General features: G+C 41.2%; 3 protein-coding genes and 1 long non-coding RNA gene across 8 annotated transcripts in view; 2 read left to right on the forward strand and 2 right to left on the reverse strand.

Annotated features, from left to right (window-relative positions):
- The first annotated feature begins 4,906 nt into the window (after positions 1-4,906).
- On the forward strand, positions 4,907-66,634 carry grin3a (glutamate receptor, ionotropic, N-methyl-D-aspartate 3A). Its single transcript, XM_034096283.1, has 10 exons — positions 4,907-5,674; positions 16,233-16,957; positions 42,488-43,157; positions 44,072-44,455; positions 45,350-45,495; positions 48,424-48,539; positions 49,163-49,314; positions 56,439-56,600; positions 56,853-56,923; positions 64,799-66,634. The coding sequence occupies exons 1-10, from the start codon at positions 4,907-4,909 to the stop codon at positions 65,379-65,381; spliced, it is 3,777 nt and encodes a 1,258-aa protein (XP_033952174.1). The 3' UTR covers positions 65,382-66,634.
- On the reverse strand, positions 32,917-33,730 carry LOC139434916 (uncharacterized). Its single transcript, XR_011644208.1, has 2 exons — positions 33,232-33,730; positions 32,917-33,011 (listed from the first exon to the last, which is right to left on the reverse strand). It is a non-coding gene; the product is annotated as an uncharacterized lncRNA (long non-coding RNA).
- Positions 66,635-69,226: 2,592 nt separating the features above from the next.
- Positions 69,227-117,406, reverse strand: plppr1 (phospholipid phosphatase related 1). 3 transcript variants are annotated; one of them, XM_034095397.2, is made up of 8 exons: positions 117,259-117,406; positions 103,202-103,311; positions 92,566-92,754; positions 82,693-82,825; positions 77,454-77,704; positions 74,419-74,595; positions 71,142-71,273; positions 69,227-70,635 (listed from the first exon to the last, which is right to left on the reverse strand). In XM_034095397.2, exons 2-8 carry the CDS (start codon positions 103,259-103,261, stop codon positions 70,603-70,605), a joined length of 975 nt encoding a protein of 324 aa, XP_033951288.1. In that variant the 5' UTR covers positions 103,262-103,311; positions 117,259-117,406; the 3' UTR covers positions 69,227-70,602. The 3 variants fall into 3 exon arrangements, with proteins under 3 accessions (XP_033951288.1, XP_033951290.1, XP_033951289.1); XM_034095399.2 differs by lacking the exon at positions 69,227-70,635 and adding an exon at positions 70,642-70,861; XM_034095398.2 differs by lacking the exon at positions 69,227-70,635 and adding an exon at positions 70,642-70,864.
- A 25,577-nt stretch (positions 117,407-142,983) lies between these two features.
- The window catches only part of palm2akap2 (PALM2 and AKAP2 fusion), an 85,000-nt gene continuing 83,804 nt past the window's right edge, over positions 142,984-144,179 (forward strand). For 2 of the 3 annotated variants that reach the window (XM_034096010.1, XM_034096011.1), the window contains exon 1: positions 142,984-143,257. In XM_034096010.1, coding sequence (XP_033951901.1) covers positions 143,214-143,257 — 44 coding nt within the window. In that variant the 5' untranslated portion in view covers positions 142,984-143,213. The remainder of the gene's footprint in view (positions 143,258-144,179) is intronic. The other variant, XM_034096012.2, reaches the window with a different exon arrangement.

Consider the following 144,179-nt stretch of genomic DNA (forward strand, 5'->3'; position numbering starts at 1 on the left):
ATATTACTACGAGCATAAGCACGCATAAAAAGCTTTTAGTGTCCAACATTTTGAATGCATTGCTCTACCCTCAGATGTAATACATTATGTGTTTGAGACACCTTGAGTGAACTCCTTAGTTACTTGATTTGAATAAAAACTATGGTCTCTTCATTAATACAAGTAGCCTACCATAACAGTTTGATGTCTAGCTACAGTATATTGTTGGTTACTGTGATATGCTACAGTATATTGTTGATTGATTGCTGAAACTAAACTTTTTTGTTTCCTTCAGGTATTTGACAAAATACACTATAAATAAATCCACCTGTCTGCATATAAGGCTTTTTGTTTGTGTAATTTCTGCATGCTGGTTTGTTCAGGTGTGTGTCAAATAGCTGCTGTATCCTTGATTTTCCGTGTGTGTGTTTCTGTGTGTGTTTCGGCCTTCAGGGTCCACCTGGTCATGAGCCTTGCTGCTGGGGAGGGATTTATCGAACCACGGAGGAATTTCTTTGGCAGGTGTAAAGGTCAGTGAAGTCCGCAGCATCGCCTTACAGCAAGAGAAACGAGAGACAGGCAGGGAGACAGACAAGCAGACAGTTACGCAATGAGGCTGACAGAGGAAGAAGATAGAAAGCGGAAGGAAATGGTCAGCAAATCAGACGAGCAAAGCAGACGCATAGGGATGAAGATGAATATTCAATCTGACGGGGTCAAAAAGATATTTAGACAGGGACATAAGACGGTGCAGAAATACAGGTGTTCCTAACAGGCGGGTGGACAGGGATGTGAAATCTGATGAGCATGCAAGCAGAAGGAAGAAAGACGGCAGAAGGGCAAGGAAGTTAGATAAGAAATCAGAAGTGGACTGAGGGACAGAGCAGCCAGGAACAACAACAAATGAAGTAAGGAATAGCGCTGGGGGAACTTTTGAATATGCTTTTAGGTAACATTTCTGGCCCACTCCTATTATCTTCTATATTTAAAAACATCCATTCTTGGGTCACAAAGCCAACGTTTGGCAATAAGTTGCATACTTGAGCCAAAATCACACTGCAAATATCAAATGACAAAACATTATTGTTGGAAAATGTCTACTTTGTGATATTATTACGTGAATTACAAGCATACTCTCGTTGGATGCATAGTTTGGGTTTTTGAAAATACATCTCTACATGTCTCTTTTACAATGGAGCAAATTTTGCGAAAGACTGAAATATATAAAGCGTTTGTGTTCAGATCTGATCTTGGATCATATTTGTTAACGGTCTAATATGCAAACATACATTCCTTTTACTGATCAGTTGAACAGGTTAAGTCCTGATTCCTGAGTCCTAAATGAAGTTATGTCCAAGAACAACTTTTGTGAGGTCACACAACCTTGAAAACCAAATTCAAAAGTGAAAGTTAAATTTGTGCCATTTTCATTCCAAAATTAATGATCTAAAAACATGAAATGAGACAGAACGGAGGTCACAGTGACCTTTAACTGCCACATTCTATTTACCTCGAGTCAAGAAAGACATTTATGCCACATTTTGAAAATTCCTTTCAAGCATTTCTGAGAAATGAAATGGGACCGAAGTAGCTTAAGCACAGACAGATGAACCACAATTATTATACCTCTGTCAACTGCATAGCAATTAAATGTTTCTTGCCAGAGGAAATGTTCAATTGCTAAATAGCTTATAACCTCCGCAGTTCCTGTTTTAAAAAAATCTAATTAATCGGTTAGCTATAAGTACATTGTCGAAGAATAGGGTATGATTTGATCTCTTTTTAGTAAATCTGTGACTTCAAACAAATGAGGGTTTTTTTCTTCTCTTACTCTTCGTCGCCTTTTGCTATTTGTCATGGTTTTTTGAGCTGGCCATGACCAATCTCATATGGGACTGCTAAAATAAAACAGATTTCCCCAAAATTGTAGGCTGCCCTTAAGCAAAAACAAAAATTACAAGTTTCCTCCATGACTGTTCATACAGTACCAAGAATGTCCAATGGGGACAGAGCTGGGATAGGGCTGTGAAATACATTAAAACACTTCCTATGATGAGCTCAAGTCATATTTAATCTACAATTTACTAAACTGTCTTTTCATTAAGTGCCAGAATTAGAATTACCACTTTTTGACAGTCCCAAGCAGCAAACTGTAGGGCTTTCTGATATCCTATTCCTCCACACAGTGCAAAATGTGATAGCACAAAAATGGAATTGCTTTTTTGGTGCAACGACTACATGATGGCTCTTTTGAAAGAAATCCACTCTTAAATATCACCTTGAATCTCCTGCTCAGTGCTATTATCCCCTTTTTCCCCACTCTGTGTTTTTTTTTATCTTCAATAAAATACATTTGCTCTTGTATTTGTAACACCCTCTATTCTTTACAGAGGATACAGCCTGTTGTATTGCCTCTTCATTTGCTTGCTCTCCTCTTCCCCTAAACTCCACATCTGCTCTTTTCCCTTCATCACCTCTACCTCTCTCCTCCTTCTCCCATGGTCAACACCTCCTCCTCTTTTTCTTCCTTCCCTGTCAAAATCTCTCCTCTCTGTCTCTCTCCCTCTTTCCTCAGTCCCATCCTCTGAGGTCATGCTATATCAGATCGATCAGCAGGTCATTGATCTTCCAATATCCTGGTGTAGGCGTTCCTCTCATTTCAGGACAGACCATTAGCCAATCATTAATAGATCATTAACCTATCATTAATCTGGGTCGCTATTTAAACTGAGGCTGCTGATTGGGTCAATGGTGAACTCTGACCAGTAGGTTACCACAGCAACATGAGGCACATCGGTTAAACCTGCAGCAGCTGTTAATGCTTTAATTGGGTGTATTTCGGTATGATTAAATACATCAGATTAAGAGCATCTGGCTGTCTGTATGTTTAAGTCTCCAGCCAATTAACATAAAACCAAACAGGATATATTTATAATAAAAATCTCAGGTATCCTCTGATACAACATTTAATAAAGAGGTGCCACCATTTTTCAGTGCCACTCTGTTGATACCAAAATATAAAATAATACATATTCAGCCTTTGCGATTCCTCTGGCCCTGTGACAACCGAGCAGCAACAGCTCAGAAAACAAAAACTGCAGTTTATCAAATGGTCGCTTGAGACTGGCTCCACAAGAGAGTAATCTCCCAATATCCCCATGTTGAAATGACTAACTTCACAGAAGGAATACACTTGTGTACAACATGGTCTCGGTCTCTATTGCTAATTTCCCTAAAGATGCTTTGAATACTGGTTCGTGCTTTGTGATATGTCAGGAATAACTGTAATATAATGAAAGGACACAATGTTTGTATTAAGAAGGAAAGGACTGTTGTGACCAGTGTGAGTGCAGTTTTTGGGATTATTAGCAAGGCTCTTGCATAGCAACAAGAAAAGCAGTGATCAATGTTCCCATTTTGTTGTTGTTACATGTTTGGCTTATGCTTGGAAGATGAGCTTAATGCTGCCTTTAAATCCTGTCACCTATGCAGTGGTGATTCATACGACACTAATGGACTGAGCGGACATTTTTGGCATATGCAGGATGATATGAACATCTTCACAGCTTATTGGCTGATTATTAAAGTGTATCATCATGCGTTCATTAAACCCACTATACTGTATGTTCACCTGGGAACAGCACGTACTCGACAAATTGGTGAAAAGTTTGCGATATATTATATTACTGACAATTTTGTAAGAATTGTATGCCTTTTTAAGACTTTAACATAAGTGTTGATTCATCTCTTTGCACTATCTCATATTAGTCTACATTGTGAGGCATTTAAGTGTCACCCACACATAATGCCATTAGCAAACACCTTGCACATATGCACCCACGTCAGGTTGAAAAATATGATGATAAATCTGAATTGTGGCCTTTTTGACACGTTCACAAATGCTGTTATTTATTGCAGGGTTGTTGTTAAGATACATGTATTATGGCATGTCAAGTTTGAGACCTTCAGTAACATACATTCTGACAGATTTACAGTATGCCTGCCATACAGTGGAGACAACAGGGGATTTGTTGTTCAGTTGACCTAATGAATCAGATCTTCATTCAGCCCCCCTCCACTATATACAATGACTTTCATTTGTCTTTTTACTTATCTATCTATCTAATTTGTTTTGTCTTGTGTTATGCAACTTGTTCATTCAATCATAACCTCTCGCCCTGACTCTGTTGGAGGGGATGTCGATAGGGTGGGGGTAAAGTGAGGACGGGGTTAAATCTCATTGGAACGTGCGCAGAACACTGCGCTCTCGTGCCGGAGGTCTCGCCGGCACAAGTGTCTGTACAGAGGTTGACTCGAGCCAAGCAGCGCGTGGGTTCTGGAAAGCTTGTACCCTGGTGTTTAACAAGGGGGGAAACAAAACATTTGTTTTTCTGTTGAGTATACCGGGATGGAGTAGTGCTGTCACGGCTCGTGCTCTCTGGATGATAACGGGATAATTTTCCTTCGAAGCCATCAGATGTTTCCAGTGGTGGATTTCAATGTTTTGGAATGTGTTTGATGCGCATTGACCTTTTTTTCTCGACATGTCCTCCTCTGGGCTTCCCTCCACACTCTGTTTCACATTTTACCTGGAACATGTGGAATATTTTACCATTTTATTCCACAACCTGTTTTATTCCACAACCAACGAAAAGGCTTGAATGATGGACATCATTTGAGATGAAAAACAGCACTTTTGGGGATCGTGTTTTGCTTGTGCGCGGCTCGTGCCTGATCTCGCGCCTCAGTAGCCTGTTGTCCGTGTCCGTGGAGCAACGCGCAACTTTGCCGAGAGCTGGAGCTGGATTTGGGGATGCAGCTGGTCTGAGCGGCGCGCCAGGGCCAGACGCAGGGGACACACGGAGCGGCCCCGGTGTTCCGCCGTTGTGTGCTTGGACGGGGCATCCGGTGCAGCTGTGGAGCGCGGATGATGAAGACGGTGGTGATGATGATGAGGATGATGATGAGGATGTTGAATGGCCCGGCAGCTCGAACAGGCACTGGGGTCCCGCCGTCATTATGTTTAATGCTGTGCGCTCTAGTCTTTCTCCCATCGTGCGTTCACTCGCACCCGCAGCCGTGCCAGGTGCTGAAACGGATCGGACACACGGTTCGGATCGGGGCTCTGCACGTGCAGCCCCGCTTGCTCTCCACCACAACTACCGGTAGCTCTAAAGACTGGGACGCGGATAGAGGCTGGATTGGAAGTGAGGAGTTGGAAAAGCAGGTACAAACAAGTTCTGGTGCACCTAGATACGGAAGCCTCAGGACTAGAGGCACCGTTAATTCCCAGAGGGGGGCCAGCAGGAGTAAGAGCCAGGCAAGACAGCGTGAGGAGAACACCTCGAGGGAGAACCGCGTGTTCGAACCCCGAGACTCGGTCCTGCTCGCGGTGGAGGCTCTCAACCGGGCCGGATTGCTGCCATACAATTTATCCATGGAGGTCGTCATGGCCGTTGGGTCCGGTTTGGGGGAGCTTCCCGCGTTCTCCTCCTCCTCTGCGGGCAGCCCCGAGGGCGACGACCCGCTGTCTTTCTTGGAGAGCGTTTGTCACACCGTCATCGTGCAGGGGGTTTCCGCCATGGTCTCCTTTCCACGGAACCTGGACGAGTTCGTCAAGTTGGAATTCATCTCGCTCGCGCTCCAGGTGCCAGTAGTCAGCGTTGTGCAAAAGGAGTTTACGCGCCAAAGTGAGGTAAAAGAAAAAAAAGTTACTCAATTACATCTGCACTGCACTGTTGAATAATGCACTTTGACATACAGGTGCAGTGGATGTAGAAAGTGTTATGAAGGAAAACTACTGTGACAAGTCAGTCATGTCCAATAATCTATGAATATACAACTGTTTTATATATAAACAAATAGATTCTTCACAGTTTTTGACATCATTAACATTTGTTTTGGTGGATTTACAAGGCATATGGGCCACCAGTAGCCTGCCTATTAGACAGAGTCTGAAAGGGAAATTCTTACTCACACTGTTTCATCTTTTTATTTTCTCCTCCTCCTACTGTGAACAAGTCATTCTTTCAGATGAAGGGCACAACATTTTCCTTTCTTTGCCTTGCTTGTTCAGTACTCCATTCTTGGTAAATGGCCCAATTAAGCTATATTGGCGACACAATTTTGGACACAAGCTGATTTTCCTTTTCACATATGACATCAGCTTGTGGAGTCTGAGAAAGGCTGCAGGAAAAAACCTTCAAACCGGAACACAATTATGAGGCATTTAGGCTTTGTCCATGGTGCAGACAAGGAGGAGATGAGTGCATTGTGTATTCTGTTATAGACAAGGTTTGCAGTGAAAAAATACGATTGATATACTGTAGATATGCTATGTACACCAGGCAGGACATGCATGCCCTGAGGTTCTTTTGTCCAAGCTTTGTTGCTATTCAGCCTTCCATGGGCAGAGGTTCAACAACATGAGAGAGAGAGAAAATATTTTAAATTGCAACTCTAACCTCAAGCTGACCTGACATCTCCAGTATTGATCTGACTTATTTCCTTTCAACAATAAACTATTAATTGCCCGTTCTCAATCCATAAGTTATGATCAGAAGCTTATATCATAATCATACTTTGTTAACCTGCTAGCGATGAGCTGCACAATCAATGTAAGGTCAAAAATCCGATTGGATACTGGCCTACTCTTATGGGAAAAAAATATGTTTAGAACCAACCTTAAGAAATAGAACATTGGATAATAACACTCTTGGTATTTGGTGTATTCCAATTAATGCACACTGATAAGTGCACAGGGAGTCAACTATAGAGGTGTCTCACTGGTTTTAAAATAAGGTGAACATTGTTCCTCCATAGTGTTCTCTAAATCAGGGGTTCCCAAAGTGGGGGTCGCGAGATGTTTTCAGAATCCTCTTGATGATCCTCACCTCCCTGAGGTGTTTAAAAAAAAAAAAAAAATTAAATTTTTTAATTATTATTATTTGTATTATTATTAATAATAATAACAACGTGTGCATAGACATTTTGTATTATGTAAGTCTGTTTAATAGGTAAGCGGGACAAATAAAGGAATTTTGATTCTGACAGATTTACGACAGTCATTTTCAGCTCAAAGGTCACTTTACAGCACCACAGTAAATATCAGAGACGTAAAACACAACAACTATACGAATATATTTCTTCTGAACAGATCTTTAATACATTTTTCAAAATGAAACGTTGGTTAGTACCAACTAGTAAGAAGGCAGACAGGCCAGCGGAGAAGGCAGCGGAGGAGAGCGGAGAGCCGCCATCACAAAGGCCGTCGACTTCTTGCGCAGGAGGAGGAGGAGGAGACGACAACCGTAAGGCGGTCCATAAGCAGTCAGACCAGCCTTCATCCAAGTGTCGCAAGTATCGAGAGGAATACATCCAGTACGGATTCACATGCCTCATTATCAATGAAGCACAACATCCCCAATGTGTAGTGTGCACTGAGGTTCTTGCCCATGAGAACCTAAAGCCCGTGAAAATGCTCAGACATTTAAACACGAAGCACCCCTCTCTTGCTACTAAACCAGCAGAGTTTTTCAAGAAGAAGAGAATTGCAAGGCCAAAAGAAAGTTTTAACTAACCAAGCAACAATCCCTACCAAGGCTCAAAAGGCATCATATGAGGTGGCATATTTAATTGCACAGGCAAAAAAGCCACACACAATTGGGGAAACCCTAATTAAACCTGCTGCTATCGCTATGTGTATAGGCAATGCATGGGGATAAACAGGCACGGGAGCTGGAAGCAGTGCCGCTGTCTGACGGGACCATATCCCGGCGCATCACGGACATAGCCCAGGATATCAAGTGTCAGCTGATTGACAGAGTGAAGAAAGGGAAATATGCTTTGCAGTTAGACGAATCCACAGATATGTCAAACTCTGCCCAACTGCTTGTTTTCGCCAGATACAGTTTTGATGGAAAACTTGATGAGGACATGCTGTTTTGCACCCCGCTGGAGCTAAAGTGCACAGGCGAGTACATTTTCACAATACTTGACTGTCTTGGGATGAGTGCATCGGTGTGTGTACAGATGGTCCTGGAGCAATGCTGGGGAAAAAGAGAGGACTAAAAGCAAGAGTCCTACAAGTGGCGCCCCACGTTATCTTTACGCACTGTATTATCCACAGAGAAGCTCTAGCAAGTAAAACGCTTAACCCAGAGCTTAAAAGTGTTCTTGAGACGGCGATAAAAATGGTCAACTACATCAAATCCAGTCCACTCAATACCAGGCTGTTCGCCAATCTCTGCAACGAACTGGGATTGGAGCATCAGGGCCTGCTGTTCCACACAGAAGTCAGGTGGCTTTCAAGGGGAAATGTTCTCAGCCGCCTGTATGAACTGCGGGACGAGGTGCGCTTATTTCTCATGGAGCATGGGTCCCAGCTCGCTGACCACCTGACTGACCCTGACTGGTTAACAAGGCTGGCATATTTGTCTTATTTGACAGACTGAACGGACTTAACCTGTCATTGCAAGGTGAAAACACAAGCATCATGTCCTTGAATGATAAAATCTGCGCATTCAAGAGGAAAGTGGATCGCTGGACTGCGCGAGTTGAAATGGGCAGGATTGATATGTTTCCTGAGCTGGAGGAATTCATAGAGGAAAATGATCTTAGTGTTAACTCTGTGAAGAAGTCTATCACGACCCACCGGCAAGCCCTCCTGGAACACTTTAACAAGTATTTCCCAGAGAAAGCAGCTCCGGAAAAATATGACTGGATAAGATCACCATTTACCGTAACGACCGCAAGTCATCTGTCATCCGACATGGAGGACGCACTGACTGAACTGTCAAGTGACCGCACATTAAAGACAGCTTTTAATGCGAAGACGCTTGCTGAGTTCTGGATTTCAGTTGAGAGGGAATACCCACAGCTTTCCAAGGCCGCGATGGATGTGCTGACGCCGTTTGGCTCCACATACCTGTGCGAAAAGACTTTCTCTGCACTGACATATATAAAAAACAAATACAGATCTCGTCTAAACGTGGAGGATGATCTCCGAGTGGCTGTCTCCAAAATTAAGCCCAGGATGGATTTGCTGTGCTCCACGCATATTGCCCACCCGTCTCATTAGGTGAGATTAACGCTGAAACATAGCGTATTCCCCAAATGTAAAGATGCACCGCAACAATGTTCATATGTTTATATTAGTTATTATGACCTTTTATGTCTTTACAGTTTGCACCGCAACAATGTTCTCCTAATTCACAGGAGATTACTTTGACTCACGAGTTCTGCTGTTATCTTATATTAAATTGCTATATGTAAAATCATATCATGGTTGTCAGGCTGTTCTGTTGTTGTGTGTTGTCATTATGCACGTGTTTGGATACGCCTATTAGTGCGTGTGTCCTGTGCACACGTTTTTCTTTTTCTTCCAGTCACCACGTGATAGTGGGGGGTCGCCAGTCTCTCGCACTGTTATTTTGGGGGTCGCGGGCTGAAAAGTTTGGGAACCCTTGCTCTAAATGACTCCACTAGCTTTTGTACGCTACAGAAAAGCTATGTATAGCCCTTTAACTCAGAACTCTTTTTTTTTTAAAAACAAATGGCCAATAGATTGTACTATTATTGTTTCAATCAAAAGCAATACTTTTACATTATTGCCTCTTTCTATTTAACCCTTAACCCTAACTCTCTACTATAGCTTAATCTGTTGTGAAAGCTCTTGTCTGCACCTTCGAACCCTGACCCAAACCCCTTGGAAATTGTTTAAAAGCCATGAATCATTGGAAATATGATGTGTTTGTTGGCCATAAGATCCATTAAGGCAGCATCAAACAAAAAGTTGTTGTCATTGCCTTCCAGAAGTATCCATGTTCCAAAAGTAAACCTAAACACTAGGCAACTCCTACTGATAGCTCGGCAAAACATATCTATCATATAGAATAGGGAGGGATGAACCCCTCTTTAATGGTCACACATGCAGAGCACACAGCACACACAGTGACATTTGGCCTCTGCATTTAACCCATTCTAGTACCACAAGTCTACTAGGGGCAGTGGGCAGCTATTGTACAGCGCCCGGGGAGCAATGGGAGTGAGGGGGGAAGGGGGATGTCCGGTGCCTTGCTCAAGGGCACCACGGCAGGGCAGGAGGTGAACTGGGACCTCTCCAAGTAGAAATCCACACTCCATATTTAGGTCTGAACGGGGACTTGAGCCGGCGAACCTACGGCTCACAGTCCAAGCCCCTACTGACTGAGCCACTGCCGGACGGATATTGATATTGTGGTATGATATTTTTAAGCCCTTTAGATTTCCGATCTCTTTGTATGGCTTTAATAAGGTGGCACTAACATGGCAGTAATCGTATATTAAAGAGTAGAGGTGAGGGCATGTGTCCGTGTTGTTGACTTCCACGCACAACCTTCCTGGCAGGGGCAAAGAGCATCATTGTTTATTTTTGTATGCAATTGAAACACACACACACACACACACACACACACACACACACACACACACACACATACACACCCACATCCGAACCATTAGTTAGACTGAAGGGTTCTGGGACACTTGCCACCTACTGAGCTTTAGAAACGTGTGTGTGTGTGTGTTTAGGGTAGCCTAAAATCTAATTTCCCGCTCCGTGCACAAGGAAGCATTTGCTTTAAGCAGTTAGTAGGTGTTAAAGTCCAAACTGGTTCTACAAAGTCCAATAACAGGTATTCGCTGTAACAGACCAACCAACAGACACATATTCATTGGTTGATGGATGGATAGATGGTTTGTTGGTTGGATGGATGGATAGGAAAAAACATTTACTCTGCAATTGACAGACAAACAAACAGATTGTGTCAAACTCATGTGTGACTATTTGAGAGATGGCTTAACTCCCTCCTGAATGAATCTAGTTTTCCTAGCAAATCCCAACTGATGGCTGACTGCAATTTCTCCGAAGCAGAGTTTCCAAGTTGTGAAAACTTTCTAAATGTATTTAGAGGATTCCATTCTGACCTTTGCCTTATGCCACAAAAGTGTATACAATAAGATGGTAAGATTGAAAATATTAACTGTCTTGTATTATCAAAATAATGTGAAGGGGTTAAAGTGGAAATTAAGTCAGAGGTCCATTTATTGTGTTGCAGACTTATACTGAAATTAGCATGCTAAATGAATAACCCTATCCCATTCTATCTTGTAATACATGTTGTTCCTCGAGAGGCGAGAGTGACTCATTGTTGCGTAATAGGGCGAAAAAGTACAGTGGCCCCAAACGATTGTCAATAATAACTCCATGGCAGTTTGTTTAATAGATTACATCCAACATGGCAGGAACAAGACAACAACTCACACCCTTGCCAGGTCTCTGTGACAAGAACATGTGGCAGTTCCGTGAGATAGACCCCTAGTAAGCAGATTTGAATTCTTGAATGCTTTAATTCAGCCGGAGCAAAACCCAGCAACGTATAGTTCTGATCCAGGGTTACTGCTCCTCTGACTCCCCACTGCATCAGCAATCCTCCTGTTGCTTCCGTTACACTTGTTAGGCCCAGCGCTCAACCAGCCCTCTGTGGCCTAGCGCTTGTTTGTGCTAGCTGAATTTGAGTTGCTGAAGACCACTGAGTGTGTCATGTCCTGCCTGAATTTTTTGTAGTTAAGTTATTCTCTTGGAAGACATAAGATTGCAGTGTTTTCCGACCAGATCTCAGATTTTGATCAGTTGTTCGAAAGACTGCCCCTAATTTATTTTAGGCATGTGGCTACTACACATTCATCCTTTAAACAGTATTCAATGATGAACAGGGAGGCGTAGTGGATAGAGCGTTGGTGTTCGGATCAGGGGGTCACAGGTTCAAACCCCACTGCAGTCAGCATGTCGTTGTGTCCCTGGGCAAGACACTTCACCCCAAATTGCTCCTGTGTGGATTGTCCACAGCATTGAGTATGTAAGTCGCTTTGGATAAAAGCGTCTTACAAGTAACATGTAATGTAATAAAAAAATATGTAACAGCATAATATAATCACCCAGCAAGCGACCTGTATTACTGTATACGCCCAAATTGTGTTACGTCAGGGTTGAAACAAAGAGGCTGCATGAATATATGGAAATATGCTTCTGAACCAAAAAATGTATGTGAACTCCGAGCAAAGGGATCAGGTGGGTTGGGCAGAGAGGCTTTGGGAGCTGCAAAGGGTTGAGAATTTAGAATATAAAAAACACTGTAAGCCTAGAATGTATTTTTCAATTAGATCCTGGTACGTTAATTTGTAGATTACACTGATTAGGATAATGGAGTAATTATTATGTCCTCAGAAATCTATCCAGGCATAGCAGATGAATGATAGGGCTTCACTGACTATGGGGAGAATTAGTGAAGCTTCTCATTGTCTATTCATAAATATGGCAGTGACATAAAGAGGGCATTAGGATGAAAGGCTGTAACTAGAGTATGGGTAAAGGTCTACAAGTGGTTCAGGGTTGGGGCCGAAGGGGGTTGTTGAAGTGTAAAGATGTAAATGTAAAGATTTTGCAACATATGCCAGAACTTGATTATTACAGCGTTCTTTAAGTCTATTAAAGAAAACTTGCAATCTTGTAAAACAAAACAAAAACAGAAACACAATTTAATTAGTTTCACACTTTCCCCACAATGAATCATCTAATCAGGGACGGATCAATACCAACACATTATTAGTTTATTCGATTTGTCCACTGACTCTTGATTCTGCCAGTCCCTGCACTTTTACCTCAAAGCAAGCCATGCAAGTTTCCTCACATTAAAACAAAACCCAGCAAATGTGTTTAAGGTGTGGAAGTCATATGAAAAAAAAGAGATTTCTGCAGCGAGAAGAGTGATGAAATAGAGCACAGTGACAACAAAGCTGGGATTTCCCAGTGCTTTGAAAGCAGCCGTTGTATTTATTTAAGAGAGCAGACTGCCGCACTTTGTGGCACATTTCTTGCCTGTTTATTTACATGAGGAACAAAGAGGGGGTTACAGATTGTGATCACAGTGTAGAAGTGCTACAGCTGAGAATAAATCCTCCTATCCTCCTGGGGGATGAGAGGAGGTGAGAGGCTGATGCCCTGCGGAGTACATTACCATTTCTTTCCCAGAAACAGGACTTCTAAAACTGAAATGAAACACGCACAATTGTTTTTGTTATTGCTTTTGTTGCAGCAATAATCCAGCCGTGTGTATGCAATAAACAGATGAATAACGATGATCTTATTTGCATGCCCATTGGGTACAAAGATTAATGGGATAAATGAAATTAACCAATAGCTTAATCTAATGGCCTCTTAGTGCAAAGTTTGTGGAAAAGTTGTAAAGTCAATAACACTGAGATGCTGAGGGCTTTTTAAGTGTGTGCTTGTGTTTGTGTGTTTGACTGGATGCAAGCAGGTGCTTGGCGGATTGATTGACTGGTATGTTGAGTAAGTATGCCAAGACACACTGACGTAGATCTGACAGCTCAGTATTAAAAGGATGACTCGACTGTGAACACTTTCAATTGTATCAGCTCATTTTCTGGATTTCTATATTTGTTTTGTGGGTTAGGACTGCTCTGAACATAATGGCACTAAAGAAGATATTTGAGTAATTAGAAAAAGGAAAAAGAAAGAAGCCAAGGTGTCTTGCTCTGCAGCTACCAGTCCATAATCTGTTCTTTTGTCGGATCGAGATGACTGAACTAGACTGAACTACTGCCAGGTGGTTTTGGCTATTTCAGCCAGTGATATACAAATCGTACATATTTTACAGTATTGACAATCATGTCATGTAATGTATAAAAAATGTGTAATGATAAAGTCCAACCTTGCAGAGAGCTGTTTTCGCAATCCTTGATTTACATGTATTACCTTTGCCAAGGAGGGTATGTTTCCGGCTTGATTTGGTTCTGTTTGTTGGTTTATTTGTTTGTCAGCAGTTTTATGGAAATCCTTCGGATTAATTTGAACTGAAACTTGGAAAAGGGTGTAACATGGGCCAAGGACAAACCCATAACATATTTGTTCATTCAAATTGAAATTGGAATTTAGTGCTTTTTCTATTTAACATGAAAAATGGTAAGAAAATATAGCAGTTTTTTTAATTGGAAAAAAGGTGGACCAACATCCAGTAAAAAGGGTTGTGTCCTACTTGTGTCCTGGTTCACATGACATGGAAGCTATTCAAAAATGATGCCCACTTGAGATACTGTTGTTAAGAGTAAGGGCTTGAATGTGAGCCAATTGTCCTCTGACTGACAACAGTCTAAGTAAGAAAATGCTGCAGGATCCACTGTCTGCTGAATATACAACCTAAAGCTAACTTTACTGCGGTATCATCATAAAGTAAATACTGATTGCACAATGCTATGGCTATGAAATAATGACTCCATCTGCTTTTAAGTTGGTTCCATATAAGCCTTGTTTCTTTATGCAATTATGGCTGCCACGGGGTACCATCTTCCGGGAGAATTAAGTCTCCATTGATGGCACAAAGGCGTGTTGTTACCCATAGTGCAGCAAAAGCAGGAAAGCATTATCGTATTTTGTTTTCCCCGGGAGCCATCCTTACTTACCAAGTGAGTATTAATGTTAGTTATTTGCAGTTACCATCGCCAGGAGTGGAAATGAGTGAAAGGAACAACTGAAGTCACTGAGGAAAACCGAATGCAGTATGACCAGTGTTGTTAATAGTTGCTAAGCTGTGAGAAAAGTTGAGGGAGTTGAGAATGTCTCTGTTTTAAATGAAGTAACATCATTTTTTATAGGGTATAGAAGTTGTGAGACTTGCGATTTAGGCTCTGAACAACTTCACATACAGTCTACTTTTCCTTATAATTTGGGTTTAATTGGTCCTTTGGAAACATCATCATTAATTAACCAAGAAGATTTCAGAAATGTGTCCCTGCAACTTACACAAAGATAACTAACTGTGACCCCAAAAAATACATAGTTAGTGGACGTTTGAGTGTGTTTTAGCTATCTCAAGCTAATTTAGAGGCTTCAAAGTGTATTTGCCAAAATTGTAAAACCAGAGGCATCATAGAACAGCATATCATTCTAAAAAATACCCTTTAGTTTGGAAAAAGGTCAACAACAATATAGGTAATAAAACGTGTCGCTGATAGCATATATGTTGTTGTTCTCTTCTAAAGGTGGTTAAAGGACAATTTAAATCATCACTGACTAAATGCCCATTTCCGAAAGGTACAAGACAAGCAAGCACTCAGCCACTGTTTGTTGCAGAATTTCAACATTATGAATGCTCAGACAAGAATATAATGAAACACTTTGAATGATATTCGCCCCAATCCTCATCTTTAAAGAAAAACGACTGCAGAATTGTGGATATGAAGCAGCGCATAATTAGGCTGCCCACTCTAGTTCCCTTCAGCATTTAGCCATTGGGTGGATGGTTTTCATTGCACCACCTGCCACCATTGTGAGGCAACACTTTTATCATCACTGGTCCAGGTGGAAATTCTTCACCATTGCCATGCTCTTACCCATTGATCTGTCCAGGCCTCATCAATCAAATGATGATCTCATGAATTGCAAATCATGGTGTGAATGAATTACAGTAACTACAGTATGAGGATCTTCCCAGTTGAGTCTCTTAAGATGTTAGGTGTGTTTTAAATATAGAGTACATGTGAAAATAGATGTGTATTTCTTGTGATGTGAGTAATGATATTCATGGGAGCAGGTAAGTGGAAGCTGAAATCTATTATATCTAGCAGAGTGTGTTTGTTCTGTAGGAACAAATTGAATCTTTTGGATATAAAGTAATTCTGTTGGATTTATAACCTTTCTGTGTTTCTTTCTTTCCTCTTTTTCTTCTCTTCTCCGCTCTACTACATCTGTGTCCCATCTTCCTTTTCTTACCCATATATAACCTTCTCCGTAATGTTGCCACCAACCTCCTCCACCATTGTCCTCATTTTGCATTCTCTCCATTTTCTTTTCTCACTTTCCCATTTCCGCAATCTCCCCTTCATTTCAAAAACCATCCTCTAATGTTTTCCCATCTCTCTGCCCTTTATTACATCTGGGCCTAATCAACTCTTTGTCCTCCCAATCATTACTTGTATATGACTCCTATCACCATTATATTTATATTTCCTCCTGTGTATATGTTTAAACATCTCTATCCCATCTCTCCAATCCCGATCACTTTGCCTCAAATGTATTCCATTCTATTTCAATGTATTATATCCTTCTCGCCCTTTTACATTGAACATTCATCCTCTTGACCCTTTCCCAAATCTCTTTCCAATTCATCCGTGCCCCTGATACAATCTCCTCTCAGAATCCTCTCCATTTCCAACTGGCGATGCGGACCGTTGAGGCCCCACCATCCCGTCTCCTCTCTACCCTTCTGATGATGAATGGCTGGTGGGACATCAGTATTCTGCTCTGTCAGGAATGGGACATAAGCGATTTCCTCCTCCTCGTCAAAAACAACACCCGCTTTCACCTGGGCACTCTAGTCAACCTGACTAATACCGCTTCAACGTCTTCAGCATCGCACTCAGGATTGGCATCAGGAGGGGAAACTTCATCGTCATCATCTTCCTCTTTGCCTTACTTCTCCCCTGCTGCCTCGTCCTCTGCTGCTTCTGCCTCCACTTCCTCTTTAAAATCGGACCAGCAGCAGGCTCTCATGCGGCAGCTGGAGGCCCTGAGAGAACCTTCGTCCACCAGGGGAGTGGTGACGTTTGGGTGTGAGATCCGCGAGGTGCGGCGCCTGTGGACGCTGGCCAGTCGGATGACGCTCCCAGAGTTTCACTGGGTTTTGGGGGACAGCCAGAATGTGGCCGAGCTGAGAACAGAGGGGTTGCCCCTGGGGCTACTAGCACACGGCATCATGGGATCCCCCTCTCTTGATCAGTACGTGCAGGACTCGGTGGAGCTGGTCGCGCGGGCTGTGGGTAGTGCGGCCAAAGAGAACCCTGCCCTGGCACTCATACCTGGAACTACTAACTGTATGGATGTACCGCAGAGCAACGGCAGTTCGGGTGAATACTTGTCAAGGTAAGGTATCATCTAAATACTTCATACAATACTTCAGATCACCCACACAACCCTGAGTTTGTGTGACTGCGAGGATATAATTGATTATTTGACCAGGATGGCAAAGGATGGCGTTAGATGTATAACTCTCAAGAGGTTTTCCAATGTTTTTCTTGTCATTTTCTACAAATCACTTTTGTCAGAGTTGGAAATCATGCTGTTATGGACATTTGAAAAGCACCTTTTCTTCTGTGAATCTTATAGTTTCTACTCAGATACAAATGATTTAAGAATCTACTGGAAATATAAACCTGGCCATTAAAACGCAGAATAACTAAGCAACTGTTTTCTATACCAACAGTCTATTTGCACATCAATCAGACACAGATAAGCAATATCAGTCATATAGAGTTCTGCTTCTTGGCATGTGCAAGTCCAACAATCACTCTATGTGGAGTTGGCTGGGTAGCATAAAGTGGGTTTTTAGAGCCATTCCGCTCAAAACATCTGCCTGCCGCATCGAAAAACCTGGGTCATCTCCACCCTACAGCCCTCATTATACTTTCCCCCCTCCGTGCTTCTGTTTGTTATTCAGCTTCCTTTCTCTACCTTTGTCTCCTCTAATCCTCTCATTGTGGGAGAATGTACTTTTCTCACATCATGCAGATATTTAGTCACAGTCCAGCTGCGATGCCAGTCTTGAATTCACCAGAAACACATTCATAGACATCTAAGGAGCATTCATGCAAAAGCAAGCAGCGATTGTAATAGACAATATATGTGCTGTATAAATGCAGCAGTGATGAATTTCATTCAGCAGCAAGCACTGTAATCTGGAGCTAGGCCACTTTCGTTTATAGTTGCACAGTAAGATATGAGCGATGAAGAGTGTGTGATCACCACCAATGCATTACCATAAGAGTTTGACCTTTCCTATTGAGATTCTCCTCAAAACACCTGAGTCGGCAGAACGATCATCCCGGGAAGACAATTATTTGACAGTGTTGAGCTCCCAAGGGCTGGAGGAGATTACTGATTGTCTTTGAATGTTTTGCCTCAATTTAAGCTGTTAGAAAGTTTTGATTAGTCTGGAAGTGTTTTACATATCCAAGCTAAAAGAACACATGTTACGGGACCTTTTACCAGGTTTAGAAGTGCCCTGTCGGTGACCCTGTGAAGGCAGGGGATTCATTTAAAGAGGTTTAGTTTCCCATATTGGATATGGGGTCTTAGCCAAGCTGTAACACACACCTGGGATTTTGAAAATGTCAGCCATATGCCTGGCTTCTTTATAGTTTTAGATAGCTTATATGATAAACTATAACCAGTTCTGGATGCCGTGAAAAGGAAAGGTGTGTAACCTGCAAATGTAAAAATAGGCAGTTGAGAAAATGTTATTCCTTTTGCTTCAATTTGTTTCGACTGCCTCATCACTTTTTCCAATTTCCGTAGGTCTCTTTACAAATTGAAAGATTGTTAAATTACCACTTACTTCTGTATTGCAGTAAAGCAATTGGTTTTGGAATGATCTTTAATCAGATTGTGGAGGCAGTGTAGTTTAGCTGTTGGATGTCACGTGTGTTTTTTCAGAGTATATTTCCTTTGGTTTTTCAATGCAAGTGCTTTCCATGAAGCTAGAAACCAGTGTTTTCATTCATATTAATATTGTTTTTTCCATTCATCTATACCTTTTTGTATTGATTTCTACTGATCACACGCCATTGCTTAATCATGATATTCCACACAATGACAGAGGGCTCAAGGGGATAGAGAACGCCTGAGTAAATATATGAACTAGTTGAGGGTTCACCAAAGGTTGAAGTTATCGTTTGCACATGAAAGATCCAGGACGTCAGACTTCATATATTTTTAAATGCAATTTTGAAATATTTAGCTTCAGGGCTGACATTTAGATACAGGGGAAGTGCTTGGATGCGTTAAAGTTTGATATCATTCTATATTATTGCTGTTTTTATGAAGACTGGGTTCACCTGCGGTTAGTGGGATGAGATGAGATAGATGGAAGTTTGGAAAACTATAGGTTACTTACGTAACCCCAGGGCTCAGAGTAACATGAAGTGAGATGTCTCACTATGGGATGTGCCTCATCGCGGAGCAAACAGAAGCATCAATCTCATTACGCCAATCCTGATTGGCTGGCGATCTTGACGTCAACGTCAGGGAATCACCCCCTATAAGTAGCCTGCGCCACGACGCAGGTCTCCCTTGAAAAAGAGATCATTGATCTCAATGGGATTTTACCTGGATAAATAAAGGTTTTGAATTGAATTGAATTGAATGCGTCATTCAAAATAAGCACCTCTTCTCGCTTCACCATAGCAAGGAGGGCCGTCTGGTGAGACATCTCACTTCATGTTACTCCGAGACTGGGGTTACGTAAGTAACCTATAGTTCTCATTCATAACACTCCGTTCGATGTCTCACTATGGGAAATTGTAGCTCATGGAATTGCCAGACGAGCTTATCTCGAAAATCACCAACCAACCAGAACTTAACAGGTAGAGTCCCGACTCAACAAGGTGCCCAGCACTGCTCGGGCCACGCTTGGAGCGGAGATGTCTAGCCTGTAAAAGCGGACAAAAGTGAGCGGCGAGGACCAGCTCGCCGCTGCACAGATGTCTTGGATGGAAACACCCTTGAACAAAGCCCAGGATGTAGCCAGGCCCCGAGTCGAGTGAGCCCGCAGACCCGAAGGTGCTTGCAAACTCTGACTCGTATAGGCCAAAGCAATTGCCTCCACAATCCAGTGGGAGAGCCGTTGCTTAGTAACAGGCTTGCCCTTGTGAGGGTTAGCCCAGGACACAAAGAGTTGGTCATTAAGACGAAGCTCCTTTGATCTGTCCATATATGTGCGTAAAGCACGGACTGGACACAACAGATCCTGCTGCTGTTCCCCGGAGGAAACCAGTGGCGGAGGAAATGCCTCAATGTCAATTGGGGTACACGAACCAACCACCTTTGGTGTAAAGGCAGGGTTGGGCTTCAACAACACTCTCGTTTGCCCTGGGGCGAACTGAGTGCATGAAGGATGTACAGACAGCGCATGAATATCACTTACCCGCTTGGCGGATGCCAGGGCCAGTAACAGCACTGTCTTGAGTGACAGATGTTTCATGTCAGCTCCTTCCAGGGGTTCAAATGGGGTCATTCTGAGCCCATTTAAAACCACTGCCAAGTCCCATAAGGGCACCAGCGACCTGGAGACAGGGAGGAGCCTGCGAGCTCCCTTCATAAAACGGCAGACCAAAGAATGTTGGCGAGCCGTCTTACCCTCAAAGCCCACATGGCATGCAGCAATAGCAGCCAGGTACACCTTGATCGTGGAGAAAGCTCTGTGTTTATCGATCAAGTCCTGTAGAAATGATAAAATCATCCCGACAGGACATTGAAAAGAGATGTGTCCTTCTTGAAGGCACCACTCCTCAAACACCCTCCACTTACAGTCATAAAGAGACCTGGTGGAGGAAGCTCTCGCACTCTGAATAGTGTTTATCACCTTCTGAGGGAGTCCAACTGTATTCAGATTGTACCACTCACGGGGCAGGCCCATAGTGCCCCGCGCTCTGGGCGTGGGTGAAGGATCGCCCCCCCCCCGCCTGAGACAATCTGTCCCTGCGTAGTGGGGGCTGCCATGGCTGCCCGCACAACAGCTGATATATCTCCGCCAGCCCGTACGTTGCGGGCTAGGGCGGAACCATCAGGATAAGTGTGTGGCGTTGCTCCTTCACTCTGGCCAGAGTTGGGGATATCAGAGCCAGGGGTGGGAACGCGTACAGAGCACCCGGAGGTCAATCGTGTACGAGTGCGTCCACGCCTAACGGTGCGTTTAAATCGTGCATTAAAGAGAACAGCTGTCATTGAGCATTTTCTCTTTATGCGAACAGATTTAACGCGGCTCTGCCGTAACGCACCCACAGCAGACTCACGATCCTTGGATGTGGAGTCCAGTCTGCATAGAGTGGTGCACCTCTGGACAGTAGTTCTGTCCCGAGGTACATCACTCCTGGTACATGCGTCGCTCTCAGAGAGAGGAGACGTCTGCCGCTCCAAGGGATCAGTTTGTGTGTCAGTGTGTGTGACTGGAGACAACGCAACCTCCCTTGGCGGTTCATACACGATACTGTGGTCGTGTTGTCTGTCCTCACGAGGACATGGTGTCCTCTGAGAGAAGGCAGAAAGCGTTTTAGGGTGGGGAACACCGCTGAAAGCTCCGGGTGATTTATGTGCGCCCGCTGGAGGTCTCTGCTCCAGAGACCCCTCACCGGGCGACCTTCGTAAATACCCTATCAGCCTGTCAGACATGCGTCCGTGGTGACCACCTTCCGTGAAAGGACAGCACCCATAGGCGCGCCCCGTACTAGAAAGGTCGGGTGCGGCCAGTGGCGTAGTGCCACTACGCATTTCATAATAACCAATACTCTCCGCACGCCGTGGCGCGCGGGGTTTAGTTTTATTATGAGACCCATGTTGAGCAAGTGCTTTACGAGGACATTTGTCTGCGTAATCTAACTCTGCTCGGCGGGCATTATAGATAAAACCCTCCTTTCTAGGAGAGAGAGAACCTCTCTCTCCAGAATATGGGTTGACGGTGAGGGGGGGTGACGGTGACTTGGAGTCTGTAGCTCCGTGTAACTGTCTTGAGAAACCCAAGCAGATGTCGTGAGCATCTCCCGCTGTATGCTCCTTAGAGCCAGCTGAGATGTCACGTCTCTTCCCCTCTGAGTCTCTATTTGTTGTGTCATGGGGCCCTCCAGTGTCTGTGCACTGTGGTGCCCCATTTCGACAATCCCCACCGACACAGCGCATGCGTGTGGCGGTGGGGCCTTTACAGCTCCAGCCGGCACTGCGCATGCGCGTGACGGTGGTGCCTTCACGACCCCAGCCGGCACTGCGCATACGCGTGACGGTGGTGCCCTTACAGCCCCAGCCGGCACTGCGCATGCGCGTGACGGTGGTGCCTTCACAGACCCGTCAATTGTCCGCCCTTTGAGAGAGGCTGTAGCTGCTCTCAGAAGAGGAACAGTTGACGGACTGTTTATTGTTTTTCTTTTCATTTTTTCGAGCTGCGCCCTTGGCTCGAAGCCTGGATGCGTCAGCGGAAAATGTTTTATGACAGAAAAATCAATAAGTGTGTGACATGTGTTTATGCGGACTTGAGGATGGTGTTGAGGCATCTCTCGAGGCGGCGGGAATACATTTAGAGCTGGGGAACCGTAGACTTCCAGCTCTGTCACAGAGGGGAGAAGGAGGGGCTGTCACGCCGCTCGCTTCTTCTTCCTCGACTGCTGGCCGAAATTCTGGGTTGGCTGCGCCTGGGCTGCAGCCGGAACCGGAGATTTTCTAGGCCAGCTCGCCCTCGTCGCCTGCCTGGGCTGGGGACTCGGGGCGGACTGCGACCTCTGCGTTTTCGGTATTTTGAACCGAGCAGGGTTCGGGGCAGCTTGGACGAAGGGCTGCCGCTGCGGCTGGGCCCTTCGAGGGAGGCAGACGTGGAGGGCCTCGTCCTCCTTCTTCTTTTTTGACTCGCATCTCCTCTGCATGGAGGCAAGAGCGGAGCCTCACATCCCCTCGGGAACGATGGGCATGTCAATGGACACGGAGACAAATGTCTGTGACCGCGGCCAACTCGTCCAGAACGGCCGGTCCAGGATTACTCGACATATCCTCACAGAGCTCCGCTTGGTATGCGGTTAGCAGTGAGGAAACGTTCAGAGCCCTGGCGGACAACGCTGCGGCTCTGTAGGACCGTTCAGTCATGGTCGACTGGAAACGGTGCACCTTCGCTGGCAGCGTGGGGTTCCTGCTTGGTGACGGGCCCATCCTCGGTAGGAGGTGGGCTGCCACCAGCAGTTCCATTGGCAGTATGCGGAGCAGGCCGAGCCTCTCCATACCGTCGCAGTCTAGGGAGGAGGCACCCTGGATTGGGGCCTTGTTGCTAAAGGGTCGGTCCCTCCACGAGACCGACACCTCATCCAACATCTCCGGGAAGACCGGGAGGAATTGCCTCCTTGTCCTCGTTGCTTGGGGAGAATGTTTCCCCTCGTAACGGGACCTGGCGGTCTCCTTGGCCATTTTGGGCCACGGGATGTATAGCCTGGACGCAGCTCGCTGACACGCGGCCTGCAGGTCCATGCTCAGACAGGGCGAAGCTGGTGTGCTATCGCCCGGGAGAGCAGCCATCGCTCCCGGCTTTGCCGTTTGAGCCGATGACATGAAGATATCTTTTTCTTGCTCATCCGAATCAGACAGGAGGGACTCAGAGGTGTCCTCTTCGTCCCCCATGTAGTCTAATTCCAGGACATCCTCCGCGGGCGAGACCATGGTGAGGTCTCGCCGGGAGCTCCCGCCTGGTGAGGCGTGGGGCTCCGTTCCCGCGTCTCTTGCCGCCACCGGGTCCCGGCCTGACACGGCGTGGGATCCCGGTTCCACAGCTGCCGCTGTTAGTGAGCCCCAGACCGACACAGTGAGGGGCTCAGTCTCTGCGCCGGACGCCCCCGTGTCTTGATTGCCAAACGGCGAATCAGTGGACATGAGGGAGTCCTGTTCCAACAAGCTAGCTTGGTGTGCTAGCCGTCGGTGGAGGCTCTTTCGGGTGAAGCGGGCACAATGCCCGCACGAGCCGGGGTTGTCGATAGCCTCCCGGGCGTGTTCCAGCCCGAGGCAGGACGAGCAGACCTGGTGTGAGTCTGTGCCTGCTATCTTCAACCCGCAGCCGCATGTCCGAGCCTCCGAGTCCCTGACTCCTCTGGTGTGAGGGGGAGAGGTGTCCATCTTGTTCGCCTCGTGGCGTGGAGAGGACCCGCTCGTAACAGGTACGTCGTTGAGAGAAAAGTGTTACCAACCCGTCCTTAATCCGGAGAAAAAGGGACGGTGTGGGTCCTTTGTTCTCAAAGAATATTGACTGGTGTGTCAATATACTTCTAATCCTTTTCTCCTCCGTGAGAGAGAAAAAGAAAAGCGTCCTCGCTACCGTGGTGACGGTAGTAAGGGGGTGATTCCCTGACGTTGACGTCAAGATCACCAGCCAATCAGGATTGGCATAATGAGATTGATGCTTCTGTTTGCTCCGCGATGAGGCGCATCCCATAGTGAGACATCGAACGGAGTGTTATGAATGAGAACAACAGAGTTCATACAGTATGATGAAAGTTCAGGGAGTTTACCTGAAATACTTTTTGGTCCATGCTATTTTAATTTATGACAAATTGTTCTTTTACACAGTGCATCTAAAGGTCTAGATGACCTTTTCAATTGTTTCAGAGTTGTATAATGAAGACTAGAGGTATTATCAGTGGGGGGCTAGGAAGAACCCTTGTTGAATAAAAGTATAAACACATCACATCACAAGGTAAAAGGACTTTTGAGCAACTTTAGCTCATACAGGAAAACAAGAACACAAAAATACAAGCCTGAGGCATGTGACATGAAGTTGTTATTTGAACATTTGGCAATGGTGCTCTAGTGTTTTACAGGCTCTCAGGTGGGGTAGTGCATGAGGCAGTGTGCAGGACTGGAGGGGGTTACATTGACTTTAATATCTCCATCTGTTCCTGTTTCCAGAATGTTTCCATTCAACAAAAAAAGTTCTCATTTGAGACTAGTAAAAAATATCGATCCACAATATCCTCTAGCTTGGTGTTAATGTGACTTCTATTTTTGTGCATGTTGTATCTGCAGAAACTAAAAGGTATTGTCATCTCACCATGATGACAAGGAGATTGTTTACTTAAAGGTCACCTATTATGCAAAATCCACCTTTTCATGTATTTTATACATAAACATGTGTCCCCTCTGTGTAAAGAGATTCTGAAAGTTTCAGGAAAAAAGATTTCGATCACTTTTTGTCCTGATCCATTTATATAATTTTTTTTAAATTAGCTTATCAGATTTTGGCCACTTTATGATGTCATAACGATGTTTTGGCTTGTGTAACCATTAGCCAATCACCAACCAAGGTAACTCCCCCCCCCCCTTATCACCTGAATCTCCTCCTAGAGCAACATTGTGTTATTTTTAATCAATCTCTCTCAGAGGGGCGTGGGGAGTGGCTCCTTATTTTCATCTAAAGCAGGGGTGGGGAACCTCCCTTTATAAACACACGCAAAAAAGAAAAAAATTAAAGAAATCTAGACCGCAAAATAATTAAACAAGCGAGTGCCTGTTTTTCCTGGCAACGGTCATGGTCCTTGAACACAACACGAGCCTAACGTGTCATCACGTGGTATATGTCTCGTCATACAGGGGTGCAGTGCTGACGGAGAGCACCAGAATGCCACTCCGGGACTTCAAAAAATTGCAGTACCCATAAGTCCGTAAGCTACACATGCCGCAGTTTTTGCGTGGCTGTGTCTTTAGTTGTAAGCCCAGTGGCGATCTGTTCATCTGTCATTCTGATCATACAGTCAATAACTGTGTTGTTATTAGCATCTGGTTAGCTAGCTATGCTAACGAATATAAGAAGCTTTTTCTCCAACCAGTGAGGTAAAGGCACATCTTTATATGATCATTATAGTTATCAAAAAACAAGAGAATAAAGTAAACAGGTATAACATACTATATGACAGTAAAAAAAAGTTGTTATTAATAAACAAGAATACAGTTTAAAAGGAGAGTGATTTGTAAAATATCCATAAAGAAAAAGTAAATCTGCTTACAGTTCTGTTTCATATGGGTGTTGAGAGATGTTTCCATAGATCTCTTCATTTTGCTCTCAAAGTGCACCAGATTGATGCTTTCAACTTCAATATTTAAAAAAAAAAATCTTCCTGGGGGAGCATACCCCCGGACCCCCCTAGGAGGTTAGTTCCCCACCCACTTAAATCATGTCCACATGGATAGGAAACTAAATACATTTGCACACATCTTGTGTCCATATCTTTCTGTTTTGGTGGTCATGCCACAACCGTGCACGTGCATGCATACGCGAGTCATGGCAAGATATCTGGATTAAGAGGTTGCTTTTTCTTTGCACAGCATGAAAGAAAGGCCAAATGAATGGGCTGTGATTTTTAAACAGAGGTCAATAATTTGTACGGCGCTCGGAGGATGTTGAAAAAATTGAAATGGCCCTTGAGAGGAAAAAGGTTCCCCACCCCTGATCTAAAGTAACAGACAGAGAATCAGCACTTTGGAAACAGGGCTGAAACAGAGGGGATTATGGGATGCTGCATAGCTCTGTTTGGTGTTTGGAGCCAAACACTTCAGAGACATGTTCTGTATATATCTGAGACCTATACTCTATTGATGAAAAACAGTATAATAGGGGACCTTTAATATTTAAAGTACAATGGGAGATATTATCATACAAACAAATATAGGAACACATTGGCATGTATTTTAAGAATAATTAGACTTTTCTTTGGACCTTTTCAAGAATATATCAGTAAATGAGGCCAAATAATATACAACGACAAATAGGTACAATTATACGGAGCCCTGGAGGGTTCATAGAGAGAAAAATAAATAAAACGTGGCCTCGTTTTATTTAAATTGAGGGATTCCTGTCCGTGACTCACAGTATCTGTTTTATAGAAGGAAAACCTCCTTCACTTTATGAAATCTCTGGCCTGTAAAAACCAGTGGCCTGTACTACGAAGCAGGATTTGCTATTTACACTATTCATTCATGAAGTATGACGCTGCGCTGTCAGCCTGCGTCTCCATGTTTGTGATTGGTCAAATGTTGCTAACCCCGTCCCTGTCACGTGAACGCGCTCTCACCCGGACAGAGAAACCCTGGTTGATTTACTGAGTTGATAACCAGCTTCGTAGGACCGCTTAGCGACATCGCGTTTGTTAGGGTTAGTTAAGCTGGGTAAATCAAACATATCCAGGGTCTGTTGAACTGGCTTCGTCGTACAGGGCACTGGAGGCAGTAACGTGTAACTCAGCAGAAGCGTGGCCTCAATTTAAATAAAAACGAGGAGGTATCTCGAAGGTATCTCGTGCGAACGAGAAAGTAAAACGTGGCCACGTTTTATTTATCTTTCTCTCTATATGAACCCTCCAGGGCTCCGTACAATTATCAATGTATGTATGGATTTGTTTTCCTGCCTACCTACGTGATCAGCTAGTGAACCCTAATATGTGTTTCAACGACCCCCACATTGTAAAGTTTTGTCCTACACCCTTCAAAAGCCCACTGCCATTTTCAGTAATTTTTGACATTTCTGTCGCAATGAGGGGACTGCCTGTGGTTTGTTGTGAGAGCTGACCTGGAGGAAGTGTTGTCAATTGTGTTGAAGCCAGAAAGCAGATGACAGATGAGCAACAGGGAAGCTTTAGCAGTTCTCAAGCTGGGCATTGAAACCCTCAGGGAATCTATTGCATGATGATTATTGACTTATGGTGGCAGCAGAGTTGCTGGCCAAGCAAAAAGGAAAATTCACAAGGGGAAATAGCTAATGAAATATAGAGGTATTTGTCATCAGATAAGTGTTTGTAGAGGATTATGGCAGATGAGCCATTGTGGAAATCACCAGCAGATGTTAAACCACTTCCTTTATTACCAAGCAAGTAAAGAGCCAGATGTTGTTGGTAGGAAAACACTATTCCAAACTGTATTGGTGATACAATTCAAGTATCATAATCTTAATTGCAACTAAACAGATTAAACAAGCTAAATAAGATAAGTAGTTTCAAAATAATTAAAATGTTAAAAGGTTCTGGATCAAACCCTAATTCATTTCAACAGATCCACATCTGATGGATGAAAAAGAGCAAAAATATGAATGCCTACACATTTGGCCAGAAAGCTGTTTCTCTGATTGCTTTGTGATAAAACATATCAGACATCATCCTGGATGGTGAATTCATAATGCATGAGGGAGATATTTGGGAATTTAAAATACTAACGGTGTCAAATGAGGTGAAATAGGTGTGTGATCTTCAATAATCAAATACTTTGGATGTGTCCCTAATGGCATTCAAAACACATTTCACTGTTAATGCGAAACAATTGTGATATTTAATAACTCACATTTTAGTTAATGACATAAGATTGATATGCATGTATGTGTATGTGAAAATGCATCAAGGACGCAGAATACAGAATTTGGAATTGTTATGTAATGTGTTGCAAAGTGTTTAGAGATTGGATTCCTAATTAAAATGGTTTAAAAATAATCTTACTAATTCCTTATATTTATGTACTAATTATGCTGGCTTAAATAATGTTTTCATGAATGAAATATTCAACAAAACGAATGAATAATGTTAAATATATGTATTATACATGAAATAATATAGGCATTCCATTACGAGAAAACATATGATTAAATATTCTTTATTTCAAAGAGGGTTAATTCGTCGTCACTGGCTTTTCTGTTTCCCTCATTTATTTAGTTTTAGTACTTTGTTGTTTTCTGTAAGTTATTCATGCTCTCCAGAGGATTTCATCTAATTAGTGTTCTCCTCTAAAATGCCACCAGTTGGCTCAAATGTCCACTTGCATGCAGATTATTAATAGGCAAATCTGAAGATTGTAAAATATTAAAATCATGATATTGTTTTTGTTTCATCCAACATTAAAGTTGTAATAGTGTGATAATTGTAGCTAAAAAACCTACTCTAGGAGACACCATCCATGTTGCCTATTCCTACCTTTTGCTAAGCCCCGCCTCCCTTAGTTACCGTTGCCATGTCTCTCAAGCTTTATGTCCTTGCCTGGCACAGTTTCTAAACGGTCTTTTAATTTCTGACAAAACATAGGTTGGAGACTTTTAGTAAACAGTGAATTACTGTATTGTTTCATACTGAGGTATTGGATTCATTTATGTATGTTTGTATTCTTTTATAATTTAAAACAAAGTTGTGACATGTGAATACACTTAAACACAAACATATACAGTATATATCATCCTACATGTTGTGAAGTGTAAAGTATGATCACCACCTTTATTTAGTTAAAGGGATCAGTGGACAGGAAAATTAAAAAGGACTTACAGTAGGAGAAGAGACTGTGGTACTTTAGAGAATCCGACTGCACTTTCACTATCCAACGTGTTTATGATGCGGCAGCGGACGTCATGAATGTGCGTCTGCTGCTGTGGGGAAACTATGGAAACTACAGTTTTCTATACAGCGGACTGCAACATGGATGTATAATAAGAACGAGGGACTACTGTAAACTCATCTAGAGACTCTGCACCGTGCTCTGATGCTGTTGCTTTGCTTTATGAACATGGACAACAGAGAAACATATTCTTCATGATCAAAGTTGGAATTGAAATAAAAAAGGAAATTGAAACTTATGCTCGTCGTCACCCTCTCCCTCCGGTCCACATTAATACAAATGATCCCAATACGTATGATTGTATGAACTATGAAAATATCTTAAAATCAATACAGATGTATTTATTATAAACGTAAGTCCTTAACATCTATCACTGTGTATATCACCATTCAAACATATTTTCAAAGTTGAACAAACCCCACACAGCTCAGTGAAATGTTGACTTTATTTGATAATTTCAGTCAAAACTAACGTTCATATTTCTCTTTTTGATTATAATACTGATGAACGTTCAAAACAAAGCACTTTGGCAACTTACCACATACGTTTTAAAATGCTTAATAAGCACCGTAACTTTCATGATATAATTTCTCGGTCATATAATCGATTGTTTCCGTGAACGGCCGACTGTTGTGTGACGGCAAATGCTGCAACTGCAAGGCATTGTGGGGCAGCATTTTCTCCTCTCCTTTCGTCAAGGGAGGTCCAGTGGTTCCTAAGCTAAAGGAGGTTATAAAGGAAGTTTGAAACCTCCTTTCCTATCATCTAGAGAATTCGAACAGCATTTATCATGTCTGCCACTGAGGGACCTCCGGGTCATTTCACTCCGTTAGGAAAGTTCCTAAGCTAAATGGACTATTCGACTTCAGCCATAGTGTCCTGATGTGTCTGCCAGCTGAGCTATAAAGATGTAAACGAAACACCATAAATGTCTCCTTTGAAGTTTGTATTTCCTGAACAAATGTAAGTAAAACACTCTCAGGGAGGGAAAAAGGAGGGATACTCTTGACAGACTTTTCCAGTATGCTGGAAAATATCAGCAGTATCTACTTATTTCTGTGGAGAAAAAAATGTCAGTACTAAATGAAAAATATATTTAATGTTTTTTCAGTTTGTGTGCAATTCAAACAAAATATGAAAGTACATTTTTGGCCCCTTTTCATTTAGTGTGCTTTTTACCTTTCTCGATGGCCAGTCATTTTGCGGTAAAAATACCCTGCATTCTGTTAAAGTCATTTTGAGGGTGTTTACATGCATGCTGATGTGAACAAATGTAATTGAAATCAATACAATGTTTTGATTTCATGATATGATATACACTTTAACTGGTCTTCACCCAGTCACCCAGTGTTATGTCTGAATGTTGTTGAAAGAAGCACTTGTCCCCTAAAACGAACATTTGTATACCAATTACTCACCCTATAGCCGCGTTCACACTGCGGTACTTTTCCCACAAAGGTTCATGCGAACTCTTTAGTTCGCATGAACTAAGTACAGATCGCGTTCACACCAGAAAAAGTCCCTGGGGGTGGATTAGGCAAATGAAGCCACTGACGTCACTTCTTCTTCTTCTTCTGCTTTGGGTTTACTGGCAGGCCGCAAACCACTTCACGGCGTATAGAGAGGCGAAGTCCCTCCCTTTCCGGGAGCCTCCATGGGACCCCGGAAGCGTAAAATTATACATTGAAGTCAATGGAGAGAGAAAGGTTATCTTTTGATCCCGTTTGAATTGTGCCACTAATGACACATATGATGTTTGTCAATTTAAAAGAATATTTTGCAAGTCAAAAAAATTAAAATGTGTCGTAAAACTGTGAAGTTACACATTTTTTTGTGTGAAACCGCTGAGTGAACTACAGGTCTCTCGTCTCGCACAATACGCGTCACCATCACAAAGACGGCCGTCACGTTAGCACGTTTCACCTGTTTCTTTCAGAATGAGAATAAAAGTATAAAACGAGGTGAACATCACTACAAGTCTGGACACGTTGAGAGCTGTACATACACGAAAGGGGAGTTAGTCGGTTCTGTAAGAGCAGCGGGACCGGCTTTACAAGGTTTCGGTGAGTAATATGAGTGCAATGTGTAACGTTAATGTCAGCTAGCTAACATTAGCTAACAAGGTACACTAACGTGTTTTGTTTTAGTAACTAGTTTTCTCCTTAAGAACTTCGTGGTCTCTGTGTATGCTGTGGATAACATTAGTGTTCACAAGAACAAGGTACACTCCCGTGTTTTGTTTTAGTTGCTCTTCAGATTGAAGCGGACAGTTTTATATAGTCTATACTGTATGTGTGATCTCCTTTTACATCTCGTTGTGTCATTTGAGTTTATTTGCTGTGTGTAGATTCAAGGATTTTGGTGACATGAACATGACCATCGCGGAGGCAGCCCAGTTACCATCCTTCTGTCTCCGTGAGGAGGGTGGGTCATATATCACCCATACTGGCACCAGGTCCAAGGGCAGCTGCACATCACAGACCGGAGTCTCTGCTACTTTGTTGTGTGGACCACGAAGGAGGCGATCATCATCCTCATCCCCAAAGACCCTGCATGGCATGGAAATCTCCTCCTCCTGGAACAATTCTACACCCAGCATATGCTCCCTGTGTTGGCCAGTAGAGAGGAGGACATTTAAATAAACATACTCTTAACACCCTCAGACTCTGCGTTGTGTTCCGTATGTGTGATGGGTGTTATGCAGAGGGGAGGAAAACAGGACACAGCAGATTGGGATTGTGGTGGAGACGCTGAGCAGTTATTTCATTGTTGCATGTAATTATTATTATACTGCGTGCTTCTTAGTTATTCCATCTTTTGCTGTAACATGGATCTGTATGTAACTCTATATTTACTTGTTATCTACCACACTCCCTTCTACATCATACACCATCATTATACATGATGGTGTATATAGGATATATATATATTTGTATACATTACATATCTGTAAATTGTATAATTAAATTTTTCGTATTTGGGATTGTTGGAAACGTCTTTTTGATCTCTCTGTCTATAAACACAAACTGAGTAAGATTGACAATAAAGTTGACTTTGAAAAATATATATATTCTTTATGAAAATAGTTGACTGTTGGAGAAATGAATCCAAATGAAACGTTGGACTGAACTACAACTACGCCTTTAAATCTCTACGGACTGTTTTTCAGTGGGATGGCAAGTTCCTATCTTTAAACATTTATTAGTTTTTTCTCAGAACAGATTTGATTGAAGTTAATTTAACTTTGCCGACCATGTAAGGTCATTATTAAAAAGGTACAATCAATTTGTTTAGGGTTGACTAAAATAATGATAAACATTTCATCTGGATAATTTACTGACAGAATAAGAAACTCAATGATGCTCTACTCACCTGTTCCTTTTTATAAAGTGAAACAGTTGAAACGATAGATTTTTAGTAAACTTAAAAACAACCTTCTCCAAAAGCTATCAAGGAATATACCGAATACTTGTTTTAGAACTTTATTACATATTATTTGTAAATAGTTTGAGTGATCCATAATTGACAGAAGCTTGTGTTTACACTGACCTGTCACTCATATAGTAATGTCTTTGTAACTTCAGTAAACCACTACCTCACTCATTTCTTTCATTCATCACGGTTCAGTAAACTAAGTGATACATGAACCAGTTTAATCATTATAATAACGTAGGATTGCAACTCTTTGAAACTGTAGGTGGCTCTTAAAAGAGCCGTTGTGTTTGGGTGTGCTGGTCTCAGGTCAGTTTAAGCCCTCTCTCACGGATGCAGCGGGCCAGCTGGATGTCGTTGGGCATGATGTTGACCCTCTTTGCTTGGTTCATCTTACTGGGGGGGCAGCTACATGGATGTCGGTGCAGTCCACAGTCATTGTGCAGTTGAAGGCAGAATGGATGAAGGCAGAATGAATGTATTATTGACTCCGAATGAAGTACAACTTCATGTCATACAATACATTGACTTTATTTGTAATTGTGTGAAAACATATGAGCATTGATTAGCAAGCAGGACCTGCAGGAACAGAGCACGGTGATGGATGGAGCTGGGAAGAGAGAAGAATAAAGAAAACAGATCAACTTCATTTTCGGATATTAAAAATTCAATTTCAAAACAAGTTGCCGCTCCTACAGTTTTCTAGTATGTAAAGATGATTTCACTTGACCTATGCACAATATCACACTCAATACATGTGTGTCTCTGGGGGGTGCATTGTGCCTTTGATGTATATAAATAATATACCATAACCAAATACTATTACGTACAGTGGAAATCAGGTTGCCAGGGCAGGTCAGTGTGCATGTTCCTCAGGGTCTCAGCAGTTACAGGTGAGGGAAAGGAAATAAAAGAGAAAAAGGTCAGTAACAACACTTTAAAGTAACACAACAGTAACACTTTGAATAATTATCCCTTCTAATAATTTTCTCTCAGTAATCACTCAACTACTGTCTTTCCAACAAACAGATTGACTCACCCTTACTGTCATCACAATGAAACACGTCCAGAAGAATCTGTCATGCAAAGCTCCCTGCCTGCCTTCGACTCTCCCTGACTGCTTCCTTAGCACCCGGTGGATGGCGCAGTAGGCTACTCTTCAAATGTTTCACGAAATACTTACCATCTACTCTTACTCTTACTTCATGTAATAAAATAATAACTTCATGGTAAGGCTACTAAAAATGACAAGGCTAAGTAATGTAATGCTAACTAACGTGCTCGCTACTCGTCGCTACTAGCTAGGTAGCTAACTTGACTGTGTTCCATGCACAACATGTATATTACCTGATATGTCTGAATCCGGCGACTCCTGGTCCTTTCATCAGACGGGAAGCGATAGAACGAGCAAGTGGTTTGATCACTTATGTGATTACAACCTGGTACAAAGCACACATGCATCTTGTAAAAGTGCATTTATTTTTAGCAATCTCTTATTTATTGGAGGGAATAAATCGGTTATGAGATCTTCTTCTTCGCTTTAATTACGAGTCGCAACCACTTGGAGAATTATCGCCTGTGACATCACTTACGCGAGCCAGAATGGGATTTGGGATTTGTAGTCGCGTATTTTTCATAGTCTTATATTTCAACAGTTTTATGACAAAATGTGACTTTTTTGACATGGAACTTATTGTTTAAGATTGAGAAACATCATATGTGTAGTTCGTGGCACAATTCAAACGGGATCAAAAGATACGTGTTCTCTCTCCATTGAATTCAATGTTAATTTTTCGCTTCCGGAGTCCCATGTGCCGGAAGTAGATGGGCGTGACTTCGCCTCTCTATACTGCCGCCCAAAGTCCCCGGCCGGAAGTCCCCGGAGTTGGGGACTGGCTTCAGTAGAAGCTGCTGGGACTCCCAGCAGCTTCTACTGAAGCCTTCCGAGTAAATCGCCAGAACGCCGACACCTCCTCATCTCCACCGCTCCCATGTTTTATTTTGTGTTGCCATAAGTTAGTCTCTCTGTGTTTCTGCGCTGGGCTAATGCTAATGCTAATAATGCTAACGTGAGGATAATAAAATGGCGGCTTCACAAAACTTTTTGGGAGTTTTACGGGGCGTGGTTTGCAATTCGCCCAGCCAATCAGGAATATAGCTCTTTTCTCACAAAAGAGCCCTTCGAAAGTCCCTGCTAGAGAGCAGGGACTTAAGTGCTTTGAAATACTGCTGCTGATTTATAAAGCACTGCTAGAGAGCAGGGACTTTCGAGGGGGTAAAAAGGGGGGGTAAAAAGGTTCGCATGAACTACTTTTAGTACCGGCTCTTTTTGGTGTGAACGCGATCATGAACGAAGTTCGCATGAACCTTTGTGGGAAAAGTACCGCAGTGTGAACGCGGCTTATGTTACCAATAATTCTTTAAAAAAGCTTCCTTTTTTTGGTTTGCCTCAACAGGCCACAAAGATTCAAACAATTTAGAAAAAGTGTGATTAATGGAAGTAAATGGGGTTTATAAAAAGCCTATTAAAACATCCTTTTGCAAATTCTGACAAAACTTGTGCGTTCTATCCAATATTAATAATAATAATAATACATTATATTTCTATAGCGCTTTTCTTGAACCCAAAGACACTTTACATTATGAGGGAGGGTAGACAAACAAGGACAGGCAAAAACAAACAAAAAATATTAATTTAGTCAGTCTTATGTACACTACTTCCCAAACACAAGCATATTTTTCTATTTAACTTATATTAACTGTTTAACTTGTATTTCAGTCATGCTGCAACTGGGGTGTCGGAGTTTGTACAGCAAATGTTTGAAAATTGGTAATAGCTGCCCCTATTTACTTTAATTCATCTTGACTTTTTCTCTGTTTTCGATTTTTTTCATTAACCGTATACAGTAAGCATGCGAGGAGAAGCATATAAGTATTAGTTGTAAAATGTACTTAAAGATGGGGTAGGTAATTTTGGAGAAATCAGCTTGAGTGCACTAGAATTTGAAAATACACAACCGGAGAAAATCTGCCACTTCCTTACAGAGCCCCTCCTCCAACACACACAAACGCACACATGACCAATGAGGGCACGAGATAAGTTTGTGCACAGATGCAAGGCTGACAGGCAGGTAGGCCATCCAGTTATTTTAGCCGGGCCGGCTAAAATGATTGGTCGTGCTTTTTACAGTATTACGGGTTCCACAGATGACATTTTTTTTATGGATTTTTTGTCAAAGCACTTAAAGGTGGGGTAGGTAAGTTTCAGAAACCGGCTCGAGATACACTTTTTGTAATATTCCATGGAATGCTCTTAACATCCCGATAGGAATGAATATCTTAAGTGCTTTGACAAAAAATCCATAAAAAAATGTCATCTGTGGAAGCCGTAATACTGTAAAAAGTACAACCAATCCGTGGCCCGGCTAAACGGATTGGATTGCCGCCCTGTCTGTCAGCCTTCCATCTCGTGCACGCACAAATGTATCTCATGCCCTCATTGGGCATGCCGTCATTGGGCGTGCATTGCGCGTTCATGTGTGTTGGAAGAGGTGCTCTGTAAGGAAGTCTGAAGGAAGGGGCGGATTCTTTTCGGCTGTGTAAAAGACTAATGTCACAGCAGGATTTGGAAAAACTTGTCCATGCCTTTATCTTCAGTAGACTCGACTACTGCAATGGTGTCTTCACAGGTCTCACTAAAAAATCTATTAGAAAGCTGCAGCTGATTCAGAACGCCGCTGCTCGAGTCCTCACTAACACTAAGAAAGTGGATAACATCACTCCTGTTCTGAAGTCTTTACACTGGCTTCCTGTGTGTCAAAGAATAGATTTCAAAATACTGCTGCTGATTTATAAAGCACTGAATGGTTTAGGCCCAAAATACATTACTGACCTCCTGCTAAACTATGAACCATCCAGATCTCTCAGGTCTTCAGGGACTGGTCAGCTTTCTGTCCCCAGAGTCAGAACTAAACATGGTAAAGCAGCGTTCAGTTATTATGCTCCAAATATCTGGAACAAACTCCCAGAAACCTGCAGGTCCGCTGCAACTCTGACTACTTTTAAATCCAGGCTGAAGACTTTTCTTTTTGTCGCTGCTTTTATTTGAACTATTCATATCTTAAACTGCACTGTAACTTTTATCCATGTACTTTTTCTTGTAATGTTTAATTGAACTATTTATATTTTAGACTGCACTGTAACTTTTATCCATGTATTTTTTTCTTAATGTTTATTTGATTAGCTTTTCTTTTTTAATGCTTAATGTCTTTCTTTTTTTTTTTTTTTGTAAAGCACTTTGAATTGCCTTGCGTTGAAAAGTGCTCTATAAATAAACTTGCCTTGCCTTGCCTTGCCTTGCCTTGCCTTGCCTTGCCTTGCCTTGCCTTGTACTTTCAAATTGTAGTGCACTCGAGCCGGTTTCTGAAACGTACCTACCCCACCTTTAAGATATTCATTGCTATCGGGATGTTAAGAGCATTCCATGGAATATAACAAAAAGTGTATCTCGAGCCGGTTTCTCAAACTTACCTAACCCCACCTTTAATGTATTTATAAAAAACAACAACATTTGCATTGTGGGATTTATCTCAATTCATGATCTATAATAAACTATATACGTCTTTTAATCTTAATTTTGTTACAATTATGGGGACTGTCAAAATGACTCAGGTCATTTACCTTACATATGCACAGTTTGATTTACATCTATGCATCATATGTGATTAATGCATTACAAGTCTGTAAATCTAAATTTGTTAAGTCGTGAGCAACTGTCAAAATATGTAGTAAAGTCAAAAGTACAACTGTTTCGTAGAGAAGTACAAGTGCAAGCATAAAATGGAAATCCTGAAGTGCAGTTGCGTCTTTAGTTGTGTTCATTTAAATGTGTAGTTACATTCCATCGCTGAAAATAATTAACTTTAAACAGGAAGTGCCATTTCCATTGTCATAGCTGCTGCAGACTGTGAAGGTAATGCAATGTGCATGTTCTGGTTCTCAGGTCATCTCAGGCACAGCAGTCCTGTAGATGTGTCCGTTCAATCACTGCGGTCTGATTAGAGGAATTCAGTAGTTAATTAATGAGTGGAGCCAGTCCGGATCAAGCGGGGGTGTAATGAGTACCCTGGAGTTTTGATTATGCGACTGCAGTGGCAGCCCCTCTCTGTGTTTTCGACTCACAGCTCTCTGCCTGCTTTCCACTCGGGCGTGACAGAAAATGGTCTGTGAAATCCCTTAAAAAGTGTAACATGGGAAAATCAACATGTACACCCACACATCACTTATCTGCTCAACATTTTCCTCCAAGTTTATTGTAGCATGTCATGTTTGTTACTCTATTGGGATAGAGTAGTGTTGGAGCAACCTCTGAGTGAAAAAGAGAATCTGTGAGTTTATAAGAAGCTGCTTTCTGCTGCAGGCGAAATGTGAAGCCCATCTCCCCTCGTACACTCTGCTGACATACCATGCTAGTAGTCTAAAAGGGTCTGTAACTTCACATTCCAGCAATGAAACACGCTCAAGTTGTATTGATGTCTTGACTGAACACAACACTTTTACATTATGTGCCCTTTTACCACCATGTGACATTTAGCTTTTAGCACCCTGTGCACTGTCATGAAGAACATGGGGGGAATAAGACACACTCTCCAGGTATTAACAGCTACATGCTGCAGTGAATACACCGACCTTCAGACAGACTAGTTGAGCTGTCAGGTTGAGTTAACACCCCTAAAAGACGTAGTAAAGTAGACATGGTTTTAAAAGAGGGAGTTTCACAGTGAGCAAGGTGACACGAAAGAGACATTTCAGGGAAAGGTCACATCATTTACGTTAGGGCTGTGCGATTATGGCAAAAATCATAATCACGATTATTTGGGTCAATAATTGATATCACGATTATTTTGACGATTATTCATTGACCATTTATTGAACTAAACATATATTATTAATATGATAAATAAAAATAAATTAGACCAAAATAAATTAAATCAAATATGTTGCAGTGCACTGTCACAACCTACTGAAAACTCCTTAACATATAGCCAACATTTTGGTAAAACATATTCAACATATTCCACTCAGTTAAACGTTGAAGGCTGGCCAACCGTCATGGTCCAGAAGTAACAGGAAATAAATGTTGAACTACAATTTAAGACCAAATAAAAATGTTTAGGCCACCATGGCAAATGCTGGTAGGGCTGCTCATGTCATCTCTTAAAGATGTTTTGCAAGAAACACCAGCCTGTTGACATGGTCTGGTCTCAGAGATGAGCGCAGGCAGGTGACAATATTGCCACCTGGACTGAAGACCCTCAGCCACGCCCCGACACATGGGGTGACGCCGGCCAATCACAAAGCTTTGATGCGTTCAAGTGCATTATTCTGGCACAGGAATATTATGTTACAGGACATTGTCACGGGGGTGACTGTGGCGTTAGCTGAGTAGTTACTGCGTTTTTTTTTACAACGTCGTGAGTAAGGTGCAGTACCGGAGTCCAACAGAGAGGCAGCAGCTGCGGGACAGTCGACTGCGTACTGCGAAACCTTCCCTGCCTTCAAGAAGAAGTGACACTTCGTTGTGAAGAGTCTGCTTTGTGCACTCCGCGCAGCAGTAGCCCCGCTGCGACGGAGTCCAACAGAGAGGCAGGAGCTGCGGGACAGTAGCCTAGCAGGGTTGGGTTGTAACCTAGACTGGTTTTAACGGAATACATGTAACGGCGTTACGCATAATATAAAAATCAAGTAGGCTAACTGTTTTCAGCTGGCGTTACATTTCAAAAACGAGTAATCTGATTACAGTTACTTTCATAAACCTGAAGTGAATACATTTTGGAATACTTATTGGAGTTATTGGTGGAAAAGTTTCCTCACAAAATGTAATATTCATTACCGGCAGAACTGTGTGCACACTGCACGGCGCTGCAGCATGTCTGTGAGCGAGAGAGAGATGCAGCTTGTCTGTGAGCGAGAGAGAGAGAGATGCAGCGTGTCTGTGAGCGAGAGAGAGAGAGATGCAGCTTGTCTGTGAGCGAGAGAGAGAGAGATGCAGCGTGTCTGTGAGGCCCCGCCCCCGCACGCCGCTGAGAGAGAGATCTCTTTTAAAATATATTGAAAGTTAGAAACAAAGATGGTTGGATAAAATGTGCAAGATAACGTTTATGTAGCATTTCTTTATTGTCGAAATTATGACATTTCATAACGATCAAATCAAAGTGAATGCCTGCTGCTGCTGAATGCATGGGGCAAGTGACTGGAACAAGTTTTAAAAGTTATTACATCGTTTCAGATAATACATTAAAGGTCCGCAGTACCTGAGCGTGCTCCACTAGCAGTGTGGACTATATAAAAATCACTGGCCCGCGATTGTGTCTATTGGATACATTTTGGCCCTTGGACAAATGTAGTTGGTGATCCCTGCTCTAGACCATAGGTATGTTGTGGTAGCAAAGTAGTCAGCTGAAGCCACATCTCTCTCAACTTCCCCACGCCATTTGTCATAAAGTGCAGGCAGCGCAGACCTGCAGAAATAATACCGAGACGGCATCGCGTAACGCTTGTCCAACGTGTTGACAAGTTGCTTAAAGCCCTGGTTGCTAACAGTGCTAACTGGGCACATATCTTTAGCGATGTGAAATGTAATGGCAAAGTACTTGCAAATAGTGTAAATAGTTTTACCCTTCTTTTTAACGAGTTGCTGCTCTTGTTCTGACATCTTCGCTCGCGCTGAACACTCACAACACATGTCACTCCCACGTGGCCGAGTGGGCTTTTAGGGAGGGGCGAAAGCGCACCCAGCAAAATAATCGTATTTTGTCAATTATGCTGTTTTCATAATCGTCGCAAACCATAATCATAATCGCGATTAAAATACGATTAATTGCACAGCCCTAATTTACGTCATTAACCTGTGAAAGCACATCCAAAAAGTGTTGTTCTTTGTACTTGCACAAGACATACACCAGAATTCTTTCTTTTTTTCCAACCTTATCCATTCAATGTGTGTGTGTGTGTGTGTGTGTGTGTGTGTGTGTGTGTGTGTGTGTGTGTGTGTGTGTGTGTGTGTGTGTGTGTGTGTGTGTGTGTGTGTGTGTGTGTGTGTGTGTGTGTGTGTGTGTGTGTGTGTGTGTGTGTGTGTGTGTGTGTGTGTGTGTGTGTGTGTGTGTGTGTGTGTGTGTGTGTGTGTGTGTGTGTGTGTGTGTGTGTGTGTGTGTGTGTGTGTGTGTGTGTGTGTGTGTGTGTGTGTTCTGATATCTGACACTCTCAGACAGCCAGTAGCATGGCTCAGTGAGAGAGATGTGGAGATCACTGGACCATGGTCGGTCTTATCCTGTCACACGCACACGCGCGCACACACACACGCACACACACACACACGCACACACACACACACACACACACACACACACACACACACACACACACTCCAGACAGCCACTGAGGCCACCTAGATAATACACCTCTCCTGTGCTGGTGTTACAACATTAAATTGGGATTTCTTTTTGTATAAACTAACCAAGGGTAAAATATAATCGTACAGTTTAAGCCTGTAAATCTTATTGTAAATTTCAATTTTCTTATTGGCAAATGTAGAAAAAAAACAACAAGCCAGCAGAAAACCCCTTTAGCAACTGTTCGCATTTGCAGTTTTCTTGACTTTTTGGCTTTCTACATAATGTTGTATACATTGATAAAAGACGTAGAAAAAAAATGAAAAGAAAGCTAAGTACAGTTTTGGGTTGTTGGGATCACTTTCCTCTTTGAAGAGATTGTTTTGTTACCAGGAAAACTTCAGCTTTGGTTGTTTGTTCAAACGCCTGTAATGCCACATTTATCCATGTACAAACGAGAGTCGGGAGTGTTGGAGCGTGGTGTAGTCACAGCAGGGCAAAGCCTCTCAGGGAACAGGCCGCATTGGATCGATGAGTTAACAAAGCATGTGGCTTTGAAAAGTGTGTGAGAGACTGCTGTTCGCTCGCTGTTTCTTCCAACAAACTAAAAAAGCTATTTTCTTTTTAACTACAACAATTATGTTTCGTTTTAACCATGGCCATGATAGTTTATTTCATTTGAATTAAGTATCTCTTTCTCCAAATGACAATCTTGTATCTTTCTGTAGCTTTAAAGGTAAACAACTCAGGGTTAGGGTTACTCCACCTACTTGCATGTTTATAAGTGACCATATCACACCATCTTCCTTTGTAGATTATTAAGGAACTGAAAGATATTTCAAAGAACAAAGTTTGAATTTGAGGTCAAAAAGGTGTAGATCTTGATCCTTTATGGTAAATAAAGCAGGGCTCTTGGCTCTTTTTTAAAGGCATTGACAAGTGTCAGTGTCAGACAAGTGTTTTTCCAATTATCATACTGATAATACATGTATAATACATCAAATTGTGTGTATTCCATTTTATAGTTCAAAGAGAATGGTTGCAAATGGCTGAAATCAGTTGTAAACCCATTTCAGGTTGATGCCCTACAAGTTCTGTTTTTTGTTAGCAAGAGAGTCATTTCAAATATGAAACTACAGTAGTTCTTTACATGTAATGCAAATTAAAACATTACACTCAGTTTATGATGTCTTTAATACTTTGTGAGAAAATTAAAAAAAAATGTGTAACATCAAGAGCAAAGATTATATTTACATTTACAATAGTTTTGCACTTTCACATTTAAACAGCATGTATTTCTTTGGTAGGTTGACACAAAAATATCATAAGCCCTATTTGTTTTGGCCTTTAGAGTGCAACAGCAATACAAAAGTTTCCTGTCCATGGTAGTGAAACTTTTGAATCCAGTCTTGCCAATTTGCCGCCTTCCAGACTTTGTTATACATATTGTATTGTGTATTTTATAGAAAGCAACATGTTTTCCAGACTTTCTATTAGTTTGGTTTGTTTTTTGAGTTACTGTCGAACTATGGTCCGAAGTTTCTCTTTACTTATACACCTGCAAGGAAACAAACACTATACTGATATACATTGTACATTTAAATAACAATATTTAGTCTTGTGGTTTTTCTGCCTTTTTCTCTCCTCATCAACCTCCTTCCACCACTTTCCTTCCCCTTTGTCCGACTCCTTTCAGATTTCTATCCAACACATCATTTGAGGGCCAGACGGGTTTTATATCCAGAGACTCTTTCAGCCAGAATGTCGTCTCAGAGGCCCATCACTACATCTGGTCCCTCCAGCTGGACCCTCTAGGCCAGCCAACCTGGACCCGCCTGGGACGCTGGCGCAGGGGGGAAGTTCTCATGGACCGCCGGGCCTGGCCGAGCCATCAGGGATCTGGGGGCGGAGGAGACTGGCGTCGATCCGCGCGACTGCACATGCGGGTGGTGACGCTGGTCGAGCACCCGTTTGTGTTTACCCGCGAGGTGGACAGCGATGGGATGTGTCCCGCGGGCCAGTTGTGCCTCGATCCGCTCACCAATGATTCTTCGGTTGTTAAAGGATTATTCAAGAAGCTCTCGGGACGCAATGGATCTGTCCCCACAGAATTGAAAAAGTGCTGTTATGGTTACTGCATAGACCTGCTGGAGAAGCTGGCAGAGGACATGGGCTTCACCTTCGACCTCTATATTGTCGGCGATGGGAAGTACGGTGGGTTCAAGAATGGGCGGTGGACAGGATTGGTGGGGGATCTGCTCAGTGGCGCCGCCCACCTGGCAGTGACATCTTTTAGCATTAATTCGGCCAGGAGCCAAGTCATCGACTTCACTTCACCCTTCTTCTCCACCAGCCTGGGAATTCTGGTCAGTACTCCCTCTTCCTCTCTCACCCTTTCTACAGAAACTCTCTGGCTCTCTTGCTATGACCTCTCCTCAACTCTCGCCGCTTTGTATGCTGATGGTCAGTGTCAATATTGCGGAGTGTTATTACTGCAAGCACTACGTTATTGGATTGTAATGCTATTACCCTATGGGGCTAGGCTGGTGAGCAAACAGCTTTGTAAGGGGATCCTATTACTACAATTACCACAAAGTGATAGGGAAATACTCTCCCCTCTAAAGACACCGCGACAGTTGTTGGTATTCTGATTTACAATCCCCCTTTTTTTCTATATATTTCTGTATTTCTAACACTTTTCCCAGTTGGATAATGACACTAATTGTTGTCCAGTTGATGTTAGGCTTCTGAGGATCTAGCTTTCTTGTATTTATTTGCTATTTCCTATCTGGCCTGCTACCAATTCATTCCTTCCCTTTTTAATCATGCTTCCATTACATTTTGTGGGACCTGTATTAGCTCCTCGCTCAAATAAGTCGAGCATCATGTAAAATAATTTACTGAATTTCTGATAAGAAACAAGCTAAACACCTTAAACCGACAGATGTGGCGTGTAACACAACAAAATATACAGATAACTCTCCAATTTCCATACTCACCTGCTTTTGGATTTCCAGTCCTAACCCCGCTATATCCTCAGGATGTATAAACAAAAACACAACCCAATTCAAGTTTACTTTAAGCCTTTGAAAAAACACATGTTCTTACTTAGATATATCAGTTGGTTGTCGGCCGCTGTACAATAGCTGCCCACTGCTGCTAGTACTAGACTCCTGGTACTAGGATGGGTTAAAAGCTGTGTGCTCTGCATGTGTGACCATTAAAGAGGGTTTCATCCCCCCCTATTCTTCTATTCTAATCCTGTGTTCCCCATGCCCAGGTTCGTACACGCGACACAGCTGCACCCATCGGTGCCTTCATGTGGCCTCTCCATTGGTCCATGTGGCTCGGCATCTTCGTTTCACTCCACGTCACCGCTGTTTTCCTCACCCTGTATGAGTGGTTCAGCCCGTTTGGTATGACCCCACGTGGACGCAACCGCGACCGGGTCTTCTCCTTCTCCTCGGCGCTCAACGTGTGCTACGCCATTTTATTTGGGAGAACGGTTGCCATCAAGCCGCCAAAGTGCTGGACAGGCCGCCTGCTGATGAACCTCTGGGCCATCTTCTGTCTGTTCTGTCTGTCCACCTACACCGCTAACCTAGCTGCCGTCATGGTCGGGGAGAAGACCTACGAACAACTGTCAGGGATACATGACCCAAAGGTACAGAGATGTGCAACTCTGCAAACAATGGATGCTTCTCAAGCTGAAATGTAAAGTGTTGGGGCTTTTTCTCTCTGCGATCCTCTCATTGGTTTAAAGTTAGAAGAAGATGATGTAAGGTTCTTCCTTGCACCAATCAGGATTGAGCAACATTTAAATCCCAATCTGATGACAATTTGGGTTGTTTGGTCACTGATATTCAAATCTAATTAAACCCATAGTCAGACTTATTTCCCCATTGCACAACCACCCCGTCCTGATGGAGCAGATTCATGTTCACCTGGAGATATTTTTTTAATTTCCTTATTTTGTCACTAATATTTCACTAGCAAGAAAAATACGTAGTCAGGGCTTTAATTCAATCAAAATACAGTTCTTCTTTTTATATGTTTTTTAATTTGTTTTGTAAATAAAGTTCACGTTTTGGTTGCCAGAGGTTTAAAAATGTTTTGACAGAATCTTCTGTTTAAAAATAGGGTTTTGAAATTGGCCAGATTTAATTTGTTTGCTCAAGGCTGAGGCCTTTTTCTTGCAAAATGACCCTGATCCACTTAATCTTATCTTTTGAACATTTCAGAAGAGCGGTTGTTTTTAACTTTAAAACTTAAATTAGGAAATTGATTATTTAATTACACATACTTTGTAAGGGCAAATGGGGTAAGGTAACTACGTTTTTTTTGTCAACTCACCAACTCTCTGAATACCAACAGTGCAGGTATATTTAGAGTCAGAAAACAAAAGAAGTATAAGTATAAAGGACTCCTGCTGCATTTGAGAATTAAAAAATGCCAACTGAAGTTTAGAGAGACAACAGACTAAAATGAAAAGTAGTACTAAACGATTCTGACAGCATTCTAAGCGTAACATCTTGGTTTATTTTTTTCTTTCCTGCAGTTGCACCATCCCTCGCAGGGATTCCGATTCGCCACAGTTAAAGAAAGCAGCGCGGAGGACTACCTCAAGAAGAGTTTTCCTGAGATGCACGAGTACATGAGAAGATACAATGTCCCGGCAACACCAGATGGCATACATAATCTCAAGTAAGACAATGTCCACACACTGCACTGTCAAAGAGAAGTCCAAATCTAAAAAAAGTAGAAATGTCATCCCCCATCACCAGCTGGCCTGTTTGCATTCAGAACTCATATTCCTCCTTACCCTGCCACTGCTGTCATCTTAAGCTGCTTCGACATTCAACGGGCATCCCCGCGGAGCAAAGCAGAATAAAGTGAGGAAAGGCAGCTGAAAGCAATGCCCTGGCTGGGAAGGGCACAATTTTAATGCATGAAACAAGATTTTTTTTATCTGTTTGAGCTTGTAAAGTGCTGATTAGAGGGTTCAAGGGGAAATGTCATCTTTAGAAAATTACAAATGGGGAACAAGACAGCATACAATATGCCGCGGTGCAGCTTTGAATACCCTGTTCTCAGAGTTTACTACCAGAGGGACAAGGCATATCACATAATCATACAATAGACCGAAGCCTCTGTTATTGTAGTACAATGCATCTCCCATTTTACTGCATTGAGGTGTTACTCCATGTGGTTACCTAACTAAATATTCATGAATTGGTTAAAACAAATGAAAAATATGTTTTTATATTGCTATGGTAACCTTTATATGTACAACCAGAAGGGCACTTGCAGACATCTGCCAAGGCCGTATCCTTAAGTGAAAAATATTTTGTATCTGCATGTGTTTTTCGGATCCACTCCAAGATTTAATGGGTTTCCTTCTTGGCCCACGCTAGACCGCAACACTGAGTTTCATAAACATCAGACAGAATGAGAAACAAACCAAACAAGTGTTTAAAGTGCTTTTATTTTTACGAGAAGCCTTACCTTTATAGTTTCTTCAAATGTACATTTGAATTGTATTGGTTGTGGGGATAATGTTGGTTTTGTCCGTCCATTCCATTCTCGTAAATACGATATCTCCGGAATTATTTGAGGTTATTCAAATGTTCCACAAATGTCCACTTTGCATTTCCCCAACACCTGACTGCCCCACTCATCTGCACACCTGTTCCCACGTTCCCCGTTAACCCTGCTGTTACCCACTCTCCCACCTGTTTCCACTTCCTCTCATCAGTCACTTGCAAGCCTGTTGTTCCTTTCACTGTATCCACTCTCTCTGAGCCCCTGTGACACGTTTTGGATTTTGTTTACATGCTGATGACTCATACACCATTAGTTGTGATTTTTTTAAGAATGAAAGAGGTGTTCTTGCAATTCTCTTGGTTCCCATTCTTGCAAACCATGTCCCCATTCTGAATTGATTTAATGAACATGTCCAACCAGTCATTTAAACAAACAAAAACTACTAACTGCAGCGTGTCCGCTGTATAAATGTGAATTTTAAGAAGTGCAATCAATCACTGAAGCGTTAGCTGCCATTAAACGGTGTTGTTGTTGCTAGCTTATTAAAGTGACAGCGATATTAGAATTTGCTGCTTTTATTTCCTTTAATACAGTCTCTTAAAAAAAGAACATTCCTGAAACAGAACAGTTTATTGTATGGTTTGTTAACTTAGGTGCTAACAGGTCTTACTTACCTTGTGATGTGAAGACTTTTCCCTGACATGCATTGCATTTCAAAAATAAATTAAATTGCTGTTTCCCACATCATTTTGTATTAAGTAAAACCCTTAAACAATAATGTGCTCTGTCACCAGTTTAGTTTTCCATTAATGTCATGCTATTGCCAATACATGATTCAGCTACTTTTACAAGCATTTCTACAGGAAGAGAATAAGGTGGGCGTCATGTTTTAACCATACTGGTCGGGTAATTGGTGGATGTCAAGGTAGTTTTCTGAAAATAAAATACATAACATCAATACTGTACTATCGTGGAAAGACCAAGGATATAAGCTGCAGCTTAATTCAACCTGTAATAATGAACAGCCAGCTTTTGGGTGGAAGACAGCAGAGGATTTCCAAGCGCCGTCCTTGATAAAAAGCAAAACAATCTTGAAAAAAGGCTTTGCAGCATTTGTGTCCCTGTATGCTGTACCTGTCAGTAAAGGGTTGATTTGTAAAAGCCTCGCTGAGAGTCTTGTGAATTAATGAGGAATGAGAGTAAATTGGCAGAAACTGGCAGACAGGCAGTCATTTCACTGGCATAAGACCAGTTTTGGGAAACCAGAAGTTGAGAGAAGTTTGTTGAATCATTTACATCCCATTTACAGTGATTTGGTGAACTGCCCTGTGAAGATCGCAAACCCCTCAAGCAGAACACTTCCTTCAAACATTATTTTTAATTTGTCGTGCTCTACTTCTCTTTTTTTTGCCTTTCTTACCAATGATTTATTGGACACAACATAAATAACCCCCCACCAGGCTGTTTACCCATTTAACTTGACCCTATTCTTAAAATGAAAAGAAAGCGAATAGTTCAAGACCCTACCAAAACCATCCTTTGTTATTCTTTAAACTCACTCTGAGGTTAGAAGTGTAGCATGAGGACACAAATATAAAATATAATACTGATAGCACAAAACAGGAGACAGATGACCAAAAATAAATAAATGAATTCAATTTTCAATCCCAGTAGGTTTTAAAGGTGAATTTTCGAGAAGCTTGCTTTTAAAATGTCAATCCCAGAAGATCTAAGATGTTGCTATGGAGAGAGTTATGGCTTCTTCTGTCACCATTATGTATTTGGGAGATTGGATACCGATGGTCCATCTGTCTTTTTTGTCGATCCAGTCATCCATCAAAAACATCTCAAATGCCACCGATCAGATCGTCATAAAACTTAAGGGTATAATTCACTCTTTTGGTGGAATGACTGGATACATGCATCAAGTTTGTACCCTCAAATGTGCAACAATTAGTCCGACAAGATGCATGTGGTTTGGTTAGTAAACTATTAAAGCTCCAGGACCTTTGAACTTTCAGCTCAACAGGCACCAAAAAGTAATTTTGTTCTACACTCCCAGTATATTCCCTTGCTTTGTATTTACAGGGCTGATCCTCAGAGACTGGATGCATTCATCATGGATAAAGCTCTGCTGGACTATGAGGTTTCCATAGACGCAGAATGTAAGACACTAACAGTCGGGAAACCCTTTGCAATAGAAGGTAACGTATGGCTTCTTTAAATAAGACAAATGACTTTAGGGTTAGGGTTAGACAATACTGTATGTTCCCATATTTGAAGATGTAGACTGATCTGACCATAGGCATTTTCTAAAGCCCTAGATGTAAGAATGTCAATCACTCGACGTTTCCACAGCAGTTAATCTTCTTGCTTTCAACATGCTTAGATCCTCTACTGTCTACTGTTAATCTCTGGGTCCATTTAGCAGGCTTCTTCCTCCCACTGTGAAGATGTTCGCATGGCGTTTGCTTCCATTACAGGCCACCACAGTCCCATATTCCTGTGTTGTTGTTAATTACTTAATGCACCCTTAAGCTTCCAGGATACAATCCAAATCAATCAGTGTACCTCCTACAAAGGCGAGGTACTTCTGTAATTGGCTATCGCTGGATTTGTCAAACTTCCCTGGCATGCAAACAATTCTGAGATTTATTGACAATGTAAGAATTGTGAGGGTAAAAACTCTCCCTTCTTTCTGTTCAGCTGTTCTTTTTTTTCGGTCGAAAGAATATAATGAGAGTGCATGGAGGTGAAGTTAACAGGATATTGCAGCTGTGACAGGGGAATAGTCACATTGTATGTTTGTGTGTGTTTCTATTGGCAGGCTATGGAATCGGTCTTCCTCAGAATTCTCCACTCACCTCCAACATCTCAGAGCTTGTTAGTCAGTACAAGTCTGATGGCTTCATGGACACGCTGCATGACAAATGGTACAAGGTTGTGCCCTGTGGAAAGCGCAGCTTTGCTGTGACTGAGGTAGGAACATAAACCCCTCTTATATACAACTACCAGCCTGGTCTCATAAACAAATGTGTCAATTACGCTTTAAGGTAAAAAAAAAATCCATTCTGTGTTCCAAGATTGGCCAAATGCAATTCTGGAACCTATCGGCAGTCATGATGATTATTACGTTTTGTATTAGCTTGTAAACTGGTTACTTGCAGTCGTAGATATTTTGTCCAACACTCGACCTTACATCTCAAGTTGCTTACCAGACTCTATATATGAAGTATAATTGAACGCCACACAGAAAAGGCAATCTGAAAATATTGTATATTTATTGTCCTAAATACAATTTAAAAACAGCAAGGTTGTGAGCTGGAAAACCGAAAAAATAAGCTGAAAGACACTACAACTAAACTACTGTAGAGCTGAGGGGAACTGGATTCAATTCAAAACCTTTATTTATCCAGGTAAAATCCCATTGAGATCAATGATCTCTTTTTCAAGGGAGACCTGCAGCAGTAGGTTCCACAAGAAGACATAAAAACATAAACAACAGAACAACAAAAGGACATCATACAGCAAAATGTACAGGGATTACAATTTACATATCTAACCACATGTACAGGTACCAACAGCATCTGATTTTGTAGCATCCAACCGAGCTTTAAAAACATGTAATGGTACTAGCTTGGTCATTTTCCATTCTTTTTGCAGACTGTTCCATGTTAGTGGAGCTGCACATCTAAAAGCTTTCTTCCCTAAGACAGTCCTAGCACTTAGCACATTTAATAAAACCACAGCATGCGATCTCAGGCAATAAGTACTTTCAATTCGCAGAGAGATCAGGGAGCAGATATAAGATGGTAGTTTATCCAACATGGCTTTGTAAATGAAAAAGTACCAGTGGCTGAGCCTCCGTACAGTAAGTGATGGCAAAACCGCCTTGGTATACAGGGTACAGTGATGCGTAAGTGCTTTACAATTTGTCAAAAATCTCAGTGCACTGTGATACGCAGCATCTAACTTGCTCTGGTAATTGGCAGGTGCATTCATATAAACCAGATCCCCATAGTCCAGCACAGGTAAAAAGGTCACAGTGACTAGCCTTTTCCTGGCCTCAAGCGAGAAACAGGACTTGTTCCTGTAAAAGAAACCTAGCCTAACCCTCAGCTTTTTAAGCAGGTTATTGACATGAAGTTTAAAAGTGAGACAATCATCAAGCCAGATACCCAAGTATTTGTAACAGGTAACCACTTCAAGTTGTATTCCTTGCGTAGTTACAATATCCAAAGCAGTCTCCGGTGTATTTTTAACTTTAGCTTTAGAAAAGAGCATTACCTTGGTTTTATCCACATTTAAAAGAAGCTTAAGCTCAGAGAGCTGAGCCTGAATAATGTTAAAAACAGCCTGTAATTTAACAACAGCCTCGTTAATCGAGGGACCTGCACAGTACATAACGGTATCGTCCGCATAAAAATGTAAGGTTGCTCCTTCGACATTTTCACCTAAACTATTAATATAGATAGAGAATAATAGCGTTTAAAATGCATTTCTCTACACATTTTTTTTTTTACCTATTACAAAAAGTAATTGAATCATTTGTTTACATAAGAATATTGATTTGTGCAGCATTAAACTAGATCGATAGTCTTTGATATACATAGCAGGATTTAGAAAAAACCTATGATACCAACTGAAACACCACTTTTTATTTGCACCCATTCCATTGGTTAGTGAGTCTGTTTCTTTCTCTTTTTTTTGTTTCAAAAGTGTCCATACCTTACCATTCTCCTGGCTGGTATATCAGAATAATTTCCCTGCACTGCCTGAACAACCTCTTTATTCATTCAGAGCCCGGCCCCTAATCCTCCACATGCTAACCGCGCTTTGTCTCCAAAACTCCAGTCCAATACATCCCTGGCCCTGCAGTCCATTCCCTTCTGCTATTACCGAGCACTTAGCTCTCTCAGCTGCCGTCTCTCCGCCCATCTGTGACTCAGGAATCCCCAAAAGTGCTTCTAGCTGGTTGCCGATGGCACACTCACTATTATCAAGCATTAATTAAAACTCACTCCCAAAAAAACACATCCCTCTGCCACATTTCATTCATTTATTTCATTAGCTAGTGTGCGTCGCAAAGGCACATAACGCCATGCTGGTTGCTCATTTACATGTTTAATTAGGATACAAGCAAATAACCATATTCTCATATGAGCAGAAGTGGAACACTGCAGTACACAAACTCAGGGAACCAGTTGTTCTTCTCTGTGTGACAGCTAGACTTGCTACAGATGCTATCTACAGTTGCAGACATCTAAATTGCTCGAGGTACATTTCATTTTGCAGCATCATGCCTCCACTGACAGCAGAGGAAACTGCTTGACCAGTATTTTATTTCACCTGCGTGACATTTAATTTGAGATACAACTATATTAGTGATTTGCTGTATATGCACATAATAGATAGTGTTGTAAAATAAGTTATCTAGAATATGTTATAAGTTATCTACACTGAACAAAAATATAAACCCAACACTTTTGTTTTTGCTCCCATTTTTCATGAGATGAACTCAAAGATCTAAAACATTTTCTATATACCGGTACACAAAATAACCATTTCTCTCAAATATTGTTCACAAATCTGAAAAGATCTGTGATAGTGAGCACTTCTCCTTTGCCCTTTCTGTAAGATATCATAAAATCCTTTGTATGAGGATACATTGACCTCCTTCCCTCACGGAGCTTTAACCAGAGATAAGAATGTGTTCTTGTTAAATAAAAGGTGAAATAAAAAAATATATAAATATGATCAAGTGAATTTTTGCTCTGATATTTTCCAGTGTTCATTTTGATAGCACATTGTAAGTCTGACAAACTGCTACTCAGTTGATTCAATTGAATATAACATATTCTACACTGAACAAAAATATAAATGCAACACTTTTGTTTTTGCTCCCATTTTTCATGAGATGAACTCAAAGATCTAAAACATGTTCTATATACACAGAATAACCATTTCTCTCAAATATTGTTCACAAATCTGAAAAAATCTGTGATAGTGAGCACTTCTCCTTTGCCGAGATAATCCATCCCACCTCACAGGTGTGGCATATCAAGATGCTGATGAGACAGCATGATTATTGCACAGGTGTGCCTTAGGCTGGCCACAATAAAAGGCCACTCTGAAACGTGCAGTTTTGCTTTATTGGGGGGGTCTGGGTGGGTCCGAAAACCAGTCAGTATCTGGTGTGAGGGGTAGGGGTAGGGGTGGGATGGATTATCTCGGCAAAGGAGAAGTGCTCACTATAACAGATTTGTTCAGATTTGTGAACAATATTTGAGAGAAATGGTTATTCTGTGTATATAGAAAATGTTTTAGATCTTTGAGTTCATCTCATGAAAAATGGGAGCAAAAACAAAAGTGTTGCATTTATATTTTTGTTCAGTGTAGAATATGTTATATTCAATTGAATCAACTGAGTAGCAGTTTGTCAGACTTACAATGTGCTATCAAAATGAACACTGGAAAATATCAGAGCAAAAATTCACATGATCATATTTATATATTTTTTTATTTCACCTTTTATTTAACAAGAACACATTCTTATCTCTGGTTAAAGCTCCGTGAGGGAAGGAGGTCAATGTATCCTCATACAAAGGATTTTATGATATCTTACAGAAAGGTAATTATTTATGAAGTCCAATATCACGAGCGATTAGTAAGCCTTCGGAACACCACTTTGTTAAGCTTAGGAAACAAGATTTGTTTCCATTGAATACAAAATAAGCCTTATTTAAAGTAGTAGATATTCTGCTCATTTTCAGATTCATATTTGCGTTTCATGCCTCTACTGTAATATGTCTACATGCTTTAATGTTCAAAAAGCTCTTTATTTTTCTCATGTGCTGCAGCACCTCTTTTCACCCTCTGTCTGAAACCAGAGCCCAGTCTGCTCTGATTGGTTAGCTGGCCGGCTCAGTTGTGACTGGTCAACAGCTTAGAGATGTCCTCTTAGTATATCACTGCATGTGTTTGTGTGCTAGCCAATAGAAGCTAGAGTGTTCCATAGTAATGTCATTATCTTACAGCAATAAACAAAGGAGTCATATCAATTGGTTTCAGGCAGGGGGAAGCGAGACAATCCCTCTGGAAGACACCTTGTGATTTCAGCCTTTGCAGACCATTTACATGCACAGAAACCTATACACTAAAAGAAAAGGAAACCCACCAAAAACACAAAAGGGCCTCTTTCGTATGGGATTACGTAACTAATATGCCAAACTTGACTTCAGGTTTCACATGGGACACACACAGCTGTCTCCAGGGTGAAGATCTGGTGTCATTGGTCCAAAACATTGACTGTAAGCAAAACATGTTTACAAAAGACATCTGCCATTTCTTACAGACAAGCATTGCATTTAATGACTAGCAGTCCAGCACAAAACCACGATAAACAACTTCAGGCTATACAACAACAGAACAAGAGCAGCATACACAAACAAGCTACAGTAGAGAACAAAATATGCAGTAAGCAGCAGGCTGGCTCAGTTTAGTCCGGCTCAGCATTTTTTTGTTGTACTTTTATTCATTATTATAAAAGCTACACCTCCAGCAGAAAGCCTGTGAATCTGAAAAGATGAAAAATCTGATGGATTGGCTTCACCGACGGCAGCCAACCTCATTGTCGCCCCAAATAATTTGCGTAATAAAATCAATACCAATAAAGGACATATTATTCATTAACGAGGGCCACACTTAACATTACGGAGACATAAATTGTGATCAAAGGGATGAGAAATTATGATTTTTATGTTAGATTTTTGCAGTAAATGTATGTGGTGAACTTTCAAATTATAAGATCACTGTGAAAAATAATGGTTTTATATGGTTGCATGCAGTAAAAAGAGACAGTGTGTTGCCAAAGAAATGTAGTAGAATATGTGCTTAAATGTGCTGATCCTAGGAAGCCCATAATTGTGAGGAATATTGGAGTGGGTTGGCGCACAATAACTTACTCTGGAGCATTACATTAGATAAATGTCATGTATCCTCAGTAAGCTTATCATAATGTTAAAGGATAATACCACTGTCATTTTTATTTGTATTCCTGACTTGAAAATGTCTTCCCCGGCCGTCAGATATCACTACTGTCTATATTTCCCAACTTTAAATCATCAGCTCCCACTCTCCAAAATGTCATTACAGCCAGCTTGCCAAGTCACAATACTGCAATGACGAATTTAATCCATCATGTATTTTATTTTTTATTTGTTACCAGCATGACTTTATAATGCAATCATTGCATCTGCTGCAGGAGCTGCTCCATACTCAGCATTAACAAAAAGATTCATATGAGAATGTACTGTACATCTGCGGTAACTGCAACTGGCGCTTAATTAAGAAAAGTGTAATATCACAATAGGAGATGCCAAACTTGTAGACTGGTCGTATATTTCCCAGAGCTTTCTCCATGGTGACACATTTAGAATGGAATGAGAGCCAATTAAGATGTGAGGGGGGGGAGGAAGTGTGATATCGCAGTGTAAGTCTTTCAGAAGTGTTTTCTTAGTATAGCAGGATTTGAGGAAAGTCACAGTGAGTTCAAATACAACTCCTACTGTTATATCCTATTTTAGACGTGTTACTCTCTGGAAAAGACAATGCTAATTAAGCATTGTGCACAAACTATTTAACTTGTTCCCTTCTACAGTACGTTTCCTCACTTTTTCAACTGCATTGTGTTGTTACCTTCTGATAATGACTGAGTTGAAAGCAAAAGTTAACTTTTTTTTGGAAAAACATTTGAACAATATGTTGAGTGTTATACTCAAATAATGGGTATATGATTCAATACAAATGGCAATTCAGCTTTTTGTTTGTGCAAGATGTTTTTAATGGGATTTTTTAAAAGAATGGGAGCCGATGACTTCTAGTTGCTTGTCAAACAGCTTAGGGATTTTTAACTATCTTGAATACATCACCCGGTTCAGACATACAAAATATAATTACAGTAGTATTATCATGAGCTCGAGAATCATTTTTCTCATACACAATCCAAAGGCAAATGTCACACCTATTACTGAAAACAACATGTGCTTATTTAAGATAAGGATGCCAAAACACATGCTGTATGTCAGTATTTTTCTGAAATTACTTTTTTATTACAATAAATAAAAGATATTCACTTTATGTCAAATGTTTTGTTTTGTGTTTTTACCACAATGCAGCAAAACATAAGGGCTGGATATTCTTTATTCAGTGAAGTACCAGTACAGGGTTAACATTTTTTTTTTTTACAAGAAACAGTCCTGCATTCAAAATCGTGTTCAAGTAGAAGTTAAACACGTGAGCATAAAGATGTACTTTAAATACAGAAAGTAAAAATACTCTCCATGTCAAAATTGTATATGTTATATAAATGCATTAATGTGTACATTAATGTGTACATTAATTAAGTGTACATTAATGTGTACATTAATGTACATGTGTACATTAATGTGCATGCATTAATGTGTACATACACACTAATTAATGTGTACATGTAACACTAATGCAGCTTGAATAAGTGTTGGCCAATTTGAATTGCTTCATTACATTACATATTACTTGTTAGACACTTTTATCCAAAGTGACTTACATACTCAATTCTGTGGACAATCACCACAGGAGCAATTTGGGGTGAAGTGTCTCAGGGACACAACGACATGCTGACTGCAGTGGGGTTTGAACCTGATCCGAACACCTGCGCACAACTCACTGTGCCAAACGCCGCCCATATGCTGCTGGGTAGCTTAACACATGCATTAACATAATATATCAGTGGATTTACATGTTGCCTTATTAATGTAAATCTGCAAAGTAACTAGTGCCAAAAGTAATTTAGATGTGGAGTACAAAGTATAAAAATGGCCTCTGAAATTAAGTGGAGTAGACCAAATTAAAGTAACTTACAACAGAAAAATGAAGGTATGGTACTTCAAAATTGTACACAAAACTGGGGTAAATGTCCCTAGTAACAGTACTGAGGGAGTTTGTATCATTTTAAGTCCCAGATTTGTGATACTTCCCAGACTTTTATAGACAACTGTTCATGAGAAGAAACAGATTTGCACAACTGATCTCTTTTTCTGTGTCTCTATCTTTCTTCTCTCCAGACGCTGCAGATGGGAATAAAGCATTTCTCCGGTCTGTTTGTGATGCTCTGTGTGGGCGTGGTTTTGTCTCTTGTGACCACAGTAGCAGAACACATTGTGTACAAGCTGGTGATCCCGAGGGTCAAGGAGCCACGCTTCAGATACTGGCTGCACACGAGCCAGGTACTGAACACACACACACACACACACACACACACACACACACACACATTTAGAACAAAGTGAAGCACCTTTTGGATCATTACTAACTAAATAACCACTCCACAATCACCATGAGTCTGATTATTTCAGTGAGTGAGTGAAAGTAGCCGTAATAGAATGTCAATGTACTCCACTTTTCTACTTTTGCACACACTGCATGTCACATTCCGATTCAACATCAGAATAATAGCTGATGTGTTTCTTGTTTTCCAGAGATTACACCGAGCCCTTAACTCAGTCTTCAACGATGACAAACTGCAGACTGTAACCAAGCCTGATAAGAGGTACTGTCCCCGCCATTGCAGGAATCAATACAATTTCATTTTTATCAAATAAATCCAGCAGACTGTAATGTAATGTAATGTTTTTTTTAAATAATTTGATTTGAGGTCAATCATATTCATAAGGGATTGAACTCAATATGAACCAAGCCCAGTTTCGATGCTATCTTGTATGACCCTTAGTGCACTTTCTTTTGGCTTGGGAATTTGGCTTGTTCAAAATCTTACAGCAAGTATACAACAGAAACAGGCGCGCCACTAGCTTAACACAGCTCTGACATTTTAAGAATCCTATCAAGTAAAATGTTACATTTGCATGTCTTCTAGTTGCTTTATAAAGACTCAAATGAAAATGCACACAGTCCCTATTCAGAAACCATTCCTTTCAATGAGCCGTCATGCCTTCCTAAAGTTAATGTCACAATTACACACTTATAGGTAAATAGTGGAGTAGCAATGTTGTAACAGGACAGCCAGAAAACCTGAAAAGACTGACCAATCACAGCAAGCTGAATGTGTTATTAAGAGTCTTAAAGAGACACGCACTAAAACAAAGCATTTCAGTCAGAGAAATACAGGTATATTCTACGGAGCCCCCTAGGGGACATGGAGAAGAAAAAAAAAAGAAAAAGAAAAATGTTTTGCGAGATCTCGCAAAACCTTTGCGATATATCGCAAAACCCCGTTGCAGTTTGTAGACGGTCCCTAAGCACTCCTCTCCCTCCTCAAGCTGCAGATTGTGACCAATTCTTGATGTTTAGCTCGGATGACGGCGCGTATCGAACTGTTCTGATAAAAACGACTCTGTAGCTCGTTGTCTACCTTGCTATGATTGTAAAGTCATGTTGTTTGTATTTTTACAACGTTATGTTCATGAGTTATTGATCCGCGAAATTCGAATCTGTCAATAACTCAGCTCAGAGGAACGTGCATGTCCCCTCGCTCGAGTGTTTTCTTGAGGTGTCTTCACTTATGTGAAACCCTTTTATATACATAGTCTATTTGTGAAACCCGTGCCTATTACCAAGCACTGATGTTATGTCTTTATATTTAAGGCCAAGCTCAAATTAAAATCGATGAACCACTCCATTGTTGTGGTTTCTGTGGTGTTGCCGTAGCAGCCGAACTGACCAGGAAGTACTAAAAAATCGCAAAACCTTTGCGATATCTTTTTTTTTTTTGTTCAAATAATTTTTTTTTTCTTCTCCATGTCCCCTAGGGGGCTCCGTAATATTCCTACATAGAGTTTGAGAAAAATAATGTATTTTTTTTTAACATTAAAGCATGGAAATATGTTCTAGTAGAAACCCAAAGTACAAATAGGGACCTGAAAATTAGCATAATATGTCTCCTTTAAGTAATGCTTTGTAATGAGTGCATCCATTACTGTTGGTAATTACAGTGGATAGCTCCAATGTTTCCAAAAATGCCATTAAACCACTGCAGAAGAGGACACAAAACGTGGTTAAAATTATAGAAACGTAGCAAATAACAGCATGACAAAATCACTAGAGTAATAACTGAAATTGAATCCCTTTCCATCCCATTTGTGCTTTTTTTTTCAAGTTTACAAACTTTTCCACGGTTTTTACTCAAATAAAAATTGCTTGATTACACAAACACACATGTTTTAGTGTGCATTTGTACTCATACAGAGTTTTATCAGGCACCCTCAACCAAATGCAATTTATTTTCCCTCCATCTCACATCTTATAATACCATAACACAACTGCAATACAAACAGAAGACAAAAAGAAGATTTAAGGAAGATGCAAGGCTAAAATCTAGGGTATCATTAAACACATCACATCACATACTGTATGTGCCCATAATCACTCAAAATAAAATGTCTAGCAGGAAGCCAATTTTCCAAACTTAGACAGCCCAATGGCCAAATTATCCGGCTGTGAATAAGTGACATCAATTAACATCCAAGTGGCAGTGAAGGGACCCGTTTAATCAGGAACTAAATAGAATGGGCAGTCTGTTGGAAGCTAATTATCAGTAAGGGAAATTGAGGGAATAATCTCATGCTGACGTAGCGGCGTATTGTTTGGCTCAGTGGGTGACAGAGAGAGATTTAGTGAATCATGAAAGCTCCTTTTGGGTCCGTTTCTTTTCAAACGTTGCAAATGGGTGCACTTTATTACGGTTTATGTAACTAATCTGGACCGTCATTTTGACATCAATACAGTGTCTGTCATAAAATGATCCCCTTTTATTCACATTTGGTCGCTTCTGCCATTGCCAAGTAGCGCTTTGCTATCCTACAGCAAGCAAAGTGGGACATTTATTACTCTTTTTATGGTCTCTAAGGGGAGATCAAAACTACCCTCAAGCAAAAGAGTTCCATTTCATCTTCCTCTATTTAAATTCTGCTTTACACCTTTCCCTACTTAACACCATCGCTGAGGGGACACTCAGGTGGAGCACTCAAAGCGGGGATTAAATACACGTAATAATTATGGAGCCAAGGCTGTGTGAGGGATGCCGGTTGTAATGAGGATAGATTACCTACGGCTGCGTGATTTAGCTCATTCAATCAAGCTCTTCTGCCCCGTGCCTGCACGCTGTCTACAAGTCAGAAATTATTACCGTCATGTTGCCGGTGTCCCATAGAAACCTGGTGTGTCTGTTTTGCAAACATTGAACAGAAATATGATAATCTCTCCATTCATGTGATGATATGTAGTGATCTTAATAGCTCCAGCTTGAGGTCTGTTACCAGAGAAAACATGTGGTGCATAAACACCTGTTTTATCAGCATTATAACAAAGAGGCACTCTTCAACCAAATGGTGGATTTGGGTAAAAATGTAATTGGTCGAAAAATACTTCTTAGGATAGGGCTTAACATATTTTATTCCTGAATGTTTCAACAAATATGGCAGAGAAAAAAGAGATCAGGGAAGTGTATGTCTGAAAGTGATTTAGTACCAAACACAGTGTTCAGGTCATGTAGATCCGACATGAAAATATCATATGTCACTATTAGTACATCAGTTACAATTCAACTCTTTGATGGAGGGATTACATGGGATAGGATCATTGCTTCCCCTGTTTATACTTCTTTAAAAGTACTATTAACTTGCTTTGAAACCTAGTTTTTAACCCAAATGTTTTGAGTTATCGATCAGTCCGTCCCACAGGATGAAAGGAAAGCCTAGAGTTATTTTCTAAAATGTTGCACAAACATGACTTTGTTACTTGAGTTTGGTTTTGAAAGATCAGAGCTCAACATCACTTTGTCCTAACAAAACAAGTTTCTGGCCATAATGCGAGAATTCATACACTGATCATGCAGAATTTCCCACAAAGGCCTAAGGATGAAATTATGAAGCAATAGCATTTTATATTCAAAAGGTTAACTGCACTGTGACTTCAAAATGGTCTGCAGAAACATTTTTAATAACCCGGGAATAGAAGGGGAGAATGTGACTTTATTCTACATTCAGATGGATACTGAATTGGTGAAACTAATCGTGGGTGCCTGCTCTGAAATTGAGGGGATTTTACTTTATATATCTTCTTTGCTGCAGGGGTTGAGATGTGTGTAAAACCTCCACTTTTTGGAATGTGCAGCTTGCTTGCAGTGACATTCATAGAGTACAGTCATGGCTACAACTTTGAGTTGTTGTTAGTGTTCTTTATTGCCTTCATAATTAAAAAATATCTCACATCTTCAATCCTTTTTTAATATTGGTCTCCATTTTGCGCAACATTCCAGCTGTGTTTCATTCATTGTTTAGAATATCTAAAGTATGCAATGTCTAGTTAACACTTTGTATTGAGCTTTTGATGACTCACCTATGAGTGTACATACAATTCCCTCAAGAGTTACATTTCAGGGCAACGAGAGGGACTCTGCAGAGTTGAAATAATTGGGCCGGCTTTGTTCTCTCCTGTCTCTCCTGCTGTGTTAGCACACCATCACAATTATTTGAAAGGAATCAGAGATAAGACCTACAGTATAAAAGTTTACTGCAAGAACAGAAAATTCTACATTGTTTTCAGCCTCCGCAGGGCGGTCAAGAGGTCATTTACAGCTGTATGACCTTCTTGTTGGGATTAAATATCTTGCTCAAGGTCACTCCAGCAGGGGGCTTGTCTAATGTGTCCTGCTTGTTGAAGGACTCCCTATTCACTGAGCTACAAGCTGACGCACATCTGTACTGACAGATGGGTGGGGGAAAAGAAATCAGCGGTGAAGTATTTGGTTCCTGGAGAACTGCTGCAGGGAAACACGAGCTGTGCTTTTCATAAGTCGCACTGATAAACAGGAGACATAATAGTATTTGGAAGTAGCCTTGGATTCTGTATTGGTGTCTGTTGATCTACAGTAGGTTGCAACTGAAATAATTTGCTTAGGTATCAACCTTTGACACAGTTAATCATTTTCTCCTCTCACTGTCTCCTTTCCCACGGCATCGGTCTACGGCCTTGGGTATTGCTGCTATCTCTCTTAAGGAGGAGCAGCTTGGGCGCATTGTTGTTGCCAGTCTATGACAGAGCACAAGCCGCCATGAGGTAGTTTACCGTTCAAGGACGTAGGTTCCCTGACGCACATTCTTTCCTATGGACGAGAGCTCTAGTTAGATTCAGAGTCCATAATGTGTAGTCTCGCTGATGAAGAATGTTGATTATTACACTCCGAACTAGTTAAAACCTCGAGCTACAGAAAGAGTTCTTCAGAATTGGTTTGGCAACCGCTGTGTCAACTCATGACACACCACCTGTCTTGTCAACTCTCCGGCCGTGACTCCAAATAAACCGTCAGTGTTTGCCATCAAAGCTCCAGCTCGCCCCGTGTCTCCTTCATGAGTCGGTGACTCCCACTGCATTGCTACACAGACGTTTCTCCCACAGCAACATTATTTGTGAAACCACTGCTGATGGAGAAAAATCCATATTTATGAAATTGTAAACGAAGAACTGGAGATAATGTAATGCGAGGAATCTGGTGAAGTTGCAAAGTGGATGTAGGCGGGAGCAGATATCTCTGAAAAGGATGTGGACGATTGTGCGAACTGTATATTATGTTTGTATTTTGTAAGGAAAGACTTGAGAATATTTGCAGTTCTCCAGCAGATGTGAAAGCAACATTATATCCCGGTAAATGATAAGGTAGAAATATGCTGACTTGCAGCTGTGTATAGGCGCTCTGACATCTTCACATACATAATGTAAAACCAAGGGCCCTGTTTGTTTCCGACTGAGAAAAGTAGACGCCCTCTGATGTGAGTGAGAGGAACACTATAATGAGCTTTACGTTTACAAACTTATTTTCCCCACCATCTATGTGAATAATGACATAAAGGACATTACTTATTATTTGTATTTCAGCGTGCTTTTCATCTTTTAAACTCTTTGCAAGTTGCACGGCACTTTCTGACCTTGACATCATTATTTCTTCTGGGAATCTCTAACAGGGAACAAAGAAAGAGTTGGTGTTTTCATAATATATTATATAGTAAATTATCACGTCCATTCACATAATGAAAGTCGAACAAGCTCCTATTCCATATGGGAGTGAGGCAAGGACTCCTAAATGCTAAATAAATCAATTCAGAGGCTGGGTGAATAAGAATTATCTATATTTGCGTCACGTTTTGAGAACAGTGACAAAATGCTTTCAATATGAATGATAAAAAGAAAAAAGCTTATCAATCAATAGAAGTAAAAACAAGCCATTTAAAGGTATAAGATATCGGGAGGAGGTATTTAAAGATAAAAGCATGACGGAGTGTCTCTAAAGGTGACTTCCAAGCAGTTATCTTAAAGTCTGACGTGTCCACTCTCATTGAGACCTAATAGCACAAAAGCTAACTGAAAAACAACTGTTTCTGTCTAGACGTTTGAACGCCAACAAGGGACCTGCTGTTTTATTTCATGCCATCAAGTTCATACACTTACACCCTCACGTAATGCTTCTTAAGAATCTGAAATTGGGGTGATTATGTTGAGACTCTAGGCTAAAGCAATTTGATAAGTTTTACCTCATTGCAAAAGGATTCTCTCTTTCATTGCAGCCGTGATGTAAGCACAGGTGCCTTCTTGTCAAAAGTTGCAAACATCATTTTTAAGATAAGGTTCTTTTCATGTTCCTCTTCTCTGACGCCTCATCATTCAGGTGTCTTTGGATGTCAGTGCGTATCTCATTAGATTCTTCTTGTCGCTTTTTAATCGCTATGGAAAGCTCCTTTGATTCAGAGAGGTGAGGGGAGTCTCTTGTTCTACGTCTCTCAAATGAAATCAAGGTTATTTCTCCCCTTCATATCTGCTTCAATGGATATAAAAAAAAAAGTCAGAACTACCTTATATATGACTGCAGGAAAAAACATTTCTGTTGCTTTATGTAATAGTTTGGGAGATCCAGAGGCTTTAAAATGTTTCTGTTCATATTGTACAACCAGTGTACCATTTAAACCCAATAGTAATCTACCGTTCTTCTCAAAAAGCAACGTTTGAATGAGAACTCAGGATGTTGAACTTACTCACCACTTACCAGCCAAAACACCCCATAACGTTATTTTAATAAAGCACTAGTCTGCAAGAAATACCATGCAGTTCATTATGTTTAAGTCTGACTGTGTCTGGATATAAAATGGGGTTTTCTCTAGAGCTACTGAGATACGGTAGGTCTAACTATGCTAGACTTAATGTGCTAACCAACAGATACATATTTCAATTATAACTATATATGTGGAATCAAGTATCTGGATAAAGACTGAGGCTGCCTCCAGGAAAAACATTTCCATGGTTTTGAGAAGCAAGGACACTCTGATATGTTCACTAAACTCAACACCAGCCTTCTGCTTTCTTCCTATCAAGTTCTGATGCTGTGTGGAAGACACAAAATAGAAACTTTGGGCAAAAGTTCAAAGTGACTCGATGTGACAGGAGTTTCTTATGGTCAGTGCAATCAAAGGTATTGGTGTGACCAAGGACGACAATGTCAGGCTATTTTTTTTAAGGTTGTGTAACTTTGAAGCTCTATTTTATTTTACACATTTCTTTGTAAATAAAACCTAGTTATGCAGGGTGATTGAGTTGAAAAGACGGCTAGCAAGGGCTGTTAAATGGAAAATGATGGATCACTCTGTTGGTCCATTCCTACCTTGCACGAGCACGAAGAGAAAACATGCAGTTTGAGGGAATTTTCAAGCGGGAATACAACATTATTATATTATTGATATTGTGACTGACACCTCACTCCTCCAACTCACGGTGCTGCTGCTGGTGCTCATTAGGGTTAAAGATGAGGGTAGACCTCCAGGATGGATGGGAGAGGTCGGCCGGGGTCAGTGTGAGTCCAGGAGGATATTAATTGGACATTCATTCGTCCAGTAAGGCTTGTCATTCAAGGTCTACTTATTTGATCTTGAAAACCAGCATGTTTTGGGGGGATATTCATCATTGCTTATTTGCCTTATATGTGACATTATTAAGACTTAAAACAGGCTTCAGTTCATGCATGGCTGCTCAAGATGCAGCATTACAATCATCAGTTTCACAATGTTTATTGGAAGCCATTATAGTTGAGCTAGACAAATTATATTTTCTGGCCAAAATATTGGTGATGTGATCATTAGGGCAAGCTAGTCTGAGCACAATAGATGAAGATGTGCAGCTTCATGTCATCTTGGGGTCAATCAAATGGTTGGACCACAAAATCCCCACAAAATCTACTATCATATATTATAATAAGGGGAGAATCAATCATTTAACCTATTCAGACAATATTTGCCAGAAAAGCATGGACTTCCAATTAAAACAAGTCTAAGAGGCAAACGCTAGCTGCTCTATGAGGCTACAGTACTGCTTTGAGTTAAATGTTAACATCACCTGATATTTCTTTATGTATCTGTCGTATCTCCAGGTGCAATGAGGGAAACAACCAGTCAGCATGTTGGCATCCTTCAGAGTCGTCCCACTGCAACAGGCGTAGGGTCCTTCCACAAGAGATGCAGAATGACCTGGAGCGCCCAACCTCCCAGGAGCTCCCTGGACCACCACCCCCATCCCCTCAGTCTCATCCACATACGTTCCCCCTACTGGAGAAGCACCTACCCATAGTGACCAACACTAACGGTCGCTCTGACATGCTGGGGCGGGGGTTGGGCCAAGGACTTGGGCCAGGGCAGGGTGGCTCCGGGCAGGGGACGACCTCGGGCCCATGCCGGGCTCTGGGTGTGGGCGACTGCGGCCCCGGGCTGGGTGTGGGCAGGAAGCCGCTGGTCCAGGAGCTGTCAGAACTTGAGGGTCAGATCCTTGTTATCAAGCAGCAGCTGCAGACAGCAATGAGAAGGAAGCGAGAGCTAGAACAGTACCAATCAGATAACCAGCAAGCAAACCAGACTTCCCACAGTCAGCCCACTACTCACCAGTCTAACCAGTTTGCTCAGTATACCCAGCCCCACGAGCAGACTAACCAACACACAAACACACTACCCGAGTTCTGAAAATGTTCTCCTTTGTTCTGCCCAGACAAATGTGATGAGACATGGGACAAGTTTCCTAAAAGGTTATGGAAAAGGATCCTTTCATGAGTTTTGGAGATGGAGCCTTAACCTTCTGGAAGTTGAATCCTCCTCCGGAGTTCCCCTGATTGCCCAACTGAAACGTTCCCCAGGGATCCTGCTCTGTCACTCCAGTGGAACATTTCCTGACTTCTGGAACGTGTGATTCACTCATACGACAGCCATTGGACAAAGGTGAACCAGGGACCCTGAACCAAATCTGTCCTCACTAGCGTGTTGCTGTCACTGAACAGCTGTCCAAAGTTTCCTCTTCATTACCCTCGCATTCCCCTTTTTTTTTTTTACACCTCACTGATCCCTTCATTTTTTTCCTTTGACTTCCATTCCTAATGCCCTCCACTTCGTCCTTCTCATCCCTTTCCTCTAAGCCTTGTCTCTTCAAGGGTAAGAGATCTGCTTGCAATGATGATAAGCTTGATCACAGATATGAAGACCGGTATTTAAGCTTAATGGGCTAATTCACCTGAGTCTTATGCTGAGACTTATTGAGAGTGTAAATGACCTGAAGTTGAACCTATACAGTTAAGTCTGTATGGCCTGGCGCTGAAACCTTGTACCTTTGAGGAGGAAAGAAAATAAATTCAATTGCTGGTGATTGATGTATCGGTTGATTTGATTGATGACCTAATGAATCTTGCTTATGACAATGCAGCTAAGGTCATTTATTTCTCTTGCCACTTTTTGAAGGTCGTTGGGGCATCTGCTATGATGAAAGAACAAGGAATAAAAATTCAGAAATAAACGTCTTTATTCATCAAGAACATCTGGATGGCATCTTGTTTTGTGGATGTATGTTGTCCTGCACTTCACCGATGCACTTCTAGTTTTTAAAAGAAAGCTGCACCTGTGAGTCATCATTTAACTTGTCAGATTTTGATTTGTGGTATGGATGGTTTTTGTCTTCAAAGGTTTCAGTGTTATAAACACAGGATCGGAAAAAGTATTACAATCTGTTGTAATAAATCCAAGAGTCTTTTCAATCAGGGATCCAAAACAGGATATTTTTACCCACCATGTTGAAATCATACCGGTGCTCTCGCAATCTCTACCATTAGAACCACCAGAACTACGGTTTTGTTTTTGGTGCAAACACAATGTTGATTAGTGAAAGTAACATAAACATGGCCCACTGGTCAAAGTCTGACATTTTATTTGAATATGATGATCTCTCATAACCGAACACGATGAAACAGTCTCACTGTGAATTTTCTTGCATCTTTTCAGTTTGAGTTTGGATGTGTCCAATTATTAAAAAACATACCTCTCTTCTTTGCACTTAATTGAATTGAAGCATTTTCTTTTTCTTATGTGATTACGTGTAAAAATACAACTTAAAAAAGATAAAAGAAAGCAGAGCGTAGGAGGATAGTGAGGCTTTTAGCCTTGTGCATACTTTAGTTACATTAGTTTTAACTTATTTGTGCTTCCATAACCTTGGAACTGTTTAGAATCTTCTCCTTTCAGTTCTCTTAAAACATGATTTCAAAAGAAAATGATATTCCTTTTTTTACTGACTTGAGGGATGTGCTTTCACGCAGAGGTAAATAGTTTTCAGCTCATTACATCCAGGGTACACCAGTCAAACAGTGCATTAAGGATTGTTCTTACTGGAATATATTACATTTTTAAAGTTGGTCATTGAGATTCAACTGCAGTAACTAATTCCTTCCGATTTAAATAGATCCCATTATATTTTTTTAAAACACCCTGAAGCTACAAAAAAACCCAGTGAGTTTACTTTTTCCTGCATTGACATGATATTTGGTTGATGCACTATTCTTCATTCATATTGCTAGGGGACAGCCATTTGGGCAGGAAAGCGTACTCAGAAGAGCCAAGGATGACATTTTATAAACACATGGCATGGTCAAATTCTGCCAAACACACACACACACACACACACACACACACACACACACACACACACACACACACAAGCAAACACACACAAAATCCCTATCTGTTCAGCCAGTGTGTCTGCAGGGTAAGCGCAGGCTGTCACAGCTCAAATGAATACCTGACAGTGCAAAAGAGCAAGTGGCTGAGCACTGGCTGAGCCGTCAGCTTTCTTTGGGTTTGTGTGTTTGCCTTGCTCGGCGGTGACATAAACATCACAGCACGAGTAACAGGATGAATCAACAGAAAATAAGATCACGGTTTTAGCGTGTCTATGCTCATTCTAGCATGTGTGGTTGGACAGTAGGGTTGTATGGAGAGGAAATGCCTCGCTCATTGAATATACAACTCAGCACACGACAGAACAATGGGTCATATTGACTTTTTGGGGTCCCGCCTGAACATATGTTTGCTAATCCATTTCTTCTCATTTGTTCTCAGAGGCAATAAGGTAATCAGGCTTTCTGTTCACATTACACGCATTAGCATTTGTTAGTACACAAAATAAATGTCAGTTTGTTTTTTTGTTCAAAGACAACCCTGAAGGTTTTTTGGTCCTCCCAGAAACTTTCATTATCATGAACTCATCGCATCATGCTTGACTACATATTTGAAGAACATTTAAAGGTCTCCTATTATACTCTTTTTCATCAATATATTACAGGGCTCTGAAGTGTTTGATTCAAAATACCAAACAGATCATTGTAGCATCCCATAATCCCCTGTTTCAGCCCTGTTTAAAAAGTGCTGATTCTCTGTCTATTACTTTAGATGAAAAATAAGGAGCCCCTCCCCACGCCCCTCTGAGAGAGATTTGGTTAAAAAGAACACAATGGAGCTCTAGGAGGAGATTCAGGTGATAAGGTGTGGGGGGGGGCTTACCTTGGTTGGTGATTGGCTAATGGTTACACAAGCCAAAAAAAATCGTTATGACATCATAAAGTGGCCAAAATCTGATCAGCTCATTTTCAGACATTTTTACATAAATGGATCAGGACAAAAAGTGTGTGAATCTTTTTTCCTGAAACTTTCAGAATCTCTTTACACAGAGGGGACACATGTGTATAAAAGACATGAAAAAGTGGATTTTGCACAGTGGTGTTTTTTCCACTGAACCAAGCCCTTAGGAAACATCTATCGCTCAACTGTGTACTTCCAACTGCACCCTATAAATGTACCATCCTGCAAATATTCCCTCTGTGTACCATTCATTCCATCGAAACAATTGTCGACGTTACTCCCATTCACTTCTATTGAAACCATTGATGGCTTTACTCCAATTCAACTGAATTAATCCACGACCGTCAACCGTTGAGCAATTGACCCTGAACCCTGTGTATCATGTGTGTGTCATCCCTAAGTACATGTATAGTACAATATTACTACGAAAACCAGAAACTTCTTACAGATTCAAGGCAATTTTGTTTGACAAAATGTGATAGTATGTTAATGTTAACACACCTTTAGGCTGTTGATGTAGATGACACATGGTTTGAGGTTAGGTTGGATTTGTATTCAGCAGAATAATTACGGTTGGGCTGTCTGCACACACAACTCAGGGCACACACAATGGAGGTAAAGAAAATAAGTATCAAATACATATTCAAACAAACACAAGGGCAGACATGTTTTCCATTTTGTAGGCAAGGTAACTTGGTAAAACTGGGCAAACAGGATGGAGTCCTGCTCTCTGCCCTATTTATTTTGTATTTCAGTTTGAAATTAAAATTAGAGAGGACTGAAGCTGTTTATAACCCACTATCAGCCGTGTCCTCGCCCACAATGTTTTATAGGATAAACAAAGTTACCACTTTCCTTCCAGCACACAAAATGAATAAAGACACAAGAGAACACATTGTTGCTACTGACTATTTAATTTGTGGACAAACCAAGAAAAAAAAAATATATGTTGCATTTCAAATGAAACGCTTTTTTTGTTTTGAAAGTAAAAAGACGTTGATAATCACAATGATAATGAGCATAATTGAAATCATGAATATCTATAAAACATCTTGACTTCTCTCGTCATGCTGGGCGTATCTTCCAATGGGAAATGGAGTCACAACATTGCATCACAATCCACTGGTGGGTTGGGGGGGGGTGCCTCGAGGAGGAAAAGTGAAGCAGGAGTCATTAGCCTGGTTTCCATTAAAAGGGCTAGCCAGGCCTCGAGTAAATCACTCTCATTTACTCCAAAGAGCACTTCTTTCTCATTTCCTTTTTCATGTATTTTCCAAGGATGTATTTCACTGGGATTTGAGTTGAAAGTTATTCATACAGTCATACCAGAGACGTCTTCAGTTAGATCTGGCACAGGCTAGCCCCACTGGACCTCTTCATAGAAAGAAAATCTTATCAACATCACAGTGAATCAGTAAATAGGGGTGAAACACACTCATAATGAGAATTTCAACCAATCATATATCGTTGTGGCTGATGGCATGACACTTCAAGTGCCAAACCCCATTTACTGACTCTAAGGATGTCGCTGACTCTTCCTTTTCGCTTCCTCCAACAGGGAGAGGTAACGCTCCCCATAACACCTAAACTGATACCAAAACATATCCAGGTTTACACAGCAGGCAAACAGGTCCAAATGGATCATAATAATCATACAGATTGACAAAAATCTTTACAAAATATGACCTGACACGGTCAGTTAATGTACAGAGAGAGATAATAAAAAGAAGGATTCTGTCTTTTTTTCCTGTACAAATGACAAACATCACAGAACAACAACATCAATATTTTTTTCCATAGCACATTTTTTCAGACTGAGGGGGAATAGATGTGGCGATCGACGAGGCAAGTCACCTGACAGGATGTGATGTAAGACAGAGTGAGTTAGCCAACAGGAAGTGTGCAGGTTTAACACCGTCAGGATAGGCTACAGCACTCGCTCATACAAAATGTACAAAACACCGTCCTCTAACTACAAACAGCACACCTTGGAGGGAAAAAAACGTCTGATGTTTCAAATAGTTTCAATATCTGGAACAAAAATCTGTGCTTAAGTTTGCTTTGTGATATTTTTGATGCAATGGATGTGCCTTGGCAGGTAGAATTGAGCATAGCCCAACTTAATAAGAACCATTAGAAACATGGTGCATTTAGTCCCTCAGGTGATTTAAACAGATATATCAGCAGTGTTTTTTATTAAGCATTCGGAGCCACGTGGCATGCGTCCTCGTCATTGTGTCTGGAAGTGCTGTGGAGACGCAAACGTGACCCGGTGCTGCCCCCTTAGTCATGTGACCTCCGTCATCGATGCTGAGTGGTTCTAAAAACGGACGTGGAAGAATGGAGGAATGGAGAAAAAGAATAGGGATTGACAGAGATGAGAAGGAAGAGGAAAGGAGAAGGAAAAGGTGAGGAAATAAGGAGAAAGAGGGAAATCATTGTCCAACAGTATCAGGAGTGCTCTGTGTGTCTTTCTGTGCATTTGGAATGGAGGCAGGGGTGTAGTGCAAAATGTCATGCTTGTATTTTCTTCTCAACATGTGTCACTGCTTTGTATGGAAAGAAAGTAAGAAAGAAGGAAAGAAAGAAAAAAGACAGAAAGATAGAAAGAAAGAAAAAACACATGGTGACTAAAAACCCTTCTTTAGCCGATTGAAAGTACATTAAAACAAATTAGAGAATGGCAAATTACAGTAGACTAAGTTCCAGTTTTTTGTTTTGTTTTAAGCTTAAGTCTCGAGGGAGCTTTGCCAATTAATTGGGAAAGATAATGTGCATCATGGTGATAAAGTATCTCGGAAATCCAGATTAAGTGTTTTAAGGTACCTGTGCGCTGAGAGTCTCCAGAGGGCTCTCTACACGGGGGAAAGTCATCAGAGGCAGGCCACGGTAGTCTTCAGTTTTCTGTTTAGCCGCTGCACTGTGGACGCCTTTGAAGTTGTTCACAACACATATACCCTGTAAGGTATAAAGACAGTTCAACGTGAATAGCAAGGTAAGCTCACAAAAACACAGGTTTTAAATGAGGGAGTTTGGTAAGTGAGAACTTTGTCATTGATTCAATACATTTCATCTCAAATAACTCAATGTAAAAGCATAATGTGTACCCAGGCTAGTTTGGTCAAATAAATCGTTGATGTCCATTCCATTCAAACCCAGAAACATAACTTGCTGGTGGCGTGAGAGGAAAATGCAGGGGATCACTAAGGTCCGTCGGCTTCATTGAATTAGGAACATGAATGTCTGTACACAAATTCTCTAGAATGCATGGACATATCAGTCAAGACAAAAGAGGTGGTCTGACATTGCCGTACCTGCTGCGAGCATTTCTTAAACTGCATGCTGTCCGACATTCTTACCAGCTTCTATAAGGAAATACAAGTGTGTGTATATACACCGGGCCCCTAATTAACATTTGTACTTCCTGTTATCAGACAAAATAGTGTAATTCAACAGATAATACAGTGTTGCCATGAGACATCTGAATTAGACATGATAGTCATACCATTGTTTAAAAGGCAATGTCTCGTAGCATTAAGAAATGAACTAATATCACCTTGATTACCTTTAATCAGAAGGGCCTGCCAGCTCTACAAAATGCAGCCATCCTTTGACAGTGACGCTCTGGGTTGTTCGCCTTTGTGGCATGGCACTACGCCCAGCAGGCACAGTGAACTGCCTTGTTTCTTCATTCATGTGTCATAGAATTCTTATAAATTACAGTTACTTGAGAGTTCTATGTCAGGTTCTTCTACCAGTACAGACATCACCAAGGTTACTATATTTCTGTACTCCTCCATGGACTGTTTAATCAAAGAAAGCAGCCTGAGGGGGAATCCCCCTCTCCCCAGGCCAACCATGCCCTCGGGCCGTGGCAAAGGAGAAAATGTAGCGGGGGGATTCAGCGCTAAAGGATGCTGAAGCTGACTTCGTTCGTCGCAGTTCATGGACAGTGCTTCTCTACTGAACCCAGACAAAAGAAATGAATCACAACAGCTGGGCAAGAATCTAAGGAGATACTCAAGCATTACTGTTCCATCAACAAAAAAAACATTGATTCTTTCCTAAATGTCTGCCACAGGGAATCTAAGCAACTGACTACCTGTTGTTTCCACAAAACTGTTTTCATCTTCCCTTGAACAAAACCTTTTAAGCTACAACCAATCTTCTCTTCAAATGCCCAACATGTTGGTTTCCCCTGTCTTGTTTTGCTCGGCTGAAACGCATCCCTGAAGACCAAGGACGACTGCTTTCTATCCATGTTTGTACTCTGCCATCCATGCTAAGACAATCTGGGCCAAGCTGCCATCTTTTGTCTCTTGTGAGCAAAATGTCATATGGTTGCTGTTGTTGTGGAAATGTTGTAAAAATCTCTTACCAAAGGATCTAATTATACCAAGGAAACTAGGTCCGGATGGATCTAATTCATTACCTATGTTTCTGGTTTTCAGATACGCATGGTGGACACTCATTCTAGAATCTTACATCAAATATACAGCAATTTTACATATCTTTTAATGGCTTGAATTTATGGGTTTAGTTTGTAAAACATTTCAAATTCCAAAGAGCTTTGCTTCTAGCAGACCTGGCAGGCCGTCAGCATACGCCCATGAGTTGTCTTGGATCAAGTGGACACCTCTGTTTCCAACATTATTCTGAAGCTCCAGAAGCAGTAGCTTAACACTGATCCCTCAATCTCCTTGCAGGACAATGTTCTTGTAACACCAAAGGCAGCTGCTGTTTGAAGAGTCCATTTAGATCTCTTCACTGTCAGCACTGAACCACAAGGATTTGAGCTATACCTGCTTTCTTCTCTCTTTGTACCAATACATTTTCCTCAAGATGGCAGTCCGTCATAGCGCCTCAGTGTTCAGATGACAAGACCTTGATGAGCTTCATCAGAACCATTGGGGTCAGTGTGAAGTCAAAAGGCGGGCCTCTTCATTTGAATATAAGCTGGAAATGAACAGGTTCAAAACTGCTGAGGCTAATCCTAACCCTAACCCCAACCGTAAGCATTGGCAAAATGTTCAAAAAGATACAGCGATGTACAAGCAGGTCTAACAAGACATATGCAAATCATTGTCTCCTTGCTCAAGGTGCTAAGTAAGCCAGTAGTTCTTGCATATCACATAGGAAAGCCGAAGGATGTTGTATATGACATGCTCATTGAATTTTCATCCATAGATATGACTCTATCGGTGGCAATGTTGGTCTCAGTTTCTTGGCTAACCATTTTTTCTCCACACTGAAATGCCTACAAATATTGATTGCATTCAAATATGGTACCGACATTAAGGGTCTCCAGAGGATAGCGTATTGACTTCAGTGTTTCCTGTACTTCCGGCTTTCAAAATTATTGTAGTCTTTATTGAAAGCCAAAAGCCCTCAAAACCAGGAAGAACAATATATAACTTGTTATGGTACTGGTTCCAATAGGACAGATCACTGTTTCCCTACATCGTGAACACACCCACTATTTCAATCTAGTGTTTACCTCAACTTTCTTCTCACTCTGCCTTTAAATACCCTTCCTCGTTGATCCCAGCAGAAATTCAGGTGCCACCTCAGCTTTTTCCTGACTTTCTCTCTTCTCTTCCTTCCCCCAAATCAGCCAGTGAATCCCTACCCTTTTCCCTCTATCCTTACTCACCTGCAACTGAACCTCCTTCAAGCTTGGTATAAAGCGCCCTTCATCCTATTTCTTATCTTAACTCTTTCTATCACCTGTTCACACACTTCTCTCTTAAATGTCTTTACCATATAAGTGTTCAGGAACTCATTATACACAGAACTCCATTGACACATACACTATCTGGTATCTGCAAACACTTAAAAATATCACTAAATATCAACAAAAAATAATAATAATAATACAACAAAATGCTTTGTTTTTAGGGACATTAATTTGCATTCAGACTGACTAGGACTGCAACCCTGAATTTATAATTTAATTACTTGTTTGGGACAGTTCAAAAAGGAGCTGAAAATTATAATTTGAAAATAAATTATGACCAGATTAGACCTCATAATAATCAAAGTCACTCTCCTTCTCCTTTAATCCCCTCTCCCCAAACCTTTCTCTCTCTTCCATCGTCCTCACCAGAAACAGAGCGACGGCTGATCCCAGTATAAATCCGGCCACCACGTCCGAACAGTGGTTCCGGTACTCTGAGACTCGGTTGAGGCCGGTAAGGAAGGCCGAACAGAGCGTGCCCAGACAGAGCACAGGCTTGGCCAACCGGCTGGACTTGGTCTTGATGGTGCTGGTGATGTACATCTGGAAAAAAGACAGAGGGCAGATTTAATCAGCCTTCAATAATAAAAGTTCAATATTATGCCTGAAATGTTTAACTAGAGCTTCTGTATCAGAGACCATCTCCTGTTGAGCACCTGGAGTTATTCCCACAGGAATATAATCAAATATTTTACTATTTCATGAGAGCACAACGCCTCCATTGCAAAGCAAAACTGTTTGGAAAAGATGTCAAAACCTTACGTCATGTGAGTGAAATACCTCTTCAAAACAAAAAGGGTTTTTTACAAGGAATAACAGAGGAACCTTCTAACTGAGAGTGAGAGGTGTGAGAAGACTTTCAGCATTTAAAACAGACACTTAGTATTCCTACATGTTCTCACTTCTTGAATTTTAACCTCCTCCCACGCCAGATCGTGGAGTTCAAATCTTGTTTTAATCTACAACCTGTCCTTGCATTCCTCTTGCTTCCCTGATCAAATCTGCACTTCTGCTTTCGCATTTCATTTTCAGCAGCTGAGCCCCTGTGTCACCCCTATTTTAAACACAAGCTTATAAAAAAAAGAAGCCAATTTTCAAAAAATGCCTGAAGGTTTTATAAACCATTCCTCCACCCTTGTACAATAAGACGTTCCTCCTTTCCTATTCGTTCATCAAACATGGATGCTATGTACCACATGTTCATACCAAACTAGCTTATGCAAAGTAATGTATAAAACTTTAATCAGTTCTGTTCCAAACGTTGTATTTAGTTCCGATTGTTTGGATGTTGTGTTTACTGTTCCGAAATGTGTTCACGCCTAGATGTTAAATAATTACATTCTGTCCCGAATGACTAACTGTGGGGAAACAAGTACACTTGACATTGATTTTTAATTAACTGTGCTCCTGTTTTGAAGAAGAAAAAAGTGTTTACACTATTATGTGGGACTAATTGAAATTACTAGAACAACAACTGCAAACCAAAAAAAAACATTGGTGCTGAGGAAAAGCTTTGTTTTTGTATTGTATACTTAAAGGTGGCGTAGGTAAGTTTGAGAAACTGGCTCGAGATAAACTTGTTGTTATATTCCATGGAATGCTCTTAACATCCCGATAGCAATGAATATCTTAAGTGCTTTGACCAAAAATCCATAAAAAAATGTCATCTGTGGAAGCCGAAGCGCTGTAAAAAGCACGACCAATAATTTTAGCCGGCCCGGCTAAAATAACTGGATGGCATATCTGCCTGTCAGCCTTCCATCTGTGCACACATTTATCTCGTGCCCTCATTGGTCATGTGTGCGTTTGTGTGTGTTGGAGGAGGGGCTCTGTAAGGAAGTGGCAGATTTTCTCCGGTTGTGTATTTTCAAATTCTAGCGATCTCGAGCCGGTTTCTCAAACTTACATACCCTACCTTTAATTACATGTATGTCATATTAAAATCCTAATTTGATTTTAACTTTACTTTATATTTACTCAATATACTTAGAATCAGCCTTAAAACAGCATATTAAAAGGTAACATTTAGTTAATCATTTGAATAGCTCTTAATTTGCAAAGTTAACCTTATTATCCTCGAAAGCAGTGGTTTTCAAAGTGTGAGGCGCGCCTCCACGGGGGGGAGCCAAAGAGCTTCAGCGTGAGAAAAAGATATGAGAAACAGTGAAATCTAGCCAGTTAACTTCAGCTAATTTTATGCGAGCGGCAACATGGGTCGATTTTTTGGGAAGATACCTAAAGTGAGAGAGGAGACAGCGTCTGGCAGAAAACGGAGGAAGTATGACCACGATTATTTAAAGCTAGGATTTTCATGGACCGGTCCTGGCAGGGGCGGACTGGCCATCTGTGTGTTCTGTAGAATCACAGAACGGCCGGTCGTCAGCGGGCCGTTGACGGCCGGCTCGGTTCGCTGACGGCCGGCACCGCCCTTTATTTTAATTGTAATAATACGTACTTGGATCAAAAGCAAGTACCGGTCAAGGCTGCAGCCAGAGGATGATCTGCGTTTATTCCTGTCTACATTGCATCCCGCATCATCCGCCTGTACGCATCAAAGACGCAGACTCATTGTTCCCCACTAAAGTAGGGGTGAATCAGTGTAATAAGGAGGCAAAGTTGACGTTCAGTGAGTTGCCGGGAGCATATAAGGATTTATCTACGATGTTGAAAATGTTAAAAATGTTAATAAAAAACATTTAAAACATAAAGATAAAAAGGTTTAAAAAAGTTGTTGTTTAATTGTTTGTAGCCTTTATTTAACCAGGTGAAAGCCCCTTGAGATCAAAAGATCTCTTTTTCAAGGGTGACCTGCAAAATTAATTAATGTTTTAAGAAGGTGACGCTACTCAGCCAATCAAATCGGTGAAGTCAGTGAGTCAGCACGATAGATTCAAACACACACACAGAGACGAGACAAGAAGAAAGAAACATTCGGAGTAATTTCAAATGGCGTGCTCAAAAAAGAGAAAGGTAGACAGCGAAAAAATAGCATTTAATGAAACTTTCTCTTACTGGACCTCTTTGAAATGCAATTGAATGCTCCTGCATTATAGCAACAGCAACAACAACAATAATAATAATAATAGCAATAATATTTGGGGGGGGGGGCGCGGTTGTTCTTATGTTCTCTGAGGGGAGGCTCACCTTCACACACTTTGAAAACCCCTGCTCTAAAGGAAAACTGTTCTCAACTTATAACGTAATTAAAGTCAAATGGTCTTTTATGTATTTTATCTACTTGTGTCAAAGCAATATACAACATGTAAGAAAACATGTGAATTATTCTGATGTCTAAAAATGGAAGGAATATGGTGAGAAGACGACACCTTAGCATATGGTACACAATATACGATAGTACATGTTAAACTTCATTAAAGTGTCTACTGTGCCCTTTCTCTCACCGTTAGGTAAACAGCAGAGTAAACACTCAACGAAGCGTCCTTGGATGGGAATGACCGGCGAGCACTTTCCACAACAACGGGGTTCCCGGTGCAGATGTTGCCGTTGATGATGAACTGGTGATTAAAACGACACTCTGTGCCGGTGTAGTTGGGCTTGCAGACGGACAGGAAGTAGGGCGAGAGACCTCCCGTCACCACCTGGCCCGCGTTGACGAAGATGTCCGTGGCAAACAGACCGAATGCGAACACACCTGGGGCACAAAGAAACACAATGAGGAATTATAGCCCATTAAAACCATTAAGGACATTAAGACATCACGGGAAAAACTTTAAAAGCTTTGGTGCTATCACCTTATATCCGGGGTTAAATTGGCCTGTGACCATGTGGCTCCCAGCGCTGGCACTTAAGCTCCCAACTGTCATTAGACAGAGTTAAACCCCAGAATATCTAATGTTAAAATTATTCCAAGAAAAACGGTGGAACTTAAAATGCAAATTGTATCGATTTTGCATTCATCATGAAATCTTGGTTCAAAGTTAATAGGGAAAGGAAAAAAAGAGTGGACAATAAGCAGGGAAAGAAACATAAACGCACAGAAAAAAATCGCCTCTTATATGAATGATTGCACTGACACTTTCAGCCCACCAACCCTGACCAATGTCTGCGTCTGCATTCCTTTTGCTGTGAAATATGACTGCTGATTATCTGGCCTGCTTAGCCATGAAATTACTCTGCTTTATATTCTCATCCAGTGTGGGGGGGGGGGGGGTTAGAGGGCTGAGGGTGCTAGTGAGGGGTACAGGGACACGATTGTGTGAAGGGCATCGTTGAGGGAAACGGAGAGGGGGAATTAGGGTGAGAGGAGAGGAGATGGGAGGGAAAGGGAGAAAAGCCCCAGTGATCCTACAAATTTGAGAGATTGTCCGGGAGCAGATGGCGGTATAAATCACGCAAATTGCCTAATGAATGTCTGATGAGTGTTTTATAAATTGGGGATATTATATAAAAATGAACAATACGGATATGATTGCGCCAGGAAAGTCCAACCGCCGACCTCAATTACTGGAACAGATAGCAACAAGTCTGTCAGTTTGCCCAGTGCAACACGAGCTGTGGGGCTGTCAAAATTAAGATTCAAAGTCTGAGCTGGATGTGAGCTCTTTTAGAAAAGTGATACAGGTGTGAAAGTTACAACTCTTACAGGAGGTGTAAAGCAGCCCCATATATTGCCACTATATGATGCAACGTGTTTGATAAAGATGTTTCAGAGGGGGATGTAGTTAGAAAAAGAATCTACAGTACATGCATCACGGCTGGACTAGATCCCAATTGGCCCTTCACTGAAGAAATCAGGCCAGTTTGCTGTCTTTAAAAAGCCTCAAAAGCCTCAACCAGCAAGTTTATCCTGAGATCGGGTTTAAATCAAAGCAGATGGTGCGTTCCACCAATGAGGATCCAATTCAGCAAAATTGGAAGGGCACCTGGACGCCAACATCGTCAATCTTGCAATGTGTATTCGCTCCTCTATATCAGATTCACTCCATAAAAAACGAATAGGTTCCCCCTTGGCCAATGCTCCACCATTTTACCAAGAAGATTGGGCCAGTTGCTTGTATGCTATCCTTCTGATTACTGTTAAATAAACCTTAAATATAATCTCCTTGGCAGTGCTAACCAGTTTCAATTAAACAACAGATGTTTTCCCCAAGAGTGTGAGCTTTGGTTTTCGCTCTGCATCCTCAGGGTTCCTCCTCTAGCCCAAAGACATGCAGGTGACGTTAATTGGAGTCTAAATTGCCTATTGGTGTGAATGTGAGCGTGAATGGCTGTCTGGTTGTCAGGTTGTGATTGACTGGCAAACTGTCCAGGGTGTTTCAAGTCAGATGGGGTCGGCTCTAGCTATCCGCGAGCCTCTAAGGATAAGCAGTAACAAATAATGGATGACAGATGGATGGTGTACCAGCGTAAACTCTAGAGGAATAAAAACAAACCAATATTCATCCTTTAAAATGGATGTACATCGGTATTAAGTCTCTGTAATGTAAAATTGTTCACAAGAACAAGGCGTATGTGTTTGCAGCTGTTGACAAACTGTACAAAAAGCCTATTATAAATGCTGAATGCAGCCCAGTAGAGATGTTAAGATTCACCGATTCGCATCGGTGCACCGGCATAAACGTTCAAGATGCGAGTGCACCGGTTGAAAGAGTGCACATCGGCTACAGTTTGGGTTGAACCGGGTTAACTCGCGATGCATCGATTGCGTAGCGTCTTTGCATCGGTAAAAAACCGATTCATTCATATAAAATCCCCTCATCTTGTCAACGCTCAGCAGAGACGATCTTTGATATTTGCTTCGCCACTACGGAGGCCGATAGTCTCAGTTATCAACACACACGGAAGTTGAGGAGAAAGAGAAACACAGCGCACCGAAAAATACCTACAAATCAAACGTTTAGCAACACTTCGGATTGTTCAAGAAAGACGGTGTAATAATCCTTTTTGCTATATAGTTGACCGCAGGTCATGGAGAGTAATAAGGTATCCGTAGACCTTTGTATGAGGTATCTTTATTACTTAACAGGTCTACAGCCATGATACATAGATCCTCCTAGATGCGGGCTTGCATACACACAGTATCACTCCGCAGCCGCACCCCATCAGTAACGTCCCTGATGGTATATGTGCGCGGCACTATATACTACAGACGGTCAACTTGAAAATAAATCGCTCGCAAATTGTTAACGATGCCGAGCCACTTTAAAGTACACAAGTAGTACGAGGAACTTAGCGACGCACATAAAGAGGCGACAAGGGGTCTGCGGCTGAAAAGAGAAACCTGAAAGTTAGTGAGGTGTTCTGTCAGAGAGAGTGGGTGTTTAGTTTACAGCAGCCTGTGACGGCCACTGGTGAGTTAGCCTATGAATGAGTGTTAAGCACATCAGGCTGGCAGCTTTATGGGCATTGCACTATGGTAGCTGTTATTTGCACATTGTTAATCATGAGGCCAATGCATCCTTACAATTGTTTAACTGTGAGGTGTTATACAATTGTACTGTAGCCTACTCTGGAGAGCTTTTAAAGGTACAAAAATAAACGGCATGATGGGGATGTGCAGTACCAAATATGTAAGCACTTTTTTGTTAATGTATGATTTGCTGCATATAAGGAATAAAACAAAAATCCTCTGTCGTACCATATTGAAGTATCATTATGTTTGCATAGTGTTGAATCGCACCGAATCGCATAATGTTGAATCAAATCGTATCGAACTGTATCGCAACAGGGGTGAATCGTATCGCATCGCCTGGTGTTTCAAATGTATCGTTAATGTATCGTATCGTGGCAACGTATCGAGATGCGCATCGCATCGGCCTCAGTGATGGAAATGCACATCCCTACAGCCCAGGGATCATTTAAGATAAGATAAGATAAGATAAGATGAACCTTTATTAATCCCCGAGGGGAAATTCAGTTGTACAAAAGCAGCAACAGGGTAAGCGTGAAAATAGTACAGCAAAGATTCACACAGATCAATAAAATCTAAAATCTAAAATAAATAACATAAAATCAAGGAAATAATGATAATAATAATAAAAGACTATAAAAATAGGAGATATAAAAATAAGAGTAAAATAACTGTCAGCATATATACATATTTCGTCATCATCTAAGTTATAAAGTGCATAACAAGTTAAAGTGACAAGTTTAACATGGGTTGTGAAAACAGTATATATTTATGACCAGTGATTTAATTTGATTTCTTTCTCCTATTTAACCCCTTGTTGTGCAGCCTGATGGCTACAGGCACAAAGGACTGTCCGAGGCGCTTGGTGCGTTGTGGTGGAGGGATGAGTCTGTGGCTGAACGTACTCCTCATCTTCACTAAGCCAAGCTCATTGCCTATATCTAATGGGAAACACACTATAACTGTATGATCTCGAACCATATCATCATTTAAGGCAAGATTACGCTGTGTGTACTAGGAGGAATTTGGGGTCAAACTTGGTGATGTGATTAATTGGCCTTAATTTTTTTTAATGAATTTTGGATTCCTAGTTAAAGGGACCATATTACGGAAGAAGAAGCTGCCATACCCCTGGCTGACCTTGTTAACCTCATCTTGTGAACTCTCTCATTTCGTCCTTCACTGTGCATCGACCAGTTTGTGAAACAACAGAAACATTTCCGATCCCGTTGTATATCATGTTATTCGTAGTTTTGTGATTGCTTGAAGAACCCATGTGTCGGTCCACTGCTTACAGTACATTCCCCATTTTCCTTTCCCTCTTTTTCCTTTTCAGCATAAATTAGTCCTTTTTACATGATGCTGGAGGTGTTTCAAACATCAGAACATCACACAACAGACTGATCTTAAATACCAAAATCTTCAAGCTGTGATTCATCAGGGTTACTCTTAACATTTCTAGCTTTTTGCGTCGGAGCTCCCCTCGCAGGTGATTGACCGAAGCCACATTCTGTCAGCTTAGCTGTGATATACAGCATGTTGCTTCCTGGATAAGAGCTTACAGAAAACTGTGAAAGCCACATTGGAAATCCTGATGTTATAGATGTATTGTTTACTGTGCTAATAACCTCATAAACTGAGCTTGCATTGACTTGAAACAGCAGAAGAAACGAGGCTGAAGACAAAGCATCTTAGTGTCACTGCGATATGAATGTGGATGTGATCGCTGAGAGCATACAGTCCTGCTTTTGAATAATTATGTTTTTGGTAGGTCCAAAAAACACAACTGCCTAACATAATAACACAAAATAATAAGCAACCATCTGAACACTCCCACACCCACTGACTTTATGTGTTTCAGTAGTACAAATGCCAGGAAAGAGGACTCAGCCAAGGACACAGAGGGACTGAGCACCCAGAGGCCTGTTGGTGCCTCATGGTTTCATCTTATTCATGGTGAAAAAAGTTTGGTAAAACATATTCTGTCATAGTTTTGATGAACAATCAAGGGAATAAGGGAAGTTATCCAAATTCTCCAGACTGTTAAAAACTGGTATACCATCACCAACAACCTCTATTTAGCTTTTTGTGTGTGCTAAAAGATACAAACTTTAAAAAAGGTTGTACTTTGGTGCCCATGTGTACATATGAAAGGCACGCATGCATAATCTTCATGTGTGCGTGAGTTATTTCTCAACCTGTAGTGGCTAATACCTTGATCCGCATGAAGGAGCTTAGGGCAGTTTGACATTATTGGCACGAAAACTTACCTACGAAGCGTACGATGCGACGTACAAGGGGGTTGAGGTAACAACAGTCTCCTGTCACAATGGTTTTCTCCTGGGCCAGGAGAGCTTCCCTCGTCGATTTCATCACATACATGGACACCTCTCCGACAAAAATCTGCACACAAAGACACGGAAAATGTCAGAGAGGGATACAAAAAATAGGACGAAATTTAGATAGAATGGCTAACAGAGAGAAGGAAACATATAAAACATCTAGTTAGGCATACTATATAGGGAAGAGGGACATTTTGCCCCTGTCAAGCCTGTGAACATAAACCACTGTGTCTTAATGTAGCCTTCGACAGGTCCATTATAGTTTGGACATTACATCAGGTCTAATGGAAGAAAACGCTGCTGGACAAACACGATGAAACTCATCGCTGACCGCCTTAGGTGATACAGGCTGCTACGAAAATGTATGTGTGTTTATGTGCAAGATCGTGTGTGCATACAGCGTGTGTGTGTTCATGTGGTTTTGTATTTGGTGTGTTTGTAAAAGATAGGATAACAAAACTCCTGTGTTTTCCTCCACCTCCTGTATGCCTTTTTATCAACAACATGTTCATTTTAACCAACTCATATTTTATATATGAGCAGTGGAAGCAGCTGGTTTTTGAAAAAGAGTGAAAAAGACTGCGGCATCCACATGAAAAGGGTACAAAATCAATCCTGTGGATTCAATCCTGTCAACATAAATACGACAGAATTATTATTTTCAAACCCGTTTTTCAACTCGATGATGACAGACAGAAAAGCATGCAAACAACAATTGAAACTCCCTTAAATGCATCATGACAGAATAAATATATATATAAATATACATATCGACCCAGAAACATCGGTCTTCAAAGGCTACGCAACCACAACAAAATACCCTTTATCTTCACACGGTGTGAGCCTGTTAAAGGCCGGCAACTTGTGTCATGTCAAAATGTGTTTTTTTGGCAGAGGAGGGTTAGTGTAAGCGTAACAAAAAACACATTTGCTACAGGCTATAAATATTGGGCAGTTAAAAGGAAAAGTTAATGATCTGAAAGGCAAAATGATTCATGGGGTTATTTAAGCATTGTGTATATCACATAATGAAAGTCAATGTATTAGTTTGCTTGACTTCTGTTTGAAGTATACATAGGCAAACAGATCTATACTATTTTTGATTTTAAATATATGTCAGTTAACTACAGTATGAAGGAAGCTCAAGTAAATGCCAAACTTAAATAGCTTTATTAAAACAAATCTATTTCCTTCAGCTCCTTTAAAATGCTAATAAAGTGAGAGTCATTTCCCTGATAAGTTTCCCTAAATGATGACTTTGACCTTTTTTAAGCAACTACTAATTGCCTTGAAGTATTTGTCTCACTAGAGTCTGCCTCAGCCCTGAAAAGATTAGCTACCACTGACTGATCTTCTTATTTCAGCTCAAGTGACCCCCACTCTGCTATGTACACGTCAAGAACTGAACTGAACTGACTGGAAACAACTATCTCAAAATGTAATGTCAGAGAACTCGCTAACAACTCGGCATTTAACTGAAACTGTGTACTGTCTGAGCAGAAAATGAAAAGCTTGAACAATTACTAATTATTAGAGTCGTTTGCTTGACATTAAATTAAAGAACAGACTTCTTGCAATGTCACTTACAAAAGTGTAACGGATTTATCGAGCTTTGGTCTGCAATACTGTTGTAAGACCATCATTTTGAGTTTCTAAAATGATAGACAGTGACCGCCCACAGTGTTAGGGAGAACTTTTTTTGTATGGGTTTCACGTTTTTATTCACTTACATATTAAATGTGACAACTGTCCCCTGTGGAAAACCATTAATGATTCATGGTGCGGTTCCCTCCATCTTACTGGCTGCCAAAAGTCAGAGATTTTTTGAAAAATAATCAAGCATGTAGCCTGAGGCAGCAGAAAACTTTTCGTGATTGTTTACAAGCTGATAGTGTCAAATTCCTTTTTGAATTGGAACAAAAACAATTCTTAGTATTTTAGTTTGAAACTGCTGTTCATGTCCAACTTATTCACTTACTTACGTTGTTACGTTACATATTGTATATCTTAACTTACGCATGTAACATAAGCTATGTCAAAATTATACACATATTTAACCAAAACCATGTTTCACTCCCTTTTTTATCTAAAGCCCTGGAGCGAGTAGTCTACGCCCAGCTGCAGTCTTTCTTAACCACGCATGGAATCCATGAAATGTTTCAGTCTGGCTTTAAACCCATGCACAGTACTGAAACACCCCTTTTAAGAGTTTTTAATGATCTGCTCCTAGCCGCCGACTCAGGTGGCCCATCTGTCCTGGTGCTGTTAGACCTGACAGCTGCCTTTGACACTGTGGAAACACAATATTCCCTTCCACTGCTACGCCGACGATGTACAGATCTATCTGCCTCTCAAAGCAAATGTCAAACACTCACTACAGCAGTTGATGGACTGCTTAACAGAGATAAAATCCTGGATGAGCAAAAACGTTCTCAACCTCAACGAGAGCAAGACTGAGGTTATCTTTGTTGGACCCCAACCTCCAGCCTCTCAGGTTGATATTCTGGGCTGTCTCAATAAAAACATCCTCTCCTCTGTCACGAACCTTGGAGTGACCTTCACTAGCACTTTTAAATTCGACAAGCAGGTCAGCACCGTAGTCAAATCCTGCTTTTTTAAAATAAGACTATTGGCCAAAACCAAGTCGTATTTATCTTTTAAAAACTTAGAAAGGGTTATTAATGTCTTCGTAACCTCAAGACTGGATTACTGCAACGCTCTATACTGTACGTGGGTACTCAATTAGACGCCTGCAGCTACAGTAGTCCAAAACGCAGCTGCACGTCTTCTGACTGGCCACAAAAAACGTGACCCCAATTCTGTCCTCACTACACTGGCTTCCAATTCGGTTCCGAATTGATTTTAAAATCCTTTTATTTGTTTTTAAGGCACTAAATGGGCTGGCTCCGGCTTATATAGCAGAACTCCTCCATCGCTACACCCCAGCCAGAGCTTTAAGGTCTGCTGACCAGCTGTTGCTGATAGTGCCCAAGACCAGGCTCAAAACCCGAGGGCACCGAGCCTGCGCAGCAGCTGGCCCCAGGCTCTGGAACACTCTGCCCCTCCATGTGAGGTCGGCCCAGACCCTGGGGTTTTTTAAATCTACTCTTAAGACACACTTCTTCTCCCTGGCCTTCTAGTCAGAGCGGAGCACGACTCCTGACTTTTCCCTTTGTTTTTTGTATATCTGTTGTAATTTATTGTCTTTTATTGTGATTGTAGTAATGTGTTTTTATTACATGTACAGCACTTTGGCTCGACCAAACATCGCTTTTAAATGTGCTTTATAAATAAACCTTGATTTGATTTGATTCTTAAATCCTCACCAAGTAGTTATTTTGTCCAAACCTAAACAAACTAAAGTTTTACAACAAATTCCAGTTGTCAGTACGCTCTGTTGTTTTAGTGGCATTAGAACAGACCAATTCTGCCGTTTACGTGTTCTAAACATTGTTTTGGATTTACCCCGACTTAACAATTTGGTTAATCAATTATCTGACAAAACCACTGCACACATCCAATTCACCTTAGCACAGTTGACAGAAAAGTTATAGCAACTAACCGGTGACCATAGTGAATTAGTTCGCATTTAACTACTCAGGAGTCTTTTGAGACCAAACCAGAGCCGAAATAAAAGGAACTAGTTTCCTCACAGCAATGGATGGCTAAAACTAGGACACATGTTGAATGTTGCTTCATATCAGCTTGAAGTGTAAATAATAGGCAGCTGTTAGCTCAATAACTTAATAACAACTTAATAAGGTGATAAGATGTAAAGCTGCTGTGTTAACAGCTTGTTATGCATCCCAAAAGTGAAGAAAAAATCAATTATCGTGGTTTAATGTATTCTTAATGAGCCTATTCTTTTCAGTATAGCCACCAAGACACCCATAAAAGGAAGTGGAATGAGTTATCGAGGACCTGCATTGGTATGGAAAAAAGGCATTGGCATTTTTTTACTTTTTACCTCCATCTTTAGAAAGAATTTATCTTGAGTAACTTCTAAGTAATTCAGTCATAGGGGTTTCAGCACAGTAACTCTAATTTCTCAACCACCTGTTTCCTTTGGATCCCCGCTGATCACACAAGAACAACATCATGCTTTTCATTTGGTGAGGGATGAAGAATTTACTTTGTGGGTGTCTGTCCTTAACAGGCATATAGACCGTTGCATCAGAACGACCCATCTAACCTCTACAGCCTCCCATTGGTCCGGCCATGTGAAACATTCGGAATAAATTACTGTCTTCCTGCTAATTGGCCAAAATCCCAGCCTTGTCATCATTAATTCTGATTGGCTGCTCTTTGGTTTATATAACGCATACACCGACAGAGCGATATACAGTGTGAAGCGCAACTTAAGCACCTGACACAGCACTCTCAAAGGGCACAATTAAAAAGTTTTGGATGGCACACGGATGGATAAAGAGACTAAGGCCACATATAAGCCAGTGAGAGAGCAAACAAATTGAAAGTCGGAAATGACCAGCAGTGTTAAACAAAAGTTGAACAGCTGACACAGCACTCACTGAGGAAGGGTGTGTGATCAGGGACAAGGGATTCATCTTATTATGATTGAATGAGTTTTATATAAAATACTTTTGTGTAACCATAAGAGACAACAAATATTACACAATTTAAGAAAGAAATATAACTTTGTGCCCGGAGTACACTAAAAAAATGTGTGTATATATTTTTCAGCTGTGAAAAACAATGTCTGTTAAAATAATTGACCTGTCAGAACACTCCATTTATTTTATTCAGTTATGTCAGAGAAGGTTTCTCATTTCTCTAATTTCCCCTCCTCGACTCCTCGAATCCTCGGTCCTCCGGTAGTGACCCTGAAATGGATTTCAGCGCGCCATGTTGAAGGACATCTCATTTCTCTATACTCCGCGGATGTATTTCCGGCAACAGTGATGTTAAAAAGAGTCGTAACGCACGGCCGGACTTATCTCAACCAATGACAGCTCTGCATGCGTCCCCATGATATTATTTTATTAACTGCTTGAATCGCGATGCAATGTTTACAGTGAGAACAGCTGTGAGGTCCGTGCAGAAAGCAGAGCAGTGTGTATAATATATATATATATATCACTCAGTATAACGTTATTATGAGAGTGCTCGCATACTTGTTTGATTCTGAAATATATATAAATATGTATGTGTGTGTTTGTGTATATATGTCCGCATCTGTAGCCTGTTATTGTCTCATTATACCGCACTGTCAATTCATTAAAGTATATATATATTTATATTAGGGCTGTCAAACGATTACAATTTTTAATCAGATTAATCACAGCTTAAAAATTAATTAATCATGATTAATCACCATTCGAACTATGTCCAAAATATGCCATTTATTTATGTATATTGTTGTGGGAATGGAAAGATAAATGAAAGAAGGCGGATATATCAATTTAACATACAGTATCTATGTTTATTATAACATTTTTCTGCATGTCAAAATGAAAGACAACCCACACACCTATCAATCATCAAACCATGGGGTCTTAATTCATTATGTGTTGATTTCTATCAACGGGGGAGTACTTCAGGAAAGTCGACAGAGGGGGGGGGGGGGGGCTAGTGGAGTACTTCGTGACCACAGAGTGTGAACGTTGTGATCAGCTGTTTTAGCGCAGTTCTCCAGTGAAGGGGGAGTCTCCCTCCGCAGCCGGTTGGCGTAGTTTTGGCACAGTTCCGTTGTACAGACCGACGATGACACCAGAAAGACCGATGGTACTGCATCTCCATTGAGTAATGGTTGTTCTTTAAATCCCATGTTATGTTTGATCATACTCTCAAGAGTAGTCGTCCGGAAATGTGAAATGTTCGCTGCATACATGAGCCTGTAAATCTCTCGGTTCGGGCCGGCCACATTTCGCTAGCCACTGCCTCCGAATGTACTTCTTACGCTTACCTTTTGGCAATAGATGGAACCGAGTATTCCGTGGATTGTTCCTATCCGAATTATGGCAATATTTCGCGATACAGTGAGGCATATTTGAAGAGAGAAACTACAGTAAATAACATGGAGATCAACGTGTCTTCGAAAACGCATGGATTACGTCACGTCCGGGAAATGGCGGCGCCCACAGTGTTGATGTTATTTCGGTATATAATCAGTTTAAAATCACTGATAATGTCATCGGATTAAAAAAAAAAAAAGAGAGAGACTGGCAGAGACTGGTCTGTTTTATCGGATGATAATTTTTAAAAAATGAGTGTCATGAGCATACCATTCCTTTAACACCAGCCCTGTCTGTGCACACGGAGACCGACTCTGTCGTCCGGTGATCGAACCGCCTTCTGGAAAAGCTTCACAAGTACGTCGGTACGCAAATGCGCTTTGTGACACAAGTGACGGTACGCATTTCAGATTACGCACATAACCTGCGTACCAGTTATGTGCACCCCTGTACCAGAGCCATATTATTACCATTATATGGCTCTGTACTACAGCAAAAGTATTCTGCGTCGGGACTTCCTGCAACAACACCACGCCGTTATCAAAGATGTTCTATTGAGAAGACGATCACTACGTGACAAAAGTTTTCATAACCGTGGCTACTGAAATCAATCTTACTAACTGCTGTCTGTGTAATTTACTCCGCGCGAGTTGGCAGACTTTATTTTTGCTTACTTTAACATCATTTCTCATGGTCGGGCTAAGCCATTTCTTGGTATGGGTGTAGCCTACCCCAGCCATACCCTGGCGCTGCCACTGGTGGCACGTATGGGGCGGGCCATTCTGCACATGCGTTAAATGCGTTAAATATTTTAACGCAATTAATTCAAAAAATTAATTACCGCCGTTAACGCGATAATTTTGACAGCACTGATTTATATATATATATATATAATAAGTCGTCATGAACACAGTTCTGTCCATCAGACAGAGGGCTGCTGTGCCTCGTGTCATCATTAATGTACGTCTCTTTAAAATGAACGCTCAGAGGAGAGGATTTCTCATTTCTCTAAACGCCTGGTGCTTCCACTCCTCTATCCTCGGTCCCCTCCTCGACTCCTCTGCTCGCATCTCCTGTGGGCGGGACAAAGACACGAGGATAGGTGTCGAGGAGGGGAGTCGAGGAGGGGAATTAGAGAAATAAGAAACGTTCAGAGTGTGTGCTTGTGTGTCTTCTTTAGCGTCTTCACGCCAAGTAGCTACAAAGAGTGAATTCAAACTGCAACTAGTTCAATTAAAGTCACAGTCATCCAGGTTTTACATCAGAAACACCCCAAGTGTCCCAGATAATAAACACAAATAGTGGGTGACACAAAGTGACACAGTAATAGGTCATTACAAATGAATGGGTGGCATGTGTCCAGGGAGCAGACATCTTTAACGATTCCATCCCAGATGAAGTGCCTCTTGAAATCGTATTAGAACAGGAAGCTGTCTCTTTGAACCTGGGATATCAACCTGGGATATCAATATGGGAAACATACAGTACATTGCTAAAAGGGCACTCTAGGATTATAAACTACATTTTAGATTTGATATGACTTGTGGTACTCGAGCAAGAACGGCAAATCAGATTCCATAATGACATCAAAGTATTAAGTTGTGATCAATTGGTGTAGTTACCAATGAAGAGGTATGCTTGTGAAAAGGTATTCTGACGTGCCCATTCCCTTCATTTCCTACAGCATCACTGTCATCTGAAGCCACCTGAGCAACCTTGTTAGGTACCGGGTGGAACCATCAATCAGTTTATTTATTCCTCTTTAATCAAAATGATATGAATCAAGCTTTTGTTCTGTTGCAGTGTGTATTAACCTTTGTAATTTTGACTGAATGGGATCTGCTTGCTGTTTCGGTTACTTCCAAAGCAATGGATCAGTTCAATTAGGCAACCCCCATGCAGTGGTTTAATCCAAACAAGGAGGGGTATAAAAAGCCACTTTTGGATTGACTGTGGTTGTTTGTGGCAGCATGCTGTGAAGCTGTGTTATTTTTAGGCCTGGTTTTATGCGCTGTCTCATAGTGATTTAAGGTTTATAAAACCACCACCCATCGGTGCATGGACTTCTGCCTCATTTATGCCGATGAGTAAACTTAAACATATTTTGTAAGTGAGGACCAGAACATCTCTTTTCTGGGACTGACTTGTTCCTTGGCCTATTATGGTGAAACACTCGTTAGGATGTGTTAAGAAATGGCACTGGTAATAAGGAACTGCTTCAGAGATGGTGCCTGGTGTGTGTTGGAGTCTACAAGCATGGAGCTGAACTGACACCTAGTGGCTGTATGTTGCTACTCCTATGTGAAGCGTCTGAGTCAGCAATGCAGAGATCTTGACCTACATTTATTCACAACATGTCACTCAGCTTTACAATCTACTTCACAGACCCTTATTCAGATACTTAAAAAGTTCTCGCAGGCAGCACAGGGGCAATCAATAACACTAACGCGGGTGTTGTTGACTGATACACTTAAAAGACACAGAGCTATCGTTAGCAGAGATAATTACACCTGTGCTCTTCACGCTATGACACAGCCCATTAATGTTATGAGTTACACCTGCAGCTTGACTGCGAGGTCATACTGCTGTATATAACTATTTAAATAAACTATGTACTACATCACAGTGTACTTTTAGCAGTCAAAATACAAAATAATATATTTTTTATACTACCAGGAAAAGATACATTTTCAGCAGATACAAATCAAATCTTAGTTGACAATGAATGTAACAGAGGAAGCAACGTAAGATATTTTGCTGAGTATTGCCACTCAATATCACCATGGATTGATACTGAGATCTTTTGTTGGACGTGTGCTGTCTCCAATTATGACCACAACATTCTTGCTATTAATACCATTTATTAAACCACAAAAACGGCGTGTGTTTGCAACACAGTCGAAAACGGTTTGCTCAATCACTTAAATACCCTGAGCCCCATTGTGCCATCTAGTGCTCAAAACAAACAAAAAAACATACAAATGGGCACAAGAATACCCAATTCTAAACTCTACCTTTACCCCAATTCCCACAATGAATTTAGTTTCCTTCTTGCAAAGCGTTGTGGGAGAATGCTGTCCATAAACAGCACATTCAAATCTAAAGTTAAGTACACTTTATTGTATACCTTTTCCAATGTGGATACAAGTTAAAACGGTATGAAAAATGTAACTTTATAATGACCATAAAGTATCTTTGTGGTATTGTTCAAATGTGTTGCAAACACATCATGCATACAGAAGCAGAACACTGAGTCACCATGTGGCCTAGATCGCTCAGAATCTCAATGAGATGCTGAAATCACATCATAGAAAATATAATGGTTTTACTAATGCAGCCCACATACACTGCTCCTTGTACACCTCACACAGCGGGTTGTACGTAAAATAGCGCCAATCTTATCATCCCACCCATAAAAAGTCTTAACTCAGTCAGTTCAACACTTTTTCAGATATTTCAGCAGTGAAAATGTACCAATTGTATATAGTAGACTCATAAGCAGAAGTTACAAAAAGATAACATGCATGGTTGCTGTTCTATTCTACATATTACGTCTTTCTATCAAATTTAAAATTCAACAGTATATGTACTTATGTGCACTTCCAAAAACTGCCAAGTCAGCAGCATGGGTTAATGAAAGTTAAGTCTGGCCTACATTTTGAGAATAAGCAGTTATTTCAATGAACTTTTTGGTGGTTCTAGCTTTAAAAAAAATGAACCCTGAACAAACAAATGAATGCCACATCTAGAAATAGTCATTGACCCTCCAGCATGGGTGGCCGGTTTACCAAACTGCGCTGAAATAAAGCATACAAAGTGTTGTACTCACTACAGCGGTGGGAGCAGCAGCCACCACGCAGTACAGGATGAGGGGGGGGATGAAGCTGGACTCCTCTGTGCCGGGGTACGGCTTCATCAGCTCGGCGTCGTTGCAGAAGAAGCCCTGCATGTGCACGCTGAACAGGTCCGTGCACTCCATGTAGTAGGCCAACAACACCGTGCCGGACATGATGACGAGCTGGAAGAAAAACATGTCGGGAAAGAGGACTTGTTAGTAGTATATCCAGTACATTGAAGTCTATAAAAAGTCCTTGAATGAGTGGTTTTACGAATGAGTCCCTGAACATCACGTTGCTCCTCTCTACCAGGTTTTTTAATTAAAAAACAACCGCATAAATCCACAAAAATCATCCCCCCCTTCCCTCTCTCTCCTTCTCATGCTAACTCCCTGTATACCACCATCACTTACCACCTCCTCTTCTCCCTCACCCCCTCATCCTTTTATCCCTTGAACATCATCTTTTGTCTCTGGCCTCTTTTTTCGCTCTCTTTCCTAGAATTGGCTCCAAGCAATGTTGTTATTTTCTCTATATATGGTATCCTTAGTCACTGCTAACGAATCAACACTGGAATATGCAATGCAAGGCGTTGCACAGCAAGGCTTTTTTAAACATGGTTTTCTGAGAATCACTCCCAATCCTGTTATTCAGACACTAATGTGCCGGTACTGCTGCAAATCAAGCCAAGGTTTGTGAATCAGAGGAAAGGGATGAGGTGTGTGTCTAGGTTATAAAGCTGCCAGAGAAAAAGAAAGGGCCGATAACATCACCACAACTAGAATGAGTAGGATACCTTAGTCACACAATGACAGTAAATGTTGAAATTACTATGATCACAGTGAAAATATGAATAAAAAAATTGATAATTACATAATGTATTTATCCTGCAAGAATAAATAAAGAATTACAATACTAAAAAATAGCTTGGACTGTATGTTACAACACATCAATTGGTCTTCTTGAAAACTGTGTGCTTTAAGTATTTTAATAGAAATGCTAGCAGTTTTATGAATGATTCCTGATTCTTACAATGTGGCTATAAGCTTGTTGTAATCTTTCACCCAAACACCAGGTGTCACTATGCTACCACAGAAGGATGAGCATTGCCTCAAAAGGAGGACAACACAAATATCATGTTGTGCACAATAACTATATATCATATCATGTTGAGACAATCTTAATTATTGAACATGTTTCGTCAACTACAACAGTGATTGTTTGTGGAAAAAAACTGAATGCATGTGGAGTTGAGTTTTATATAATTGCACACAATTAATAGATCTTTTTTTACTGTACAAGGCAAGACATCAAATTGTACGCTCTCTCACTACATTTCAACAAACACTGTTGATGTTTTGTGACATTACACGTCAGGGTAGCCTCATAGGCTAGTATAATGTTATTAGCAGCCAGGGAGTACTGTATATACAGTAGCCACAAGTGCTATTTACACCCGAAGGACTATAGACAACTATGCTTTTTCCACACAGAGTCCAAATAGACACATGAAGACCAACCCAGTGGGAAAGAATCCTATGTTCTTTGACCCAACCATTCACCTGACCTCCTTTATACACAGAAGTGTTCCCATTTATTCCGGTGTCGAACCCTGATGCTACAGTTTACAGATACCTGTATGTGATTTCTAAAATACATTCATTTTGCAAGAGAATAAACACAGGGTTTTCCAGAGTCAGATATTACCATAGAAGTAATCTGTCAATACATGATGTCCTTTAAAATCAGGCAATTAGGACTAACTGTTGTTTGATCTGGTGTTCTGACAGATGGCCATATGGAGATGTCCAGGTGTGTGTGCGTGCGTGCGTGCGTGCGTGCGTGCGTGCGTGCGTGCGTGCGTGCGTGTGTGCGTGTGTGTGTGTGTGTGTGTGTGTGTGTGTGTGTGTGTGTGTGTGTGTGTGTGTGTGTGTGTGTGTGTGTGTGTGTGTGTGTGTGTGTGTGTGTGTGTGTGTGTGTGTGTGTGTGTGTGCGCGCGCTATTGGTGTCTGTAAACATAGTAAAACACCCAAATTCGTCCTGAGAAACAGCCATTTTCTTATCAAGCTAAATCATGGCTTTCCGGATATGGGACTTCTTCTGCTTTTTCAAAACTCTAATTAAAATATAAAAATAAATCTGCCCAATAACTAATACAAAAAAGTATGTTTAAATATAATATTGCAGCCAAAACAGCACACATAACACTTGGATTACAACAAATGAAACATTTTGGTTACAGGCACAAATGGGTAAAAGAAGCTTACACTGATATGGGATAATTTCATGATGTTCATGTTTATCCACAAACACGTTCCAGCAGGGTAATCATTAAAACATTATTCATAGGTCTCTGCTGAAAATATTTAAATTCCTATGCTTTCAGAAATGCCATGTAATACCTTGTGGGATCACATAGCGAAGGATGTCAGGAAATACCTGAAAGGGGCTTGGGCAGATTAATAAGAGGTAGCGTACACTACACATTAGGCTGGTCCTTAAAATTGAAAGTCGGAAAGTCTAAGCTCCAACCCCCAGAATTCATTCTATTAGTCAAGAAAACTTTCCTGGTGCATTTTTTCCTCAATCTGACAACATTTACCTTTCCCTCATCGACCTTGAAGTGTAGCCTCAGTTGCACCGTGGCTGCTGGTGTGGCAGCCCAGGTTGATGAGGGAGGGGTACATGTTGTTGGAATTTGAATAAAATTCACCAGGAGAGTTTTCTTGACTAGTATAACGAATTCCGGTGGTTGGCGCTTAAAATAAATGAAATCAAAACATTTACCTCTCACGAAGCACCACCCTAGTACACATGTTAAACTTTAGAATGACTAATGTGATTACATTTACTTTGACCTTTCCCATATTTTGCATTTTTTTTGCAAAGCGTTTCATACTAAATCACTAAAGCGAAATGTGTACATTAACATGTTCTTGAATCATTTATTTACTCCTACATCCATCCCAATCCCACTCTCTAGATCCTTTCAAAACTAAATGTTCTCTCTATCACTCACTTCGCCTCCCTCTACTTCTCCACATTATAAATCATCAAAAAAAGTTGTAAACAAGCAGTGAGCCATTAGACATGATGAGAGTCATCAGGCGGTGGCAAATTACCAAAACAGGCCACGAGAGACAAGCAATTTCAGCGTGTTCAGCCTTACTCTGCTCCGTCAGGTCTGAACATACATTAGTCAAGTGCTTCACTTAAGTACAATTTTGAGGAGCTCCTGCTTTAAGTGAGCACTTCCATTTTGAACGAGTGTACATTATACATCTACTCCATTACATTTTGAAGGCATATACAGTATGGTACTTTCACAAAAATGTTGTTACTGTATGTTGACTTTACTAACTACTTACTTTTCAGATTAGTATTATAAAATAATAAACTTTAAAAGTACGAAGTATTACTATGGAATAATCTACCTGCCAGTGTTTTACATAGAATGAGTCCCACCATTACTAGCTGCAATATTAGTGATTAGTAGTGACAATAATATATATTATTCTGCATAGTAAGTACTTTTACTTTGGTAGACTCAAGTGGTTTATAGGTTTAAAATGTTACTTCAGCACTTCAGTAATAACATACTGTAAAATATTTAAGGGTTCACTATAAGCCAACAAAATCATGATTCTTAGTCGAACAAAATACTGCACCAGGGGAGACGGAATAATGTTCTATTTATATACCGATAATATCTTTATCTTGAATTCTAAGGGGTCATGATAATCTGTGAAAATATGATATCATGACAACCCTATGCACTAATAAAAAATTTAAAAAAGATTAGCACACCAATTGTTGAATAGTCTATTCTGATTGGTCAATCACCAAATTCTTCACTCCGTTATTTCTTCATACCAGACCGCTGCTATAAATGACAGACCTTTGCTATAATGTAGATGCTGTTCAATCTTTTAACCTCTACACACTGGTCCTTTACTTAAGTTAAATATCTGAGTGCGCTACTAACAATAAGAACATACAAAAAAGTAGAGGTGCAGTGAAATCCCTGCAGACCGGAAGCCATTGTGACTTCTTTATGAGCTGGCTTCTCTGTGACAGTTTAACACCTGCACGAGTGTCCCTTTCTCTGTAAAGCATAACTTGTGGCTTCATTATATTCCCTCCCATGCTGGCGTCATGCTGCATTAGCAGTGTGAAGGGCAGACTGACGAGACCGACCGTCGTAAAAACGGTTATCCAAAGTTACTGCAGCATGCCATTATCCCTCTCCCTCAATGGGTGCAATTCACATCTCTATTCAGGCAGGACATTTGGTGCAGCTATCCACCTCTGTTGAGTTGTACCACGCTACATTACTCGGTGACTTCTGGGAAAGTATATTACTTGGGAGGAGGGAACAAGAATTTCCTGCTACCACCATTTATAAATCAATTACTTACAGGACACTAACAAAGCAAAATCTCCATTTATATTTCTTCAAAACTTGAATCTACATGTTCCCAATTAAACTGGATCACATGACTGCCAGTGGTGCTAAAGGTGTTACATATTCCCTCAACTCTATGGAGATTTGCAGTTTAGGATCTCGCGTACGTATGTGTTTTGCTCACAACTTTATATTCTTCTCTATCAGCCACCTCGCTTTCAGCCACAGGAATCAGCAGGGATCCAGTTTTAGAAAAAATAACACACAAAACCAAAATCTATGCTAGCCGACAGCACATTTGGGAATATATGTAGGCTAAATACTGATCCAACTGTTTGCTAACACATTCCTCACATCCCTCATCAACTCTGTAGGTGGTCTTGTTTCACTTGGAGTATTCAGTATGTTACGCTGCCTCAAAGTTGCATTTAAGGGCTGCCAACGTTAACGCAAACGTATACCTTAAGTTGCACAGGAGAGGGAGATATTGGACAAAATCACCTCTGTAGGAACAGATAGTGCTCGCAATACGATGGCAGCAGAGAGAATATTACCATACAAGCCTTTGCCCTACAGTATGTAGCATGCATTACTCAAAGGGTCATCACAGCGGCTCTCCTTGACAACTGCTTTGTAGATGCTTAAGCCAGGCGGAAAGGATTGGCACCACTACATAAAATATAATACATCTCATAAGTTAAAAGAAAAGCAAAGTAAGGTTTGAAAGAAAAAGTCAGTTGATACATTTATTAAAAGACATTACAGTCATACTTCTGACTCTACTTTGTTGTACTATTAAAATATGTTTTAGCATTTAAATGTAACCACAATGGCTAGTCCTTAGACAAAGTAACATAGCTTTAACTTGATGTAAAGGGTCAGATATTAAACGTCAAACCAAAGTAAGAGTTACTGTACTCGATTCTTCTGAGATTTATAACCATATGCGATCTTACTCTTTTATTTGTTTGCATCTCTACACAGTCAATTTCATAATAATAGAACTTCAAAGATACTTCTAAAAAAAGCCCATCCCTCCCTTTCTCCAGTGCTCCCAATCTTTTCCCTTCTTTATCTCTTTACTTCCAAATCTTTTGACTGTCAGCCCCGACACGCATCTCCTCCCTCAAACCCTGAAAACAACCAGACAAACGTTATATAAATCCAAAACCAGTCCTACTTTTTCACTTCACTGTCATGTTGCGTTAGTAGACTGCAAAGAAAAAGACTGACAGGAATGGGCATCATAGTCTGCCTCGCCCGGATTCAGACCGTGACGCTACACTTCTGTTGTCAAACTTGTCTTAACGTCACAAAGACAGCTACTTGTTTCTCTTTTTTCCAACATGAACAAAAGCTGGGATATAGTTTCAAAAAGTCAGCTGTTAAATGGCAACGGTTATTATGTTGTTCCAAAGTGGGTCAAATGGATTCTCTCAGGCAGACAGCTGTTACTCTTCATCCCATGGGGCATACTGTTAGTCCACACACAGATTCATACCAGTCCAACATCGCTCTAGGGGTGCTGCTCTGTGTACGTCCCACAGGTGTTGCTCCCTGCCCTGAGAGATCACCTGTAAACAAGCCTGTGCTCAGGTCAAGGCACCAGGTTGTTGAAGCCTTCTTTCTGCGACCTGTTACTGGCTTTCTGCCCTAGTCTTAAGATGATAATGGTTTTGCCCATCCATGTTCTTGTGCCTATGCCTTACCGCCTGTCAGATGTTTTTGTTTTAAAGATATTATTTAGGCCTAAGAGTGTTTTTTTTTTTTAGTTTAAAGGGGAAGATAGAGTGGAGGACGACATGAAATGTTTGGCGGGCGCAGGAGTTTAACCCGGTTACTTGGCAGCAGAAAATACATATGGGGCATCAGATCTAACCACTGAGCTATCCGGCGTCCCACCTGACTGATTTGTTAAAAAAGAAAAATGTAAATGTAAACTATTCCCCCGATAAAAGCCTCTTGTAAGTATCCCTCAGGTTAAAAATCATATTGCGTCATCGCAGCTAAGAGAGTGCGACATCAAGAACAATCGTTTTGTTTTTTGTTTTTTCAAAAATAATGACACCTCAGAACATTATTACATCACACCGGTACGAGAGATTGAGCTAGATGAAAGAAAGAAATCATCGGTGAAGGTTGACAGCGGAAATTGCACAGATGATATTCAAGAGATTCATTTCCTTCCAGCCCGGTGCGGGTTGTTTTTGTAAAAGATTTCACAAGGTTTCTGTTTTCAAGTCTATAGTAAGTGAGTCCTATAGATGAATGAAAGCCCAAGGCTCTTTGTATTACATAATCTCATCCACAGGGAGGAACGGGATATATCTCTTCATTCTTGACTGCTCAGCTCCACAGCTTTGCCTTTAATTAATTTCTCATCATTTTTGCAACCTTTTACATCCTGTCCCCTTAATACTTTCGTCATCATACCCATTTCATCTTTCCTTATCCTCCCTTACGTCCCATCCTCATGTTTCACTCCATCCCAGTCCTCTAATCCTATCCTTATTTCTTTGTATCTTCACAGTAATGGCAAATGGCAGCAACAAATTGTAATCTTGGGGTTAAATTACATGACTAAATAAACAAACCCCCACAAATAAGCATCTTCTCTGTCACACCGCCTCTGGCCCTGGAGCTGCTCCAATCAGAACGCTTTGATGCGGTCATGTGACATCACTGTCCCTCTGCCTCTGCTCTGTTCCTGACAGGCAGGGTGAGTAATATGAAGAGGGCAAACTAAATAAAGAGAGAAGAAGAAAAAGAGTATAGATAGGGAGGAGGATAATGAAGGTGACACCGTGAGGAATAGGAAGAGATGAGGGGAGAGATTGAGGGAGAAAGGAGGGAGGGGAGAGAAATGAGGATGTGATGGAGACATCAAAGAAGGAGAGACGGAGAAAACGGGGGGCTGGGTGGGATGCCTTTGAGAGCGGGCTGTGAAGAACAAGGGAAGGAAGTGGAAAGGAGTCGTGAAAGTTAAAGAAAGCTCGCTACTCAATGGGCTATTGCATGCCTCTCTGAGGAGCACTCTGCCTGCAATATGGAGAGAAAACATGGTGTGATAAAAAAATGTATATATTGAGACAAAATGACACTATTACACTGGAGCTCACATTTTCCTCAATGCAACTTTTGTCAGACGTCTGCAGTTAGATCTACACTCTTTAGCCATACTGTACCTACATAATTGTTATATATACAGTACCCCACAAACTCAATTGTGATCGTGAAACAATATTACATGTCATTTGTTAGACGCTTTTTTCCAAAGCGACTTACATACGTTCAGTACTGTGGACCATCCCCACAGGAGCAATTTGGGTGAAGTGTCTTGCCCAGGGACACAACGACATGCTGACTGCAGTGGGACTTGAACTATCCACTGAGCCACAGCCGCCACAATATGAAGTAAAAAGGCAACAAAGTCCATGTAAGTAGACGTTATGGATATCCATCCATAACGTCTACTTACATGGACTTTGTTGCCTTTGGGTCCTAAAAAATTGGACTTTGACCAAATGTGAAGAAGAGTCAATGTTGTGTTTTTGGTCATGAAACATCCGTTGTTAAGTAACGTAAGTCCCGTAATGCAATGCAGGCCTTTTGATAGAGTCTCCAACCGAACCTCTGCATTGATAACTCTGACATTTTACTTGTTCTTTTTTCCATGCTCTTGAATGTCCCTTAAGAGACATAGAGGAAATTGAACAATCATTAAATTAAATTGCTCCTTGTGACAAGTGTCCCTTAAGCAACATATTTGAAGTGAACTTGTCTAGTTTACATCACATTTAACAACAATACAAATTTGGGGGGAAGAAAAGGCCAGAGAATTAAACTGTACTTTTTAGTGTTATTTAAGAGGAAGATATTTTCTAATTAGTTCAGGCCATGTGACACTGTCAACGTTTCCCTGTATGTTCTGCAGTGATACACACTGATGATATAAAGTCACAAAACAGCCATTCCTAGGATTTTAATTTTTCTCCTCAGACCCTGATGGAGTTTCATCAATAACACCTGCTCACTGATCTGCTTATTTCTGGTCTAGCTGCCAGTGAGGATCAACTTTGAAGATCCACACATTGCTATGGCAACAGTGCAAGTCTCCCAAAATTGATTTTTAACACCAGATCTGATTAGCTGATGGTTTCATCATTAACAACGAGGACAGTACACAGTTTGACAACTCATACCGCCTCAATGTCACGATTCCATTATGATAAGTTGTTAAAAAGCAATGCACTTCTAAGGAAAATATGTTTTTTATTTTGTATTATTATTGTAGAAAAATGTAGATAAATGTGGGGTTTACCATCCAGATGTTAAACTGGGGATGTTGCCGCCAACATAACAATCAGTTACACATTAACACCCCCTTTAGTTAAATCCATCCTAATTAAACAAATTACACAGCCATGATTAGCAGTGTCCAATCGAGCATTACATACTGAGCAACAGCCAAGACACTTGAAAGCAGTAAATGATCGGTGATGACTTTGAATGGAAAAAAACCTTTAAGCTGATTTTTCAGCAGGATATTGTTTGAAATGTGTCTATATGCATGTGTTTTATGTTTCTGTCTCTCATATGCTTTAAAGGTCTGCTGCGTGGGAAGAAAATTGACATTTTAATCGACACGAGTGGGATTTCTCATAAGGTAATCGTAGCGACTATGTCTGACTTATCCTGACGAACACAAATAAGAATAGGCCATGAAGTATTTTCTGTTAGTTTCTATTACCCTTTGCTAAGTGAATATAGGAGGGTTTAAGATGCCCTACGCTCAATTTAAGGCTCATATTTGTATTTTGTGCCTGTACTGTGACATGTTTACTTGAATGTCTTTATGTTTCTCATACTGTCCCTTTTCACACTTTCTGAAACCAGCGCCCAGTCTGCTCTGATTGGTTAGCTGGCCGGCTCTGTTGTAATTGGTCAACCACTTAGAGATGTCCCGTCCTTTAGCATATCATAACATAATGATGTGACTATGTTACGGAAGTAAACAAAGGACTACAATTGAGGTGTGTGTGTGGGAGCTGAAACAATTTTCATGCACCAAAAGCACTAACACACTACAGGAAAGGGAAACCCACAAAAGGCATTAGAGGGCCCCTTTAAGTCCTTCTACAGTACGTTATCATGATCATAGCTTATCGAGATATTACTGTAAACTAGCAAACTGTCGAAACAATTATTTCCCCACCTCACATGCCTGTTTATCCTTGCTGTGAAAATTGTAATGGAAATAATCTCACAACTGGATACAGATTCAGTGACACAGGGTTCCATTTAAATTATTGATGTGTCCGGCTAATCAATAACTGGGGGTGTCTTGAATAAACGTCCTCAGATGTGAAAAGAAGTGCAGAAAATGTATGTCATTCTTACAATAAGAGTACTGAGGCCAAAAAAAGGCAATATCTCACAAGCCTGCTCCAAAAGCAGCAAGGTAGAAAGATGACATGAATCAAAGGGGCAATGATGATAAAATGGTCACATTTCATTTATCTTAGAGGAGAAACCCAGGCACACATAGCGGCCAATTATATTAATTTAGAGTGTGAGAGACTCCTTTGGTGGAAGGCTGTCAGAAAATATGACACGAAATATAAGTCCAGAAGAAGCCTTGAGATAAAAGAAGAGGCGTAAACTCATGTTAGACTCTCAACGCAGGATATTTCATCTGAGAAGCGTTTGTGTGCGTGTGCGCGTGTGTGTGTGTGTGTGTGTGTGTGTGTGTGTGTGTGTGTGTGTGTGTGTGTGTGTGTGTGTGTGTGTGTGTGTGTGTGTGTGTGTGTGTGTGTGTGTGTGTGTGTGTGTGTGTGTGTGTGTGTGTGTGTGTGTGTGTGTGTGTGTGTGTGTGTGTGTGTGTGTGTGTGTGTGTGTGTGTGTGTGTGTGTGTGTGTGTGTGTGTGTGCGAGCGAGAGAGCGAGAGAGAGAGAGAGAATGTAATGCAAGGCGTCCCGAGACATCTCTCTGATTAAGGACTTTCAACCTGACATGGTAATTAAATATGGAGGAGCAGAACAATTCCTATACGCACACATTCAGCTTTCCACTCATTTCAAGACTTCACGCTCTGGTTAGCTGCTATAATTTAGCAGAAGAAGGTCATTTGCGGATGGTTAAACTGTCACGCACACACACAAACTTATCGTGTTCACCCCCTCCCGTCCTCCTTCCAAAACCAGTATGAAACATTCCCCGCTCACCTCTACAAAGACGAAACATGGGATGATGGAGTAGCTGCGCAGGGTGTTGTTGGACGCCATCTTGTCTCCTGTGGGGAGACTTCTCCTCTCAGGATTCACGGCAGCTCACTCTGTAAAGATGGGAACATCAAGTGTCAGCGCTCATTATCTGATAATGATGAAATGCAGCGATGCCTTTTAAACTTAGGTGTAGGGTCCTCCAAATGGAGCATTGATGAGAACCAAATTTGGTATTGACCTATCACCATAAACTTAAAAGTTGGTTATTATCACAGAGTATCTAATTTTAAAGACTTGGTGACAGGTCATTCAACTTTCTAGCATCAGACCATATAGCTTTATTAAGAGAAACACTTGAAATCATTTGATTTGGAAACCTGACTTGAAAAATTCCCAATGATCCATCCATTCAGGTTTGATCCTGGTTCCCAGTGGCAGGAGGGACATGCACAATGGCTCAAATTATATTTTTCCTTGGCAAATTTTAGTTAAAAGATTCACTCTGTATGTTGTGTCTTAGGCCTGCCTTTGGGTCTCCCAGTGTGGCCTACAATAAAAAAAAAAACATCATTGTCAAAAATGTATTCAAATATAAAAGAAAAATGGCCGTCATTAGTCCCACGAGAACAAGGTGAGGTTTTCCAATTGTTTGATTTTTGATTTGTTGTTGTCCTGAAACCTCACTGATTAAACTGGGCCTGAGAGTGTATTAGGAAACTCAGTATCTGCTATAGTAATTATTGATTTATTGGTTTCAATTAACAAAGCTACGACCCCCACGCAGATATTTATCGGTCATAACTGAGGGGGCTTCAATAGCGCATAATTCCCCATTGAAGAGTAATGTAATGTTTAATTTGAACTCTCTTCCTACTGCGCAATACTGACTTATGAAAGGCAGTGAGTGAAGAAACGGGAAGATTGCTGTAGAATCAGGAAGGATGTGTTTCGGATTCTATATTTAAATCATCATCAACTGTTTTACATAATACATATTACCTCTTACATCGGCTGCTCATTTTAACCAGTGGACAATACAACCAGGTTGAGTTGAATTTCAAGAGACCATATTTCTGCTTAAATACGGAAAAATATTGCCACCTTTTTTGCGAAGCATGGAGTCATTGGCCGTTTCTCAATCTCGAGGATACTGACTTCCAAGCCAATATTTCAAGGATGCTACGTCATCGAGTGCCGCCGAAGGACTGTTCCAATCTCCAGCATACTTGGAATTCCACCGAGGCCGCGTCCTTGGTTTGGGGGAAATTTCGAGGCGGCACATGGGTAGACTTTGCGTCCTTAAAAATCCCCACAATGCTTTGCGCACGGACCGATTTCAAAAACCCTTGCGGAGAATTGCTGAAACCGACGCAGCACACATTTAAAATGTAAGTATGTAGTGGCGGAGAACATGTGTTGGTAAATATGTTACTTTGTTACATTTGTTTGTTATCACCAAAAATGTGTTCCGTGAAAGTAAAGCAAGTTCATAATTCGATAGACATCGTGAGGTATTTATTTTGGTACAGTTTACATTTGTATGTTGAAACCGTTAGAGAGAGTGGCACACTTGTTAGCCTGTTCCATTCTTCTTCTTTTCCGAAGCCGTTGCTTGGAAGTATACTTACTTCGTTTCTGAAGGAAGTGACTTGGAAGTACGCGACTACCAAGCCAGCATCCTCGCGATTAAAAAACGGCCAAAATGTCTCATGTGGCTTCTTGGGATAAGGAGTCCTTATGAAGGACTCTCTTAATCTTAACGTGTTGTGCCTTGTTTGCCAGTAAAGTAATTCTAAACAGAGAAAAAGTTGATAAACTCACAAGTAAAGGCTTCCAAACCAAGAAAGTCAAGAGAAGTCCAACTAGGAATCATCTCACAGTCAGCAATCGCTACATAATATTTTGCAGAACAATATTTGCTACCAATAGATCAGTAATACTGTAGGATAAAATGATGGATTGCCTTAAAAATGATTACAACACATTTCTACAACTCAATGTCTACTGTCCAACCGTCACAAATAATATACACATTCTCACAGAGGCTTAGATGAAAACATGGATACAGCTCATGAGAGAAGTATCAATCTTCTCCTTGACGTAAAGAAAACAAAAATAATATTCATCATTATTTTTGTGGCTTAAAAATACAATACAAAGGTTGCATTGCGATCAGGTCTGGTGTAATAAATCCTCTTCGTAGGATTTCCCACTGGAAGGATGTGGCTATTTGATTGTGAGTGACTAACTACAAAACCTGACATTTAATGCTGACGTTTAAAGATCACCGAACCACACTCTATTGTGCGAATGAACTGTGAGAATCTTGAACTTCAAACACAAATAAATGTTGCTTCTGAAGGCGCCACAACGAAATTCCAGAACGGAAAACAAGGGAAAACTCTCATCCTGATTTGAAACGCTGTCAATTGACGCAGTCAGACAGTGATGTTGACATGTCTAATCATTCCCTAAGTGCCTGTCCCATCACATTTAACACTCCATAGAGGCTAATCAACACAACATTAGACGGAAGAAATCTGACCCAAAGCCTTTTTCTAGCACTACACACAAAAAAGTCTGTACAAGAAACAGAAATTAGCACCGACGGCTACCCTGCCACGTGAGTGCATTAGTGACTTCAGGGGGGTATACTGCGAAGCAGGATTTTCGCTTAGCCGGCTAAATTCAGGGAAAACTCCGGCTTTCCGGTCCTACGAAGCTGGTTCTCTTTTTAGCAGGCTAGATCTCCATGGTAATATATGCTAAGCAGCTAACCTGGTCGGGACCAGGTTAGGTTGCAGGCTAAGAGCTCAACTCAGTGAAAGCACCGCCTGCTGACCAATCAGAGCTCAGTGTGCGGAGTTTAAAGCGATCAAGTCATATTACAGGAGAAAGGAAATACAGAAAAACTGCCGTCGCATGAAAGACGGCCGGCAAAAATCACCGACTGTGTGAACGTGAACATTAATAGAATATCACCTCCCATCTTCAGAGCAATCTGACTATTATAACATTAGCGTTAAGAAAGCTTACTTAAATATCGGCCACAACATAAGTAACCGGATCAGAGTACATTAAGTACAGTCCGCGGCATATCACTTCATAATGTATCATATATCTCCTTATCTGAGTCAGCTGAGCCGTATCTGGCCGTGCAACACTCACAGTGTCACATACTGTATGCAGAAGTATTATTTTAAGCAACACATAAGTTGACGAAACACTCGAGACAAATGTAATTGAAGTCAGATCGTGTTTTAGACGGGGCAGTGATATCATAAACCTGTTAATGTACGCATTCAAACACTTTTTCTTTGCCAGCTGTATTCACCTTGCAGGTGCAGCTATGTGGCTTTGATCCTGGATAAAGTGTTTAAGTCATGGATGTTTAAAGTTTAACTTCTTCATTTTTGACTAGTATTAACGTTCACTTTCATTCAGGAAGTATGACGCTGCGCTGTCAGTGCGCTTCTCCATGTTTGTGATTGGTCGAATGCTCCAAATACCACCCCTTTCATGTGAACGCGCACCTAACTAGATAGGACACGGTTGGCTTGAGCGATCCACTTGATACCAGCGTCGTAGTACAGTTTAGCGAGAGCGCGTATGTTTTGGATTAAGCCAACCGGCTAACTCAAACATATCCAGGTTAGGTTGAACCAGCTTCGCAGTATAGGCCCCTGGTGATTCAGAATGAATGTTTAATCTTATTTACATTCAGAATATCAGTGCAATGTTCTACAAACTCAGTGTCCTGTTCAAGGACACTTCAGCAGGGTGGAGAGTTTTAATGTTTTCCAGTTGATGGACTGTCTCTTACCCACATTCAAAGTCGTATATGCCATGTAAAATTGATTTGCTCTTAGTGAATCCATAAAACACTACTATGGGACATCCTTGTGATCCGTGTCAGTGCACATTAACAGTGTAATGGACCTTCTATGACACAGGAACTTTTCTGTTTATGGCAGGTAGAGTGGCTTCAACTACATGTTTGTTTGTAATGTGGTCCAATAGCCATATTTAAATGACGGTAATGATCAGATTTACACTGTGATACTTATATGTGCCCGTTTTTTTATTTTCTCTACGACCAGCAACAGGAGTTAAATGATTCATCGTCTCTGCAGCTTGCGCCATTGAGCCATGCTTTTACCAAGCCAGTCAAATGGAAACAGTTCATGTTCTGCAGCCAACTTTGATTTCTCAGTGGGAAATGTGACTTTTTTCGTAATCTACAGCCTTGTTTCCTACCAGTAATAAGCACAACATTATAACTGCAGATCAAAACATGGAGTTGAGCTCAGTAGTTAGGTAACAATTAGATAAATATGATATGGTACAACAAACATAATGAGCAGCACAGCGTATGAATCATCATTACTTTCACCATGATTCAACTGCTTTACTAGAATCCATTGCTGATCATAGGAACTGTCAAGGAAGCAATATGAATGAACAAATGTAAAAATAAGGTCAAAGTATATTTTCCGTTGATCATTTAGATGACAGGAAACATTGGATGAAATAAAGGTGGAATGACGTGAAACCAAATGGATTTTTCCAAATAACATGATTTTTAGATAGGCTATCATAATTAATTTGTTTTTTGTGAGCTCTTTGTAGTCACACTGAAGCGTCACACGACATGTTGTCAGACACAGCAGTTGTATCTATCACTGCGGGTCCATGTGGCATGGTTAGACATTCACCAAAATAGAGTTACGGGTCAGTGCATGCAGTATAACTTCCTGTTTACAATTGTCTTTACCTGCACTAGGCATGTAATGCTGCCTAATTGTGGTGTCAGAGGAATCACAACAAGTACTAACTAAAACCACATAAAGACACCAAGTTGGAAGAAGAGCTACCCAACTTGGGACATTGGAACCCCCTATAAGCATGTGGAACCGTCGCACCATTGGCCATGGCCAAATCTGCGCTCTCCAGTGCCACTCTACTGGAGTTTCATTGGTGATACAAGTAAAAACATAATACAGAGTATAGGACACCAAGTATATTTTTTAAGGGACAGATTGAACCAAACTACTAGTTGTTAAGTACCAACCAAACAGGTCTATTACGGCCCGTCTACACAGCGGCGTGCGTTGAAAAGCTTCACCATTCACTTTGAATGGGGTGATGTCACTTTTCGCCGAACTGCATTATGGGAAGCGACGCGGAGCTTTGCTGGCGTGGCTCGCTGCAAAAGTTGAGCTATGTCGACTTTTGAAGCCTCGGCAGAAGCGTCAGCCAATCGAATCATATGCCAGTACAAGCTATAGCCAATCAAACCACTGCTTGTGTGTCAGGGGCGGGAGATTCATGTGATTGGTTGTTGGTCGAGTTTCAGACACGCCCGCCAGCAAGCTTCAACACACGCCGCTGTGTGGACGGGCCGTTATAGTTCAATGACAAATTATAGTAATTACGAAATAGGATAGAAGGAGAACTTGTTACTGTATTTGCTTGAAATGATTGGCAAGTAGCATCCTGTTGATGTTCAAAGTGAATACAAGCCTTCAATCTTAAGAGACATCTGATTAAACTGTCCGGTCTAGGCTTTATGTTGCCTCCTCTTTGGGCAATGCTGCAGAGGGAACAAAACAAATTGCAATTTGACAGTTGGACTGTGAGCTTGATGATTTGACTAGGGGCTCTGCGACAGATGATTCAAAACTGAAAAATGTAATGGGGCCGCACTCGATGTCAGAGTTTACACTGCAGTACATTGGCCCATTTCACACTCACAAGATCAGCCTCGCAGCTCTGAGTAGTCACAACGCTGAACAATCGGATCTAGTCACAGTAACATAATTTCTCTCCCTTTTCTCGCCTTGAGACATCTTCAAAAGATGCCTCCAAAGATCATAAACCAAGGAGCGTTTTTTCTTCCAATTCCGAGGGCCGGTTAATTACAGTCGGATGAAAGGGTGATCAGAACGTCTTTACTGCAGGCGAGTTTCCCATCAAAGAGCAGCCTGCAGGCCTTGTCAGGATTCATCTGTGTCTCCTTTCCACTCAGCCAGCCTGTGATGACTTTGTCTAGACGTGACCCGCTCTCCTCTCAGAGCGGCAACGAGCTGACTGTGATATATTAAGGCCGCAAATATCGTCTGATTGACCATCTCCTGGCCGACTGTCTGAATGTGACTGAACTGTCAGGATGACAGAGTTGGTGATAGTGCTGGGAGATATTACCTCCAGTTATTATGACTGACCGTTTTGCCCTTCTCTCTTTCTGTACTGAGCGAAGGAGTATGAGTCTGACAAATGCCATAGTTGGATATAAGAATCTTAAGGTGTCCACCTAGGATGGGCTCATGAAACTTGACAAAATACTAATCAATATATGAAGTTGCAGCCCTCTTAAACCATGTGACCTTGCAGAAAATGTTGGGAACGCAACATATCACCCAAGTGAGGAAACAAAAACCCTTATTTCCAGACAACCTGGGGTAGGAATTATAAAACCTTTTAAAATTATGCAGGGCCACAACGCCTAAACTTAAACATGAACCATGGCTGAACGTGTAAACTGAATTTTTTTTCAAGCGTTTAAAATAGTTTCCGTGACTTTACTCTGAATAGAGAAGATACAATTCTCATCTGTTGAATTAGCTACCACCTATGTCAATGTATGGATTTTGTAAACCCTTGGCTTGCTGTTTCGAGTCGTAATGCTAAGCTAACTAACTGGCTGTATCCATATATCTAAAGTAAAACTTAAGTAAAAAGATGTAAGTGGTGACAAACTTCTCATTAAATATCTAACGTAAAGCAGTTCAATGACAAAGGTTTACCATATGATAACCCTTTCCGATTTCCATGTGTTGTCGAGAAAATCATAATATGATGAACTTGTGAGATTGAGGGTATTTTCAGTGGGCGCCAACTCAGCATGCAAGTCTGTGTCCAAACATACACCCACACTCACTGTGCCTTTCAACTAGACAACAGTCAAAGTTGTTGGATGCTGAAAATACTCGCACAAGAGGGATATTTGTTCAAATAAATTATACAATCTTCATAAACTATAAATCCACATATTTCCACAAGACTTCCTTTATAAATTCCAACTGAAGAAAGGGTTTATAACTAACAAGGTGCATACCTCAGAATCTGATTTCTCACCCTCTTTCCCTCAGATACAGAGCTGTCCCATGGCTGCTCTACCCTCGCCAACTGAGCATCTTTGTAGCTATAAATAGTCAGTTTTCATACTTCCCTTTTGGCTTTTCTTACAAGAAGGAATCTGTTTTTTTCTGTAGAAAGCAATAATGGGTTCTCACAAAAGCATTTGTTGATAAATCAGTGCAACTTCAGACAATACACATTCAGTGCATTGGCGCTACAACAAAATGTTATTCCAAACTGCATGAGGCAGTGATGAATCACCCATCGTGCACATACTGGAGTGTAAAATAACATTGTCTTTCCTCTCTCATCTCTCTTAAGAGCATCAGACCATACAGGGACTTTGAGTGATAGAACAATTGGATAGCGAGATACTGAAACCACATGAAAAGACAAAGAGCAGTTACTGTAGGAGAAAAGTTATTTATGATATGTACAACTTGTTAAGAAGATGGTTCATTTGAGGGGAGAAGAAACTTTTGCTACCTCTACTGGGACATTATTTCATTCTGTCGTTTTCAGCAATTACAGTCAACGCCTTAAAATGTGTTAGCTACTGACAAACCACAGTTTCTTGACTCCTCCACATATCACACCTACCAGGAACACATGGAGAGTTATAAATAGGGAAGTATATGAATTATAGGGCCCATGCTGGTTCTTTTACATTTTAAAACTAATGATGTTTATACTGTAGCTTATTATTTATTTCTGACTCGGCAAACTAAATTCAAATTCTAAAATCAATATATTCAATATTGTCAGATTTAGTAATCACATCTGATTAACTCGTTGTATGGACACCGACACAACAGATGGTAGAGCCCAGGTTCAAGCCCTCCAATTGGTCGCGCATTCCAACTAACACAATGAATTGCCCGTGTTTGGGGGGGAGAAACTGGGGAGGGAGTTAAGTCCTTGTAGCAGAAAAAAAATCTCACAATCTGCTTGCATTTAAATTGTGCCTCACTTGATGTGGCATTGGGACAGCTTTTTTTAAAGTACTTAAACTGATGCGGATAGTGTTATTTCCTGCTAAATCAGAAAAATGAAAATGTGCTGCATTGTGGTTAATGTAGGCACAAAAAAAGAAAATAATATTTGCGATTAAACTTCTTTGTTTCTGCTGCACTGATTTAAGGGAGATCAATGCTAAGTTGTCATATGGTAAATGGTAAATGGACTGTACTTATATAAGCGTTTTATCCGTCTTTAAGACCCCTCAAAGCGCTTTACATACTACATGTCGTTCACCCATTCATACTGAGCAGTGTATGTTAGGACATGCACTAACATACATACACATATGCACTTTTAAAGTTCTCAAAAGCCACTTTGTTTTGCACGATGGAAACGTGAGTTTTAATACATGTGTCGAGATTGTTTAGTCAGATAATATTGAACAAAATTCAAACCACAATGAAGTTCAGCATCACTTGTTTGCTATTTTCTGTCTTCCTGACAAAAATCTCAGCTGGAAAATCCCCCCAACGCCTGGCAACGACATACAATAGAGGACACGAGAAAGTCAAAACAAAGAGGGCAAGTTAGACGAGATCAGAACGATAGAATCTCACAGAAACAGATCAGGAATGTCCTTTTAGAAAAGAATCAAAACTTCTCAAACTAAGAAGGAATAAAAAGCATTCCCCCAGAGACAGTACGTGAAAATCAAGACATGAAGAAGCAGCAGAAACGAGCTGAGGAGATATTTTTGCTTCTAAGCATTGCAAGTACAGTCTCAAAAGTCTTCAAACACATGTCTGTTCTTCCACATATCACATGAGTGTTTGCCTCAGCTGCTGGCCCGAGTTTCACCCTTTTTTTTTTTCTTCCTGATTTAGCAAAGTGATATATGTCTCCGAAGCTAATTTCGGCTTAACACTACTGCGTTGATAATTCATGCCTCAATGTCACACTCTCTCTTCTCTCACATTTGCAAAACACTGTCAAGTATCGTTAACACCTACTACATTATCACTATTAGATATTCTGTGATTGTACACGTGCGGTGAAACCTTAATGAATCACTTCTGTTCACTTTTGGTGAACCTCCACTTCAACCTACTTGTATTGGCTTATTATTGATTCTTGATACATAGGTTTAAGGCTGAATTAGAATTTATAATACTCTATCTATTCTAGATTAATTCTATATATTCACGTCTAAAATAAACGGCTCTCGTTAAGCTCAGGCGGTGAAAAAAGCCTACAGGGATGATGTTGGTTGCTTTGCATCCCAACAAATGTCATTGGTAAACAACTGCAAACACTTCAGGTACATTTGCATATGTATGAATGTAAATTCTTAAATTGAGAAAATGCATTTCCACAAATCCCCCAAGGCTTCTGTTCGTGTATGTGTGTGTATTTACCCGGTGTGTTCACTGCTGAATGATGCTGTGAAACTTTGTTTTTGTCAATTGTCAGGCTGCCCTTGTAACATCTCAAGATTTCAGTCTATTTCTAGGTCAAAAAAGCTCTTGATCTATGAGTGTTCGTCAATTATTTTAGCTAAATATTAATCAGAACCATCCCAGCAGCCTCCTCCTCCTTATTATCCTCCTTTCAATTATTAACCTTAACCTACAACTACATCTATGTTTGTACTAAAGCTTTTGTAAAGTTTTGAATAAAGGTATGTAGAAAATCTCTAAACCTCTTATCACTTGCTTAAAGAAGACACAAAAGCCTAATCGTTTTGCAGATTTCCCAGAAAATATAGGCATTAAACACCGAGCCAAACAATACTCCTACCCTTCTATGTATACAGCACTAAATAATTAATGCTGAATCATCTATTTGGTTCTGTCTTATTGGATGATGACAGTCTAGAAAATCTTGTACTGATACTCTTACTTTGGTAAATAATCTGTATAGTTTGTCCAACATTGGTAGTCAGTGTTCATCGGCCCCAAACAAGTCAGGAAGGTCATCATTTGCTCTGTCATATCTATTTAATGGTACTGTGAAACAATCTATTTCAAATTCTACCCACAAACAGACCACATTTAAACACCTTCTATAACATATTATAGCTTGAACGTATCACAATGCAACTCTACTTCTACCACAATTGTTAAGCTCAAGTTCAAACACTCACACAGAAGCATCTTTGCCTCACTTCATAATGAATGTCGTCTTTTCATTAACGTTGTATACAATCTTTGATACAACACAAATACAATTGTGGTCCAAAACTTGCTTTATGTTCAGTGAAAGAAGACAAATGACTTCCCTCTGCTTGTCATTATGATAGATGCTGAGGAGGTCCAGCAGGAGATTTGATGTTCAATTCAAATTCAATTCAATCATTTGTGAATTAATGTTGCTGCAACGTCTGCCAATGTCGACGGTCGAAGATTCATTGAAAGGCACTAAAAATAACTACTAACCATATTACTCTTCACCAAGTAACCAAATAAGAAAAATTACCAATCTCAAATTCCTTTTTAATACCATACGAACAACAAACAAAACCAGGGCTCTCAGCCAGCAACAACATTTGGCTGTAAGTATTTCTCCATTAGCTCCCATTCAAACTAATTACATACACAAGCCTGGGCTGAGAAGCTCGCACTGCATTCTGGCAAGCTACAAATACTGAGTTTATTTGTGAATTGGCGCCAACAACATTCCACTTTCCCCTCAAATGAATCAAGCATCCTTGTTAATATAGATGTTTAACCACATTAGCTGCTGCTGTATTGTATTTCTGCTGGCAAACCCAAGCAAAAATATTCATGAGATCACACCGTATCACCTGTGTGTATCAGCCTCCTTCTAGATAAAGCCAGGGCCCCTCGGTCTCCGGAGGCAGGCCTTATCTCACCTTAGGGCTAAGCATTCCCCAGAGACACCCTAGCGACAGATATATGGCCCAATCAGGAAACCCCCAATGCTCTAATAACACTGCCCCACATCTCGTGGTAATCAAATACCTGCTATCTATGGAGCGTGGAAAGGGTTGTATGTGTGTACGTGTGTGTGCATGTGATCAATAACCAGTCTCTGATGTGGGAGTGGAGGAGGAGTTAGATATCAGACGTGAGATCAGAGGTCAGGGCTTAATGCAGACTCACATCTATATGGCCGCCTCATGGTTTTTTAAGAACAAAGCATCTGCTGGTGTCTCCCTGTCATTATTGTGATTTGTTACACATTACAGAACAGCCTTTTGCCTCGTGCTAAGGACAATATTCCATCGTTGCATGCTCAAAGAAACAGATGTGTAAACAGCTAGAATAGATGTGTGTATGTTTGGATTTGTCACATGTGATGTGTGAAGAGGTGATCATACACTACAGCTGAATTTCATTTTGATAAATGTCATGGGATGCTCTACTATGTCACAAGCAATCATCTCAGTGTCCTCTACTTGGAGATTTGAGATGATAAGACAAGCATGTTTTGCAGAGGTATTTTTCCTGCTGGACTTGCGGGACTAAAAGTGGAAGCATAAAGAATGCAAATACAATGGAAATATCATAGTGTATAATTGACCACTTTAGTGAAATATTATTATAAAAGATATTTGTATAGTTGCTGATTTATATTGACAGTTTCAAACCCTTTCGAATGACAGTACAAAATACATTTATTTACTGTGTATAATGCCAATACACTGTGATACAGAACAGTACTGTAGCTGAATAAAATATAGCGGTAGTTCAAAATAAACATGGACATTATCCTAAAACAGTATTGTGGTGTTTACAAACCCAGTATTGCCAATAGGGTACAAACTGAGGTCTATTCTGAGAGCAACAACGCCAACATCAATCAAATATTGATTGATGATCTCCCAGGACATAAATCAAGCAATAAATCATAATTTACATAAATCATAAGGACAAATGGGACAAAGTAGCTGCAATAACATGTAAACCAGTTCACATGACGACTGTGGTATCACAAAATGTGTTTTACCACAACTTCAGACAACTAAAGATCCAATATTAATCCATGACACTGTAAAAACCGTCTTTAGACTTTGCACAGGCTAACAAAATGATTTTACTGAAGTCAAACGAGTATTAACACACAATAATCAAATGTCAATAATAGAAAAACTAAATCAAAATCAGCTGCTGACATTGCAACATCATAATAATAACACTTGGATCACTGATTAAAAATAAAATCTAGGAACAAAAACCATCATGAATTGAATGAGTGTTCATGTTACAAAGCGAGACCTCACATCTGAATTATTGGTGCTGCTCATGATGTCACAGACTAACATCACCACAGTGTATCATTGCCAGCCATGATGATGTCACTGTGACCTCAGCCTGTTTTGCTGTATGATTGGTCAAAAGTGACATAACCTTTTAAAGATAGACACACACACACACACACACACACACAGCCTACAGCAAAACAAAGTATTCTGTATGAGTAATATACACATGCACTCCTGTGTGCCTTCACTTTCACGCAGGATTCATTTGCATACTCAACACCACACACACACACACACACACACACACACACACACACACTATATGAATGCACAGTTGTGCCACTATGTAGATGGCATGGTGGGTGCATGCCAAGTGGTTTCTTGCAATCAGGCAGGCCCTCCTGACAGCCAAGAAAAAGTCTCACCTGATGCCCAGCCACCTGCCATGTCTGCTGAATAATACTATTTGCCTGCTAGACTACAGGGACGAGCATGAATACACCTGTATAAACACACAGAGCAGAATGCTCAAATTCACAGGTACAAATAGCTGGTGGAAATATACTGTAGTGCCTCTGGGTGGGTGATACTATCTTACTTGCAGTGCTCAGCCAAGGGGCACTAGGAGGATTTAATACTGCATAAAGTGAATATTATTCAGTAAAAAGAGAAAAAGTGAATACAAATGAGAAGATATTTTAAAACAATTTTTAAGAGCAACACGATTTATGCTACACAGAGTCCAGAAAACGTTTGGTCACTGGTTTGCTGAATAATTTGGCTCATCTGCAATGCATGGCAACTGTAAATCTGCAAATAATTGTGTTGCTATTCATCCAAGATGTAATCTGTACTGTTTAAACACATTCACAAACTGTATGCACAACTTACACTGAATTATCCCTGATGCATTGTGTCCTTGTGTGCAGAATGCAGAGTATTGAGGTGAGAGAAGACCAAGATCATCACAAAGAAGCCTTTCGTTTGCATCAGATATAGGATTGTATTCATATTGTGCTGGTATTAGAGCAATAATAGAATATAAGCTGCCACTTTGTCTTACTCCAGCTCAGGCCAATCCTGCAGATCCACATACATATGCATGTTTCTGAATCTGATAGAATAAGAAATCAATGCTGCACTCAATTAATCACCCTTCATCTTCCACAAAGGCATTTTAACAAGCATAGGATTTCAGTCTTTCAGTGATCTGAAAAGCAACCACTGCACCGTGCCATGTCTAAGGGGGGCTGGTTGGGTAGGAAGAGCCTCCCTGGCTGAGATGTTGGGGGGCGGGGAGATGGGGCCGAATTTTTCACGCTGGTCTTGAAGATACATGTTCCTATGCAACGAAGGCGAAACATTTGCACGAATGTTTGTCTTAGTGTAATAAAACGGGAGATTCACAGCACTGGAACACGCAATTTGGGCAAAATGCATATTTGTAGGGGCGTAAATAAGCCCTGGACGGCGGTCACTGTTGCTGGTAGAGACAGGTGTCTGTGCAAAATACCGATATCGATTCTTTACAATCATTAAAACACTATTCTACACCCATTTCCTTCTGATGGTGCGTTCACTAACCCGTTTTGAGAGTGAGCTCTGATTCGTTTTATCTTACGAGACCTCCGCGTTGTGACTTGATTAAGGTCCGAACTTGCCTCAGCAACAGACAATAGCGTTTCCTCGTATTTCTCCCCCCACAGCATCTGCAGACACCACGCACACTTACCGCGGTGGGTCGAAGCAATATTCCAAAGAAAAGGCGAATCCATTGAAGAAAATAAGGAGGAGAATAGAGGCGAAAGGAAGCTGCGAGCACTCCCACTACTACTACTACTCCATCGGCTCAGCAAAGCCGCCGCTCTCAGTTTGTGATGGGGATCACGCAGCGTGTGAGCGCGTGAGGAGGATGGATGCTGTGGCTTGTCGAAAGGGGGGCGGGGACAAGACTCGTAGTCAGACTCGTAGTCGGGTCCAGTGGAGCGTGCTTAATTCTGTGTAGGGACCTTGTGTTACAAGCAAATCGGCTGTCTAGTCCGCATATTCCCAGGCAGCCTGCCCTATAGACCTCCTGGTCCTATAGGAACTCTCCTCTCCTTATCCCGCAGAGGATTCTTTGTGTCCTTCTCAATGCTGCTTCATATTCATGGGGCTTCAGCGGTTAAACAGGCGGAATGGTTCGCTGTCGAACTAGATGTAATGTGGATATGGGATTCTCAAGATTCATAATGGTGCAATTTACTATGGTTTCAATATAAATTGAATATATGTCAAATATTGTGATGATATTCCATAATAATGTCTCTTTGTTGGACACATATGAAGCTCTTATAGAATAGTATTACACTTTATTTATCCAGCACCTTGGTTTAATGAAACATTTCAGGACTGCGGTAAAATAGGACTACACAATTACAGCAATACAAGTTAAAATTGAAAAAAACTAATCACTACCAGAAGGGCACAGCTCAGACGTCAAGGTCAATCCGGTCCAACATGTAATAGGTTCTGTATTACAACCTTCCACCAGATTCTGGCTTGTAGTTTTCCCGTAATCCTGTTGTCAAACAAACTAAACATATATCTCAAACTCCTAGTCAATGAAATGCTTGAATGGGATTAAAAACTAGATTCTGATAGTTATAAATATTTCACAGGTTGATTGACTGATATTTAAAGATATTTGGATAATGGAGTTCCTTCAACAGCCATTTGTTGGCAACAAAACAACTTCTATTACAAATAATGTTGGTGTCTAAAAGCCAATATCACCTAATTAATGGAGCTTTTCAAATCAAGCCACATCCCAAACCAGATAACAGAATAGGATGAATGTTGATCATTTTACTGAGGATTTATCGTGAATAACAGGGTAATTCCAAGTGGAAATAACCAACTGCCATCTCTGTCTCGCCCCTTTACACCATTGAGTTGTTACTCAAACTTATTACGTAACATCTTGTCCCAAAGTCTACATTTGCAGTCAAACCTCTGTGACCTGGCTAGTCTTAACTTAGCACTGTGAATGCACTGCTGCTAGAACTGGGACAGACACGGTGAAGGAAAACCAGGGAGCCCATCTCTGCTACAAGAAATTACTAAAGAAACACTAGTGTGTTCAGTGATCTAGATTCAGGGAGCACGCTACATTACACTCTGTACTCAGGCTCCCCCACTTCCAATCCTCTACTTTTTCAACCCAGGTCTTTCACTCCTCCCCTTGTCTCTCATCTGTGGCCTTCAGTCACGTTAATCAAACTGAGCAGAAAAACTGATGTTACTGCATGTAAAATCAAGAAAAAGAGCACTCAGCACAAGTTAAATTTAATAGCATTGAAAAAGTCTAAAGATGTGGTGGATACATTTGGTAAATGTGGGGTGTTGTACTAGATCCTATCAGGGCAGTAGTAGCCTTGGGAAGGCTTTCCAGTAGTTCTTCAGTAATGCCGCTGACAAACAGACAAACAAACCAAATACCAAACCATAACCTTTTGGCAGAGGCAATAAATGCCAATGTTCTATTTAACAAGGCAATCTACCTAATTGCTCAGGACATCTTTTTATTTGCTGACAGCAGAAGAGACCATGGATGTTTGTCAATGCTAAGATGTTTGTGTTCAACTGTGTGGATGTGAAGAAGGGTGATGTAAGCCAAGAGAAAGCATTAAAAAAACGGAAAGGTCAAATTGTGATAATTGGACTAAGAAGTAGTCTACTTGAAAAGACCCAAGTTTGTACACCAACTACCAAACCAGACTCTGTGTCCCTTCTCATAGTTCCTGGTTCGCAATAACTTGGATTATATATGAAATAATAATGGTCCGTTACTTTTCGAAGGTGTAGCTACAAATTGTGTATGGAATGGCGGTGGTCTTTTTCCTTATTAATCTTTCAAATTATTTTTTGTAAAAAGGGAAAATAAGCTGTAGTTAAAAGACTTGTGGATTAAGACATTTAGGTTCAAGATTCTGCACCACAGTTTGTTAAGTTTAAAAGAACACCACAAGGACTCATCCAGCTGGTGCACTCTTTAGATGAAAAGGGAACAAGAGAGAGGTCAGTTAAGAGTCGTTCAAACAAACAATTGAGCCACAAGTACACACAGCTCTGCAATGTTGGCATTCAGAAGGGCATTTCAGCGGATCTTCGCTCTCCGAGACATTGAAGAGGACAGGGTAGATTCCTGCACTTAAAAATTGTTACATGATAACGGCAGGGCAATAATGTGATGACGGCTCACTTCTTTCCAACCGTTTAAACATGAGATGAATGTATGGTACCTACATTTAAATCCAATCCCTTTCAAACACTTGCATAACAAGTCAAAGGTTTAACCTGAACAGTATGCAGGAGTCTTTTGATTGTGTTGTACATCTGAAATATTTTCTACACACCCACACACACCCAGAGGAATATCAGCTTTCCCTACATCACAGTGACTTGTCATCTCATATACTGTATGCATGCTATTCTCTTCATCTGCCAAGTAGGCTTCACACAGACTAAACAACACAGTGCAGTGTTTCACCAATCTGATCATAGATATGCAATAAAGCATGTCGGTGAAAGGGTCACACAATAATACGATTCTGTATTATTAATGGCCGCGCCCATTGACACATAGTGATATACCAAAATCAATTAACACCAGGAAATGACATATTTATTAGGCTGATCTAAAGTTTGGTGACCAAGCTTTCCTCCCTGGAAAGTAACAACATGGAAAAGAGTTACATATTGCAATGGACATAAGAACATAAAGGCATGTGGGCCGAAACTAGAAGTGATTGCTGAGAGAAAGACGCGTAATTAATTATAGGCAAAAAACGACTCAGTAACGTTTGGGAAAAACACGAGATAAACATAAAATGTTGGTTTTCAAATAAGTACATTTGCAACATATATGTATGTTTTTTACGCGGGTAATGCACTGTCTGACTTGGTAATGTACTAGGTCTCAAAGTGGAAGAAAGTCATTAACACAATTTCCTGAAAAAAGTCCTGTGTTTGAACTACATTACCAGAGTCACCTTATTTGCAGGAAAAAAGTCCTGTGTTTGAACTACATTACCAGAGTCACCTTATTTGCTCTTGTCATAATTACTTTACCCACTAAAAGTTGTCGCCTAACAATGAACGTACATTTGGGACGTAACAAGCTAGCATACACAAAGCTGTTTTTTGTAACACTTACCTTGACACCTTTATACAAGTCTTATTTTGCCTACACATATTTAACATTACCTGAACATTTTCTCAGGTAATTTTAACCCAGATAAAATGTGATGTTACTTTTGTGAAAATGTTCACACATTATCATATTCATAGAAGTATATGTAGTCCTCTTTACACTATCAACACCCACCATGTGTATTCTGTATTTCAAAGTCTCCGTGCTCCTCTCACAACATTTTGTAAAGCTGATAGTCACACTCCAGATCCTCCTCTTCAGCAGTTTGCCAACTGCCATGCCTTCTCTCTATGACACTCAGTTAAGTGTCTCAGTGGGTTTCAAAAGACTCTTCCTTACCCTTTCCCCTCACTCTACTCCATCTGAATGAGTAGCTGAATTTCTATTTATTGATGGAGCTTCAGAGTCACGCTCAGACTGCTGGGTGTGTGTGTCTGTGTTTTGTTTTTGTGTGTGTCTACGACCCCATTATTCAAGAAGCTTATTGATTGGAGGGTGTTTGGTTTCTCGGCGGCTCCTAAGCGGTGGACTGGTTTCCATGGTAACCTCACAGGCTGGCCACGAAGCACCGGCCTTGGCTGTGATCAATGTTGAGAGACTTGTATACAATCATGCACACACACAAAAATACAAGACCAGACAATGAGAGGTTTTATATGTCCTCTTGTTTCCAGTGCACCCAGAGATTCCCTTTTTATCTTGAAACAAATATACGAAATGTATATTTAGTAAGATTTTTTGAGTGGCCTCACTCAATTTCACTTAACTATAAAGGCTTAACTTGACAGAACATACTGTAGACAACGAAGCTTGCTATTCAGAAAATAAATCCCCTCAGAACTGCTCATGTTGTGATAAAGTGTTGCGTAATATTAATTACGTATGGTATGGGTATGATTCTTACTTGTCTATCAGACTAACCACAATCCTCTGTTATTAACCTCTTATCTGCTTTGCTGTCATCCTTCAGGGGAACTAAGAAAGCTCCAACAGCTTCCAGCAATTACATCAAAAGTGTGAAGAGATAAATAAAACAGGTACGTGGAAATTAATACTGTAATGGTCATGCAATCAAGGTGACTACTTGGGACCATTGCAAAATAATTTGATGGTCAACAAATGCGCAAAACAAATTTGTGAATCTCAAGGAACTAAAAATGTAAAATAACTTGTGCGCTCTCTTGTATAAAAAGGGATACGGCACTTCTGAATAATCTATAATTCCTGTTTAGACTGGTCTGATACAAGTTAGCTTGCTAGCTTGGGGTAAGGCTGTTAACTTCGTCCAAAAGAGGAAAAAGGGGCCTTCTCCTATCTCCAAAGTGGTCTGATAATGTGTTGCCTCCTCTTAGCTAGCTTGCTAATTGTAGCCACGGGTTAGCTTGTTAAGCTAAGTTAGGGTTAGGCATTTTCGGTTAAGGGCAATATAGGTCGTGCTTTTGCCAACATTTTGCTAATTGTGGGTTAACTTCTGGACACGACCATACTGGATGTGTTGGATGATTGGAATGTCAAACACTGGGACTATGCTTACGACTGATGGTCATTAAATACCTCCAAATAAAGAGTTAGCATGTGTGAACTACTGCCAAATACAGCTATATATCCCCAAGTGGAAATTCAATCGAACAAATTCATGTAGGCCTTTATGCATTTGTATGTACATTGCTCAACTGATATTTGAAAAGGAAAGTTTACACACAGGCACAAATATATTAAAAAAAAGACACGTCCACACAGCCTGTATTGTGTGGGAGTCATGCTGATCGGCTGCTATAAATAACTTGGCTCAGGGGTTGTCGTGGCAACCAACAAACTGATGCCAGGGTGGGTAGCGCTCAGCTCCTTGAAGAGAAAAGCACATTGAATGAGGGGACAAGAAGTGACAAAGGAAAGATGTAAAGGAGAAAAGAGAAGGATAGGGAGGTCAGAAAGGATAAACCATCCCTGGAGATATTTAGAAAATAGTCTAAGCACAAGAGAGATAGAAGAGAGAGGATACAGAAGAAGGTTAGGGATGAGAGGGAAAAGACAGATAGAGGGAGGAGAGAGGTGTTGGAGTAGATAGAGAAAATGAAAAACAAAGAGGGGTGATGAAATTACAAGGAGTGAAAAGAGGAGACTATAGAGAAGAGAGAGGAATGGGGCAAGAAAGAGGATTGGAAGAACATCCAGGGCAAATAAGAACTGGAAGACAAAAGAACAAAAAAGGGATGAGGGAGTAGAAAGCAGGAGGAAATACGAAAAGAAGGATAGGAAAGACGGATGTGATGAGAGGGGAGTTCTTCTTTAATAATTTCCTTTCTTCAAAATAACATCTCTGTATACTATAGCACTTTCCACAACCTAAAAGCAAACCAGAAAGACCTATCAGAAATACTCCTCTCAGATATCTTTTTGGACCGTAAGCTTTTGTGGAAGGGATTTTTGAGTTTGAAAATTACAAATTGATGCATATTGGGTGGTTGTACGCATGCCTTTTTCTTGCTGGACGTAGTGATCTCCTGAAAAGGCTCCACGAAGACAAATATTTAATGTATGCCAACATATTAAACTATTGCTTTTAGTATTCTTCCTACTTTAGGTAAAGAAAAATAAGTTGAAAACACCTTAACAATAGATTGTCCTGTGGACTTTTTTCAATTCATATCAAAAGCTTGTTCTAATAAGAGGCACTGTTCCATTTCGTTAGCCCCCAAACTCCTCCCTTATATTGGCCATGCAGGACAGATGCTGATGCTGACCTAGACTCTTTCTGCCTCCAACTCCCAGACTCACACAACGGCTGTCTGGATTAATATGTGGTGTACAGCTGTGTGAACCGACACTAATGCTGACATGAGGCTTTAACTGGATCACGGGATCACGGGGGGGGGGCAAGAGGGGGCAGGATTGAAGTGCAGGGAGCGAAGGGAAATCAAAGAAGAAGGGTTCAATGGGGAGCGAAGGGCAAGAAACACGGTCCACTTGAAGGGGGGGAGAAGTGAGAGGGATGATGGGGAAACAGACTGGGGACATTCGGGGAGGAGGTGGGTTTAGGGAAGAGAGAGAAGGGGGTGCATGGAGGATTAGTGAGGCAAGACAAAAGCCCGCCCCGGAGCTGTGGAGGGAGCGGAAGCTTTTCATCTGCATCAGCCATAAATCATGACACCCATTCTGTGGTATTTTCCTGTCCCGCTTCATACTGTGTTCATCTGTTTGATCACAAACACAGCCACTGGAAATTCTTCTATGTTGTTGTTGCCACTTATGTATCTCTCTTCATCTGTCCGTTTATTTCCTTTTCTCTGGCTCCTGAGATGCCTCGCCATTTCTCAGCGCCTCCTCTGTATCACTCTGGTTCTCCATCACCATCTCTTTCTGTGTATTTAAAAGACAGTGGAGGGGTATTTCCCCAAAGAAATACCACAATGGTTAAGCCGCCCAGAGCATTGCTGGAAAGATTATCTTTTCTTGACACAATAAAATCGCACAAGTTTTGCTTCAGAGCCTTGTTAGTGTTTATATAAGTTTCAAACAGTTCTAACAAAATTGGAGTATGGAGGCAGACTATTAAATCTGACATTTCAAAAGTGTTGCTGCACTTGAACTTCATCCCAAACTACTGGATGGATTTCATGGAATGTGCATCCTCGGGTTCTGAAAAGTTAGGCCAATGCGCAAGTGCCTTAAACTTTTATTATTTCTAACGGCCGAAGGGGGTGAATTTAGTGGTTGTATAGAAGTCTATGAGAAAATGACCCTACTTCTCACATCAAGTGTCACACTCCTCCTAGGTTTATGTCACGGTTTTAGTGTTGTCTGTCTGGTTATGGGTTTTGTAAGTCTGTTCAATTGGTGTTTTGTCCTCCTCCCTGTCGTTAGTTTCCCTGGTGTGTCTGATTGTCTCATTGTGTTCACCTGTTGCCCTTGTGTTTCTCCCTCCCCTGCCCAGCTGTGTCTTGTCCTGTGATTACCCTTCTGTGTATTTAGTCTTCCCCTGTGTTCCATGTCGGTCCATTGTTTCCCCTCCATGTTTCCACGGTCCGTGTTCCTTGTGCTGCTCGTTTGTTTTTGGATATTTTTGGATACTGCCTTTTTGCCACAGCTTTTATGATTTAATAAAGCTCGCTTTTTGTTCAATTCTGCATTTGGGTCCTACCTTTTCCACGCATCCTGACAGAATGGACCGACCAACAATGCACCCAGCAGATTTTTATTTTTATTTGGACTTGTTCTCCCGAGAGTACACTCTTCAGTGTCATTATGCTGAATGGAGTAGAACCTCGGCTAAAAGGGACAAAGAGGCTGTCCTCAAAAAGGCACAAATGGAGGTGGACAACGTGCCATGGTTGAGAAGCTCATTGCCTGAGTTTCTCAGAGTTTTTTCTCGTAGCCCTGAGTGCCAGTCTCCATTCTCTGACCCTTCCTTGGGATCCCGCCTGGCGTTTGGAGGTCCACGGAGCCTCCAAAAGACCTCTAAAAGACGCAAGGTCAGGAAGCCAGCTCGTACTCAGGTACCGGTCCTATCAGCCATGGTTCCGGCTCCAGTGCCGGCCCCAGCAGCCATAGTCCCTGCTCCAGAACCAGACTTTACAGCCATGTTTCCGTGCTCCAGTGCTGGCCCACACAGTCATGGTACCGTGCTCCAGTACCATCCCACACAGCCATGGTTCCGTGTTCCGGTTCCTTGCCCATCAGCCATGGTTCCGGCTCCAGTGCCGGCCCCAGCAACCATGGTCCCTGCTCCAGAACCGGAACTTACAGCCATGTTTCCGGCTCCAGAACCGGCCCACACAGCCATGATCCAGGCTTCAGTTCCGGTTCCCACAGCCATGTTTCCGGCTCCAGAACTGGCCCATGCAGCCATGGTCCCTGCTCCAGAACTGGAACTTACAGCCATGTTACCGGCTCCAGAACCGGCCCACACAGCCATGATCCAGGCTTCAGTTCCGGTTCCCACAGCCAAGTTTCCAGCCCCAGTCCTGGCCCCAGCAGCCATGGTTCCGGCTTCAGTACCGGCTCCAGTACTGGCTCTCCGGCCAACGCCAGCTCCCCGTGTCCTGTCGGCGTACCGGCCGACTCCAGCACCCCGTGTCCTGTCGGCGTACCGGCCGACTCCAGCACCCCGTGTCCTGTCGGCGTACCGACCGTCTCAAGTCACCTCTCCAGTTCCCTCTCCAGTCACCTCTCAATCTCCTCTCGAGTCCCCTCTCCAGTCACCTCTCAGGTCCCCTCTCGAGTCCCCTCTCCAGTTACCTCTCGAGTTACCTCTCAAGCCCTCTCTCGAGTCTCCTCTCGAGTCCCCTCTCAAGTCACCTCTCGAGTTCCCTCTCCAGTCTCCTCCCGAGTCCCCTCTCCAGTCACCTCTCGGGTCCCCTCTCAAGTCCCCTCTCGAGTCACCTCTCGAGTTCTCTCTCAAGTCCCCTCTCGAGTTACCTCTCAAGCCCTCTCTCTCTCGAGTCCCCTCTCGAGTCCCCTTTCAAGTCAACTCTCCAGTTTCCTCTCCAGTTCCCTCTCTGGGTCCTGCCAACCCTATGTCCTGTGCCGTCGGAGGTCCCGCCGACTACTCTCCTGCCGGGGGTCCTGCCAACCCTATGTCCTGTCCCGTTGGGGGTCCCACCGACTACTCTTCTGCCAGGGGTCCTGCCAACCCTATGTCCTGTGCCGTTGGAGGTCCCGCCGACTACTCTCCTGCCGGGGGTTCTGCCAATCCTATGTCCTGTTCCTCTGGGGGTCCCGCCGACAACTCTTCTGCCAGGGGTCCTGCCAACCCCTTTTCCTGTTCCGTTGGAGGTCCCGCCATCACCTGTTTCGCCGGGGGTCCTGCCAACTCCTGGTCCTCTTCCGTGGGGGATCCTGCCGAAGCCTGTCCCACTGGCTCCGGTTCCTGTTCGGCCGACACCGGGTTCTGCCCGGCCTCCGGAGCTGTCTGGTCTTCGCCCTTGAGGCCCGGCCCCCTGAGAGCCGCGGTCTTCGCCCTCGAGTCCGGCCCCCTTAGTTTGCCCGCTGTGGCCTTCGCCCCTCTATGGTCTCTGCCTTGCCCCCGGGCCGTCCGCCCGAGTTCCCCACCTTGGACTCTGCCTTGCCCCCGGGCCGTCCGTCCAAGTTCCCCACCTTGGACTCTGCCTTGCCCCCGGGCCTTCCGCCATAGACCCCATCCTTGGTCTCTGCCTTGCCCCCGGGCCGTCCGCCCTCCACCCGTCCTCCAGACCCCCTCCACCCACCCTTTCTTGGCCCTAGTTATATGATACACATTTAATTACAGATTTAGGAAAAATTATGAATAATTCACCATGAAAATAAATAGAAACATGGAGCCCAGTTTTATTCATGCTGGGGCTGTTATACAATCAGTGTGCAGCTTGACGAAAACAGTGTCCCAGTTTTCATCTTCATAAAACTGAGCTGACTGCACATTTACTGGCCATTGATATAAACACATGCTGAGGCTTTTTGTACTTTCTATGACAAAACAACCAATCATAGGGGGCTGAAAAAGCAGATTTAAAGGGAACGATGACTCCTGCTCTCTGAGGAGGGAAAAGTTTTCCTGTTGTGATCTAATCATCACTGACTGAGTCTGTGAGCAGTCAAGATGCCCCAGACTCGGCTGGAGGTGAACAATTTGAACTGAATGGGAGCAGATGTTCTCTGAGGGGCCTGGGAAGCATGAATGGGGTTATGATGTCACGGAAAGAAGACTTCAAATGGTTTCTATGGTGATACAGATTAAGCTATTTACTTTGAGATATAAAGAAAGTAAACAAAAATGTGAGAGACTCTTTCTTTACTGTTGAGTCCCTCAGACAAGACACTCCATTTCGGCATTTCAGGCGGAAACTTAATCTTACGCTTAATAATTTATATTTTAATTTAAAACCCAAATTCTCAATCTGCTGTAACCTTCTCTTTTTAATAAACTCACATTTTATGCTTAACCCCGCACCTCAGGCAAATTCATCATTAATCTCATCCGTAAACTCGCTGCCTGACCCAAAAATAACTCCTGAAAATGTGAGAGAGCTGCAGGATGTCCTCAAAACGCAGAGTTCTCCCTCTCTAGTGAGGGCACTGTCCTCTAAAGTATGGAACTATACACATACACTCTGGCATACACAAACGTTCATAAATACATACACTGTCTCACACTATAGCCATTTCATACCCAGGCCTTGGGGTGCTCTCTCAGAAACTCTGCGATGCGTGGTCTTACCTATAGGACGACAGAGGATTATACACACACACACACACACACACACACACACACACATGGTACATACACACAAAGGTGAGTTGGACTGCAATTTGTGTGATTAAATCAGTGTTGTGAGGTGGAGGAGGCAGCATTCATCTCCATTAGAGACTCAGGGCTGCAAGCTCACTGTGACTCATCACACACACACACACACACACACACACACACACACACACACACACACACACACACACACACACACACACACACACACACACACACACACACACACACACACACACACAGGGGACACATAGAGGAAAACACATGCTCAGTGCAGTGAAGTGCCCAAAAGAAAAATATTAAAATGAGAATACATCCCAAAAACAATATTTATTTGTGTTTGTTTGTTTGATTACATTCTCCACCATCATGTCTAATGCAGAAGACTGTAATAAAAACACTTGCCGTTGCCCATGAGGATAAATAATGTAGACTTACATCTGCAGGAGATAAATAATACAACGTACAGTCTTTTGTTGCCTCCTCTCCTCCCTCTTTAAACACCTACAACCTTTTCTTCTCTTCCTCTTCTCTCATGTTTTGTCACCTCTCCTTCCCTCAAACACTCTCACAGGTCAGTGAACGCAGCACAAGAACAGATGTGATGCAAATAAAACAGTAACTCGTCTTGACTGTGCACAAACATCTTCCACGCTGTAAGATTCATGTGTCACAAAATAGAAAAGAATATGATATTTTGTAACTTATATTTCCCAGTAGCCCTCATGCAAAGGTCACCGATGTCTCGCTCAAAGCACTTTGTCATCATAAATACACTGAACTGAAATGAACATAATGTTTGATTGTAGCAGTACACTATTTTGTTTTCAATCATACACACATTGATCTTATGCTGCTGACATTATAAATGTCAACACTGCGGTAATTATATTACCAGAATGTGAGAGGGGTGTAATATAATATGCATGGGTTGACATCATTGTTCTGACAGTGACATTTAGCCTTGCAAAGAAAAGGCTACACAATGTAAGATTTAAGTCTGGAAAGCATCCAACCAACATTCTACCCACAAGATATACAGGACAAATCAAATTAAAGGTGACTCACAAATAAATAAAAAACCTGTGAACAACTGGATGACTCAGCAATTGGGCTACAAGACTCAAATGTGTCCTGAGACTGATTGCAATGGTTGGTTTGTAGAAAATTAGCTTTGTATACACATCACAAGGTGGGGAAGTTTGATGACACATTTTCATTTAGTATCATTCTAGCGTGTGAAGCGGCTGGGATGAAGATCAGCACCTCCAAATCTGAGGCCATGGTTCTCAGCAGGAAACCGATGGACTGTCCACTCCAAGTAGGGAATGAGTCCTTACCCCAAGTGAAGGAGTTCAAGTATCTCGGGGTCTTGTTCTCGAGTGAGGGAACAATGGAGCGTGAGATGGGCCGGAGAATCGGAGCAGCGGGAGCGGTACTGCAGTCGCTTTACCGCACCGTTGTGACGAAAAGGGAGCTGAGCCAGAAGGCAAAGCTCTCTGTCTACCGGGCCATTTTCGTTCCTACCCTCACCTATGGTCGTGAAGGATGGGTCATGACCGAAAGAACGAGATCGCGGATACAAGCGGCCGAGATGGGTTTCCTCCGCCGGGTGGCTGGTGTCTCCCTTAGGGATAAGGTGAGAAGTTCGGTCATCAGGGAGGGACTCGGAGTTGAGCCGCTCCTCCTTCGCGTCGAAAGGAGCCAGTTGAGGTGGTTCGGGCACCTAGTTAGGATGCCACCTGGGCGCCTCCCTAGGGAGGTGTTCCAGGCACGTCCAGCTGGGAAGAGACCAAGGGGTAGACCTAGGACCAGGTGGAGGGATTATATCTCTTCGCTGGCCTGGGAGCGCCAGAGCTGGTTGATGTCGCCAGGGAAAAGAACGTTTGGGGCTCTCTGCTGGAACTGCTACCCCCGCGACCCGACCACGGATAAGCGGGAGAAGATGGATGGATGAATGGATCATTCTAGCACAATTCAAAATGAACCCCACAAATGGGCAATTTTCTTCCATTATGTCAGCAAATGTTATGCTTGAGTTCAACAACTCCGTTGAACCTTTTCAATGTTCGGCAAGGCTCACCATGTGATCCGTGTTTGTGATTTTAGCTACCTGCTCTGGTCTGCACAACAACTTGTGAAGATGGGTTGATTTTAATTGTCGTTTATGAAAAACGTGACTTGGCTTGACCAAGGCAACAACAGAAACTGCTCGAAAGAAAACAACAAATAACTTTTACTGTTTTACGGTTGAGTGTCATGATCTTAGTGTTAATTGTTTCCTGTTTTATTTTGAAATGTTTTATCTCTTTGTGTGTTGTATGTTTTTACTTCCTGTCATTTAGTTTTCCCGCCTGTGTGATTGTGTTCACCTGCTGCCTTGTGTTTCTGCCTGCCCTCTCCAGCTGTTTCTTGTCTTTGTGATTAGTCTTGTGTGTAAGCCTGTCTCCCCTTGTGTTCTTTGTCACATCGTCGTCTATACAGTTCCTGTTCTGTTTCCCTGCGGTCCTGCCTGTGTTCCTGCCCTTGTCACCCATGCCCTCCCATGCCCTCCCATGTCTGTACTTTTTCTTTATCACATTTTGTTGAGTAAAAGCTTACTTTTTGATCAAAATACCTGCCAGCTTATAGCAAATCCTGTCATTAAGACTCTGAAATGTAAACCTTTTTAATTGGCAGAAAGCAAATATACTGCATCAAGGTATAAACATTTGTCAGCAATATCGGCTTCAAAGATTACCGTGTTTGGACCAATAACAATGTGACTACAGTAGTTAGCTTAACATTATACTGTAGCTTGATTGTTTGTGTCATTTTGCAAAATTGCCCCTTCAAAGCATGCTTGTGCGGAGTGGCTTCTGGTATTGCTTTTCGCAGCTTTCTTGAGAACCTCCCATCGGGCCGACTTCAAAATCGACTCTCGATTCCTCTTATGCTGAGGAATACACCGGCCATAGTTGAATATCCACAGAGAGCGAGATGTACTCAGCATGACCTTCTGTAGTTCTAACAGTGAGCAAACAGGCTGCTTGTGTTGTGTTACGGGATCCCCTCTCAATACACTTGTGTGTACATGAGGAACTACTTATAACATTTATCATTGATCTCAAGACTTCGCACTCTAAACTGCACTTCCTTGGGTCCTTTATACACCGCCAAGCGTGAAGTCAATTGGAATTCGAGAAAAGCAAAGGACTTCTTCCATTTGAGTTGGATTCACTGTACTTGATGGTACAACCCATTTTTACATAATGATGCATCAACATAGTGTAAATGTGACATCACGCTCCCTTCTCTGCTTTGTCTGCATCCTTTAAACAGGCCTACAGTCTTATTCATTCATTTGAATGACTCTTTAACTACTGGCAGCGTGCATGAGACATCTGCGCAGTGACTTACTGTGAAATCCTCACGCGTTAGTGTCAGTATTCATTTAAGCAATTGTTATGCACACACTTTGACACAGATCTGTGAAATAAGGAGTGCTTCAATCACAGCTAGAAAATGATCTGTCAAAGTAACACAGCGTTAATTAAGTTAAAAATAAACCAGGCCAACCTGGAGCCGAGATAATGTTCTGCCAGGCTTCCTCTGAAATCTCTTTGTTTTAGCAGTCCTTTGAAGATGAGCTGTACAGCAGAAGGATGGTGTTCGCCGTTAATTACAGCCTCCACCAAGCCCTCGTAGTGTGCCACTCTTCCCAAAGTAACTGCAGACAACTTCTTACACTTGTAATGGATTTTAGAAATTATTATAAACTTTACTTTGCTGAAGAAATACTTTTAATTTGTACTTTTTGGTCCAACCTTGTAGAACATGTGTCTCAATCATGACAAATTAGCTGATTGGGTTTTCTGACGGTGTCACACTGATGATGCAGCTTTGCAGAAATACAGTCTTTTAATGAGACATGTCTTTTTCTCTAAAGCAAACAATTAGATCCGACAAGTTCAAATACTTACAAATGAGACAAATGCTGGTGAAAAGTATTGAAATGACTAATACATTTTTAAGCTGAAAGTAAGTGATAATATTTAAAGGACATTGAAAATGAAGGGAGAAAGAACAACAAAGACATGTTCCTTGTCTGTGAGGATTTATGACAACAAGAGAAGGAGTGGGAGGTGCAGCTTAAATTAGGGAAAGAGAATCTAAGAAGAAAGGAGTAGGGATGAATACAAACTAGATATGAAGGCAGGGGGAAAAAAGGATTATGCAGGCAGCAAGGAAGCAGTATTATGAAACTGCATCTTTTGCAGCTTTTGGCCTAGGCCTAGGGCAAATACTTGAATCTGTTAGGTCTAACCGGGTCTAACACATGAGGCCAGTCAGCCAACAACAGAAACACAAAAGGACAGGGTAAGAAACAGACACAAGTGCAGGATCTCCCATGAAAACTTGTGTAATTCACATCAATATCCCATGCATCAAAGCTGCAGCCATCCTAACACCACCATCCTTTCTTTTTTTAGTATAACAAAACAAGGAAGTCAGTTGGGAATCAAGTGTTTAGCCCAGAGGTCTTCTATAACATTTAGTTTCATCTTTTCTTTATGGTGGGTGTGTGGACTGACTACCCTTGCTGGGCTTATAAATACACACACAAATGTATTCATGCCTTAGACGAAATCCAGCTCAGGAGTACTCTACTCAGACACACAAAACCACCAATGTAAAGCAGCAGGATAATGCATCAGGGAGTGTAAGCTTACTGTTGTCAGTCTGCAATTCAGGGACTGTGTAGCATGAATGTATTAAAAGTTGGTTAAAGATTATGATACTAGAACTGACGGCACAGGAACGATATCCATGTACGCTAACACTGATCCTCAACGGGGTGCCGCTTTGTAGACATTTAGTCTATTTACACAATATTATGTGAAGTATACAATTGGATTATTGGATTCCTGTTTTAATACAAGCCAGCTGTAACATTTTAAAGTCAAATATAGGCAGCTTTTTAGCTAACATGTGAGGCTAACATTAGCTTAATAAGCTAGCTTGCTACAAATGATTGAGACAGTTTTCAAAAAATAACTTAACAGACATACCAACAGCAACTGTGTTTCCATAATTATACATTTATTGTGATAGCTGATGAGCAAAATGGTTCTGAAAACACCTTTGATGAATGAGTTCAGACGTATCTGATACTTAACACATTACATGTCAACTGTTTCCACTGCACAATTATCTTTTTAAATGGTTTGACAATTACATGGGAACAAAATAAGTTACTAGGAGGGAAGGGCGACAGCCGAGAGTGAGTTGCTAGGGCCTCCTGAATGGCTTACTCTGCAATCTCAGTGTTGTTTGTGACAAGGAAGAGAGGTGAGAAGCAAATTGAAGCTTGACTGTTTAATTTATACTTACATATCCCTTCAACGACATCCAATATACATTACTTGGCAGCAAAGAAAAGCCAATAGCTCATTAACTTTTGAAGAACCTTACTTGCAAGGGCCCTTATTGACATTATTCCTTTCCTAATCCCTGACCCTAACTTTAACCTAAACCTAAACCTCAAGACCAAGTCTTAACATCCCTTTGCTTTTCAAAAATGTGCCCACTAGCAAAAGCAAAGACACACACACACACACATGCACACGCACACGCACACACACACACACACACACACACACACACACACACACACACACACACACACACACACACACACACACAAGCAACATTGGTAAAAGCATTCACAAGCTCCCTCCCTGTCTTGTCTGCTGAGTCCAGCTATTTTCTCTTTCACAGCACTATTTTATTGTTGTCCCATTAAGTCACACACACACACACACACACACACACACACACACACACACACACACACACACACACACACACACACACACACACACAGACCAACACACACACACCCGTTCCCAGGAGAATAAAGAGCCATTAATTGTGATATTGATGCTGTAGTTTTGGCTGGGTTTCAACCTCAACAATCTCATCTCTCATTTGATAAATACAGAAGCACTACGAATGCAAAGGAATCAGTAGCCATTCGTGCATGCATGTGTGTGTGTGTTCAAGAGAGAGACTTTATGCTTGCTTTGTCTTCATGTGAATACATTGTGTGCATGTGTGTGCAGGCATGCAGTGGTGCTGCTCTCCATTTTAATGGCAATTCCAACAGAGCCTTTCCCATCTCCCCGTCTCCATGGCAACCGAGCGGGTAAGCGGCCACATTTGTCTCGGGGGCCCTGGCCTTCTTTTGCGTGTCACAGCTGCGCACACACACACACACACACACACACACACACACACACACATACACATACACACTCACAAAACCAATACACATACCCTTAAACAGAAATCCCAATTATAAATACATTAAACATGCAATACACACATTTGCTGCTAAATTCACACACTCACACACACAGTGGTACATACTGTGAGCACCACTCCTCCATCCTTTGAGGGGGGGTTCTCCCCAAAATAATTCCCACACGCCTCCCCCTCCTCCAGACCAGTGCTTGGGATTTCCCAGTTAAATGCCAAGAGGGCTTTCCCAACTGTCCCTCCAATTACAGAACACGCTTTGATATCTCTCTCTCTCTCTCTCTCTCTCTCTCTCTCTCACACACAAACATAAACACACACACACCACCCCAGTGCTCTGACCTATTAACTCGGTCTTTGCATGTGTCTGCTGAAACTGGCTGGCCAGTAAATGGACTGGAATAAAAAATTAGACCTCTCCTCTCTGATGTTTTATTCCCACCGGTCACATATGGAAATATGTTGAATGCAGCTGGGCAAGGATGATGACTAACATGACCTCGTACTTTATGGTTACCCGGAGAGGGAAAATAATTTAAATAACGGTATAGCTGGCCACTATTGAACCAATTATTAAAACAAGGCATTATGGATTCAAATTAAGCCAGATTATGTTCCTGGTTTTGGCAGAGGATTTAAGGAAAACAGCCATCAGGACTTTAAATAGTGGGCAAACTGGAAGCAGAAAGTCAGACAGGTGTGCTTTCACTAAACAGGTTCATGTCAAGGTCTCACTTAACAATCAACTTGTGGCAAGGCGGAAATTGTGATTTTTGCACACAAGAAACATTTCTATCTGATGTGTTTCAAATATCCGCAATGATGGAATGAGAATCTTAAGCTCCCCTGAGAATCGATAATCGCAGTTTAGCTTGTGACTGTAGTTTTTGTGACTTTGACATTCATCTGTGGGATTTCATGGTTAATTTAAGAGTCACAATTGTCTGTACTTTAAATTGACGTCTTTCAGAATTGTTTGGGTAAATACTGAAATACATTGAACTGGCATTTTGCTTGGTTAAGAATATCTGACATCACATTTGTGCTTTATGTCATTTGATGTTATTGGTGTCCAGCCGTGCATGAGCACAAATCGCAAGACACTTTTAAATTGGTAAAATCAATTGGCCTGAAAGTATTCTTCTTCTCGTATTATATACATCTTTGGGCTCATGGAATTATGGTTTTCTCCTAAAATACAATAAATATATAAAATGTTTATAGGAAAGTGGTGTTATCTCATCCTCAACAAAGATGTATACACATACTGTATGCAGTACTGTATAAGAAATGATCTTATGGAACACGTTTAATACACAAAAATGCAACTAATTTACCCAATTTTCTTTAAAGACCTGTACATTTACTTTTGATATTTTGTATACCTTTGGATTTTAGAATGTTTCTATATCATACTATCTGACATTTTTGGGCAAAAATGGATTGCGGAGAGGGCAAAGTTGCAACAGCTGAGAACGACAAAAGATCCTTTGAAAAAACTTGACCTTTATTTGACTATTTTACCCGATGCAGTTTTATTCATTTGTTTTATGTTTTGATGGCAGACTTGGCCTTAAAACTTGGAACCACAGATTTCCCCGCTGCAGTGAGTGTGCTTCTGTCCTTTAATATTGTATATATTTTAATAACTTTGCACTGACAAGAAGGATGTCATCATGCTTCATCATCACCTATATCCTGCCTAGGAAGTTAATGAATTGTTTATCACCCCCATTGTGGCAAACACAGGTTTGTACACTGAAGTGGGTCACACAGCTGTAGTCACTGTTGGTCGCAATAAACAACAGAATACCACATCAAACTAAATATTAACAATATATACAGGTTTATAATTAGATTAACTTCCATCTAAATATATTGTGAATGCCAAATTCAGCTGACTCCATGATGTTAAAATATGTTAAAAATACAAATTGGCTAATGAATCGGTTATAGTACTGTTTTGCTCTCACACTGCATGTCACAGATTGTACCGATAAAGATCAAAGAAATAACATGTTATTACAAAATACTGGATGTCTTAAGGCCTTGATAGAGTTGCTCATCAATACTCGTGATGCAAGGTGCTGGAATACCTAGATTTCACTCCTAAAATGGATGCCCATTTATTTCGTTGTTGGAATAACTGGATACAGTATAATTTGGAGAAAACTAATTTGACCTTTCTTATCTTTTCTTTTGGCTGCATTTCATATTCAGAAATGCACAGATAATATTGTAATGTTCACAAAGAAGGACAAATAATAATAATAATAATAATAATAATAATAATAATAATAATAATGGGTTTCAGTTATAAAGCAAAGTGCTACAAGCAGTGAGCATGAACAGTATAAAACAGTACACAACACGGTAGAATGAATAAAAAGCAATAAAAAACAAACAATAAAAATACAAATAAAATAGAAGGGTGGTAATAAATAAAAGGTCTAGGGAAAGGCTCTATCGAATAGATGGGTGTTGAGGCCTTTTATAAATAGTAATGACTGTGTTTATTTTTCCATTAATCCAAAGGCTGTAAAATTATCCTTTCTAACTCCCTTTGACGAATAACAGTTATTTTTATAGTTAGTGTCTGTTACGATGCATTTGTACATTTTTACTCGCATCAATATTGCTTCCTGAACTGCATCTGAATAAATGATGTAAAATAAAACCACAGTGTTTTGAAAATGTGTTCAAAGTTGAAGCATATCAAAATCTTTTGACTTATTTAGAGCCTGTTTTGTCCCTGGTGTAATAAGATGTCAAACACATGCTGTAGTAAAAACAATTTGGAGTACTTTTGAAGCGGGTTACGCTAAATCCCTGTTGTGGTTACCATGGTATCACTGGTTTATCTAAACTGACAGACTTTCTGGATCAATGCCTGAGAAATTCACTGGAGCATGAACTGTGTCTGTTTCCCAAAGTCTGTGTGCGTGTCTGTCTGAATGTGCAGGAATCTGACCAGTCTTTCTGTATGATGTTTATCTGCCATTGATGAGAAATAATAAGCTTGTGTATGATGCAGAACTTACCTTGCAATATATGGAATAAACGTTTAATTCTGATGCAAAACAAAGACTTTCAGACAGTTTACAATTCAGGTCAATTTCTGTATGTTAAGACATTCGCTGGTGAAAATATTGGAACAAATTGACTGAGTCCTACTCCTTTGTAAACTCGGTCATATACATAATATAGGTATTGCATTAGTGATGATAAACATCAAAAACCATGAGCAGAAGAAAAAAAAACTTGAAAGGGCTTATGGCTGAAGTTAAAATTGATCTTGTAAAAGCCTTAAAAAGTGTAATTGTAACATGATACTCTTCTTTTAAATCTGATGAGCACTGCCCTCTACTGGATATACCCTATCAGTGCATCACTGTATTCCCTTAAAATCATCCACTGATGCTGCATGTACTGTATAAGTCATTTTTTAACATTATCTTCTTATTTTACATATAAAATATCTTAGAATACTAATAATAATAATAATAATAATAATAATAATAATAATAATAGATTTAATTTGTTAGCGCTTTTACAGGTGCTCAAAGACACTTTACATATAGTGAAGAGAAAATAAAATAGAGGAACAACAAATAAATATATAGCTAAAGTTAAAGTCAAATAATACAAAAACAATCACACATTAAAAGCCAGATTGAAGAGGTGAGTTTTTTTAAGTTTTTTTAAGGTGGTGAGGTCAGTGCAGTCTCTGATGGGTTGGGGGAGTGAGTTCCAGAGGGAGGGGGCAGCGACGGAGAAGGCTCTGTCCCCCCAGGTCCGGTGATTGGTGCGGGTGGGGATGCATAGGAGGTTGGCTTCTGATGAGCGGAGGCAGCGGGAAGGGGTTTGGTGGTGCAGCAGGTCTGTGAGGTAGGGGGGGGCCTGATTGTTGAGGGCTTTGTGAACTAGTACTATAATTATAAGCAAAACACAGCATAAACGTAAAATAGAAGAAACAAATATAAAGATAAATACTGTTAAATATTTGGAATACAAAAAAAATATATTACAAAAATGTGAATGTATAATATATGGATTAAAGTGGAAGAGCTGTGCAGCTTTTAGTAAGGAAGTATGTTTGACATATGTTGAATAATGTAATGACCCTATCTGCAGTCAGCAGTCATTGCCTTTTGCCCAATTTCTAGTTTGATACTTCCACTAGTTGTCGCCAAAGTCAGATAAATGGCCTTAAAATCCCACAAGATAGCGCCTACTCTATACTTTAAAAAACAGACATCAGCCACCAACATGAACACATTGGATCACATGAAAAAGTTTTCAATACTAATATTTGTATACTAATACTAATATTCGGATATTAAAGTTAAGAATTGGATTGTAATACTAATAACTGATTTGAATTTTAATATTCAGATTGTAATACTAATATTTGTAAATTAATAATCAGATTTTAATACAAATATTTGGAAACTTATATTTGTATTATTAATACTTATATTCAGATGTTAATATTAAAATATTATAATGGCATACAAATACGAATAACCGGATACAAATGCTAATTTCCGAAAAGGTAACCTGATAATGTTAATACTAGTATTTGGATACTAATCCTAACATTCAGATGGCTTGAATAATATTTGTAATAATATCGTAATATTGATGGGTTTAGTACTAATACTTGGATTTGTATACTAATATTTGGATGCTTGTCCTAAAATTTGGATGGGTTGAATAATACTTACTGATATTTGAATAGATGTAATATTAATGTTTGGATAATAATATATTTGGATGGGTTCATTATTAATGTCCGGACAGACACTGATACAGGGACACAGGGAGGATGAAGATGCACTAAACATATACCCATAGTATACTGTCTGTGTGTTGGGGGTGTTTGCTATGCGTGTAAAGGGTAGCGGGTGCATGTGTGATGCCCTTTTAAGGTCGCTACCTTAACCTGAAGAGCAGCCTCTGCATTACTAGCATACCTCACAGTGTGATAACCACGGCTGGACTGTCAGGAGTGGAAAGAGAGAGGGAAGCAGAGAGGAGGCAGATAAGTCCGGAAAGAAGCATTCCCTACAAGTGTAAACTTCTAAATGTTTGACAGTCAGGAATGTCAGATGTCTCTGCACTTGAAGAGCTGTGACCTTCACTTTCTCCTTTGAGCCTGGGAAAAAGATGTTGTCTGCTCTACTGCCGGTACATTCACTGAATTCAATTTGTTCTGGGAAATAATGCACCTAATTCCAAGGGTGTTCATAATAACCTTCAAGTACATATAAATAAAATGAGCTCACAAGTGTACGACAAAAGGACCTCTGCTGAGAAAAGGAAGGAATAGAGAAAATGAGAAAAGAGGAAGAGAAGTAAACAAATTGATGGAAGGAGGTATTTCATTTCATTTCAAACCTTTATTTAGACAGATAGGTCCCTTGAGATCATGGATCTCTTTTACAAGGGAGACCTGCATCAATTTAGTTCCACATGAAACATAAAAACAACATAAAAACAAACAATAGAGGACATCATATTTACATATTCACCAACACTTACAAACACCCATAGTGTCAGAAAGCATCTCGTGCAGACGTGCCTTAAAAACATTCAGAGAAATAAAATTGCTCAATTTTAAATTTGGACTGTAGGCTGTTCCAAGCAAGTGGAGCTGCGCACATAAAAGCCGTCTTACCTAAGACAGTCCTCACTCTCGGCACATCTAACAAGACCACATCCTGCGATCTCAGACAATAGCTGCCCGCAACTTTCTGCTTTACCAGAGAACAGATGTAATACGGGAGTTTGCCCAACATAGCTTTATAAATAAAAGTGTACCAGTGACTGAGCCTCCGTACAGAGAGTGATGGTAAACCTGCCTTGGTATACAGTGTACAGTGATGTGTAAGCGCTTTACAATTAATAATGAGATTATAATATAAATAAAGCTGAGATAAAGAAGCATGAAGGAATGTAAGTTCCTTAAATATTTGGGGGAGGAATAGGAGAAAGGAGGAGGCGCAGAGCGATGGACTGAAGATGAGCTCTAGCTTAGACTCTCCCCTGCAGTCTCTGCTGGTAAGTACTCTGCCAGTAGGTTATAGACCCAATAAAAAGTCTGCTGAACGTCTTGTTTGGATAAATTACTGAGGCGAGCCCCTCCAGACTAAACTGTTCTCATATAGCGCACTAACAGAAGCAACTGGATGCTTGTCTGTTTGAGCTGTTTGAGCTTTTAAATTCTGTGATTGGCAAGCATCCTCATCCGACTCTACTGCAGTGTATATTATCTGTGTTGGTTGGATTCAACATGTGACAGCTGTTCCTCTCTGTCTTTGTGCTTCATATTACAGAATATGTTTTGGTCACTGATATCAAGATTTTTGGATAGTTCACAGTAATCTGCAAAATAAATATAATTGAGGAAATGCAGCACTTGTTATATTTAAATGTAATCTCATCTGGAGCTTTCACTGAATCCAGCTGTGGAAATCGGGCTTGTTTAACATTAACATGACAGCTCCAACTCATCTGGATCTGGAGGAGGAGGATTTGATTCCTAGAGTACAGCCATCCGTTAGATCAGTGGTTCCCGCGCCAGGCCTCAGATGATTTGAGGCCAAATATCATATTTAGACTTTTTTTTTTTTTCATATAATTGTAAGGCAATACATGATTGTCACTAAAAGCCATGTCTCTACATTACTATAAAATATAAAAAATAATTTACTAATTAATTTGAATAAAAATTCAAGTTAGTATTAAAGGCATACAAAGACAGAAATGTATAATTCTTTCTTTAATGTAAATGTTTCTTCTGCCCATAAAGTGTCCGAACCAGGCTTGTCTGGATAAGCACATTTTTAAAACATAGTCATTGTCCATGCCGGTTTCAGTTGGATTATTTGTCACAGTTGCTCCGATCAGATCGGTCTCCTTCATTTTGTAGATTATTTACGACTTTTGAATCCACATAAACACATCGGCAAAATCCGGCTTACTTTGAGCATGTGTTTTAAACAGTTTAATCCCTTTGTGAATTGTTTCCACTTGCGCCGTCCTTTAATTTCTTCATTCAGCGGGAATCCAAATTAATTAATCCTGAGTCCAATAGCCATCAAAGTCACTCCAATAGTGCTCCTTAATTACGCTTTCATCCTCCTTTAACACAATACTTCACATTCATCCAGTTTGTGACAGTAGTTGTAGCTTTTTTGAGATTTTAAACTTTAATTACCGCTGTTGGGCGCAACTTCCAACAGGAGTCATTTGGGGGGGCTCTTGGGAAAAAAGGTTGGGAACCACTGCGTTAGATAATGTCTGTCCCTGGTGACGTGCCTCAGTTCTCACAGACAAGTGCAGACTCTCAACAATGTTGAAAAAATCAGTTGTCATGGTCAAATCAGGATTGTGAATACTTACATTTTTGTTTTGTTATGGTTGTCTCCAATTGTTTAAAAAAAAACATGTATCAGTGTGCTGACTGTGAGGATTCTTTCTGACAAGCATGATTCCAGTCTTTCCAGACATACATAGTGATGGACTCAGGCTCTCTGAGTGGCAGGGATACATAACATAGAAAAGCAACAGTGCACAGAAAACGTTATAGTATGCAGGGCCATACCATATGTAACATATATACTTTGTTATGTTTGTTTGATTTCTATCCATTGGTGCATTGCATAACATTTTCTCCACTGCAAGGGAATCTGGGGGGTACCCTATCACGTTTCTTTTAACCGTAGGGAGCACTAAAACACATCCCCAGAGGGCACTTGTTCCCGTTTTCTCCATTACAAGTGCACCAAGAGGGCACTTGTTCCCGTTTTCTCCATTACAAGTGCACCAATAAGGCACTTTATTTTATTCTCTCCACTGGGAGGGCACTCTTAAGGGCATTTGATTTATTTTGTCTACTGAAGGGGCATCTTAGAAGGCACTTGATCACGTTTTCTCCACTAGAAGAGCAACAAGATCGCACTAACTTATCTTTTCTCCAATGGATGGTCACATTATTAAGTTTTCTCTCCTGAATAAGCACCCAGGAGTGAACATCATGTTTTCTCATTTACCCTAGAGGGCACTTCTCCATGTTTCCTAAGGGCACATTACTGGGCGATTAATCACATTTTCCTGTGACAGGAGGTGCAACATATAGGGCACTTTTTCATGTGTTATCCAAGGGGGGTCGCCCCCCTGCCCTCGCCATGTGTCCACATGTGTTTACCTCCATTTTCTGTGAACCCTTTAAGGTTGCAGGACACAAGCCTTACAATGGAGGATTTTTTTAGTATCTACCTCTTTAAATGAATCCCTCAGCCGTCTCAAAGGGGAAAGGTTCTCATGGCAGCAGCAGGGATGAGGTTGGCCACTCCTTTCTTTATACTGTAACTCCCCTAAGGCTCTCCTTCTCTCTTCCATCCTTAGCTCTCTCATACTCCTTCTCCCTCATCTCAATCACACTCACTCTGAGTCACAGCATCTTATTACCTCATTCTCCTCACCTACACATCTCTCCCTTTCCCAGGGGCATCATCACCTGCACATTTAAACACACACATACACTGAACCACTCCTTCTCTCTCTCTCTCTCTCTCTCTCTCTCTCTCTCTCTCTCTCTCTCTCTCTCTCTCTCCTATTTTTCTCTCTTCCTCTCTCTCTCTTCCTCTCTCTCTCTCTCTCTCTCTCTCTCTCACACACCAATGCGCTCACACCCATCCCCTCCTGCTTGCAGAGCAGGGCGATGCAGGAGCAGCAGAAGCAGCTGCTCCCTCACAGTGACGTGACAAACACACCGAAAAGGCAGGAGGAAAGAAGGAGGAGGAGAAGATAAGGCGGAGGGGAGGGAGGAGGAGGAGACGTGGAAGAGATAGCAAAGAGGTGGACACAACTGTCAAAAAAAAGAGGACAGGAGAAGGCGAGGAGGACGAGGAAGAAGAAGGGAAGGAGAGCAGAGGGTGCTGCAGCCATGTCAGACACACCTCTGCAGAGGAACGGCACAGCAACAGCGCCGTGAGTACATGTTCTTCCTCTTGCTCTTCCTATCTTTTCTTTGCCTCCATCTCTGCATCCCTCCATCCTCTTCTCCTCTCCATCTGACAGGCTGGGTTGTCATGGGAACGGGAGCTCGGTCATGGTGAGGCTGCTGCTCAGTCATGACTGGCAAGGAGACCCGCTGTACACCGTGTACACTCCTCCCTCTCATATCCTCTCTTCTTGCTTCACACACTCTCACACTCCCTCTTCAAACCTCTCACCTCACCACACATCTGCCATTCATGGGTTTATTCTCTTTCTCGTTTTTCCTCTTTCTTTCATTGTCTTATCTTCTTCTAATACTTTTTTTTACAATACAGTCCTGGACTCCTTCTTCTTCATTTCCCTCAAAATCCCACTGTCCCTGTTCTGAACACCATGGTATACAGGGTGTGTGAATGTGCATGTGTGTGTGTGTGTGTGTGTGTGTGTGTGTGTGTGTGTGTGTGTGTGTGTGTGTGTGTGTGTGTGTGTGTGCGCGCGTGTGTGTGCGCAAGTGTGTGTGTGTGTGTGTGTGTGTGTGTGTGTGTGTGTGTGTGTGTGTGTGTGTGTGTGTGTGTGTGTGTGTGTGTGTGTGTGTGTGTGTGTGTGTGTGTGTGTGTGTGTGTGTGTGTGTGTGTGTGTGTGTGTGTGTGTGTGTGTGTGTGTGTGTGTGTGTGTGTGTGTGTGTGTGTGTGTGTGTGTGTGTGTGTGTGTGTGTGCAAGTGTGCAGTGGGGCATGTGTTAGCAAGTCAATGTGGAAGCTGCAGGCTTGGGCCGGCTTCTGCGTTAGCACAGAAGCTCCACAATTCTCATTCTCCACAAGAAATGCTGCAGAGCATTTCTTCCTGTATCTGTATCCGTTTTTCTAGGCATGTGTGTGTCCAGAAATTAAACCTATAAGAAAGAAAATGCCCAC

The sequence above is a fragment of the Pseudochaenichthys georgianus genome, chromosome 12 (genome assembly GCF_902827115.2).
Source record: "Pseudochaenichthys georgianus chromosome 12, fPseGeo1.2, whole genome shotgun sequence".
NCBI classification, from domain to species: Eukaryota; Metazoa; Chordata; class Actinopteri; order Perciformes; family Channichthyidae; genus Pseudochaenichthys; species Pseudochaenichthys georgianus.

What these genes read in the sequence shown, in the direction of transcription:
- plppr1 (XM_034095397.2), bottom strand. Translation starts at nt 103,261, where the DNA reads ATGGCGTCCAACAACACCCTGCGCAGCTACTCCATCATCCCATGTTTC. An exon ending in ACTCTGCTGTTTACCTAACG is followed by an intron (nt 74,596 to 77,453) that starts GTGAGAGAAAGG and finishes TCTTTTTTCCAG; the next exon opens with ATGTACATCACCAGCACCAT. An exon ending in TGGAGACTCTCAGCGCACAG is followed by an intron (nt 70,636 to 71,141) that starts GTACCTTAAAAC and finishes GTCCGTTTTTAG; the next exon opens with AACCACTCAGCATCGATGAC.
- grin3a (XM_034096283.1), top strand. Translation starts at nt 4,907, where the DNA reads ATGATGAAGACGGTGGTGATGATGATGAGGATGATGATGAGGATGTTG. An exon ending in AGTTTACGCGCCAAAGTGAG is followed by an intron (nt 5,675 to 16,232) that starts GTAAAAGAAAAA and finishes ATCTCCTCTCAG; the next exon opens with AATCCTCTCCATTTCCAACT. An exon ending in GTAACCAAGCCTGATAAGAG is followed by an intron (nt 56,924 to 64,798) that starts GTACTGTCCCCG and finishes TCGTATCTCCAG; the next exon opens with GTGCAATGAGGGAAACAACC.